Source organism: Nelumbo lutea, chromosome 2 (genome assembly GCF_056320005.1).
Source record: "Nelumbo lutea isolate HS-2025 chromosome 2, American lotus-T2T, whole genome shotgun sequence".
NCBI classification, from domain to species: domain Eukaryota; kingdom Viridiplantae; phylum Streptophyta; class Magnoliopsida; order Proteales; family Nelumbonaceae; genus Nelumbo; species Nelumbo lutea.
Genome location: NC_142685.1, coordinates 98,837,475 through 98,981,653, shown reverse-complemented (window position 1 = coordinate 98,981,653; position 144,179 = coordinate 98,837,475). Strand labels below are relative to the sequence as shown.

Genomic DNA, 144,179 nt, shown 5'->3' with positions numbered 1-144,179 from the left:
AGCTAATGCTCTTGCTGAGTCAGGTCCATGTGTCATCATCTCAATAGATCGGGTCAAATCATCCTCCATTAATTGTCCCCCACTCCTTGAGCTAAGAGTGTTTCCTTAGCGCGAGGAGTTCATGAAGCGTGACGAATTGATTTGACCGAATTTCAAACTTGATTGACTGCTCATATTAAATGCTTGCACGGGAATCAGGGGATTTTCTAACTTTTCGAATACCGAAAATGTGTTGAAGCGGCTCTTAACTCTGGATGTCGTGCAGCTGTCATTACCCCAATCATGGGATACGTGCATCCAATCACATTTTGGTTTCAAAAGGCGTGCGATCAACTTGACTGCGAACCGTCAAATCTACTTCGATCTAGGCCATTGATTCAGGGCCATAGTGACTATAAATAGGATGACCCCCTGGGCCTCATTTCCTTTCATGCCATCTTGCTGCCTTCGGATTCTGAAGTCGCGCATTCATCTAGTCTACCCGAGTTCCTCAGTTTACTTCGTTTCATCTTTTCCGGTGAGTCCCAATCACTGTCAACCATGTCTGGGTACCCATACCACACCTACCACCAGGGCAATAACTAGGACGACGATGCTCCCTCGAGCTTGGGGGGAGCTTGGGAGCAGGTCCCAGAGGCTTGGGAGACCTCCGGTGATGTAGCATCTACTTCTCTGGGGAGGGAGCCTAACACTTTCGACCCTTCCTCCATGACAGCGGAGAGACTCAAGTCTCTAATCCGCATTTTCACCTCCCTAGGGACCTAATCTATAGCCTCCCCACTAGCAACTTCCCTTGGGAGCACAGACCCAATGATATAGTTATCTTCCAGGAATAGCTCGAAGCTGGCCTGTGTCTCCCTCTGCACCCCTTAATGGTGGAGGTGCTAAACCATTTTAATGTCACCATCGATTAGCTTCATCCCAATGCTATTCAAAACATGGTTGGGACAATATCTTTGTGTTATGAGTACTATCTTCCCTTGAGCCTTGACATTTTTGCCTCTATTCTTTGAATAAAAAATGCCACTCCTGGGGTTCCACCAGAGAGGTGCTTTTACTACCTTTCTCCCTGCCACTGCTATAAGCTCTTGTACGAGCTACCGAATAAGATTCCCGCCTGGAAGCGGGATTATTTTGTGGTCCGTAACCCTGAGGGATGGCCCTTCCCCACTTCTTGGAGGGGCACCATCCAGGACCCCAGGGCCGAGCTGGACCCCAAAACTCAAAAAATGATGCTGTCTTGGGCATCGGTAGGCTTCCTCTGTTCAGACTACTTGACCGAGGAAAACCTTGTGCATGCTGGCCTGAGTTTGGGTAGGTTGTCTTTTTAGGTCATGTAGTGTCTTGTAGTAATATTGTGTATATACATGTACTCTGTTCTTTACCAAACTGATATCTTGTGGTTTCTTTCTTAGCAGCCATCATGTCTAGTGTTGATTTGTGTCACATCCTTTCGAGCAACCAGAAGCGCAAAGTAGAGAGGTCACGCCCCGACTGGACTCCCACCTCTGGGGGTACCGAGTTTGGGTCTGCTGAGCCAGACTTCACCTCTTTGTCGCTCAAAGTTCTGCCGCCTCCATCTGAAGGAAGTGCTAGTGGGGCCAACCTCGAGGAGGGCAAGCTCCCATAGCAAGGGGTGGTCCCTCCAGGTCCTTCTCAGTCGTTTCCCTACCCGCGGTTCCCAGTGGGGAACTGGGAGGGTGTGAATGACTTCATTTTGGCTCGTCTGAGGAGCCGAAGAGCGATCTGCAATGAAGAGGTCGCTAAGTGGGGGGCAGTGGAGCCTAGGGATCTTGCCACGCTCACCGCCGCTCATTGTATGGTGGTAAGTAGTCCTTCTCTTCTTCTCGCCTTTTGCTTCCTTTTGCTGTCTTTTGACTCCAGTCTCTTGTTGGCAGGTGAACACCACCATACATGCCATGGCCCTCTAGACGCACGTCCACTCCAGCGACGCTCGTAACCAGAAGGTCATTGTTCAGAAGCTCCAGTAGGAGCTCGACCGGACTCGGGGTGAGCTCCTTCACACTCGCAAGGGGAGCAAGTCCAAGGCGTTGCTCGTCTGAGACCAGGAGGCGCAGATTGCTAGGCTTTTTGAAGAAAGCACGCAGTATAGGGAGGAGTCATCGAGGGTGGCAGCGGAGAGGGAGCTCCTTCGCCAACAGGTTTGGGACTTGGAATCCACTCTTCTAGACCAAACTCGGAACTTCAACAACATCGTGGAGGTCGAGCGGGAGAGAACGGTCAGGGACTTCAAGGACTCCCAGGAGTATCACAACCTCCAGGTGGAGTACGGCTCAAGCTTGTACCGCTCCGGATTCAAGCTCTGTCGTTGGTTGGTCCGAAAGAAATTTTTCGGGCTCAACCTTGATGGCATCACTATGAAGGGTCTGTCACCCGAGAAGGCAGACCAGGCGGAGGAGGAAGAGACTGACTCCTCGGAGGACGAGGATGAGGTGGAGGAGGTGGACCCCTAAGGCTGGCGGTGTCGATTTTCTGCTCTGATTTCTAGTGGCTCCCGAGTGCCATAAACCTAGTCTTCAAAAGATCTTGTTGGGCGGTTGTGCCCTTTTTACCTTCTACTGAACTTTCTCAAGTTTTTTTTCTTGATGTGTTTCTTCTTTTTTTTTTGAAGTGGTAATGAAACTCCTTTCTTTTTCTTCTAAGCATGGTGTGTTCCCTTTATTTTTCCTAAAGCAATTTCGTCACTTGAGCTTTCAGAGCTACATGCCCGAGCTGTCCTTTAACGTTTGAGGCATCTCTATGGTGTACCATGAAGTGATTACCATGTGTGTCCGAACTATGCATTCGTTAGTTATTCCTTAGTTCAACCAGCGTACTAAGATGAGCTATGCTTTGTGGGTTTAGACTCGAGTTGCTTACGCCTCTGATACTTCATATTTTGCCTTCACCGCTGAAGTGGCTAAGTCTTTCTTGATGCCGAGGTCTCAGTTAGCTTGGTATTTTAGCCCTTAGGCGGAGGGGGTGACTTATAGTCTACCCTTGAAGTTTGCCCAAGCCATGGAGGCAACTGGGTCTTGTTACGCCGAGGTAATGTTAACTCGGCATTTTGGCCCTCAGGCTCTAGGAACACATGGTCCACTCAGTAGTTTTAGGTAATTGTTAGACTGTCTTGTATGCCCTTAGCTTCAATCGGATTTGATGTACTTTTGTTATTTAGTGGAAATAAATTAAAGTGCATGTTTGATTCATTTTGTTTGGTATAATTCTGTGTAAGACCCTAAAACTGGACACTTATAGAAACTTGTGTTAGTTTTAAATGTTCACAGCCATTGGATAAGTCTGGGGAGATTTATCCTGCCAAGGCTGATACTGATGTGCCACCAAGTGTTGGGATGGCTTGTTTCAACCATCAGGGTAAGACCCAAGGCACATGTAGTATGGGATTGCTTGAACCCTTGAACCGGACCAGATTTCCAGTATTGCCCTAGACCTTGGAGACAGATGGGAAAAACTGGAAAGTTACACCTGACCCCTATACTCGATTATGACACATCACTAGGTGTCGGATCGGGCTGTCTTTGATGTGTCAATTACTGAGATCCTTAGTGGGGGTGAAAACCTGGACATGTTGGGGCAGTCTGAGAATTCATCTGAGTGAGTGGTCATAGTGACAGGATCAGCCCCTTTGTCGGACAATGGTAATGATCGGGAATGCACTCTCTCTGATGGAAACCAAACTGCCGGCAGTTGATTTCAATCGTTGGAATTTTGTTTTGCAAAATTAATATATATATATATATATATATATATATATATATGTACGGTTTCAAAACATTTGCAAAAGGTTTTAATTCCCGGGATCCATGTGAGTAGAGAGTGCGGCACTGTTCCTTGCAACCGAGGGAGAGGTCTTCTCTTGTCAGGCAGTGCTTGATCATTAAGGGCTGAGAGATAAGTGTAAGACCATTTAGGATAATACCTGATGGGCTAATCTTGCACCTGCCCACAGTCCCTGGGTTTTTATAAGATGGCTTGGCCCATGGACCACTTAATGTATGTGTTGGGCCCATAGGGTCCATGTGATGGGCTCAAGGGGGTCACTAAGTCTTTTAGTGAATTCGGCTGGGCCTTGTAACAAAGACTGGGCTGAACCCATGTGGCTGGTGTGTAGATCAATGCTTGGGTCCCATGCCATACAAAGAAGCCCAACTGAGTAGTAGATTGGAAACTGGTTAAACACTGAACACTAAACACTTAATGGGCCAAAAGCCCATTTCGAACTGGGCTGATATGATCACCTGTTCATGGGGCGAATCTGAGATTAATGTTAGTAAAGGATTGGGTATTTAACCTTATCCACTCTAAGAGACCAAATTCAAATTAGATTTGAATCTGGAAACCTCCTGATAAGATCAGGAGTTAACTAACTTAATCTGCAGATAGAATTAAGATTAACCCCTATCCAAATACTGATTTGGATTGGGATAACTCCCAAAATATTGGGAGATTTCTTAATCAAGAAGAAAGAGGAGAAAACCCTAGCAGAAATATCAGATTTCGAACTAGGGGGTTTGAGCAAGCAAGAAACATATCCTGCAATCTGAGATTTGATCTCTCACAGAATCCAGAGAGAAGAGACAGTTCTGCCCTCTGAAAGAATGGTAGGATCCATCTAATGGACGCCATGAAGGTTTCGGAATAGGTGGGCGAATTTCAAAAATTTTCCTATCTTCTCCCAACTGAGAATCATATTCCCTAAATTTAGAATACAATATTCAAGGGTCCTACTTGAACCATAATCAAACCAGATCTATTCCAAAAGACAAATGGGAGGAATATACCTGATCCGGAGAAGCACTATCTCCCAAAGTTGGTATTCACGCCCAAAGAATGCTCCAAGATCCGTTCCTACTGAAGATGACACAGCTGTGGATGGAACAGAACCAGCAGGGTGCGTCCTACACACTGGATCCTTCACAAGAATCCTCCGGAAGTACTAAACACTGAATCTTTTTCAGTCTTTCTTGCAAGACTGATGTCAAGAACAGATTTCTTAACTTTCCTTTTCTGCAAAGATCTAATCTTGCAAAAACAGATGGCGGCGGCACGAGGAGAACTCCAAAGGCGAAAAAGCTGAACTGCTTCTTCTTTCTTTTTCTGGAGTATGAGATCTGATCTCAATTCGCAGGAACCTTTCTTGCGATTTTTCTTGATTCGAAATCTGTTGTATTTCTCACCTTTTTTTGTTAGTGTTTCTCCTCCTTTCTTCTTGATTAAGAAACCTCCTAATTAGGAGTTATCCCAATCCAAATCAGTATTTGGATAGGGGATAATCTTAATCCTATCTGCAGATAAAGTTAGCTTACTCCTGATCTTATCAGGAGGTTACCAGATTCAAATCTAATTTGAATTTGGTCTCCAAGAGTGGATAAGGATAAAGGCCCAATCCTTTTACTAACATTAATCTCAGATTCGCCCCAAGGTTGGGTGATCATATCAGCCCACCTCGAAATTGGCTTCTGGCCCATTAAGTGTTCAGTGTCTAATTACTTTCCAATCTGCTGCCCAGTTGGACTTCTTTGTATGGCGTGGGACCTAAGCATTGATCTACACACCAGCCACATGGGTTCGGCCCAGCCTTTAATACAAGGCCTAGCCGAATTCACTGAAAAACTCAATGAACCCCTTGAGTCCATCATATGGACCCTATGGGCCCAACACTTACATTAAATGGTCCCTGGGCCAAGCCATCTTATAAAAACCCAGGGACTGTGGGCAGTTGCAAGATTAGCCCATCAGGTATTATCATCAATGGTCTTACACTTAACCTCTCAGCCCTTAATAATCAAGCACAGCCCGACAAGAGAGGACCTCTCCCTCGGCTGCAAGGAACAGTGCCGCACTCTCCTCTCACATGGATCCCGGAAATTAAAACTATTTGCAAACAATTTGAAACTGTACATATATAAATATATTAATTTTGCAAAACAAAATTCCAACAATTGAAATCAATTGCCGGTAGTTTGGTTTCCATCAGAGATAGTGCATTCCCGATCATTACCCTTTGTCCGACAAACTGGCCGATTCTGTCACTATGATCACCCACTCAGATGAATTCTGAAACTGCCCCAACATACCCAGGTTTTGATCCCCGCTAACGATCTCATTGATTGGCATATCAAAGGCAGCCTGATCCAACACCTAGTGAAGTGTCATAATCGAGTCAAGGATTCAAGTAATCCCATACTGCATGTGCCTCGGGTCTTACCCTGATGGCTGAAACAGGCCATCCCAACACTTGGTGGCACACCAGCATCAGCCTTGGTAGGATAAATCTCCCTAGACTTATCCAACGGCTGTGAACATTTAAAACTAACATGAATCTCTATAAATGTCCAGTTTTAGGGTTTTACACAGAATTAAACCAAACAACATGAATCAAACATGCACTTTATTTATTTCCACTAAATAATAAAAGTACATCAAATCAGATTGAAGCTAAGGGCATACAAAAACTGTCTAACAGCTCCTACTTGCACTTAGGTCCAATCTGGTACAAGTCGGAGTCCCATAATTTCCATGTGTTTCTCAAACACCTTCTGTGTCAGTGGCTTAGTCAATGGATGTGCCACATTATCCACCGATGCTACCTTTTGAATTAGGACGTCCCCTCTACCAGCGATCTCCTGCAGTACATGGTACTTTCTCTCGATGTGCTTTGACTTCGAGTGAGCCCGAGGCTCTTTAGCCTGGGTGATCGCTCCATTGTTGTCACACAACAATGGGATGGGTGATGTGCTGGATGGAATCGCTCCCAATTCGTGTATGAACTTCTTCATCCACACGGCTTCCTTGGCAGCTTCACTTGCGGTAATGTACTCGGCCTCGGTTGTGGAGTCTGCAGTGGACCCCTGTTTGCTGCTTTTCCAGCAAACAGCACACGATCCTATCGTGAAAACATACCCAGATGTAGACTTTCTATCATCTGGATCCGACTGGAAATCGGCATCAGTATACCCTAGAACTTGCAGTGAACTACCATCAAATACCAGACAAAACTCTTTCGTCCTTCGAAAGTATTTGAGTATGTTCGTCACAGCAGTCCAATGCTCCTGCCCTGGGTTTGCCTGGAATCTGCTTACCACACTCACCGCCTGAGCAATGTCCGGGCGAGTGCATAGCATGGCATACATGATGCTCCCTACGGCTTTGGCATAGGGAACGTCTCTCATGCTCTCAATCTCCTCAGAAGTCTTGGGAGACATCTTCTTGGAGAGAGTGACTCTGTGCTTGAAATGAACGTTTCCTTTCTTGGAGTTCTCCATTCTGTACCTCTTGACAATTTTGTCAATATAAGCAGCCTGGGATAATCCAATTATCCGCTTCGATCTATCTCTATAGTGTCGAAGACCCAGTATGTATGAAGCTTCTCCAAGGTCTTTCATGGAGAACTGCTGTGATACCCATACCTTGACCGAAGTCAACATTCCTACATCATTTCCAATGAGTAGGATATCGTCCACGTACAACACCAAAAAGGTGATCTTATCCTCACTAGACTTCCTGTAAACACAGGGCTCATCCGGATTCTGCTCAAAGTCAAACGTTTTGACTGCAGAATCAAAACGGATGTTCCAACTCCTAGAAGCCTGCTTAAGTCCATATATGGATCTATTAAGTTTACATACCATGTGTTCCTGACTAGTAGCAATAAAGCCTTGTGGCTACTGCATGTAGATATCTTCACTAAGATCTCCATTCAGGAACGCGGTTTTGACATCCATTTGCCAAATCTCATAGTCATGGTACGCTGCTACAGCTATCAAGATCCTAATGGATTTAAGCATGGCCACGAGCGAAAAGGTTTCCTCGTAGTCGATGCCTTCTTTCTGAGTATACCCTTTCGCCACCAAACGAGCTTTAAAGGTCTCAATCCTGCCATCGGGGCCCTTCTTCCTCTTGTAGATCCATTTGCAACCAATTGCTTTTACCCCGGAGGGCGGATCCACTAGAGTCCAGACTCCATTGGTCTCCATTGAGTCCATTTCAGCTCTCATGGCCTCCACCCACTTCTGGGAGTCTATGTCTAACATAGCTTCCGCGTAAGTCATGGGATCCTCTTCACTAGTCAAGGTTTCCACCAGGTAACTATCCTGGTCATAAACATATCGGACTGGTGGTCTAGATACCCGGGTGGTTCTTCTAGGTTGGTCATTACCTAGAATTTGTGGGACATCTCCCACTGCTCCTGAGCTCTCCTCATCAAGAACTATTTCCTGACGATGGGTGTCCAGGATGTAATCGGACTCTAAGAATTGGGCGTTTCGACTACAGAACACTTTCTGCTCACTCGGGTCATAGAATAGATAACCCACCGAATCCTTTGGGTAGCCTATAAACAGGCAACAATTGGTTTTAGATTCCAACTTGTCCGCACTTGTTCTTTTAACGTGTGCAGGGCAACCCCAAATCTTCAAGTGTCTTACACTTGGCTTCCTTCCGGTCCAAAGTTCATATGGAGTTTTCGGAACTGATTTGGTTGGAACCCAATTCAGCACGTAGATAGCAGTCTCTAATGCGTATCCCCAAAAGGATATGGGTAATTGTGAGCGTACGAGAAGCGACCGGACCATGTCCAACAAGGTCCTATTCCGCCTCTCTAAAACACTGTTGAGTTAAGGTGTAGCAGGAGGAGCTAATTGTGACACTATCCCATTGGCCTTTAAGTAGTCCCTGAATTCGTCAGAGAGATACTCGCCACCTCGATCTGATCGAAGGGCCTTAATTTCTCTCCCTAATTGTTTCTCGACTTCCTGTCTGAACTCTTTGAACTTTTCAAATGATTCAGACTTATGTCTCATTAGGTACACGTAACCATATCGTGAAAAATCATCTGTAAAGGTGATGAAGTACACGTGTTGATTCTGTGTCCTAACACTCAGGGGACCGCATACATCAGTATGTATCAGGTCAAGTGTGCCTTCAGATCATTCAGGCTTACCGTTAAATGGCCGCTTAGACATCTTACCTTGAAGGCAAGGTTCACAAGTGGGAAGATTTTCTACGGTTAGAAAATCCAAAGGACCATCCTTTACCAGCCTTGTGATTCGGTCAATACCGATATGGCCAAGTCAGTAATGCCAGAGGCACGTGGGACTTACTGTATCACGATTCCTTTTCTTGGGATTTTCGACTGACGTAGTTTCGGTTAAGTTAGTTTCCAGAGAAGAATGTAGAACATAGAGACCGTTCTCTAGTTCCCCGCATGCGATGAATTTATTATTCCGTTTAACAGTAATCATATTACTAAAATAAACAACATATCCATCAGCACACAGTTTTGAAACAGAAATTAAATTTCTTCTCAAGTTCTGTACATAAAGACAATCTTTAAGTACAAGTATTCCTTCTTTAAAAACTAATTCTACGGTTCCTATTGCCGCCGCTGCAACACTTGCAGTTGTTCCCAAGAATAGTATCACTTCACCTTCACTCAACCTTCTACTAACTTTGAACCCCTGCAGTGAGTTACACGCATGAGTTGAAGCCCCGGAGTCAACACACCAGGACACAGAAGTAACTAACATGTTAGTTTCTATGACACAAGTTTCGATGTTACCTTTCTTAGATTCTAGGTAGGCAGGACAATTCCTCTTCCAGTGGTCGGTCTGCTTGCAGAAGTGACAGACATCAGATGCCTTGTTCTTCTTCTGCTTCTTAGGTTTGGCAGCCTTCTTCTGAGGCTTCTTTGCCTTTCTCTTTTTCTTGCCCAATTTATTAGCTTCAGCAAGCATAACCACAGGCTCATCCTTCATGAGTAGATCATCGGCTCTCTACAACATATTGCTGAGTTCCTGGACACTGACATTCAGCTTATTCATATTGTAGTTCATTGTGAATGCATTGAAGGAAGAGGGCAAAGAATTGAGGATGGCATCCACTTGCATGCCAAGATCTAGCCCGGATCTAAGAACTTCAAGTTCGTTATTGTATCCCATCATCTGAAGACAATGGTCATTAACTTTCTGCCCTTTGGTCATCTGCGCGGTCATGAACAATTTTAGGACCTTCTATCGAGTAGAACGGTTTGGCTCTTCATACATTGTTCTTAGACTGTCCAATATGTCCTTGGCTAGTTCGATCTGATCGAACTGCCTCTGTATTGAGTTGTCTAATGAGGCAATGACAAAGCAGCGGGCTAGGGAGTTCTTATCCTCCCACTCTTGGTAGTCCCTCCTACGGGCCTCAGAAGCCCTATCACCCGGACGTTCCGGGGTAGGATTTTTCACCACCTTGTCTAATTTTTCAGAAGTTAGGACCAGCATAATATTTCTGTACCAGTCGGCATAGTTTGGGCCCTTAAGCTTGTTATCGTCTAGAAGTTTTGCAAATTGACCGTTTGCCATTTTCTAATAAAATAGCAAAATCATTAGTCCACAACCTTAGTTTGATTCATGTTACCTACATAGATATGGCTTTTAATCTATGTTCCATTCTCATTTGTTCATCTCTGAGATTTCCCTCCTTTCTCAGTGACAGAGATGATGAAATGTCTCTGGAAATGTGGGAAATCACATGGGGTGCGTGAAGCCAACTGTTTTAGCTGCATAACCCCACCACCTTTCTGTGACGGATCATACACTCATCAAATGAGTTTCCTTTTGGCCTCTGTTAGACAAGGTTCAGAGCCATTTTCAGGTAAACCTTTCTGTCCAGTGAGTGCACACCCATCATATTCAGGTTACGCCAAGGTACCGTGAGAGAGTTCTCATTTTCTGGTGAAGCCCCTCCCACATCAGTCTATGACGCCCCTATCATCTTATGAAACACTCTAATAGATCCAACAGCAAATGGATAGCCCAATTTTATGGTGCGTTTCCTCATTACTGTAGGACCCATCATTGTGCTAATGATGGAAGGCCTTTAGAGAGTCCATCATATGGGTCTCCCTATCACATGCATTCATATTTGCTGGAGGGAACAAAAAATACGCCCTAGTTTTAATTTAGGTCAAACCAGAGTGGCTCCCACTGACTTTCATAAAATCAGATTTCTGATGGGCCTTAATCGGATAGGGGTTCCGTACGCATCCCTTTTCAGGGTTGTGGGGCCCACCAAGAAAAGAGGGGTCATCCAATGACCTTGAAGGACACCATGGCAATGATGTGCATTCAGCCATGGTGTGCGCAAGAGCCACTAACGAGTCTTCATGGGCCAAGTACTTATGGCCCATGGTCGCAGCACATCAAACATCCAAACATCACATGTAAAGGAGGAATTGATCCAATCAATTAACTGCTGTAAAGCCCATTGAATAGCCCATTTAAAATCTAAGTCATTAACAATTAATGTCTACTAGCTGTATGGGCTGAATCGTAGATAGCAGTTCGGCCCATACAGCTTATCTCACAGTAATGGGCCTTTTGCAGTTTTAACCCTTTAAAACTGGGCTTTACAGGTGGGCTGAATTAATCCCTGTAATTGAACATCATATTTGGAACAGCAAGTGTGAGAAATACAGACTGAAAAATAGTCCCTATCGAACCCCAGATTCGGTCCAAACAGTTTTGGTCCAATCTAGTCCAAGAGGATCCAAAACTGATTTTCAATTCAAGAATTAATTCATGAAAGCTCTGAAATTAATAATTTTGATTTCAAACAAACACAAATCAAATTATGGACTGTTCGCACCACCTGCAAAACAGAGGTTAATCACAAGGGTTGCAGTTTCACAAACTGCAAATCATAGAAGGCGATTTCTCCAACTGCAAATCTTCAGCGCCGCCTTCTTCTTCCTTCTTCTTTAATCAAGAAAAATAACAGAAATCCTATTTCTATTAATTACATTCTTGATCAAATCCTATACATTCAGTCTAAAAATAAAAAAAAAATATTTACAAACCGAATTAAATAAATAGAAAGAAAAAGGGTGTGCAAACTATCTGCGCCAAATCTGCACTGCGATCTCCAAGTTTGAACACTCCATTAAATCAAAATAAATAAAGAAAAATTCTAAATAAATTTTGGATTTAATAAAAATTAATTTCAAATCAATCGCCCTTAACAAAAAACTGTTTCTTGAAATAAAGAAAACAATCTGCACAAATCTTGAAAGAACACCTTCTATCCATCTACGCAGGGTCAGATCTGATTTTCTTTTGGTTCAAGATTTGAACCTGTGGCTCTGATACCACTGAAAGAATGGTATGATCCATCTAATGGACACCATGAAGGTTGCGGAATGGGTGGGCGAATTTCGAAAATTTTCCTACCTTCTCCCAACTGGGAATCATATTCCCTAAATTTAGAATACAATATTCAAGGATCCTATTTGAACCATAATCAAACCAGATCTGTACCAAAAGACAAATGGGAGAAATATACCTGATCCGGAGAAGCACTATCTCCCAAAGTTGGTGTTCACGCCCAAAGAATGCTCCAAGATCCGTTCCTGCTGAAGATGACACAGCTGTGGATGGAACAGAACCAGTAGGGTGCGTCCTACACACTAGATCCTTCACAAGAATCCTCTGGAAGTACTAAACACTAAATCTTTTTCAATCTATCTTACAAGACTGATGTCAAGAACAGATTTCTTGACTTTCCTTTTCTGCAAAGATCTAATCTTGCAAAAACAGATGGCGGCGGCAGGAGGAGAACTCCAAAGGCGAAAAAGCTGAACTACTTCTTCTTTCTTTTTCTGGAGTATGAGATCTGATCTCAATTCGCAGGAACCTTTCTTGCGATTTTTCTTGATTCGAAATCTGTTGTATTTCTCACCTTTTTTTGTTAGTGTTTCTCCTCCTTTCTTCTTGATTAAGAAACCTCCTAATTAGGAGTTATCCCAATCCAAATCAGTATTTGGATAGGGGATAATCTTAATCCTATCTGCAGATAAAGTTAGCTTACTCCTGATCTTATCAAGTGGTTATCAGATTCAAATCTAATTTGAATTTGGTCTCCAAGAGTGGGTAAGGATAAAGGCCCAATCCTTTTACTAACATTAATCTCAGATTCGCCCCAAGGTTGGGTGATCATATCAGCCCACCTCGAAATGGGCTTCTGGCCCATTAAGTGTTCAGTGTCTAATTACTTTCCAATCTGCTGCCCAGTTGGGCTTCTTTGTATGGCGTGGGACCCAAACATTGATCTACACACCAGCCACATGGGTTCAGCCCAGCCTTTATTACAAGGCCCAGCCGAATTCACTGAAAGACTCAATGACCCCCTTGAGCCCATCACATGGACCCTATAGGCCCAACACTTACATTAAGTGGTCCCTGGGCCAAGCCATCTTATAAAAACCCAGGGACTGTGGGCAGGTGCAAGATTAGCCCATCAGGTATTATCCTCACTGGTCTTACACTTAACTTCTCAGCCCTTAATGATCAAGCACTGCTCGACAAGAGAGGACCACTCCCCCGGCTGCAAGGAACAGTGCCGCACTCTCCTCTCACATGGATCCCGGGAATTAAAACTATTTGCAAACAATTTGAAACCGTACATATATAAATATATTAATTTTGCAAAACAAAATTCCAACGATTAAAATCAACTGCCGGCAGTTTGATTTCCATCAGAGAGAGTGCATTCCCGATCATTACCCTTTGTCCGACAAACTGGCTGATTCTGTCACTATGATCACCCACTCAGATGAATTCTCAAACTGCCCCAACATACCCAGGTTTTGATCCCCGCTAAGGATCTCACTAATTGGCATATCAAAGGCAGCCTGATCCAACACCTAGTGAAGTTTCATAATCGAGTCTAGGGGTCAGGTGTAACTTTCCAATTTTGCCCATCTATCTCCAAGGTCCAAGGCAATACTGGAAATCTGGTCTGGTTCAAGGATTCAAGTAATCCCATACTGCATGTGCCTCGGGTCTTACCCTGATGGCTGAGACAGGCCATCCCAACACTTGGTGGCACACCAGCATCAGCCTTGGCAGGATAAATCTCCCCAGACTTATCCAACGGCTGTGAACATTTAAAACTAACATGAATCTCTATAAATGTCCAGTTTTAGGGTTTTACACAGAATTAAACCAAACACTTTATTTATTTCCACTAAATAGCAAAAGTACATCAAATCAGATTGAAGCTAAGGGCATACAAAAACTGTCTAACACCCTCTTCATCCCTGGACTTCTCCTCCTTCAGCCGCCGCCACTACCTGTTGGAAAATTGGATCTTTGCAGCAACAGGAAGTCAAGAAAGCAGTTCTTGACAATAGTCTTGCAAGAAAGACAAAAGGATTCGGTATTCAAGGTTTCCAGAGGGTTCTTGTGAAGAATCCAGTGTGTAGGACGCACCCTGTTGGTTCTGTTCCATCCACAGCTGTGTCATCTTCAGCAGGAGCGGATCTTGGTTTCTTCTTTGGGTGTGAACTCCAACTTTGGGAGATATTATTTCTCCGGATCAGGTATAATCCTTCTTGTTTCTTTTTGGTTCAGATCTGGTTTGTTAATGGTTCAAGTAGGATCCTTGAATAATGTATTCTAAATTTAGGGAATATGATTCCCAGTTGGAAGAAGGTAGGAAATTTTTTTTTGAAATTCGCCCTCCATTCCGCACCCTTCTTGGCATCCATTAGATGGATCCTACCATTCTTTCAGTAATATTGCCTTAAGTTGACAATATTCCATGCTCGAGGTACTTGTTTCCCTTCAAGGGTTTTGACCTCGTATGTTCCTTCCCCAAGAACTCATTTCACCCAGTACGGTCCTCCCCAATTCAGTCTGAGCTTACCAACACTGGGCTCAGGTACCATAACTTTTCGAAGGACCAGGTCGCCAATGCGGAGGTTCTGCTTCTTGACCCTAGCAGTATAGTATCGATCTACTCTTTGTTGATAAGCTGCGGTCCCGATATATGCAAGGTTCCTTACTTCGTCAAGTAGGTACATAGCTTGTCTTCATTTTTCTTGTCGTCGTATGCTTTCATTCGTAGCGAGGGAACCTCAATCTCAGCTAGGATGGCTGCTTCGGTGCCATAGGTGAGGTTGAAGGGGGTTTCTCCTATTGTGGTCTTCTCTGTGGTTCGGTAAGCCCATAGAACGCTGGCTAGCTCGTCTGCCCACAGTCCTTTAGCTTGGTCTAGGCGCACTTTGAGTCCGCGAAGAATAGCTCTGTTCGTAACCTCTGCTTGACCGTTTGCTTGAGGATGTGCAACCGAAGTAAAGTTTTGTTGGATCCCCATGTCTTGGCACCAGTTCTGAAACTTGATGTTCTCGAACTGCTTACCATTATTAGAAATCAATACCCGAGGTAACCCAAAGCGGCACACTATGTTCTTCCAAAAGAAGTTCTGAATGTTTCGGGCTGTGATTGTTACAAGGGGTTCGGCTTCAACCCACTGCGACTACTATGAACTTCCTATGGCCTGTTTCTGGTGGAAACGGTCCAAGTATATCGATGTCCCATTGCGCAAAAGGGCATGGGCTAGTGAGATACTTGAGATCAGCAGTGGGCTGGTGGTGGATATTGGCATGCCTCTGCCACTTGTCACACTTTCTAATGAGCTCAATGGCGTCTATTTTCATTGTTGGCCAGTAGTATCCCTGTCGTAGTGCTTTTTGGGTGAGGGCCCTGCCCCCCAAGTGTCTGCCGCATAGACCCTCATGAATGTCATAGAATACGAGCTCAGCTTCGGTAGGTCGCAAGCAGCGCAGGTATGGGAGCGTGTAAGATCTTCGGTACAACCGTTCGTCTATTATGACATATTTGGCCACCTGACGCTCTACCCTTCTAGCGGCGTTGCATTCTGCAGGGAAGGTCCCATGTAGCAGGAAGCTCACGAGCGGGTCAATCTAGCTCGGCTCTGCTTGGACGAAAGGAGCGACCTCCTCTACCCCCCCCCCCTCGAGAACACTAGGCCGAGGCAAGTTCTCTGTGCACATAGTTCTCATAGTATTATCACTGGTGCTGGCTAACCGGGATAGGGCATCGGCCTCAGCGTTCTCCAACCTTGGGATTTGCCTGATGAACTATGACTAGAGGTTGAGCAAGGCCTCCTGCACTTTGGCTAAGTAAGCAATCATAGTCGGTTCGCGAGCTACATATTCTCCTATGACCTAATTGACCACGAGCTGGGAGTCGCTGCAGATGATGATGTGCTTGGCTTTCATTTCTTTGGCTAGAGCTAGCCCAACTTTCAACGCTTTGTACTCCGCTTCATTGTTGGATGCCGCGAATTCGAAGCGCAGTGCGTACTCCAACTATGCCACTTGGGCCGTGTAGGACTATTCTGGCTCCGCTGCCCTGCTGGTTTGAAGAGCCATCTACGTGAATGATCCAAGGCTCCTCATCCTAGTTCGCACTTGGCCTAAATAGGAGAGATGCCGCACTGGCTGCAACCTCACGCTGCTCAAACTCAACCGGCCTGGGAGCTTCGGGCTTGCCCGAACTGGGGGCCTCGTGCTCAACCAGCCTGGGAACTTTAGAGCTGAAAGTGCATTCTACAACAAAATCTGATAAGGCTTGGGCTTTAATAGCAATCCGTGGCTTATATTGGAGATCGTACTCGCTGAGCTCAATGGACCACTTTGTCAGTCGACCGGAGACCTCAGGCTTGAGTAAGACTTGCCTTAGAGGTTTGTCGGTGAGGACGATAACAATGTGAGGTCGGAAGTACAGGCGAAGCTTTCGGGCTATGATGACCAATGCATAGGCCAGTTTTTCTATCTTTGAGTATCTTGTCTCTGCTCCCTATAGCACTTTACTAACATAGTAGGTAGGTTGTTGGACCCGATCTACTTCTTTTATTAGTACTGAGTTGACCACTTTGTCACTTGCTGAGAGGTATAGCTCTAAAACATCACCCTCTTCGGGCCGGGTTAAGACCGGTATTCTAGCAAGGTACTTTTTGAGCTCGTCAAATGCGAACTGACAATCTTGGGTCCATTCGAACCCTTTGCTTTTAATTGCCTTAAAGAAAGGCAGGCAGTGATCTGCCGACTTGGACATGAAGCAGCTTAGGGCGGCTATTCGACCACTCAGCCTCTGAACCTCCTTCATTTTTGGGGGTGGTTGCATGTCTAAGATGGCCTTTATTTTGTCTAGGTTGGCCTCAATGTCGCGTCGGTTCACAATGTACCCCAAGAATTTACCCGAGGTGACTCCAAAGGCACACTACTTCGGGTTCAACTTCATATTGAATTTATGCAGAATTTCAAAAACTAAGTTCAAGTCTTGTATTAAGTCACAAGAAAGTTGGGTTTTGACGACCATGTCGTCTACATAACATTCCACCTTTTGGCCAATCAATGGCTCAAACAGTTTATTTACAAGTCTTTGGAAGGTCGCCCCGACATTTTTTAAACCAAAGGGCATGACCTTGTAACAGTACAAGTTGAGCTTGGTTATGAAGGTAGTTTTCTCTTCATTGGTCGGGTCCATCCAGATCTGATTGTAGCCCGAGTAGGCATCTAGAAAGCTCAGCAACTCATGCCCCGAGGTCACATCCACTAGGCGGTCAATCCTGGGGAGTGGGAAGCAGTCCTTTGGGCAAGCTCGGTTCAAGTCGGTGTAGTTGATGCACATGCGTCATTTACCGTTAGCCTTTTTCACCAGAACGGGGTTGGCCACCCAGCTCGGGTAATGGACTTCCCTGATAAAATTGGCTGCAAAGAGCTTCCCGACCTCCTCATCGACTACCCTCCACCGCTCTAGGGCTAGGTTGCGTTTCTTCTGTCTAACAGACCTAACTACAGGATCAGTATTAAGCTTATGAGTTATGATGACGGGGTCTATGCCGGGCATTTTTGCTGCGGACCAAGCAAAAACATCTAAATTCTTATGTAGAAAGCGTACCAGTTTGGATCACAAGGGCTCCTCGATGGAAGCACCTATCTGAAGTATTCGGGTATGGTCCTCTACCGAGGTTGGGATAGAGACAGTCTCCTCCGTAGGCACAGCTTTCTCCTCGCTCTGCTTCGTAGGTCGCTCCAACTCGAGGTTGTCGACCACCTTGGCCTTTCCCTTGAGGGCGGCGACGTAGCATTTGCGAGACTCAAGCTGGTCACCTCATGCTACCCTGATGCCAAAGTCCATGAGGAACTTCATGGCCAAGTAGTAGGTGGACACCACAGCTCGTAAAGCATAGGTAATCGGCTGACCTACTATGGCGTTGTACGAGGAGGGGGTCGTGACCACCAAGAAGTCATGGATGAGCCTCACAATGCTAGGTCAGGTGTCGACTTCCACAAGTACTACCACCCTTCCTAGGGGCCGAACTCCGTCTTCGCTGAAGCCCACTAGGGGAGTGTTCGTGGGCATTAAGTCGCTCTCCTGAAGCTGAAGTTTGTTGAAGGCCACTTTGAAGAGGATGTCTGCCAAGCTGTCTGAATCGACGAGGACTCGCTTGACTTCGAAGTCATTGATCTTCACTTTTATGATGAGCGTGTCGTCATGGAGGTAATGGACCCCATGTGCATCATCCTCTATAAAGAAGATGGGGTCTTTTGTCCTTGGTCACTTCGAAGGGTTCTGCCCTTCCTTGCCGATCTCATGAGCTAATGTGCGAGTTGCTGCTGAAGTGCAGCCTACCACGATCGAGCCTCCGACTATAACATGGATGATCCCCCGAACTAGTCTCTCCTCGGGGGGCTACTTGTGCGGTTGCTCCACTTGCCTGCTAGACTCAGGAGTGTCTCCACTTTGCTCCCCTTGTCGACCTGCTTTATTATTATTATTACTATTATTTCGTACAAAATTTCATAAATATCCATGACAGATGAGCTTTTCTATCTCATCGCGGAGGTTTTTACAACATTTAGTACTATGATTGTGATTTTTATGGAAACTATAATACAAATTTTTATTCTGGGTGCTAGGGTCGGCCTTCAGCCGAGATGGCCACTTTACGTATGGAGCGTCCTTGATCGCCATGAGGATCTCAACCCGTTTTGTGTTGAGGGGCGTGTAGTCCCTTTCTACTACTAGAGTTCGGGAGGGTTGGACTAGCCTCGCCCCCCGACCTATGTCCTTCTTCTTCCTGTCATCACCTTGAGATGGGGGTTCTGGCTCCCTCTTTCTTTTTTCTAGGGCTTGCTCTACCTTCTGCTTGATCTCCTACTACTGTTGGTACTAGTACTAGGAAACCTGGTGCAACACTTGTTGTTGGTAGAGTTGAAATTGTTGGAATTGTTGCATTTGAGCCTGCATGGCCCGCATGCATTGCACCAAGTCTTCTAGTTGGTTTGGGTTGGCTGTTGGGGGCACAACCGAGGGTTCAGCAAAGGATGCTCCTACTGTAGAAGAGCAACGGCGGGTGCCATTGTAAGAGGCACATTCAAACTGGCGACTCTATCCACGGAGAGGGGGACGGTAAATTGTCCGATGCAGATAGTAGGAAGCTGAGGCTGCTCCCTAGAAGCATTCTGGCTATTTCCACGTCTGACATTGCTGGAAAAAGCCATGAAGAATGCTAAGTTTTTGGAAGAAGGTGTTGTAAAAGCTTGGAGGCAGGCTTTTAGAAGCATTTCCCACATATGGCGCCAAATGATGCGGCATGATCCGGGCACTCCTAGCTGGCTGCTGACTAGCTCCTTGTTGGCAACGAATGGCACCTGAGAAGATGAAGAAGAAGGATTCCCAAGGATTTTCCCGGTGGGAATACTCTAAAGCTTAAGTTAGAACGTTGGGGAGGAAGAAGAGAGAGTATAAAAGGCTAAGAGTGTAGGTCACACTGGATCACTATGTCTCGAGATTAGCTCGTGAGCAAGTAAGAGTGCAAGTTCAGATCTAATCCTCGAGAGAGTCTGTCTCTCTACTTAAAGGGCTTTTATAGGAGCATTCTTGTCAAATCAGGCGTAACTGCGACTGGGCTCCTGTCGCAGCCGTTACATGCCAGGGCTGCGCAGGTGATCGTTACAATGTACTACCCGCTTGGCTGAGTGACACATCTTCGAAGGGACAGGCACGCCACCATTTGTCGAGAGACGTGGGGCAGACTATCAATCAGGCAGGGCCTGGGCCGTTAGTCGAGAGACGTGGCACAGTCTGACGAGTACGGTCTTGTCAAATGGAAGCTTCCTGAGAGCGTCGCATCACAGTCGCAAGTTACTTCGTAGCAAGCTATCCTTGTCACGAGCTACTTTGTAGAAAGCTCTTAGGGGTACTTCAAGGTGACCCTTATCAAGGTTGGTCTTTGGAGAAGTTCTTCTGCCCAGGTGCTAGAGCGAGCTGATTTCCCTAGCTTGCGAGCTGAAATAATCTTGGAGTATTCCCTTCTCAGCAGCTCGGGGGACCTGGAGCTAGCGTTGTAGCGAGCTCCCCCTATAGAGGGCTATGACGTGACGAGCTGTTCTACAGACTCGTTACTTGGTTGCGGTCTGGCCATGCCGCTAAGTTGTTGTGTCATCATCTCAGTAGGTCGGGTCAAATCATCCTCCATCAGTTTTCATGCTAAAACTAGAGGTGGCACCTGTTTTAGCTAACTTTCTGATAGCAGCAATTAAGTGGCACTGTTGTCTAAGTGGTGGCTTTCGGATAGGCCTCCGCCTATATGAACTAAAGAGTCTATCATTCAGTTTGCTGGGAAATAGACATGGAGTCTTTCAGATAGGAAATTGTGGCCAATAACATGGGAAACGAACAATACAACATGGTTTTTGTTAACCAAAGTGCCTGTCAGTTTGCTGATGGGAGCCAGCCAGTACCATGTAATCTAACTTTAAACAGCATTTCCTTCAATCTAGTATGCAAAGACATTGGTCTTTGCCTCGCATGGTAAAAGAACAATACATGAATTACGGGTCACATAAATTAGAACATAGAACCAAATCAGTATAGAATTTCAGTTCTTTGGTTTTTCCTTCATTAAGGTCCTGACATGAAATGATAAGCCCAAATAGACCCACCCATTCCAGAATCCACCAGTCTAATTACTTTCATTTTGAAACCATTTATCACTCTCCCTCTTCGAATATGAAGTTGGTATGTTAACCCCATGCTCCCTCAACTTGTCACTTGTCACCAACACTGACCAAGGATGTGGACAATGAAAGAATAAAAACATAAAGCTAAAAAATGCTAGGACAAAATTCGAAGGATGTTGACAATGGTAGTTACATTAGCTAAATTTAAGATTAACTAGCAAATTGGCTTCACCTATTGGTATCATAACAACGACGAACGAGGGTAAACCCGCCCCAGTTGTATATCCACTTATTCGACCCCATGTCAGCCCTGCACAGATTAATTTAGATGGTCTTGACACATGCAAAAGAATGCCTGGTAGTTGATCGATAAGGATAACACACTTGGTTAGGTGAACCTATATCTACAAGATGTTAATACTTAGAGTCTCAGACCACCTGTTCACATTACCCTACTACAAAGTATTTGCAAAGCCAGACCTAAGCTTACTCTTTAAATGCAACTACTGGAAAATTAAGTGCACAAGGACAAATTAACCTCGCTTAGGAGTGTCAGCAGGTACGGACAGGCCTCCACCTCCCAATTGTTCAGGTTGCACGTAAACTGAGGACACCAGGAGATGCCTGCCTTCGAAAATCAAAATAATCTCAAATAATAACATCTTATTGGTCAAATGAGTCAAACTTTTGGCTTAACTTTATTGATCTTGCACTATACTGTGTGCTTAGCTGTTAAAGTAGTGAACGGAAAAGAATAACCTTCCCCCAACCTGTTAAAGAGATGAAAATTCTTGGATCCTTTGCAAAAGGGGTTTAGAATAATCTTCCCCTTACCTAACCCAAAATTCTTTGCTATATAATTCTGATACTTGTTAATATTAGAATGCTATTTTTATGGTTTTCATATTGATGTTTAGAAAAAAGAAAAAAAAAAAACTTGTGCTTTGAATCAGCATAGAACATGAACCAATCTGTTGCACTACCAATGAAACTGGATATATATGTTTATGTCTATGTTTCTTTATTAGTCTGATAATTTTTCAATGGTCATGTAGTGCAAATTTTGCACAAGGAAGAACAATCATTTTATGGATAATTGCCATCCTTCTCTCTTGCTTCTTCACACACTTCCACTCCTGAATTGCATTTTTCTGCCTCTTTTTGGTAATAAGAAGATGACTTATTTGCCTCTAGTATCATTACCTTATGAATTCATTTTTGTTGAAATTGTCAGACCGAAGTTTATGATCCAAAGCAAAGGTCTTGAGTATGATGCACGTGCATATAATCAACTGTTCAGATGCAATGAGGATAATTTTGTTAATTCTCTTTTCGTTTTTGGTGATAGAAAAATAAATTATTAAAAGTGTGTATTGAACAAAGACTACTATGAATATTTTGTATAAATTTGTACAGGTTTTTATCATACAGGAACAGGTGAAATTAATTATTTTTTTGTAATGGCATTCATCCAAAAATCAAATGAGAAATAAAAGTTTAGCAACAGTTTTAGAAACGGTCATATTATGTGACGACCATTCTATAGCATCGGTTTTTTACTCTAACTGTTGCTATAAGATTTTTATAGCAACCGTTAATGTAAAAAACCATGGCAATACAAAAGGGTGGTTAATACTTTTAGCGATGGTTTGACTTAAAACCATTGCTATTTCTACTTATTCATCAATAGCCCATATTCTATAGCCACGGATAAAACCGTTGCTATAGCAATTTGTAGCAACAATACATAATAATTCCATTGCAATAAAATTTCCTATTAGCAAAGGTTAAAACCATGGCCAAGGTTTAAAATTTCGTCAGGTATCGACCAATACAGGCCGATACGTATAGGTTTTTCGACTTACTAGCATGAGAGATTGTCCTAAATCGAAGGTCTTTTTGTCATGCCCAAACAGTATCAACTTCATATCAGGCCGGTATTGGCCCATTTCGGTATGTTTCGACTAAGTATCGGCCGATACACAATGAATTCATTGTTACAAAAAAAAACAACCTTCGAAAGAGGGCTTCTAAACCCATTTCAGAAGCCCTCTTTCTACCCTAAACCCTCTAGAAACTTTCTTTGCATTCCTAGAGACTCAAATCTAGGAAAAACCCATCAAAACACCTACAAAACTGAAATATTCACCAAGTTTTTCAAAGTTGTTTAAAAAGTAGCGAAAATAGGATGCTTTTCCAAAATTTTTTACATTTTCAGCCAGTGTTTTTGGTTTCTTTTTAGTTTGGATACTTGCAAACATATTTGTGAATATTTGAAGAAATTCCAGAATAATAAAAATTTTAAAAAAATGAAATTTTTAGGTTTTTCTTTGGATATACCTATAGAAATTGATTATGTTGTATATCTTTGGATGATCTACCATGTCCATAGATCAATTGAATTTTTTTCTAAATAATTGATTTTTTATTTTCAGAGTAATATATATATAATTTCTTTAATTTTATATGATCTAACCTTATAGGCTGGGTATGTTGTAGATCTATGAATGATCTACCATGTCCATAAATTAATTGATTTTTTTTATAAACAATTGATTTTTTATATATTTTCTAATTTTTGGAATAAAAAAATTATAATTTCTTTAATTTTATGTAATTTAACCCTATAGTCTGAGTATGTTGTAGATCTATGGATGATTTACCATTTCCATAGACCAAATTCATTCAATTTTTCTGTTACATATTTACTTTTCTTAATTTTAATTTAAATTCTAAAATAAAACATGAAAATAATTATTTGAATAAAAATAAATAATTATTTAGTTATTAGAAAATTAGAATAAATCATGCAAAATAATTACGTGATTTATTATGCCCATAAGTCCATTTGATTTTTCTGTTACATATTTACTTTTCCTAATTTTGATTTAAATTTTAGAATAAAACAAGCAAAATAATTATTTGAATAAAAATAAATAACTATTCAGTTTTTAGAAAATTAGAATGAAACATGAAAACTAATTACTTGATTTATTATGCCCATAAGTCCATTTGATTTTTCTGTTACATATTTACTTTTCCTAATTTTAATTTAATTTTTAGAATAAAACAAGCAAAATAATTATTTGAATAAAAATAAATAACTATTCAGTTTTTAGATAATTAGAATGAAACATGAAAAATAATTAATTGATATATTATGTCCATAAATTCATTCAAATTTTCTGTTACATATTTACTTTTATTAATTTTAATTTAAATTTTAGAATAAAACATGAAAAATAATTACTTGAATAAAAATAAATAATTATTTAGTTTTTAGAAAATTAGAATGAAACATGCAAAATAATTACTTTATTTATTATGCCCATAAGTCCATTTGATTTTTCTGTTACATATTTACTTTTCCTAATTTAAATTTAAATTTTAGAATAAAACAAGCAAAATAATTATTTGAATAAAAATAAATAAATATTCAGTTTTTAGAAAATTAGAATGAAACATGCAAAATAATTACTTGATATATTATGTCCATAAATTCATTCAATTTTTCTGTTACATATTTACCTTTCTTAATTTTAATTTAAATTTTAGGATAAAACAAGAAAAATAATTATTTTAATAAAAATAAATAATTATTTAGTTTTTAGAAATTATAATGAAACATGCAAAATAATTACTTAATTTATTATGCCCATAACTATTCGATGTTTCTGATACATATTTACTTTTCCTAATTTTAATTTAATTTTTAGAATAAAACAAACAAAACAATTATTTGAATAAAAATAAATAACTATTCAGATTTTAGAAAATTAGAATCAAACATGCAAAATAATTACTCGATATATTATGTCCATAAATCCATTCAATTTTTCTGTTACATATTTACTTTTCTTAGTTATAATTTAATATTTAGAATAAAACATTCAAAATAATTATTTGAATAAAAATAAATATTTGTTCAGTTTTTAGAAAAGTAGAATGAAACATGCAAAATAACTACTTGATCTATTATGTCCATAAATCCATTCAATTTTTCTGTTACATATTTACTTTTCTTAATTTTAATTTAATTTTTAGAATAAATTAATAAAACATCCAAAATAACTATTTGAATAAAAATAAATAATTATTTAGTTTTTAGAAAATTAGAATGAAACATGCAAAATAATTACTTGATCTTATTATGTCCATAAACATTCAATTTTGCTATTACATATTTACATTTCTTAATTTTAATTTAATTTTTAGAATAAAACAAGCAAACACATTGGAACTGAATTGAGTACTTTATTAAATAATATGTTTTAGTTCTCGTATGTTGATTATAATATGTTTTCTTCATAAGACCCACAAGCATGTTATTTTTATGCATAACTCATACTTATACATGGGCTTAGACTTGTCCAAAACTTGAACACAATCCTATCCATGGACTTGGACTTGTCCCAAACCTGAACTCGGCCCTGTCCATGGGCATATGCCTATCCAAAACCTTGCCCATTGCTTTGTACTTGTTCAAATCCTAAACCCATACCTATTCATGGACTTAAACTTGTCCAAATCCTAAACATAAACCACTACATGGACTTAGATCTCCCCCAAACTTGAATAGGACCCTTATTCATGCACTTGGACCTATCCGAAACCTGAACCCAGCCATGTCCATGGGTTTAATTAGACCTATTCAAATCCTAAACCTATGCCTCTATATGGACTTAAACATGTCCAAAAGCTAAACTTAGTCCTATCCATTGACCTTAGGCTTCTCCAAAACCTCAACCTAGTCCTATCCATGAATCTATCTAATTAAGTATTCATTTCATCAACAAAAAAAAAAAAAAAAAAAAAAAAAAACATATCAACATACCAACACGTCCAAAACCTAAGTAAATTGTTTAAAACTTGTAGCATTCCTAAAGAATGTCTAACATGTCCAAAATATAAAAAACAAGATTAAAACAAGACCAAATAAGATATGTATCAATCCTAAAATATGTCAACATATCCTAACCAAGTCACTTTCATCAACACAAACTATTAAGTGTGTGTTGAACCATCAATTTTTTTAGAGTTCAAATTTCCCTACATTGACCATCCCAATCAAAAACCCAATTAGGATTCCTATCACATAAGGCTGAATTGTTGGTAGTAGTTGTTGTACGTGCACTATCTTAGACGAACTAGCAATAGCAAGATTTACTAGGCATGATTTGCAAAATATTTGTTCTACTTCCTCACAGTCACAGCTATTAAAGGAGCACTAGGAATTAGCTTTAAATCCTATTATTTGTTTTTGGAACTTTGACTGTCTTGTATATTCAAGAAGCTAGTGTATATCAAAGAAACAACCATAACATTCAATGGAGTCATAAATATTGTAGCAACTAAAGTATGAAAAGATGTATATAGAGCAATAAGTAATAAAACTATGCAGAACCAACTACTAGTTAAGTTCGCATTCAACTAAAATGGTCATCCAATTCAAATAAAAGATCAAAATATGTTAAGGTTGTGAAGTATCAAAAAAATCCTAAACCATAGTTTGTTACTGTTGAACAAATGCTATTGATATTAATCATAGAGTTCAGCAAAATTAAAGTACGTCTAATGCATCTGACATTTGGGTAGTTTTGTTAAGATATTGTATATCATCTAGAATTTGAATGGTTTTTGCCTAGCAAGAAATAGGCTAGCCTCACTCTCATTTCCACTCAGGTACTTGAAGACCGCATCCAGGACATGGATATCAAACCCTTTCAAGTCCACCACTTCTATAAAGAACTCTTGATGGTTTATACTATCAAGGTAGTTGTAAGTTGCTTAAGACCTTCATTCATTTAATCCATTGGATCAACAAAATGTTCAAATGATTTCTTCTTTATACCATGAGCTCTCTTCTTTGCATCTAACAATGAGACATTTGAATGAGAGACATTGATTTGGGATCGAATTCCGTTATCATTAATGTTGATGGTGCATGGAGTAGAGGTTAATGCATCATCATCAACATCAAAGTAATCCACTCTAACATTCCAACCCAAATCCACTTCATCTTCTAGCATAATTTCTGTCAAGGCATAATCTCCACTAGGTTATCATTTCTGAGTACCCATTTCATCTCATCATACATTTTCATCACTTATCCTTTTGCACTATGTGCAAGTGGATTATCTTGCATTTGATAAACCAAATTTTTATGGTTGAGGTTTTTTTGCCAGTTTATAATAACAACATTATTAGTTAATATAATACTCTAGCCATTGGTACAAGTACTCTCTAACTTATGTGTCCACTTGTACTTGGTTTCTTGATTCGATCCATCCAAACCCAGAGATACCAAGCATTTTTTTTTTTTTTTGCTTCCAAGTAAATTTAGTGTGTGCATCCTATTCTTAATGTTGGGAGTTATCAATTTTATCCCAAAACTGCCAATCATTACTTTGCATATATGGGTGTACGCAGATATCTTGAAGCCTTTACCCACCTTGTTTTCAATGGAAACTTGTTTGACTAGAAGCTTTATCATGGCCTTATCCATCGCATAATTCCATAACAGAAAGACAAAAAAGATTATTTTACCCTTTATTCTTCTTCAAATTTTCAATAAAAACATAGAAAAGGGGAAAGAAACACTGAACTCAGTGATTTCAGTACTTACATTCCTGTCATTTTTGCACCTAAAAACCCCTTTCATAACATCAGATTTTGTCTGCCTGAGAATTTATAGTTTGCGTCGCTGTGACCTCTATCTCGAGTTTGGGAGTTTGACGATGGTGAACAATGACCCAAAATGCAAAAATAAATGAGAGAAGGGGTGGGAAAAAAGACAGGGAAGAAAGAGACAGAGAGGCGGCGAACCAGCAGCACCTCTCTTCGAACAATAAAGAGTGAAGACGCAGCTGCACACAACGGCGAACCAAAAGCACTGGATCCGCATTTTTCTAGAACCAGTGGCATTGGATCTACAACAATGGGTTACCAGTATTAGAGATATAGGCTACGATGCCGAGGATGTTATTGATGAATTTATCACCCGTGAATAGAGACGGAGGCTTAAAACCCTCTGTCACTAGATCCGCATATTTCTAGATTATCACAAAGTTGGGTAAAAGATGGAGTACATCAATAAAAGGTTTACGAGGATTGCAGAGAAAAGATCAACATTCAATAATCTTGAACCTACAAATAGGGATGATCATTTGGTTTCTCGTCCTACAGCGGAAGGGAGGGAAGCTCCGAGAGATAGAGAAGTCGATGTGGTGTGCTTTCAACAAGATGCTAAAACGATAGCTAGTTGGTTGATTCAACCTAAAGATATAGAGGACGGGCGATTGGGATTATTTAAAAGGAGCATTAGTTTTGGAAGATGATAAGAGCAACAGAGTGTTGCTAACTAGTCGTAACAGAGATGTGGCCAAGCATGTGGGAAGATCAATCGAACTATCATCTGAAATCCATGAACTTAGCCTTCTGGATGAAAGTGAAAGCCTTGAGCCATTCGGGAAGAGGGTTGGATGTAAAGAACTTGTTCCAAATGAATTTCATGATCTGGGAGAGGAAATGGTGAAGAAGTGTGATAGATTACCACTAGCCATTTTAGTACTGGCGGGTCTCTTGTCCACCAATTTGAATTTACGTGGCGGTGCAGCCGCCAGTCTTAATGCGTGGAAAAGAATTGGGATTCTTTAAAAGTTGCTTTAGTTTTGGAAGATGATAAGAGCAACAGAGTGTTGCTAACTAGTTGTAACAGAGATATGGCCCAGCATGTGGGAAGATCAATCGAACTATGAACTGAAATCCATGAACTTAGCCTTTGGATGAAAAAGAAAGCCTTGAGCCCTTCAGGAAGAGGGTTGGATGTAAATAACTTGTTCCAAATGAATTGCATGATCTAGGAGAGGAAATGGTAAAGAAGTGTGGTAGATTACCACTAGCCATTGTAGTACAGCCAGGTTTCTTGTCCACCAAATTGAATTTACGTGGCGATGCTGAAGGGATAGGAAATCCATCACATGGATGCTCAAAAATTGCGGAATAAGGGGGCGAATTTCAAAAAATTTTATCTCCCTTCAATTGGTAATCGAATTCCCCATTTAAAAAAGCATATTTTCAATGATAATTCTTGAACCATAATCTAAATCAGATCTGAACCAAAAGGAGTGGGAGAGATAATACCTGATACAGAGAAATAATATATCCCAATGGAGGTGTTCACGCCCAAGGAATGATCCAAAATCTGCTCCCACTGAAGATGGCGCAGTGCAGGGTGGAGCATCACCCGGACGGCTTATGAATACAACTCCCACCAATCTTTTCTCCAAAAGATTGGAATCAAGATCCAATCTTGATTTCTCCCAAGAACTGGAGATCGAACTGCTGTAGACGGCAGCTGCAGGAAAGAGGCGGCAAGAGAGTATCTGTAGAGTGCAGATTCTCTCTTTTGCAATTTCAGCTCTGAAGACAAGACTATGTATTGCTTGCTTTTGATGTCTAAAGGTTGCCGCCGCCTCTTCCTTTTATAGACTTAAAGGGATCAGCTCCTAATCCCATTAAGAGTTACTAACCCAAATCATATCTGGATTAGAAATCCCTTTAAGATAAGAGATAACCCTTATCTTATCTGTAGATAAGATCAGGCGTCTCCTAATCTAATTAGGAAGTTTCCAGATCAAAATCTTATTTAGATCTTGGATTCTCTAAGTGGATAGGGTGTGGGCCCAATCCTATCAGCTGATCCATCTCAGAATTCGCCCCTTAAGTGACTAATCAAATTAGCCCAGTTCGAAATGGGCTTAAGGCCCATTTAAGGTTATGTATTCATTTTAGCCTTCCAAACTGCTGCCTAGTTGGGCTTCCTTGTATGGTGTGGGACCCAAACATTGATCTACACATCAGCCACATGGGTTTAGCCCAGCCTTTGTTACAAGGCCTGGCCGAATACACTATTCTGGACAGTGCACCCCCTGAAACCCATCAGATGGGCTCTATGGGCCCAACACTTACCCTAAGTGGTCCATGGGCCAAGCCACCTTGTAACACCCAGGGACTATGGGCAGATGCAAGATTAGCCCATCAGGCATTATCTTCAATGGTCTTACACTTAACCTCTCAGCCCATAATGATCATACACTGCCCGACAAGAGAGGACCTCTCCCTTGGCTGCAAAGAACAATGTTGCACTCTCTGCTTATATGGATCTCGGAAATTAAAACCTATTTGTAAACATTTCGAAACCATAATTTATATACTTTTATATCTCATATAAAATATATTTTGCAAAACAAATCTCAACGATTGAAATCAACTGCCGACAGTCTTGGTTTCCATCAGTGAGAGTGCAACCCCGATCATTACCTTTGTCCGACAAAGGGGCTGATCCTATCACTATGATCACCCACTCAGATGAATTCTCAAACTATCCCAACATACCCAGGTTTTGACCCCCGCTAAGGATTTCACTGATTGGTATATCAAAGACAACCCAATCCGACACCTAGTGCAGCATCATAATCGAGTCTAGGGGTCGGGTGTAACTTTTCAGTTTTGCCCATCAATCTCCAAGGTCTAGGGCAATACTGGAAATCTAGTCCAATTCAAAGATTCAATTAATCCTACACTGTAAGTTCCTAGGGTCTCACCCCGATAGCTGATACAAGCCACCCCAACCGACTTGGTGGCGCCACAGTGTCAGCCTTGTCAGGATAGGTCTCCCCAGACCGACCCACTGGCTATGAACATTCTAAACTAACACGAGTCTCATTAAGTGTCCAGTTTAAGGGTATTACACAGAAACATACGAAGGGAACATGAATCAAATATGCACTTTTATTCATTTACAATAAACTCATAAAGTACATCATTTTTATTGAAGCTAAGGGCATACAAAACTGTCTAACAGCTCCCACTTGCACTTAGGTCCAATCAGGTACTAGTCGGAATCCCATGCTTTCCACGTGTTTCTCAAACACTTTATGGGTCTACCACATTCTCCGCTGATGCTACCTCTTACAATCATCATCCCGTAGATCTAGTGTTGTCATACAACAGTGGAATGGGTGATGTGCTGAATTCCAAATTCAGGAATGAACACCTTCATTCATAAGGCAACCTCACTTACGGCAATGCACTCGGCTTGGGTTGTGGACAATTAATTTGCTACTCAGGAACCCTATTTACTGACATTCAGGAAACAGCACACGATCCTATCGTGAAAACATATCCGGATGTAGACTTTTATCATCTAGATCTGTAGTGAATTACCATCGAATACTAGACAAAACTCTTTTGTCTTTCGAAGGTACTTAAGTATGTTTTTCACAGTAGTCTAGTGCTCCTGCCCTAGGTTGGCCTGAAATCTGCTTACTACACTCACTTCCTGAGCAATGTCAGGACAATTGCACAGCATGGAATACATGATGCTCCCTACGACAAAGGCATAGGGAACGTCTTTCATGCCACCAATCTCCTCAGAAGTCTTGGGAAACATCTTCTTGGAGAGAGTGACTCCGTGCCTGAAAGGAACATTTCCTTTCTTGGAGTTTTCCATGCTGTATCTTTTGACTATTTTGTCAATATAGGCAGATTGGGATAATCCTACATGGAAAATTGCTGTGAAAGCCATACTTTCACCGTAATCAACATTCCTACATCATTCCCAATGAGTAGAATGTCATCTACATACAGAACCAAGAAGGTAACCTTATCTCCACTGTACTTTCTGTAAACACAGGGTTCATCCGGATTATGCTCAAAGTCAAACGATTTGACAGCAGAGTCAAAATGGATATTCCAACTTCTAAAAACTTGCTTAAGTCCATAAATGGATCTATTCAGTTTACATACCATGTTTTCCTGACCCACAGCTATGAAGCCTTGCGGCTGCTACATATAGATATCTTCAGTAAGATGTCCATTTAGGAATGTAGTTTTGACATCCATCTGCCAAATCTCATAATCATGGTATGCTGCTACATCTAGCAAGATCCTAATGGAATTAAGCAAGGCCACAGGCGAAAAGGTTTCCTCATAATCGATGCCCTCTTTCTGAGTGTACCCTTTCGCCACTAGACGAGCTTTGAAGGTCTCAACCCTACCATAGGGGCCCTTCTTCCTCTTGTAAATCCATTTGCAACCGATTGCATTTACCCCGGAGGGCGGATCTACTAGGGTTCAGACTCCATTGGTCTCCATTGAGTCCATCTCTACTCTCATGGCCTCCACCCACTTCTAGGATTCTATGTCCAACATAGCTTCCGCGTAAGTCACAGGATCCTCCTCACTAGTCAAGGTTTCCACCAAGTAACTATCCTGGTCATAATCATAACGGACTGGTGGCCTGGATACCCAAGTGAATCTTCTAGGTTGGTCACTACCTGGAACTTGTGGGACATCTCCCACTGCTCCTGAGCTCTCCTCATCAAGAACAATTTCCTGACGATGGGTGTCCAGGATGTAATCGGTCTCTAAGAATTAGGCATTTCGACTGCAGAACGCTTTCTGCTCACTTAGGTCATAGAATAGGTAACCTACAGAGCCTTTTGGGTAGCCTACAAATAGGCAACGGCTGGTTTTGGAGTCCAACTTGTCTGCACTCGTTCTTTTAACGTGTGTTGGACAACCCCAAATCTTCAAGTGTCTGACACTTGGTTTCTTTCTGGTCCCAAGTTCATATGGAGTGTTCGGAACCGATTTGGTTGGAACCCGATTCAACACGTAAATCACAGTCTCTAATGCGTAACCCCAAAAGGGTGTGGGTAACTCTGAGTGTATGAGAAGTGACCGGACCATATCTAATAAGGTCCTATTCCTCCTCTCTGAAACACCGTTAAGTTGTGGTGTAGCAGGAGGAGCTAATTGTGATAGCATCCCATTGACCATTAAGTAGTCCCTGAATTTGTCAGAGAGATATTCGCCACCTCGATCAGATCAAAGGACTTTAATTTCTCTCTCCAACTGTTTCTCGACCTCTTGTCTAAACTCTTTGAACTTTTCAAAGGATTCAGACTTGTGTCTCATTAGGTACACGTAACCATATCGTGAGAAATCATCTATGAAGGTGATGAAATACATGTGTTGATTTCGTGTCCTAACACTCAGGGGACCACATACATCAGTATGTATTAGGTCAAGTGTGCCTGTACATCTTTCAGGCTTACCGTTAAATGGTCGTTCCGTCATCTTGCCTTGTAGGCAAGGCTCACAGGTGGGAAGATCTTCTACAGTTAGAAAATCCAAAGGACCATCCTTTACCAACCTTGTGATTCGGCCAACACCGATGTGGCCAAGTCGGTAATGCCATAGACACGTGGGATTAACTGTATCACGGGCTCTCTTCTTGGGGATGTAGAACATAGAGACCATTCTTCAGTTCCCCATATGCGATGAATCTGTTATTTCTTTTAATAGTAATTGTATTATTAAAGAAGACAGAATAACCATCTGCACACAGTTTTGAAACAGAAATCAAATTTCTTCTTAAATTTTGTACATAAAGACAATCTTTGAGTACAATTATTCCTTCTCTAAAAATTAACTCCACAGTTCATATTGTCGTGGCTGCAACAGTTGCAGTAGTCCCCAAGTAGAGTGTAACTTCTCCTCCACTCAGCCTTCTGCTTAACTTGAACCCCTGCAGTGAGTTACACGCATGAGTTGAAGCCCCAGAGTCAATACACCAGGACGGAGATGCTACCAATAAATTGGTTTCTATAACACAATATTCGAAATTACCTTTCTTGGATTCCAGGTAGGCCGGACAGTTCCTTTTCTAGTGGCCGGTCTTCTTGCAGAAGTGATAGGCATCCAATGCTTTGTCTTTCTTCTGCTTCTTACCCTTAATGGATTTCTTATGAGGCTTCTTTGCCTTCCTCTTTTTCTCGCCCGTCTTGCTAGCTTCAACAAGCATAGCTACAGGCTCATCCTTTCTAATCAGTTCTTTGGCTCTTTGCAACATATTGCTGAGCTCTTGCAAGCTGACATTCAGCTTGTTCATGTTATAGTTCATGATGAACGGCTTAAAGGAAGGAGGCAAAGAATTAAGGATAGCATCTATTTGGGTTGCAAGGTCCAGCCCGGATCTAAGAGCTTCCAGTTCGTTGATGTATCCCATCATCCGAAGACAATGGTCGTGAACTTGTTGGCCCTTGGATATTTGTGTGGTCATGAACTGTTTCAAGACCTTTTGTCGAGTAGAACGATTCTATTCTTCATACATCATCCTGAGACTATCCAATATGTTCTTGGAAAATTCGATTTGATCAAACTGCCTCTGTATTGGGTTGTCTAAGGAGGCAATGATGTAACACCGGGCGAGGGAGTTTTTCTCCTCCCATTCCTGTTAGTCTCTCCTTTGGGCCTTAGAAGCCCTGTCACCTGGACGTTGCAGGGCAGGATTCTTTGCCACTTTGTCCAGCTTTTCAGAAGCTAGGACCAGCATAAGTTTCTTATACCAGTCGGCATAGTTTGGGTCCTTAAGCTTGTTGTCGTCAAGAAGCTTTACAAATGATCCGTTTGCCATTTTCTGATAAAAGAGCAAACATCAGTCCACAACCTAATTTGATTCATGTTCATTTCATAGATATGGATTTTAATCTATGATCCATTTTCATTTATTCAACTCTGAGATTTCCCTCATTTCTTAGTGACAGAGACTACGGGTTGTCTCTGGAAATGTGGGAAATCACATAGGGTGCATGGAGTCAATTGTTTCAGCTGCATAACCCCACCACCTTTCGGTGAAGGATCATATCCACTCATCATATGAGTTTTCCCTTTGGCCTCTGTCAGACAAGGTTCAAAGCCGTTTTCAGGTAAACATTTCTGTCCAGTGAGTGCTTACCCATCATATTCGTGAACGCCAAGGTACCGTGAGAGAGTTCCCATTTTCTGGTGAAGCCCCTCCCACATCGGTCTATGACGCCCTATCATCTTATGAAACACTAAGACAAGCCCAACAGCAAATGGATAACCCATTTTCTGGTGCGTTTCCTCATTACTGAAGGACCCATCCTCATGCTAGTGATGGAAGGCTTTTAGAGAGTTCATCATATGAATCTCCCTATCACATGCATTCATATTAGCTGGAGGGAACAAATAATTACGCCCTAGTTTGATTTAGGTCAAACCAAAGTGGCTCCCACTAACTTTCATAAAGTCAGATTTCGGTGGGCCTTAAATCGACTAGGGTTGCGCACGTAACCTCTCGATGAGGTGTGGGGCCCACCACTGAGGGAGGTCATCCAATGACCAAAAGGGACACCATGGCAATGATGTGCATTCAGCCATGGTGTACGTAAGAGCCACTGTCGAATAAGCATGGGCCAAGCACTTATGGCCCATGTACGGAGCACATCACACATCCAAACATCTCATGCAGGGATAAATTGATCCAATCAATTAATTATCTGTAAGGCCCATTGGAAGCCCATTAAAAATCCATAATATTAACCATTAATATTATCTAAGTATATGGGCTGAATTAGGGTTACCCAGTTCGGCCCATATAGCTTTATCCTTTTCAGTGGGCTTTTAGCAGTTTTAACTATTTAAAACTGGGCCTTTACAGGTTGGGCCAAATTAACCATTTAATTAAATATCAATCCTCAGGCCCATCAGTGGAAAAATTAGGACAGACTTTCAGCCTTGATTAAACCCTAGATTTGGTCCAAACTGACTGAACCAATCTTGGTTCGAATGGGTCTAGGGTTTGATCTTTAATTAAATCTTTAATTCCAGAAAATAATCTTAAATTAAATAACTGATAAAAGATAATCAAGAATCAGTTAATCAGGGTTGTTCACACACTCCATCCTGCAAAACAGATGTTAGATCATAGATTACAGTTTCACAAATTGCAAATTGCAGATAGCGAATGTCCCATCTGCGAAATCTCCTTCTCTGTGCCGCCATCTTCGATCCAAAATAAAATTAAATAGAAATCCTATTTCTATTAATAATTACATCAGATCGAATGCCTATACATTGAGTTTAAAATAAAAAAAAAATTATTTACAGACCAAATGTAATAAATAAATTCAAGAAATTGCAAATCTTGCAGTTCTCCCTGCGCAAACCAAGAATTTGATCTCCTCTTGTACGAACAGCCCATAAATCAAGAAAATCATATAGAACTATTCTAAATAATAATCAGATTTATATAAAATTAATTTTAGATTATTTGCCCATCAGTTTTGGGAACAAATTTCCCAACACCCATATCTGCGCAAATTGGGTAGAATGCCTTCTCCCTATTTGCGCAGGTTCAAATCTGAAATAGAATGGTTCAAGATTTGAACCATGGCTCTGATACCACTGAAGGGATCGGAAATCCATCACATGGACGCCCAAAGATTGCGGAATAAGGGGGCAAATTTCAAAAATTTTTCTCTCCCTTCAACTGGGAATCGAATTCCCCATTTAGAAAATCATATTTTCAATGATCATTCTTGAACCATAATCTGAACCAGATATGAACCAAAAGAAGTAAGGAGAGATAATACCTGATACAGAGAAGTAGTATCTCCCAATGGAGGTGTTCACGCCCAAGGAAGAATTCAAAATCTGCTCCCACTGAAGATGGAGCAGTGCAGGGTGGAGCAGAATCAGCAGTGTTCTTCCAAAAGAACTTGATCCTTCTCAAGAATCACTTGGACGACTTGTGAATACAAGTCCCACCAATCTTTTCTCTAAAAGATTGGAATCAAGATCCAATCTTGATTTCTCCCAAGAACTGGAGATCGAACTACTGTAGGCGGCGGCTGTAGGAAGGAGGTAGCAAGAGAGTATTTGCAGAGTGCAGATTCTCTCTTCTGCGATTTCAGCTCTGAAGACAAGACTATGTATTGCTTGCTTGTGATGTCTAAAGGTTGCCGCCCCCTCTTCCTTTTATAGACTTAAAGGGATAAGCTCCTAATCCCATTAGGAGTTGCTAACCCAAATCATATCCGGATTAGAAGTCCCTTTAAGATAAGGGATAACCCTTATCTTATCTGTAGATTAGATCAGCCATCTCCTAATCTAATTAGAAAGTTTCCAGATTTAAATCTTATTTAGATCTTGGACTTTCCAAGTGGATAGGGTGTGGGCCCAATCCTATCAGCTGATCCATCTCAGAATTCGCCCCTTAAGTGACTAATCAAATTAGCCCAGTTCGAAATGGGCTTAAAGCCCATTTAAGGTTATGTATTCATTTAACCTTCCAAACTGCTGCCTAGTTGGGCTTCCTTGTATGGTGTGGGACCCAAACATTGATCTACACATCAGCCACATGGGTTCAGCCCAGCCTTTGTTACAAGGCCTGGCCGAATACAATGTTATGGACAGTGCACCCCCTGAAACCCATCAGATGGGCTCTATGGGCCCAACACTTACCCTAAGTGGTCCCTGTGCCAAGCCACCTTGTAACACCCAGGGACTGTGGGCAGATGCAAGATTAGCCCATCAGGCATTATCCTCAATGGTCTTGCACTTAACCTCTCAGCCCATAATGATCATACACTGCCCGACAAGAGAGGATCTCTCCCTTGAATGCAAGGAATAGTGTTGCACTCTCTGCTTATATGGATCACGGGAATTAAAACCTATTTGCAAACATTTTGAAACCATAATTTATATACTTTTATATCTCATATAAAATATATTTTGCAAAATAAATCTCAACGATTGAAAACGGCTGCTGGCAGTCTTGGTTTCCATCAGTGAGAGTGCATCCCCGATCATTACCTTTGTCCGACAAAGGGGCTGATCCTGTTACTATGATCACCTACTCAGATGAATTCTCAGACTGTCCAAACATACCTAGGTTTTGACCCCCTCTAAGGATTTCACTGATTGGTATATCAAAGACAGCCCAATCCGACACCTAGTGCAGCATCATAATCGAGTCTAGGGGTCGGGTGTAACTTTTCAATTTTGCCCATCAATCTCCAAGGTACAGGGCAATACTGGAAATTTGGTCCAGTTCAAAGATTTAATTAATCCTACACTGTAAGTGCCTAGGGTCTCACCCCGGTAACTGAGACAAGCCACCCCAACCGACTTGGTGGCGCCACAGTCTCCCCAGACCGACCCACTGGCTGTGAACATTCTAAACTAACACGAGTCTCATTAAGTGTCCAGTTTAAGGGTATTATACAAAAACATACCAAGGGAACATGAATCAAATATGCACTTTTATTCATTTACAATAAACTCATAAAGTACATCATTTTGATTGAAGCTAAGGGCATATAAAACTGTCTAACAGATGCAGCAGCCAGTCTTAATGCATGGAAAATAATTTCCGATAGTGTAATGGGTAACCTGCAAGAAGGTTGTGAAAAGATTTTGGCTTTGAGTTATCATGACTTGTCTCATTCCTTAACGTCCTTCTCTTCGTACAAATTCTGCTCCTATCCATAGCCGAATGAGTCTTTCACATTCTATCTCAGTCTTCTAGAAAGTTACTAAAACAGAGAAAACAGAGGAGGAGAGGAGAAGGTTCCATTGTTAGATGGATCGTCACGGACGACCACTGTTATTGCTAGTTTTGCCTTGGGTCTCTTGGTCTCTCTCTCTCTATCTCTAAATCAGATTTAAAAAGGAAATTTTAAAACTGCAAACCTGTGGGCTTTAGTGGTCTTGAATGAATATTTCTATGTAATATTAGTTGGGGATGGCGAGCGCGTTAGAGACATTGTGTGGGCAGGCTTTTGGAGCGAAGAGGTACCACATGTTGGGGATATATATGCAACTCTCATGGATAGTTCTGGTCCTCTTTGTGGTTCTGCTCCTGCCCATGTACATATTCACCACGCCTATTCTAAAGTTATTGGGACAACCCAAGATGTGGCGGAGCAAGCGGGGTTGGTGTCTATTTGTTTAATCCTACTTCACTTCAGCTTCACTTTTCAGTTTCCATTGTAGAGGTTCTTGTAGAGCCAATTTAAGACAGTCGTGATTGCTTGGGTGTCATTGGCAGCTCTGGTGGTTCACATCTTCGTAAGCTGGTTATTTGTTTACGGGCTTAAGTTTGGTATGGTGGGAACTGCAATAACTCTGAGTTGATTAGTATGCAAGCATACAATGAGAGAAAGAGAGAAAAAGAGGAAGAGAGAAGGGGAGAGAGACGAGAGGCAGAGGGGGAGGTTTGAGAATGGAGAGAGAGACAGAGGCGGAAGGGAGGTCTTAGAAGAGAGAGAGTGGGGGTTTAGAGTACGAGGGTAATATTGGGTATTAAAAAAATTGTATAGGTCACGTCGGGTCACATGTGCAGAGATTGTGACGGAGCATTAACGGATGCTAACAACAGGGGTAGAGTTGGTAAATTGTCAGAAACAGTAAGGATAGTGTTAGTCAATTTTCAAAAAGTAAGGGTACACTTAGTCAATTAGCTAAACCATAAGGGCAGATTAAGAAATTTACCTTTAAATAATTGTAATGTATACAATAAATCAACACAATATAAAATTGAAAGTTAACTACTAATAATGATTGACAACAATAACAATAAGGATGATGACCATTTCTTACTCTATGAAAACATAAAGATGATTTGTGTCACATTAACCACAATACCAAACTGTAGCCTTATTGTTTAGCTAATTGACAAACTGTACTCTTAGTGTTTCATTATTTTCTTAAACCATACATGCTGTTTCTAACAATTAACTAGCTCTACCCCTATGGTCAGTGTCCGTTAATGTTCTGTCAAAATCCATACACACGTGATACCATGTGATGCATAATTTTTTTAAAACTTAATAGTACCCTCTTCGTCTTTAATCTCAAGTTTGTTCCCATATCTCTCATCCTTTGAGATTCTTTTGTATTGAGAATAGCTACTTTAGAGTAAAATCTTTGCCTTTAAAGCTTTGACGATCTAACCTGTCACAAACTTTTTTTCTATATTAGAGAAAGAGCTTTCTCTACAAATCAAACGTTGTCATATTCTACTGAGAAACCCACATTGTTATTTGGAGATGAAGCGAATAAAGCCCACATAGGTTTACTTTTGGTTTGGCAATCTATTATTGGTAGCTCGATTATTTCAAGGTGTTCATACCTTTGGGGGGAAGAAAGGCGAGACATTTGTAGAGCCATCTCTGAAATATCTATTCCTTAAGCTCTCTGATATATTACCTGCATCAATTCATTGTTTTTGGCTTGTTTCAATATTGAAACCAGAAGATGTCCTTGATATATTTTGGGGTTTCAAATTTGATTGTGGAGAATCTATTTATGAAATCGAAAAGGTGGAGCTATTGTGGAAATTGTTCTAGTTGGCTAATAACTAGGACAATATTTTGAGTATCTGCCTTCATCAATTGTCTCAGCGCAACATAAAGCGTTGGAGAATTGGAACAGAGAGAGACCACACTTGGGAATTGTTATGGTTTTTACAACGCCAATAATACCATGCATGTGAATGTTTGCCTGGGTTTTGTGCCCAATTGAACGAGGATTGGGTTTTCGACAACATCCTATCCGAGACAAGTTCTTCTGCTAGAAATGGAAGGCCCTCTGGTTAACATCCTGTCCAAGACTTCAACAGACCTGAGCATCAATCAAACAACGAAGAGCTTCTGCAAGACTACAACCAGTGAGAGTAATCACCAAGCTTGTACTCCTTGTACCCTATTCCCGATATCGCTTTTCTGATGCCTTTGTTGGTCACGACAAAGGCAAAGATGGTGAAAACGAAGGTTACAGTAATGAGAAGGAACATCACAAAGAGATAAAAGCAAAGGATGCATGGAACCCAGTAACACAACTAATCAAACCCAACAATGATTCCAAGAACAAGAAGGCTCTAAATACCAGGAGCAGAAGCTACAGAAGCTTCTAGCATTCAAAAAACCCTTTAAATGTAAACCAAAATGCTAGATCTAGAAAGAACCCAAATTTTGAAAACCCTTTAAATTTAAACCAAAACACCAAATCTACAAGGAACCCACATCTGAGATCTAAGAGATACTCTATAAAAGGAACCTAGTTTCCATTTACTTGTCTGAAACAGAATTTCAAGGACCATGGAAGAGAAGAAGAGAGAGAGAGAGAGGCAACATCGGCCTCTAACATAAGGGCAAAAATAACTTTTTCATCATTTCTATTACGATTTAATGGCGATGATAATTGTCAGAAACAATAAGGGTGGTTTAAGACAATAGTTAAACAGTAAGGAAATAATTTATCAATTAACTAAATAGTATGGATAGTTTAAGAAATTTGCCCTATAATAAAATGCATCAAAAACTAGTCAAACAGAACATAAAGTCAACAAGAATATAATGGCATAAAATAGTTTGAACTATAAAACACCAATACATTCATCATCTTCAATGTCGAGATCTCCCTAATCCGGATCCAAGTTAATATTTGAAGGATAATCACCTTCCAAGTTCATTGTTTGGACTATAAAACACCAATACATTCATTCCTTTAGAGTCATTGTGTTAGGTTGTCTCCCACTAGCATATCATTTACAACCTGTCTCAATTTCGGTCTTACAAATGTCTACCTCTTAAATGTTGATTCAAGACAATGCATTGTTTGGATAAACTTCCATTATGTGATTGGAGAGGACACAACATGCAAGGACAACTTTAGCTTGTGTGATAAAGTCGAAGATTTGGGTGGCATCAATAATGGTCCACTATTTCAGTACACCAAAGGCACGTTTTATTGCATTTCCCAATGATACCTATGGTTGAACATTTCTCCTGATGATTCTAGTAACCAACCTCCTATATTGTGAAAGTGGAATCTTGTGCCTCGGGAAGGTTCTAAGAATCCTAGCATGTTTCCGTAGCCTATATTTACAAGGTAATACTTTTCTACGCTTTGTTAATTAAAAATTAGTCATATTCATAAATCAGTTGAGTGAATTTAAGAAATAATGAGAAACTTATTATGCATATTACCTTCAGGTATGTTAAAGTTGTCTTTCCTTCATAGAGAATCATATAGGACTATCGCAACCATGGCTGACCCCTCCCAACTAGTCAACACATATGTCAATTTTAAATTAAAGGTGACTACAACTCATGTTTAGAAAATTGGAATGGATCAGCTAATAGAACATGAAACTTGTCTAAAAGGGTTGGTTTCCCTTTCTTCCATATAATCTAGCAAGGCTCTTTAATAAGAACCTTGCATGGGATGTGTGTTCTATCGATAACACCTACGCAATCCTACATTTCAACTAAAATTCTATTAATTGGGTCATGGACTAAATAGAGAAGTTCTATTCATTATCAATATACATTCTTTGAACATACCTTGAAGTATGACATGAATCAAGGGACATTTTTTTTTCTATGGGTATGTGAGTCCAACAGCTAGTTTTAGTTTTTTGGGGGGGCGGAGTTTACAGAAATCCCCCCCCCCACAACAGCTATAAACAGCCATATTAGGGGGTTATTTTTGTACTTTGCTTATGGGAGTTGAAAATAACATAAATACCCCCCAACAGCTATATAACAACTAGTTTAAGGGGCATTTGAGTAAAGTTATAAGTAACTTTACAATGACTAAAATACCCCTCCCAACAACTAAATAACAGATGGTTTTTTAGGTTTTTTGGGCAATTGAATTATGTTCAATTCCTATAAGTAGCTCTATCCTCCACCATTCTCATCACACCAATTCAACAATTCTCTTAATTCTCTCTCCCTCTCATACTCATACATTCTCAATTATCTGCAATCTGAGAAATTTTGATTAGCTGATTGTTTGATTCTGCATTCTCCAATTCTCAAGTCTCAACTTTATCGAAGTTCTGACTTTTAATAAGAAGAAGGCTTGCAAAACCAACTCAAGTATCTCAATTCGAGAGGCTTGGATGTTGAAAGGCTTCAACTGTTGAAATCAAGTTGGGATTTTGAACCAGCAATCCGGGTAAGTCGAATTAGATTAAATTTTATCCTTTTAAAATTAAAAAAAATGGTCGATCGTTCTCAAAACCGATTCCTCAACATGTTCACCATGGATGACATTCAATCGCATCACGATAGTATTAGTGTTAGCATTGATGCTGATGCATTTGATGTCGATGGAAGTGGAACTCTCACCCCCAGTAGTAAGTAGTACTATAGGAAAAAGGAGGGCTTCTAAGCTGAGTAGCCCGGTTTGAAAAATTTTCAAAGTAAAGGATATTAAGGGAAAGGGAAAAAGGGCCATTTGCCAAACATGTAGGAAATACTTTAGTTATTGTAGCAAAGGTGGTACGGGTCAGTTGAGCAGACATCTACTTACACATGAATGAAAGGAAGATGAAGGGAGAGAAACAACCCAAACACAGATTGGGAGGGGGACTAGTTTTGGTACTTTTAGATATTCACAAGAAAAAATGAGACAAGAACTTGCTAAGTATATTGTACATGCAAAACAACCATTTATGTTAGCTAAAAATCCAAAGTTAGAAAAATGGTTGCGTAGTTCTGTAAACCCACAACATAAAAAAGTTTCTACGAATACTATAAGAACTAATGCTTTAAAATTTTTTTATTTATATAAACAAAATTTAATTTCTTTGTTAGCAAATCATAATTCTAAAGTTGCAATTACTTTGGATATTTAGACATCCAAATTTAATATTAGTTATATTTGTGTTACCGGCCATTTCATTGATGAAAATTGGCTTTTGAATAAAAGAATGTTAAGTTTTACAAGGCTTGAATGGCCACATAGTGGCCCAGCTATTGCTACAAGTATTTTAAATACTTTGCATGCTTATGATTTCTATTAGTTTTGATAATGCCAGCAATAATGATTCTACAATAAATATTTTAAAATCTCAATTAAAACTATGCTTAAATGGTAAATTATTTCACATTAAATGTGCATGTCACATCTTAAATTTATGTATTCAAGATGCCTTGAATATTATTTCTACTCATATTTCAAAAATTAGAAATTGTATTATATATATAAAAAGTTCAAGGGCAAGAAAACAAGAATTTAAATATTTATGCCAAAATTATTGTTTAAAATATAAACATTTTATATTAGATGTAAAGCATAGGTGGAATTCTACCTATGTTATGTTAAAAAGTTGTATATCTCATAAAAAAATTCTTTCTGATTTTTATAATTCAAAAGTGCCTAATGATATGATATTTGAGGAAGACTGGGAAATTGTTGTCTATATAAGAGATTTTTTAAAACATTTTTATGATGCAACAAATGAATTATTTGGAATTTATTATCCAACTAGATGTAATTTACCATATCAATTAATGGTAATTAGTGATTGTTTTTCTAAATATAGAAATAATCCATAATTTAAATGTATTGTTGAAATTATGGAAAATAAATTTAAAAAATATTGGGATAACATTTCTCCCCTTTATTGTTTAGGTACAATATTAGACTCTAGAATTAGGAAAGATGGTTTAGATATTTTACTTGAAACATATTATGAAATTATGAATATTGACATAGGAAATAAAAAAGAAAAGAAATTAATAATTTATTATTTGAAATGTACAATTTGTATGAATCTGAAGTTGTAGGAAATCCTACAACTTGTTCATCTTCTTCTTCTACTTCTGACCTTGAGCCCAGTGGTAGAAGAGAAAAACTTTTTTTATTTAATCAGTAGAAGGTAGAAATCTGCTAGTTCTACAACAAGTTCATTTACTGAACTTAATTTTTATTTGCAAGCAAATTTTTCTAATTTAAGTGAAGTATCAATAATTTTGATATTTTATCATGGTGGAGTAAACACTTGAAAAATTATCTGGTTCTTGCCGCCATGGCACGTGATCTACTAATCCCTCCGGTGTCTATAATTCCATTGAAATCTTGTTTTAGTGCAAGTACCAGGGTGCTAGATGACAAAAGAACCTGCAATAATCATGAGAGCATAGAGATGTGCATCTACTTCAAGGATTGGCTAGATGCAGAAAATAGTTTACAAGACAAGGGAGGGCATGATACAACACCGGACATTTCACCCGAAGTAGATGATGAAAGTCATGAATGATGATTCACAATTTTGACTACTTGTATAATTTTTCATTTTTTCAAATTATTGTAAAATTTTTAAATTTTATTTCATTTATTTGATATATATTTCTTTATTTTTTAACAATGTAATTTTGTATTTTCAATTTATAACCATATTGTATTTTTTCTATTTTATTAATTTATTTCATTTTTATATTACGTTCATCCAAGTATGCAATGATCCAATCATTGTATTTGTAATTCACTAATTTGCACCATTCAAATTTAAATGAAATAAAATTCTTCTACTTCTTTCAATTTGTTATTCCATCATTCTCATTTCAATTTGGTTAAGTATTTTTTTTCATTTATGTATTAAATAACTTATATTTCTCATTTCTTAAATTTTAAATAGTTCCTAATTCCCAAAGTTCATAGGAAAGTTAAAATATTTTAGTTTTACAATTTTACTTAGAAAAGAAATCAAAATTTTCAAACAATAAAAAAAAATAGTATAGCCCGGTTCGGCCTAGGCCCAAGGCCTGCCCTATGGCCTAGCTTAGCATGGCCTATAGCCCTGCCCAGCCAGGCCTGCATGGTAGCACGACATGGCACGGGCCTGCTTGGGCCTGGGCCGTGGGTCATGTTGTGCCAACCCTCAAAATTTCCACTGGGGAGGATGGCATGGCCCGTGGCAGCCTGCGGGCCAGCACAGCATGGCTTGCCTTTAGGGTGGGCCGCCCACGAGTCGTGTCGTGCCAGCTCGGTACGACCCACTTTAAACTTCTATTGTCCCCCTCCCCTGGCCCTAGGAATGAAAATTTATTCCAGCCAATTCTGATTTTGATTTTGATTGTAGACTAAACCAAATATGTAAAGGGAATAAACCATTTTGATTCTAATTCCGATTTTGAAGGATTCCAATTCTGACAATAAACCAAATCGACCTTTATTTTTATCAAACAAAACTTATTCTATAACACCAGAAAAATAAAAAGGGTAAATTATATATTACTACCTGGGATGGCAGTGGAAATTACATGAACTTTTTAGATTCCAATAAAGATTCTTACCGAAAAGCTGAGTGATATAAGTTAATTTATGAAAATATCATTCTAAGAAACTTATGAAAATTACAATAGAAAAACAAAGAGACCTTATATAGGAACTTTGAATAATTGCAACAAACACAATATGTTAATGGAAATGGAAATGAAAACCACTAAGAAAGTTGTTGGAAAATGATAATATGGGGATTTAGAAGTTTAAAGAATCACATGAGAATCTTTTCAAAGTTAACTAATGGAATGATAATGGAGGGGGTATTTGTTATAATCCAAACATGTAGGGGGTATTTCTCTCAAATGAAAGTTCAGGAGGGTAATTTCCACTACCCCTAAAATACAAGGTAGTAATCTCTAATCTACCTAAACAAAATCTTATAGGATTAATCAATCCATTGCAACCAATGTTATAAAAGTGGTAAGCAAACAAGTAGTTTTCATCATAATTCACTAAATTCTCACATCTACTACATTGAGCACAAACCTATTCATAGGCCAGATTGGTCGGGTTTGGGTTGGGCTTTGCCTTTTTATTAATAGAACATGTTCAGGCTCAAGCTTGAGCGCAGCTTGACCATCAAACCTAGATCTTGAACCTAAGTCTGGCCATCATATAAAGCTCGAAGCTTGACTTAGAAAATGGTCAAAAGGATATTTTTATATTTTGCTCAACAAAAAAAATTGATTTAGTTAAATTAGACTATGTCAAAACCCAAAAGTATTGAAATATACTTTTGACCAATGATCAAAGTATCGGTATCAGGTATCGTAACGAATAACTTGGATATGGATACGCTTTGGAAGCGCATGGATACAAACGAACAATATTAAAACACATGGATACACTATGAAAATAAATACAAATTTCATAAATACACCAACTGCGCTAGCTTTAAGGTTAAAATAGCTACAAATAAAATCTAAAACATAAACAATGTATATTTTAATGGTATATATAAAGAAGTATATTACAATTAATAATATGTGATGCATAGATGTCATACAACTTTGTTGATAATCCATCAATTAGGAGTCTATGACTCATATTACATAGATCTTTACAAATTAATGCTTGCATAAAACCATTATTATATTATATTTTATTTTATTCCAAGATATGAACAAATGCTATTATATTTTAATTACTATATTAATTGTTTTCCATTTTAATATTTTTACTTTTCAACATTAATAGAAAAGAAGTCAACCATACATTAAATTTTGAAATGTTTGATAAACAATATATTTATATTTGTAAATAATAAATATGTTATTATAAAATGTAAATCAAAATATCAATTGATAATTTATAAAATAGATAATGTTAACTTAAAATATTTCATATGTATATATTAAAAATTTTAAAAGCATATAATGTTGCAAATTCATAATTTTTATTTACTAAAATGATTATTCCATTATTAACACTTTTATTTCAATAATTTTTCTAAAATAATAAATGGTTTTTATATAAATTTAAACTAGTGTATTTAATAGATTCAATATAGTATTATATGCTTGAATATTTTTTAAACAAAATTTTTATTTTTATAAATAATAAATATGTTATTATTTAGTGTAAATTAAAATATCAATTATTCTATTATTAATCTTTTTATTTGTATAAATTTATTGAGTAAAAATTCAATTTTTGATATAAATATAAAATTGGTAGATTATTTGTTTTATTTATATTTATAAATATTAAATTTTAATATTATTCTATTTAATTTTAAGTTGGAACTATTGAATATAAAGTTATGACATTTATTCAGATTGTATGTTTACAATAAAGATAATAACAATAATTGTATTTCATTTATCATCACAAATTAAAAGATGACTTAGTGGCTTAAATTGCTAAGCATCTTAAGTTGTGAGTGGTCCTAGCTTGGGTTTGAATCACGTAAGATGCAAACTTTTTAGGATAGAAGTTGCAGTGTATCTGCATGTCACATGTATCAATCCATATCGGCCGATACGGTGCGATACACATTGATATAGTACTGTATCGTAGTGATACACACAACTGGCACGACACAATGTCGTAGCGTTTCCCGTATCCACCACCACCGATACCGATACGATACACCCCGTATTGGATATATTGTATCAATATTTAAATCCTTGCTTTTACCAATTTCTATGTCTTGAGAAAAAAGAAGAGGAACAAACAAAAAAATATGAAATATATTTTTTTATCACCATCATCATCATCAGTTTCACCAACCCATTTTATTTAAAGCCATATCCACTATTGAATTATTAGTGCTTAAATCATTTATTATTACTTCTACCCATGTCCTTTTGGGTTAACATGGATCCTAATTTTTTATTATATAAAATATTATTGGGTCAGGCTTATACTTAGGCAGAGCTTTAAAAAATAAACAGAAGTATGGCCCATAAAAAGTTGATCCTAGTGTTTTAGGCCTAAGCCCAAGCCTAGGGGCTTAAAACTATGTCTATGTTCAAGAAATAATGGGTGAGACCAAGCTGGCCCATCAGGCTACCTGGCTCACGAATAGGTTTAATCAGGTACCGACTCTAGTGAATGTGATCACACTAGTGTTTTTGAAAAAAAAATACAAAATATCACATCTAGACCTAGAAATCGGATTGGATTTGTATTGGGTCAAGGAAAATTCCGGTCCTTTAGGTTGGGTTGGGAAAGGCGACCCCAACCCTAAATATTAAGGTTAGGATATTATTAATTCAAAAATTATTAGCATTGGTATGTTAATCAATAATGGCAATCAATAAAACAATCATTTAGATGTGTAGCAAGCCATCCAAAGTGATTTTGTGGAGGTTGAGTATAAATAGGACCTAATGGGTACACGTTTCTATTGAAGTATAATTTATGTAAAGATTTTGTAAGTATCCTTACCAAGAATTTCCTCTAGAAATCATAATAATGAATTCAAGAGCAAATTCTTTCCTTTTTAAAATCCATCTTAGATTACAACTATATATGTACATGAAGAAAGTTTTATGACACTAGTATAAGGGCATTTTTATTGTTGTGTGCAAGATAAAAAGGTAAGATATAAATACTAACGTTAATGATATGATACTTTATTGCTCTAATTTAAAATAGGAAAAACTAAATGGTGGGTATTGAAAAACCAGAAGGTTGCTACACCAAGAGGGTGGATCAGCTTATAGACCCAATTGGAAAATGTTGGTATTCTATTACTCTTCAGAACTGGTTCCCTAAGGATGTTAGGAAGGGCATAGAGTCTATAAATATTTTTTATTTCCATGCTAAGGAAGCTTTGGAAACTTCCCTTGATTCCCAAAATTAAATACTTCACGTGAAGGGTGATGAAATGCATTTTGCTTGTCAAATATAATGCTTTAAGAGGAGAATTGTGAACAATAACTTATGTCTTCATTGTAGAAGTGCTCTTGAAAAAGCTGAGCATTCTCTATTCTCTTGTTAAACTACCAAAGCAATTTTGTTGACTTCTCCATTTGGTCTCTAAGAGTTTATCAGATTTCTCCCATTTCTACCGGTTAACTTTTTAAAGAGATTTTGGTGTCTAGATAGATAGCAATATATATAACTAATGCCAATCATCTTAGGTTATAGTTTTGCAACGACTTGTTGGGTTATTTGGAAACATAATGCCAATTTTTATTCCACATAATGTTCCCAAAGTTAGTTTAGAGATCAAGTAGATGGATGCTCAAAACCTTTATATATCAATGTAATAGCAAGATAATAACACTAGGAGTTTTCCATGTTCATTTTGCCAAGTTGAAAGTTGATGGTGCCTTCAAATCTAATGCCCAAGCAGGTTATGGTTATTTTTTGTATAATGAGTTAGATATTGTTGCTAGCGCTCAAGCAATGATTGATTTTCCAAGATTAGCCATTTTCTCTAAAGCTATAGTTGCCCTTTTAGGACTATGATTAGCCTCATTTTTCCAATTAAAAAAGGTTTTAGTGGAGTCTAACCATTTGCCTTCAGTATACATGTTGAAAGAGATCTCTTAGGACCAAGTTGAAACCTACATTGTTTTGTAGGATATTAGATCAAAAGTCTGCAATTTCGGTGATGTTCAATGGCTTTGCATTCCCTATGAGGCTAATGCCTATGCTTACTATCTGGTTAGCGCCAATTGCATTAAGGGTCTTTGGTTTTCCTTTGCTGATGTTAACAGATCTATTTGTAGTTCTTGGTATTTGTATTAGGATTCCACATTGGAAATATCAATGGTATAAAATACAAGAGATGTTCCTAATGTGTCGCTAGGTAAACATTGCCAACAATATATTGTGGTCCAAACTTGCTTTTGCCCCTTTCTAATGAATGAATCTTTCCTTACTAAAACAATCTTAGGAATATATAGATAAATGTGTCCATCAACAAATGTCCTTATCTTTGCAAGTTTTTCTTCAATTGATTCATTTCTACAAAGGAAATTATATTTGAAAAAGTGCATTTTTACTAACATTTTCACACTCATTTGGATTTTGTATTACATTATACATATCTTGTTTGTAATAGATTCCAACTATAATAAACTACATCTTGTTTTTCTCTTTCTTACTTCTTTTAGGGGTAAATTCATAGTGCTGGAAATGTATGATACATAAAGAGCTTTAACCAATCGAAACCCCCTCAATGAATTTTGATAAAAACCACTTGGTTGGTTACCACTCTTATGATACTAATTGATTGGTTATAAGTTTTTTCGATATCATGGTCAAACCCTGGCATATATATATATATATATAACCAATCAACTAGTATATATATATATAACCAATCAACTAGTATATAAAATTAGTAACCATATTAAAATTTATGGGGCTTTATATTAGTCAAAACTCATATAGTGCTATACCACTTTAGCATCATAGACTTACCCTTATATACAAAGGAGTGAAGTTGCTCTCTTTTTGGACCAAAAAGAAAACTTAAAATGATTGTTAGCATTTGATAACATTGAATAACTAGGTCTAATATTTGAGAAACTTGCTCTTTAGAAGTTGGATGTCATTCCATACCTCCAAAAAGTGATAATAGGTCTAATTTGATAAGAGGTGGACTATGTATAGAATTCATTCAAATGTGTTTTAGATGGCTCATATTGTCTAAAATTCCTTCCTTTTTAATATTATGAAGGTTGTAAAAGATATAAAAACATATTTGTTGTTTAGAGACCTATAGAAAGAGCTTTTCTACTTTATCAAACATCAGTTTAGAACCACAAATTTCATCAAATTTTTAACATAGTAAAAGAGTGTTCTGAGAAAGGCAAGGGATAAAATTGTCCCACAAATCTATTAACCTAATCATTTTCAATGGCGTTATGTAAGTCAACTCCAAGCATTGATCAATTCCCACCAACAATCAAGTCTACAACCATGTTGGCTTTAGAGGGCAAGATTGAATTTCATGTTCTTTTTGCTTCTCTCCACTAGATCGTTTGTCTTGAATAATCATCTTAAAATTCAAGGGTATGTTTCTCTTAGGATTAATGTCATCAATAATCATTTTTGAGTCGCATTCCATAATAATGTTATTATAGTTGCAATTGATAGTCATTGTCATTGCTTTTCTAGCCCCTAAACTTTAATTATTTAAATACTATATCTTCAAAGATTGTAAAGAACAACCTATGCATTCCTTGTACATATTATAAATAATTGTTTTTTAGAGAGAGAAGCTAGCTAAAGTTATTTTTGTAGAGGTGCACAATGTTAGACAGTGTATGCCCTTAGCTCCAATCAGATTGATGTACATATACATTTATTGTAAATAAAAATACATTATTGTTTCATGTTGATATTGGTATATTCTCAGCACATGCAGTGTGTATTTAGATAAAACACTAAACTTGGACCATTTTCCAATTATGCCTTGGACTTTGGAGATTGATGGGAAAAACTGAAAAGTTACACATAACCCCTAGACTTGATTATGGTACTGCACTAAGTGTTGGATTGGGTTGTCTTTGATATGCCAATCAATGAGATCTATTGAGAGTCAAAACCTGGGTATGTTGGGATAGTTTGAGAATTCATTTGAATGGATGATCATAGTGATAGGATCGGTCCCTTTGTCAGACAAAGTGAATGATAGGGCTTACACTCTCTCTAATGGAAGCCTAAACTACCGACAATGGATTTTAACTATGTTTGAGGTTTGGTTTTGCAAAATATATATATGTTTTATGAAAAATGTTTACAAAAAGGTTTTAATTCCTGGGATTTATCCGACTAGAGAGTGTGACACTGTACCTTGCAGCTAGGGGAAAAGTCCTTCATTGTCAGGCATTGTTGTAATCATTATGGGTCGAGAGGTTAAGTGTAAGAGACCATTACAGGGTTGATTACCTGATGGGTTTTATCTTACTTAAGTCCATTATTTTAGTGTCTTCATAGGATGACTGAATTCAATGATCATTTAAGTGTAAATGTTGGGCCCATGTTGAGCCCATAGTGTTGTGCTCAGGGGTTTATTACGTTTAGTAGTGAATTCAGCCAAACCTTTTCATAGAGGCTAGGCTGAACCCATGTGGACTTATTTAAAGTCATTGTGGGCTCTCACGCCGTACAAATCAGTCCTAAGTTGGCTATGCAACATCTTGGGTCATGAGCCTTTAAAAGAAATGGACCTAAGACCCATAATTAATAAGATTAACTAAGCTGTCAAGTTGTCATGTGCTCGGGATTGAATTTGGGTTTGGAAATGGGTATGGAGCACCCATCCTCTTAAGAGTATAATGATTATCTCTTAATAGAGTCCAAATCCAAATTAGATTTGGATAATCTCCTAATTTGATTAGGAAAAGAACTCCATAAGGAGATAAAAGAAAAAGATAGTGAACCAGACTAGAACACCTAACTTTTTTGTTCTCTCTTCTTCTCTTTTGTCTTCCAAGAAACCCTATCATGACCTAGGCTTTCATGGACTCATAAAGATCAGTTTTCTTCTTATTTTTACAATAAATATTCAAAGGAATTTTAGGCTCACCTTCCTCAATTTGATCGAAGCAGTTGAGTTGCAATTTTGCTGAAAGCTGTGTTGATGAATCAACTTCACCTATACACTGCACCATCTTTAGTGGAGACTGTTTTTAGGAATGATTTAGGCATGAACTTCCACCTTGGGATCTGCATTTGTGGTATCTGTATCAACTATAAATCTCCCTCTTTGTTTTGTTTTAAATCTAGTCCGGTTCATTGCAAGACCGTTCCTAAAAAATGTAGTTTTTCAAAACATTGTGAATTTGATTCCCTAAAGGATTATGAAATTTTTAAAATCTTACCCTTCTCTAAAGGATTAGGAAATTTTTGAAAATTTGCCCAACCATCTAGCATGGTTTGGCCATCTATATAATTTCAAACATTTTTTGAAAAAAATTATAATTAATTCAAGCATTTTAGGAATAGTGCATTTTACTATTTTTGGTATATTACTTAAATCACCTTTGTTTTCTATCTAATTCTTTAACCTCCACTGTGTGTGTCTCATATATTAATGTACATGATATAAATAAATATGATATAAAGCATGCATAAAAGAGTATATATAAATAAAATATATTATGGGCCAAGCTAGGCTTGAATTGTTTGTCCTAGGCTAAACCCAAAAATTTTGAGCCTGATGTGGGCTTGAGCTATAAATGATCAATCCTATTCCTCCCTTGACACTTGGGAAAATATTATACAAACAAAAAAAACTCATGTTTTTCATCTAAGCAAAAAATAAATAAATAAATAAATAAATAAATAAATAAAAAACCTATGTTTTTAATTCTAGAATCAACTTGTATGTATAGCTAGGCATAAGAAGAGACTCTTAAAATACAAGTTTTATTAATTATCAGACATTTGATTGATTGGTTCTATAGTTTTATGGAAGCATGATACCTAACAAATTTGATAATCTTGGTCGTTGCTAGAAATGGTTGTCTTAAGATTATTGGGTTATGGTTTAGTTCTTCGGTTGGGGTCATGTTGAGGACAACAAAGTCTACAGGGAAATGACAGTTCTCTATCCTGACAATGACATCCTCGATAACATCTCGAGGAGTCTTGACTAACCGATCAACAAGTTGTGGAATTACCGGGGTAGGTTTCAACCCGCTGATCATGAACCTTTCGTAAATGATGGACGAAAGCAGGTTTACACTAGCCCCAAGATCTAGTAGGGCCCGATCAAAGGTGATTCCAGAGATGATACAACTGATGAGAGGAGCACCCAGGTCTTTCATCTTCCAGGGAAGTTGATTCAGGAGGACTGCACTCACATCTGTCGAGAACATCACTTTTTGTAGGGCCGATCGTGGCTCCCTCTTTTGGGTGCATAGCTCTTTCATAAACTTGGCATAAGCCAGTATATGTTGGATGGCATTGAGGAGAGGGAACTTAATATGGATTTACTTCCCTTCTCTCCTCATTGCAAGTTTCTTTCTTCTTTCGCACCGGCCTGACTGTGAGTGTAGATGGAAAGGGAACTATGGGTTGGTTCACTATAGATTCTTCTTCTAAATTCTCCTTTCCTTTTTCTGCCCCTAACTTATGGTCTTCTTGCTCCTTTTCTTCTTCACTATCTCTCTTTTTCTCACATGGGTCCTTTAAAATCTTCCCACTCCTTAAGGTTGTAATAGCCTTGGTATTTTCAGGCTAAGGGTTCTTAGGAGGTGGTTGAATTTGTTGTGAAGGAAAACCCAATGGCTGATTTCTAGGATTCACAACGGTTGACTTGGTAGTTGCCCTACTTTTCTCCTCTTCTTGGCTTCGGCTAGCTGTCCTATTTGGCACTTTAATCTATCGATGGACTACTGCTGAAGCTGCATGAATTGGTCATCGACTGTACAGGCTCGAGGAAGTTGTGAGTGAGCCTAATAAGCTTGAGCCGGTTGATTCCTAGGGTACATCTACTGGAATTGGTTCTGTACTTGTGGCCTTTGAAATTGTTGGGCCATGTAGTTAGATGGATGATGATATTGTTGGGACTGTTTGTAGGTTTGACATGGTTGAGTCCTAGGGTAATCATTATACTCCCATTGAGTATGGGCTTCAGACCATTGGGAGTGCACATCTGGCAGGGGGTCTCTTGGACTTAGGCCTTGTAAGTGAAATTGGGCTGATTTTCCCACCCAAGGTTATATGGGTGAAAGAATGGGTTAGCATTGGGTTGGAAAAATTTGTTGGATGCATGTACTTGGTCTGGAATGACTAGTTGACATGGGCTTGCCATAAGGCACTAGCTAACATGATGAGCGGGCTTGGACAGATGGAACATGTTGGATAGGATGACAAGGTTGGGTATGGGCCACTTTGTTGACGATATGCAAGGACTTGGTCAATTCTGTGGGTCATCCCATTAATCTTGTCTAGTTGTCGAGAGACATGGTTTCAATCTATTTGTGGCTTTGGTTGGAAGTAGTTTCTCATTCCACACACTCCGGCCATTGAATTCATTTTCTTTTATTTTGTTTTACCCTCTTTTTCTTCTTCTTTTTTTTTTTTTTGAAATTTGAAATATAAATTTTGCAATTTAAACTCAAATTTGAATTTTTAAATTCCTGATTTTCTCTATCTTTTTTTTATATATATATTTTATTTGAATTTTAAAATTTAAATTCAATTTTAGATTTTGAAACTTAAATTTATGAAATTTAAATTCAAATTTGAATTTTTAAATTTTAAATTTTTTTTTCTTTTTTTTGAAATTTGAAATTTAAGTTTTTGAAATTTAAATTCTTAAAATTTGAATTCAAATTTGAATTTTTAAAATTAAAAAAATGCAAGCAATTAACACACATGACTTATGGGCTGACCTAGGGTTTCCTAAACTAGTGGTTCAACCAATGTGAATCCTTTTAGGTTCACTTGGAACTACAACACTTCCTTTGGTTAGCCAAGGAAGAGGTGGGGATGTGGAAGGCTCCCCTTGCTCTTGCAAGGACCTAATTAAGTAACCACAAAACCCGCTTGGGTGTAGCCGTTTATCCTCTTTCCTTAGACACCAACCGCCGATTATGGAAAGTAATTACAGGCTTTCTTAAAATTCAGCACACCTTTGAACCAAGTGTGAGGCTTCCCTAAAGGATCTTGCTATCCAAATTTTAAATTAGGGTTAAGGGTAAACCATACATGAAGGGTGGTGATTTTTGGGCCAAGGAAGGGTGATGAAATCCCCACCTTATCTTATTTAAATTGAATTGCCCTTAAATGGATTAACGGAAATAAAACAAAATAAACAAAGCAAATGGAACTAATTACAATGCATGAACAATTATTTCTAATATGCAATGAAGCAATATAACATAAAATAATAAAATAAATTAAAATAATAATAATAAAAAGAAATTAAAATAATAGCAAAAGGAACAATTAAAATAATAAGAAGAAAACCTAACACATTCACAACTAACAATGACAATTTCAGAAATTAAATAATCCTAAATGATGCATGCTCTAGAATATGAAACCCTAAATGTAAAAATTAATTTTTTTGCTTTTTTATTTATTATTATTTTTTAAAATTCGAAATTCTAAATTTGAAATTCAAATTCAAATTTAGATTCGAATTAAAATTAAAATTTATATTCAAATTCAAATTCAAAATTTAAACTCAAATTTGAAAATTTAAACAAATTTCTCTTTAACAATTAATTATTCAATTAAAGACTAATAAAAAGGAAATTAAATAAGACAACAAATAATTATAACAAGCAAAAACTAAAAGAAATAATTATGATAAAAAGATTAACAACTACCAAAATAAATTCTAACAAGAAAATTGCTATTCTAAAAATTAAATCGAAAATAAAATAAACAAAAGAAAATTATGCAACAATAAATTAAATAAAATGAACGATTTTTTTTTTGCTTTTTTATTTGAAATAAAAGAAAAACATAAACCTAATAAGATAAAAATTCGAACAAGAAATTAAAATAAATAAGGAAAAATAGATCTAGAAACAAAATGAAAGAAAAACAATACTAAAAAAATAATTCGAATCTAAAAAAATAATTAAAAATTCAAAAATCACTATTCTTCCAAAAAGAGTTCAAAAATAAAAATACAAGAATCTAACATAAAATGGGACGACTACACCTAAAATGCAATCCAATTAATCTTCTATTCTCTTCTCTCCTGTAGTCCCGCAATGCTTTGGTACCCCACCTTTTGCTATTACATCTTGCAAAATCAAAGAGAAACGAGAATTAATCTGAGATAACATATCAAGTAATCAAACAAAAATAAAACAATAATGAAATATATCCAGACAAGTAAATAAAAAATTTTCTCAATTGCTTCCACGACAACGGTGCCAAAAACTTGGTGTGTCCGGAAGCGTGTCGTTAACCAATTTGGAACATTAGTTTAAACATTTATAAATTTTTCTGATTCTCAAACAATTACAAACGCAATAAATGGGTGAGAATGGGTCGTATCCATAGTGAAGTGAGGGAAGAATTAATACGTACTCAAATCTAGACAAGAGAACACCAGAGGGAAGTGCGAAAATATAAAAATTAATTAATTAAATTGAAAAAGATAGAATTCGAACATTGCAAAATTTAAAAGTGCAAAAAAAAATTAATGAAGGAAACAAAATAAAAAAATATGTAATCCGATCAGAGGTAGTTGTTTCCAGATCTCTCCTTTAACCCTCAAACTTCTTGAGCTAGGCCTTTCGTCTTACCTGGCCGAATTCTCGATCTGTAGAAAAGAAAACGAAGATCAAATAAAATGAAAATAAATTGCAAAAAGTAAATAACAAAACTGGAATTGAAAGAAAAGAAATTAAATTTAAGACTAATGGTTGGGATCCGAATCCAGAGGTAGCAGTAGTGGCTTAGGCGAACTACAAGCAAGAACCCCTCCTCTTGCTTGGGCGCCCTCCTCTTCCTCTACCCTTCAACTTCTCAAGATCAGCCTTCTATCTTACTTGAGGGCAGAACCCAACCCTTGCTCCGGAGTTCTTGGGTCTTTTTTATAGAGAAGGGTGGATACAATTGGGATTAGAGAGAAAGATGGGGCCACAACTTGGTTTAGCAAAGATATGGGCACCCTAGGGTTTCTAATGGAGGGTTAGGATGGTTCTGGGGTGATCTTAGGGATGAGAAGGAAAGGAAAGGGCACCCAATATTATGTAGAGCTGAGATTTGGGTGCCCAAAAATAGATGGTGGAGATTGAGGTGCCTAGAGCTTAAAGGTGGAGATTAAAAGAGATGGGTGGTACCCTAGAGTGGATGGCTGAGATAGAAGATGAAATGAAGGGCTAAGATCTAGTGGTTAGGGGCTGAATGGTGAGGATTAGTAGATAGGTGGCACCCTAGGGTTTAAAAGCTACAAAAAGAGTGCCCTAGATTGAGTGATGGAGATTAGAAGAAGTGGAGGGTGGAGATTAAATAGCTAGGGGCAGCTAGGGTTTTCTAAAAGTGAAAATAATGGTTTAAAAGGCACCCTAAGGTTTGCTAAGGCTTGGGGAACATGCTAATATAGTAGGAGGGGCGCTAAACTGGATTTAGCAGATAGGAGGCGCCCTCTTGCTCTCAGTTTTTCACAAAAACAACTCATCTCTCAATTGGACTTCACACCAGCTTTCCAAAAGCTGCATTTCAGCCATGAAACCTTCTCAATTTTGCACAAAATTTATATAGAGATCCTCGGAGGTTAAAACATTGAATTTAATTGGGAAGAAGGCATACTTTGACTATTCTAAGGCCGGAAGTACCCCTAAAATGATGCCCTTAAGGCATCAAAGTGCAGAGTTATTAGGCACCATAGGACTTTGAACGATGTAGGTGGTTTGTTATGGTTATATCTATCATCCTTAGAGTCTACATTTTTTTTTTTATGATGGCATATCATACATTATAGTCCAACCCAAAGGAAGATTAGAAGGATATGAAAATGGAGGTTTATGAAATGCATAGCTAAAAGTGAGAAGTGATGTTTTGATAGATTAGGACGAGGGGGGTGCTTTGGTTCATTGTGTAATTTTCTTAGGTTGCATGGTGACCTCAAAGTGACCCCCAATTTAAATGTAGAAGAACAAGTAGAAATGTTCCTTCACACCATTGGCCCCAATGTGAGGGATAGTACAATCCATGTAAGATTTGGATGATCACAGGAGATTGTCAACTATTACTTTTATAGTCTTATGTGCAATGTTGAGATTATATCCCATATTGGTTGTACAACCTATTGGAGACCTCTCCCAAAGGGGCCCAATGGCTATATTTCTGAACGGGCTAAGTGTGGCCCATTACGGGCCTGGTGGGCTGTGCTTCGTGTCGTGCAATGGGCTAGGTTGTGCCATGCTGGCCCATGGGCCTCAAACTCCCGACCCAGCACGACATGGACCTCCATGCCGGGCCTGGCACAGCCCGTTAGCCATCGTGCCATGCCGGGCCGCGGGCGGCCCAGTTCGATTTACACCTCTAAGGGGGAGTGACCTATGGAGAATGCCGTAATGCCATTCCATCAGGAATGGGATTCCAATTCCGCCAATCAGACCCCTATTCCTGCAAACAAACGAATCCTTAGTTTTCCCGGTACCATGTCTTTCAAGTCCGACTCGCGATGGCTCGCCAAGTTTTGCCAACGCGGTACCGATATTGCAGCGCTGCAGTGGTTGGTGGGCGACACTTTGTGACGAGAGCACTCTGTCTCACTGTAAACCCCTTTCTGCTCTCTGTTCGTTCGGCCACTTCACACTGTTCGTTCGGCCACTCCACAGTCTCACTGTAAACCCTTTCTGCTCGTTCGGCAAGTTCAGCGCACAAGATAAAACAGAGGAAATGGCGCTAAAGCAGGCAGAATTAAATCCTGGGGAATCCAATCTCCTTCTTCAGAACTGAAACGTAGTTTTACAGTGAGTAACTCATTCAATGAGGGCCGTCAACTTCCCATCTTTTGTTTCTTCTACATTTCTTCGTTGCCCTCGTTTGCATGGACTGGAAAGGATTTCGGTGTCCTCCCTTCTCTGCCATATCCGACAGGTTTGAACGTCTATATCATTTTCTATTTTTTTTCCACTTTCGAATTTCTCTCTCGTGGGTTTTTGGTATTGTTTATTGGTTTTTGTGTTCCACTTCTGCTTCTGTTTTTTACGGTGGTCAATTGACTGTTTGATAATCAGGGGCTTGGACTGTTCCTTGTCTCTGATGATAATTACCAACAGAGTCTAATTTCAAGTTTCTCCCCTAATTTTTGTATCGAATAATCTTCTTAGGAAAGTAGAGATTATTGGTGATAGAAAGGTTGAAAGCAATTTGAAAATCTTCTGCAATCTAGAGTAATGACATGGAAGATGGACGTTCAGTCAGCAGTTATTGGAACATTTTTTTTTAAATATGATTAGAGGTTAGAAGGAATCAAATTGCAGTACAAAAGGTTTGGAAAAGCAGAACTCAATCATGGACATAATTATTTTAAATATGAATAATTTAGGAGAACCGTGGCTCTCTAAGTAACAGGTCAGATCCTTCTCATTCTAATACCACAAAAAAAAAAAAAAAAAAACGATCCTGCTCATTCAGCAAATATTCAACAATTTGAAATTCTGGATATCCTTCCTTTCCTTAGCTTTCCTACATTTCCCTTCTAAAGCAGTGGTGAAAAATATTCAATTTCAGCTTGCATTGTTAGCATTTAAAAATTTAACTGGTTGAAACTGGAATAATAGAGGGTGCTCACTCCAAGGTCCTATAAACCTCAATAATTCAAATCGCCCACTCTAGAATGTTCCTAGCAAGTTAAAAATACCTGTGAATGAGAATAGATTCCACTTAATAATGCTGAACAAACAATATCTTTGATTATTCTTGATTTTTGGGAAAAAGCTTCAAGACATATTGAGATTTTAGACCAACTAACTTTCAATTTTATTCTCCATAAATTATCTAAAACTAGACAAACTGTGATAAGTTCATCAGTTTCTTTAATACTCCAATTATTAACAGATAGATGCATTGTGGGGCTAGCCCAAAACAAGTTGGCACTAAAATTAGAGAGGGACAAGTGGTGGGCATTTGCTCCTTGATTCACCGAAACTTATTCTGTCACTTCCTACCTCCATTGAAATTTGTTGATGTCTCGATCTTTCATAGATTTTCAGCAAAAATCTCTAGAATACCTTCCTAGAAATCAAAAGAAATTCTGAAAAGTTATCCAAGAATCTAAGAAAATAACCAATCCAAGAATGAAGGTACTATTCATAGTAAATCTTAGACTTACCATAAATAGTAAAATCTCATAATTACAATTTATAGTTAAATTGTGATGTGCTATTTATATTAAAAAGACATGCTAGTAGGAATACAATAGAAAGCTGATATTAGGAGTTGATCAAACTAATGAGATGACAAAATGCCAGATGATAAACAAAAAACTGGGTTAAAGAAGACAAAATGGTAGCAGAAGAAAGAATAGATTCTCAAGACACATAAAGAATCTAATAAAATGTCTTCATCATCTTTAGAGACTTCCTCTGGTTGCTTTGTTGCCATTTTGTTGAGAATATGAATAAGGAAAAGGGAGAAGAGAAAAGAAGAGGATAGAACAAGGAGGGGGAGAAGGATAAGAAAAAATTAGAACTGGAGAAGGTTGACTCTGGTTTGGTGGAAGACAGACAAGTAACTTGTAGGCTTGAAGGAGAACCTATAGGGGGACAACAACAGGTGGAAGAGGATAAAGTGAAGATCATAGCTAACAAATTGGGGCTTAACATTGAGAAATCCAAGGAGATACCAAATAAAAAAATTACAAGGAAAACTGGGGGTGGAAAAAGAAAGAAAAAATTGAATGAAGTGGAAAAACTAATTAATGATGTTGAAGGGGACAAAGAATTCAGTGCTAGAGGGTGGAGAAGAAAGGGAGGTCTTTAGGAAAGGGGGCTTTGGGGTTTTTAAAATAAGTGTAGTGAAAATTATTAGTTGGAATGTCAAGGGTCTAGGAAGTGCTACAAAAAGAAGAATGATCAGCATAGTTGTCAAGGCGACGCAGATGATATAAAAAAAAGGTTGTCAAGCCAACTAGGTGCTTTTCAAAGAATGCCTCGCCCAAACGCCAACTATGTTAGGCACATGCTTAGGGGGCTGAAGCAAGTATATACTATATAAATATTTATTAAATAAAAAATATAAAACATATAATATTTTATTGGTTGTTTTAGTTTTTATAATAGAACCTATTGCATGTTATCATGCTTTTGTTTTGAGGAAAGTAAAAACAAAAGTAATCTTCGAGGGTTTCACTTTGACAATAGAGTCGAACTGAGGAAGAGGAGAGAACAGTAGCCCTCCATCGTTCCGACACAGTCCTCTAAAGTCAAGGTGAGTTAGTTTTGTTCTCTGTTTCCTGGTTTAAAACAGTAGTTATGCCCCATTTTTCTCTTCCTTTTTGTATCTTTTCTCCAAGTTTTTGAATCATTTCATTGGACTAAAACAGGGGCTCTGCCCCCTTCTTTTGTTCTTAAATTTCCTGCTTGTTTTCAGCTTTTTTTTTTTTCTCATTATTGGTGTCTGAAACAGGGGCATAACAGGGACTCCGCCCCTTCTTTTATTCTTCATATTCTTCTTTTATTTTAGTATTTTTTTCACCAGATTTTCTAGGTCTAGAACAGGGGCTCTGCCCCCTTCTTTTGTTCTTAATTTCTTGCATATTTTTTTTTCAGCTTTTTTATTGTTCTCATCTTTTGTTTCTGAAATAGGGGTTCTGCCCCCTTCAGTTCTTTCAACTAACTTCTAACTTGTAAGTTGCAACTCTATTGTTTTGCCTACTTGAAACAACACTGCAAGAAATACAAGTACAAAAGTAAGTGCAGAATACGTAAAACCAAAAAAACTAGTTCAAAAGGGGTAGAAATCCATCAGCAAGCCTTATTTTTAAATTCCATTGCCTAGGTGAAGGCTAGGCGCCTGGGCGCCCCATGATCGCCTAGCCTCACCTTGGCGCCTTGAAAACTATGATGATCAGGGAACTGTTGAAGAAAGAAAAGCCAAACATAGTTATGATTCAGGAATCTAGGGTTTAGGAGGTTGATAGGAAGTGGATTAGGAGTTTTTGGGGAGAAAGAAGATGTCAATGGAGCTTTGCACCAGCCTGGGGTGCATTAGGTGGAATAATAACAGTCTGGAAGGAAGATATGTTTTCTTGTTCTGAAGAGCTAGTGGGAAGTTTTTCTGTCTCGATAAAGTTGAAAAACAATCAGGATGGATTTGATTGGGTCCTTACCAATGTTTATGGACCAAATTCTTGTAGAGAAAGGAATGTGTTGTGGGAAGAATTAGCAGATATTAGAGGCTTATGGGTGGCCTTTGGTGTTTAGGAGGTGATTATAATGTGATCAGATTTGTGGGTGAATCAATTGGAGGAAGACAGAGGGTCACTTCAAGTATGAGGAAATTTAACAATTTTATAGGGGCCTTTGAATTAATAGATATCCCACTAGGGCAGTCTTGTTTTACTTGGTCCAATAAGGTTAATCCTATTTGTTCCAGACTGGATAGATTTTTTATTTTTTTTATCTCCTGACTACGAAGAACATTGGGTTAGTCTTAGGGGGAAGTCTCTACCCAAAATCACATCAGATCATTGGCCAATCTGTTTGTTCTAGAGGTCTAGTAAGGGGGCCCTATTCCTTTTAGGTTTGAGAACATGTGGCTCACCCACCCAGAGAGTGGTGGGTTTCCCAAAGTCCACAACCTATTTGGGATGGACAAAAATTTTTGAGGAAATTACAAAGGCTGAAAGGGGAGATTAAAGAGTGGAGGATCTTGAAAGAGAAAGAAGATGGTCTCTAAAGGAGTTTGAGGATCTTTTGTTGAGAGAGGCGATTAGTTGGAAGCAAAAGTCAAGAGAGAAATGGATTAAGGAGGGTGATGGAAACACAAAGTTTTTCCTTTTCTAACTGCAATGGGAAGGTCAAGGTCAGATTGTGAGACATTAGGCTCAATAATAGTAGGAGAAGAAAGTTCAGGGTTGCTTTGAGAATTACCTGGAACTGGGTGATTAGATTGTTGTGGACATTCAGCCTCAGGAGTATTCTGCACCTTATAAACCACTGTTGCCAGGATTGCTGGAAAGAAACAGGGAGAGGAGGAGGTGGAGCATGAACACTGTTACTATAAGAGGGAGATGAACCAGGAATGTCCATAGAAGGAGGAACAAGAAAACAAAAAGGAGTCTGATCTTCATAAACACTCTTCCCTTGAAGAGAAGGACGAGTGGACTGAAAATATGGAGTAGACTCAAGGAATATAACATCCCTAGATACATACCTTCGTCCAAGGTGGGGATCGAAGCACTTGTACTTCTTTTGGACTAGAGAGTAGCCAAAAAATATGCACTTGATAGATATAGGGTTAAGTTTCAGGCAAGGACTCATGCCATGAACAAAGCAGCTACAACAAAAGACTCAGAGAAGAAGATTGAAAATAGGATCCTTAGGAAACAAAAGTTGATAAGGGGATTGAAGAGAAAGGAATCATGAAGGAGGTTTATTAATTAGATATACTGCTGCTTCAACTGCATCCCCCCAAAATCGAGTTGGTACATCTGGAAGAGTAGGCCTCTAGCCACTTCAACAACATGTTTGTTTTTCCTCTTTGCTATACTATATTGTTGCGGAGTATGAGAACACGAGCTTTGATGAATTGCTCCCTTTTCTTCAAGGAAGAATAGTGGATGCTTTTCAAAATACTCCTTAGCATTGTTAGACCTTAGTATCTTGATGTGCTTTTCAAATTGTTTTTCCACCATCTTGAAGAAGTTTTGAACAATGGTAGGAACTTCATCTCTACTCTTCATCAGGTATAGCGAAGTATATTTAGAGTAGTCATCAATGAACAATATAAAATATTTATAGCCACCCATACAAGGAATAGAGTATGGGCCCTAAACATTAGTGTGTATCAAATTGAAAGCAATACCACTCCTATTACTTTGTTTTTGATAAGCAAAAGAGAATTTTATTTGAAATTAGGGTTAAAATAAGGTTTTACAGCTTTGTGTATGGGATTAATGCTCCCACAATATTACAAATTTCTGTCCCACTTTACATTACAACCCAAAACAATTGTTGCCTCAAAGCCCCTTGTTTAGCAAGATAATCAGCTAGCCCATTTGCACTCCTTCTAACCCATTTGAATTCAGCCTCTACCTCCCTTGCAACCTTTTCCACTTCCCTTATCACTTGTTTGAAGGTCCATAGAATACTTCTATTGTTTTTAGCCCAAGAAATGATCACCTTGGAATCCCCTTCAACCTCAATATGCTTCATTCCTAGTTGCTTAGCTATTTTCAGCCCTTGTAGCAATGCTATTAACTCAAATTTTAGAGAGTTGCCCATGCCATTCGGTCTAGAAAACAAAGCTAATATTCTCCTTTTAGAATACCACTCCTTCTATTACTTACAAGATATATAGTTCTACATTGTTTTGAGAGATGACAGACTTTACGTTGCATACCCAAACTAGACACAGACTGACATAAGTTTGGAAACTTAATGGACTTAAAGGACACATGACCGAGGCGACAATTCCATAACTTCAAAAGACTCAAATTTTCATCTTGATTTGACTTAGGGAAAGATCATGAGTAAGATTAACTTCCCCTAGACCAAAGATTGGGGTTTGAGATCTATCAGCTACAATTATTTTTCCTTCCCCTGGAGCCAATTTATAAGAGGTAAAGTGGGAAGGCATACCGGTTATATGTGCACTAGCTACAAAGTCCACAATCCAGGAGCTATAGTAGAAGATTGACAAGTGCAGTACCTATTTTTGCAAAAGCATTGGAAGGATTACTAGAACCATAGAGGCAGAGGGCCCAAACTTCTCAAGTTGAGTCAATAGAATCTTGAGCTTCTTCGTCACATAAGAGGAATCAGTGTGGGAGCCTGTGCATTAGGAGGGCATTCAGCTCCAAAAGTAGCAAGATGAGGATTGCGCTTCTTTGTTGTTTTAAACTTGTTAGGCTTCAAATGTGGATTCACTTTCCAACACCTGTCCTTCATATGTCTCAACCTCTTGTAGTAATCACATACCACATCATCTCGGCTTTTCATTAGTACCATGTCTGTTTGTACTCGGCTTAGACCTTGAGGACATGTAGGCAGAATGATCCATCATTGACGAGTAAAATTGTACTACTATTCAATCCATCCAAGAAGTCAAACACACGGTTCTTCTCAATATACTTCCGATACTGCTCACTGTCGTCAAGGTTCTTCCATTCCAAGTTCTCCAAATGGCTACTGTCCTCTCCCCCTGACACATATCATAGGTTTTTCTTCGGAGTTGATAGACTTGAACTATATTTTTTGCCTAATTGTATGTGGTTGTAACATGATCCCAAATATCCTTCACAATGGAGAGGAACATGTAATTGTGGGCAATATGTGGCTGCATTGAACACACTAACCATGACATAACGAAGGAATTATCCTGTTCCCATCTAGTAAGTTTGGGGTCATTAGCTTTTGGTTTCCCATCTCTACCAGTAATAAATCCCAGCTTACCCCTATCTTCGATAGTAAGCTTGGCTGATTGAGACCACACTAGGAAGATGGTTCCATCAAGTTTTATAGTGGTTATTGTTAGTGGTGTTAGTGAAGGGGTATTTTGGTCTTTGTACTTGTTGAGAATGCTGATGTGTACTGTTATGTTAGTTCGAGTGCCTCTTACTTAAATAAGGGCACTTAAGTCTTTTCCAATAAGTAAATAATATAATAACAGGTCTGGCCGAATCTAGGGATAACTTTTTCTCTAATTCGAACCAGACCTTCTTTCTTTTCTTTCTTCTTCTTTCCTCTCCTACTTCTTGCTGTTTACTTTACTTTACAGTCAACGAACAAGACATAATTCTAGGGCAGGTCGAACTTCAACATGGTATCAGAGCCACATTAAACAAATCAGACTTGCTAGAATTTTGTCTTCTATGCATTCAAACTAGGGTTTCTCTTGGGTTTCTCAGTTGTGAGTTGGAGACTGGGAAAATGGCTGAAAAGGAGTGATCGCCCTCTTCCCTTGGAGGTTCCTATGCCTCCGATTGTGTCGTTGGTGATTGGTTGTTGTGGTTTCTAAGCCCTAATTAGGGCTGGTACGTGTGGTGCAGTGGTGTCTCAGTCTTTCGTGTGGTTGGCCTTCAGGCGATGAGGTAAAGTTTTTTTTTTATGCATATTTTCTGTTATGGAATACATGAGAGGTGTAGTACATTCGTATGATGGGTTTTCAGATTGCAGTATGCTAGGGTTTATGCTAGGGTTTATTCTGGTTTGTGTGTGATTCGACGGGCAATAGTGTCTACTTAATGGTGAGCTTTCGGTAGCTGTGGATTAGGGTTTGTGGTGTTACAAGTGTGGTTTTCAGCATTTAATATTGCTGAAATCAGTGCGCAGACTTCGGTGAGTAGGGTTTGTGGTGTTGCAGTTTTCAGCATTTAATATTGTTGAAATCAGTGTGCAGATTTTGGTGAGTAGGGTTTGTGGTGTTGCAGTTCTCAGCATTTATTACTGTTGAAATCAGTGTGCAGATTTCGGTGAAGTGTCTGTGTGTAGTGTGCAGTGTGTATTGCTCAGAATTCAGTGATAAGGGAGTTCGGCAATGGCAGATAACAGTGATAGTAAACCTAGTGTCATGATATCTACTGACTACCTGAATGTCCAAATGACCTCCATTAAACTGAATGGAGAGAATTATGTCCCTTGGGCCAAGTCTGTAGAGGTTTTTTCTGAAGGTGAAGAAGAAAGTGAAGCACATAAGAGAGGAGAAACCCCCCGCTGATTCTCAAGAGTATGAAGACTAGGAACAGGAAGATGCACAGATCATCACATGGTTGTGGAACAGTATGGAACCCAGAATCAGTGTGAACTTCATGTTTTTTGACACAGCCAAAGAGGCGTGGGATCATGCTAAGAAACTGTATTCAGGTCAGGATAATACTACTAGAGTATATCAACTGTATCATGAATACTTCAATCTGCAACAGGGAAATCAGAGCCTTGAGGAGTACTATGCCAGTGTGAGAAATATCAACTGTATCATGAATACTTCTATCATCCTCTCACTTCTGATGTCAAAGTTCAACAGCAACAGCGAGAGCAGCTTGATGTGACACGATTTCTGGTGGGGCTGAAGTCTGAGTATGAACCAGTATGAGCCCAGATACTAGGGGGATCTGCTCTTCCATCTTTAGAGGAGGTGTTTGCTCGTCTTCGGAGGGCTTCCATTGGATCTATGGATTCTAATGTCTCAGATAAATCAGCATTTGTAGTGTCAAGAGGTCGAGGTGGCAGAAGTGGGGCTCGAGGAGCCCAGCCTGGCAGGAGTGGTAGTGGTGGATCTACACATATCCGTGGTGGTGGTCGTACTGGAGGCAGAGATTCAGGGGGAGCTCGTGGTAGAGGACGTGGCTCGGGTCCACGGAAGTGTACTCATTGTGGTTTGGATGGACATACTATTAACTACTGCTATGACTTACATGGTCCTCCCTCGACGTGGGCCAACCATGCCATGACTAGTGACACCAGTTTCAGCTCTAGACAGGAGAACCGGTTAGCTAACCCGATGCCTTCTACTCCCTCAGATGGTCTAGGCAAGGAGATGGTGAGTGTTCCTCGGGATGAGTATGAAAGGTTTGTTCAATCCAAGTCGCAGCAGAACACAAATACCTTTGCACACTCAAGTATGTCTTGTTTGGCATCCACACCCAACCCCTGGATTATTGACTCTGGAGCCTCCGATCACATGATGGGAACTCCAGGTGTGTTTTCATCTCTCACTCATTGCTCAACATCACAATCTGTTACCCTTGCTAATGGCTCCACATCATCTATCTATGGTGTTGGTAATGTTGACCTAGACCCTGTATCTCTATCCTCTGTTTTATATGTACCTAAGCTTCCATTTAATCTTATGTCTGTTAGTAAGCTGACCAAGTCCCTTAAGTGCTCCATCACATTTTACCCCTCTATGTGTGTTTTTCAAGATCTCAAGACAGGGATGAAGATTGGTGGAGAGCATGAAGCCGGTGGACTGTATTATCTTAATGGTGTTGGAAGAACGTCAACGGCCCTTCAGTCATCCATTTCTCCTCTCCAGTGGCATTGTAGATTTGGTCATCCTTCACTGAAAGTGTTGCAGTCCTTAGTCTCTTCATTGAGTCAACTTTCTGTTTTAGATTGTGAGTCATGTCAATTTGGGAAACACCATCGTGTTCCCTTTCGTTCTAGGGTCGATAACCGTGTGTCGAGTCTTTTTTCTTTAATTCATTCAGATGTTTGGGGTCCTTATAAAGTGATGTCATATAATGGATACAAATATTTTGCTATTTTTGTTAATGACTGTTCAAGAATGACGTGACTCTATTTAATGAAAGAAAGAAGTGAATTATTTGCCATCTTCCAAAAATTTTATGCTGAGATTCGCAATCAATTTGGTGTTCACATCTAAATTTTCCGTTCTGATAATGGTCGTGAATACTTGTCTTCATCTTTTCAAGAATACTTGGACCAACATGGCATTATACACCAAACCTCATGTACCTACATTCCACAACAAAATGGGGTTGCTGAGAGAAAGAACCGACATCTTGTAGAAATGGTACGCTCCCTCATGCACCACATAAATGTTCCCAAAACCTTTTGGAGCGATGCAATGCTCACCTCTTGTTTCTTAATTAATCGGATGCCCACGTCTATTCTTGATGGTCGTTCTCCTTTTAGTGTCTTATTCCCCAACATGTCTCCGTTTCCGCTTTCTCCTTGTATTTGGGTGTGTCTGCTTCGTTCATAATCTGGGTCCCGAGACTAACAAGTTAGATTCACGTTCCCTGAAGTGTATCTTCCTTGGCTATTCCCGAACTCAGAAAGGGTACAAGTGTTATCATCCCAGTTCTTGTCGTTCCTTGGTATGTGCTGATGTTACATTCTTCGAGTCTACTCCGTTCTTCGTGGGGTCCGGTGATGCTGCTTCCTCCACATCACCACCTCCTCTTCCTCTTCCTGTGGCTGATCCACCTCCTCTGGTTCCAGTCATGCCTACGTCCTTGCCTTCGGTGCCAACGTCTGTTGACCGTCCACCCATCTGTCACGTGTATACACATCGCCCATGTGTACCGGCTGCAGCTCCTCCGGCTTCATTACCGTCGACAGATCTAGCTCCAGCTCCGACACCGGCCTCTGACCTAGATCTTCCTATTGCCTTCCAGAAAGGTAAACGTACTTGCACCCTTCACCCTATTTCCAATTTTGTTTCACTTACTCACCCCTCCGCCTCCCATCACCAGTTCATCTCTTTGTTATCTTCCGTGGTTGTTCCTAAGGATGTCCAAGAAGCCCTTACCTCTCTAGAGTGGTGCCGTGCTATGGAAGAAGAGCTCTCTGCTCTGCATCATAATCACACTTGGGACCTCACCGCTCTTCCTCCTGGGAAGCAAGCTATCGGTTGTAAGTGGGTGTATAGTGTTAAGTACTTGCCAGATGGTCGTGTTGAGCGCCTGAAGGCGCGACTGGTTGCCAAAGGGTACTCCCAAACCTATGGCATTGACAACACAGAGACATTCTCCCCGGTTGCTAAGATAGGGTCAGTTCGTGTCGTCATCTCCCTTGCAGCTATGTATGATTGGCCTCTACATCAGCTAGATATCAAAAATGCCTTTTTGCATGGTGATTTGCTCGAGGAGGTCTACATGGAACAACCACCAGGGTTTGTTGCTCAGGGGGAGGATGGTAAGGTATGTAGACTTAAGAAGGCTATATATGGACTTAAACAGTCTCCTCGAGCATGGTTTGGTAGGTTCAGTGAGGTGGTCAAGAAGTTTGGTATGAAACAGTGCCAAGTTGATCACTTTGTCTTCAGTCTTGACTCTTCGACAAGCAAAATAATATTGGTGGTGTATGTGGATGATATCGTTGTGACTGGGAATGATAAAATGGGCATTGACAGATTGAAGGCATTCCTACAGGAACACTTTCAGACAAAGGACCTTGGCAAGTTGAAATACTTTTTGGGCATAGAGGTAGCAAGATCTAAGCATGGCATTAATTTGTGTCAGAGGAAATATGTGCTTGATTTATTGTAAGAAACAGGGTTGTTGGGTACTAAATCGACTGAGACACCTATGGAAACAAATACGAGGCTGAGCAGTGTTATAGGTGAACTATTTGAAGACCCTGGCAGATACCGACGACTTGTAGGCAAACTAAACTATCTAACCATTACTCGGCCAGATATTTCATTTGCGGTTAGTGTGGTGAGTTAGTTCATGCAGAAACCTTTGGTCCCACATTGGAATGTAGTGCTAAGGATTGTGAGGTATCTGAAAAGAGCTCCTGGTTGTGGTTTGCTATACAGGAGTGGTGGAAAACTGGTAGTAGAAGGGTACACCGATGCTGATTGGGTAGGTTCTATGTCTGATAGACGATCTACCACAGGCTATTGCACCTTTCTGGGGGGTAACCTGGTAACGTGGAAAAGTAAGAAGCAAACAGTTGTGGCAAGAAGCAGTGCAGAAGCAGAATATAGGGCCATGGCACATACTGCTTGTGAATTAGTGTGGCTAAGGAACCTTCTACAGGAGATAGGATATGACATCAGTATTCCAATGAAGCTCTATTGTGACAATCAGGCAGCGGTTCATATCTCTTCCAATCCGGTGTTTCATGAAAGAACCAAGCACATCGAAATTGACTGTCATTTTGTGAGAGAGAAGGTGCTGAATGGAGTGATAGCAACTGCATATGTTAGTATGGGAAATCAGTGGGCAGACTTGTTTACAAAAGGTTTGAGTTGGGGGAGAGTGGTCTACATATGTAACAATCTGGGATTATATGATATATACTCACCAGCTTGAGGGGGAGTGTTAGTGGTGTTAATGAAGGGGTATTTCGGTCTTTGTACTTGTTGAGAATGTTGATGTGTACTGTTATGTTAGTTCGAGTGCCTCTTACTTAAATAAGGGCACTTAAGTCTTTTCCAATAAGTTAATAATATAATAACAGGTTTGGCCGAATCTAGGGATAACTTTTTCTCTAATTTGAACCAGACCTTCTCTCTTTTCTTTCTTCTTCTTTCCTCTCCTACTTCTTGCTGTTTACTTTACTTTACAGTCAACGAACAAGACAGAATTCTAGGGCAGGTCGAACTTCAACAGTTATCATACCACTAGAGTTGTCAACATTACCTGGAAGCACTCTGGAAACAGTCTGTAACTCCTTAGGCAAATTCATCTGAGTTGAGTAGGCCTTTTAGTAGTTCTATAGCACTCCAACAACCAACCGATACACACAAGACCCAAAAAATGGGAAACACTCGGTTGGAGTCCAATGGGAGGCTCAAAACTGATTTGCCAGCAATATATGAGGGAAAAAAGACCTCTTGAAGAAAGATTAGAGGTCAAAAAAATGTGGAACCACTTCCCATACCGTTAACCAACAAGGTTCAAGCATGCATTGAACTCAGACAAGGAGGGAAAAATCCAAACACCGAGCCAGTAATTTTCTATAATTTCTGATTGTAAAACCTGGGAAAAATCGTAGACACATCAAGGAGTTCAAAGAGCAAGGGAACTAAATATCAGTTGGCTGATATTGGAAGGCGATTCAAAGGTGGCGATTAGCTGGTTGAAGAAAGAGGACAGTGGTTTGTGGAGCTACAATAATGAAAAGAAAAAAAATTTATGGCTGTGTAGGTGCATTGAGATACAGTACAGCTGGGTGAAGAGGACCGCTAATTCTTTTGCAGATGGGTTGGCCAAGCAAGGGGTGAATAGGGAGTCTATCTTTTGGGCTATTTTTTAATTTCCTTTCATTGTAATTTGCTAATGGGGAGCTAAGGCTTTTTATCTCCCCCTTATTGTATCTAAAGCTTCATAAATTTTCTCTTAATTAATAAAGTTTCTGTTATTGATAAAAAAAAAGAACCATACCAAAATAACCCTAACATCAAGGTGCACCGGAGTAGATCAGTTTCAAGGGTTGCTGCCGCTACCTGTATGAATTGCTGATGTCATCTGGCAGTGGTCTGACATCAGCAGGTCTCCTTGAGTTTGGGAGTTAATAGAGAAATCTAGTCCAAGATTTCTTCCTACTCTGATACCAAGTTGTCGAGTGTAGGAAGAAGTTATGAGAGAGGGTGTGTGTTACTGTTACACCCAAAACATTTCATTATATACTCATAGAAATTATAGCCATGTCCCTATAAGGGCGCCCAAAATACAAATAATTGAAAAGACAAAAATACCCCTAAGCCAAATGCATATTCTCAACATAGTTAACTCATTATTATTATTCTTTTTGATCAATGATGTGGTTGATTTGTTAAAAATTCAGCCTACTGATTGAGTTTTCAAGGCATGGTTTGACTTTTTCTATCAGATGCTCCAATTTTTCATGTTTGTTGTTTGTAATTGAGGAATTGTGGTGTGATACCCTCTCTCTCTCTCTCTTAATTAACAGTTCATCTAATTGCTTCTAATTGATCAAAACTTACAAGTTCTGGTTTGTGTCATTTCTGTTTTTATCTTTTCACGGTAGTTGGTTTATTTTATAATATTGCTCTTAATTTGCATTTCAGAATGAGAGAAGTCATCTGGTGGATTCCATGGAGATGCATACCAGTTACCTTTCTTCTGCAGGTAACAATCGAATTAGCAATTTTCAATAGTGTTCATATTGTTCTTTTTTTCTACTTTCCACCTTCGTAACCCTTGATTGATTTTATGACTAGAAAGTGATTATTCTAATTTATTAAAGCACCTTCATAACCCTTCAGTCAGAGACATATTGTTGGTTTTGGAATATATTTTAATTAGCTTGGCGTTTGGATCTTTCGTTTGGTAAGTTTGAGAATCACTCTTATCTCCATTAAATAGATTTTCTTTTTTATTTACTACAAAAAAAACTCAAATATACCATGAAATGGTTCCCTTCTATAATTAGATTTTGGAGCCAGTGGAACTGCATATTAATGCCATTTAGTGCAAGAGTGATTCTCAAACCATATGCAATTTCAACATGGTCTCTTTCTTTATTAAGCCTATTACTTATCATCTCAAAGGCTTAAAACCATCTGTTTCCTTTGACAAGTTGTTTTCTAGCCTGCTTGCCAAAAAAAAAAAAAAAAGAAAGAACTTACTGGTGTAATAGCAGTTGGTGGTTGTATCATAAATGCCTTTTGGTCTAACATATACAAAAGTGCTATCTTTGTTTCAGTTGAATTTTCTGGGTATGGATGTGATGAACCTCATGATGATGACAAAGCAATGGAGAAGGATGCTGCATTACGTTCAGCTCTCTTTCAGCTTGCTGGCGATTTTGATAAAGAATCTATGTTGTCAATGCAGCGCTTTTTTGGTTCACGATATGCACCAACCATATCTACAGGTTCTTTAAAGCTTGATTTGGCTCTTGGGATTGGAGGATTGCCAAAGGTATTAGCTGGCAAGATCAAATGCTTAGAATTCTTATTATACGTGTATCTGTTAATCTTTTATCCAATTTGTCTTTAATATCTATTATTTCATGGAGTTTCTTTATCTATATAGTATAATTGTCTATTTTGTTTCTAATACAGTTTCTTGCCAAATGGTGTATTTTATCCATGTAAATGCGTATTATATTTCTATACAGTTTCTTGTCTTTAATGTGATTTAGGAATTCCATGTGGGAATTTATGCATCTTTTCTATTTCTTTTTCTTTTCCCTTTTGCTTTCTTTTCCTATGGGACATGGTACTTAAATATATAGTCAAACCAGTGTGCACAATATTATTAAAAGAGAGCATTTAAAAGTTGTAGTTAGCCAGATAGTTCTCCCTCATCTCTTATGAAAATAATTTACTCTTGCATGAGCAAACTTGGGTCCTTGCATTGGGTGAAACAATTCCCTCAGTTTTCCACCCACCTTAGCAATAAAGGGGACTTCTTATTCAGTATTTCCTATATGAGCAATTCCTCTTGTCATTGCTAAAGTCTTTGATTTTTTTTTCTTTTTCTGTGAAGGTAAGGTATTGTATTAATTATGTAAACAAAATGAGATGCATCTTTAAGCCTCGTACATCCCATGAGCATGTCTATACACATTGTTAGCAAGAAATTAACAAGAAAGAAGGATATCTCTATCAAAAGATCTATCAATGCCCAACCCCCTGAAATCCTCATGAACAGCTAACCAAGAACAAAGCCTTTCTTTAATCCTGTTCAGCAACACATCACTTTCAGCATAATTATTTTCAAAAAGACAAATTCTCCTTTTCTCCCATATGGTCCAAAAAAAAAAACAGCCGTGGAGGTATTGTAATATAGAGTTAGATGCTGTAGGGTAGAATTGTCATTTTGTTTTATGTTCTGTTTTTAATGATCTCACTGTAATACTAACACTAATGAGGGCACCACCAGCCATCTTTTTGAGCTCTAAACATTTGAACCATTCTTCTCTTGTTTCTTTTCTCTCTTCTGTCCTTGTCCTCTTCTTATTTTTTCATTGGATTATATGGTACCAGAGCAGGAATGTTGACTGGATTCACCTTCTTTCTATTTTCTATTCCTGATTGCCTCTGTTTTTGATTGGGAAGAACTTTTCAAAAAGCCCAGGTTGGTTTGAAGCCTTTTTCTCTTTCTTTAATTCTTTATTGTTCCTTGATTCTGGGGCCAAGAGAATTGTTCTTTGAGGTGATCAGTGGGTGTTGATGGAGGTTTAAAGGTTCTTTCAAAACTTCCTATGTTCTTTGTGGGGATCATATGACCTGTGAGAAGCAGGAGTGCATGCCGACTGCTTGTATAAATGCAAATAAAATTTCTGATTATTGTAAATGTGTGAGAGAGGTCCTGATTTTCTGTGGAGTGTGTTATTTCTCTCTTGAGTTGGTTTTTTAGTTCAAACAGTGGAATACAGGTCTGTCTAGGCATTGGACTTTCGACATCAACTGAAAGACTCGTGTGAAGTTATTAGTCACTCCAGAAGTGTTTTCTTTCCTTTTTTTTTTCCGGTGAGAAAGTGCTACTGTCTTAGGTATTTTTGTAGCTAGCATCAGGTGGGACCTCCTTTTTACAGTGATCAGTCTTCTACAAAATGTCTATACAGGATTCAGCAACATCAGGGGTTACTTCTTCCTCATCCATGGGTGGTGACAGTATGGACAGCTTGAATTTCTCCATTTTCTAAGTTGCATATTACTAGGAGGGGTAAGGCTGATTATCTTATTGTGAAGGTTAAAGAAGAAGCAAAAGAATGTACTGTAGAGTGTTGAGGATTTTTGTGTAGATTTATGAATTAATTTTGTTGATTATTTGTTTAGCAATTTTGTGCCTTATTTAAGTTCTTTATGGAGTTTTTTTGTGTTTAGCCGCCATGTCTGATGACTATCTCATTCTTTTCTCTACTCTTTCTCATCTTCTTCTCTCTTCTCACAAAACCTCTTCTTTTCTTTATCTTTTTCTACATTTTTTTTTTATTTCTGCAGATTTCTATTTGGTATCAGAGTAGGGTTTGAGCTTTCTTTGTGCTCCCGTCATGGATCCATAGATCAGCTGACTGCATGATGTATTAGAGGGCTCATTGAAGACCTCAAAAGTGCCCAATTTTGGGATTTTTTTGGGGGACCTAGAACCCTTTACAGCAGATCTAGGGTTGATCACCAAAATCAAGAAGAGCTAGAGAAGGGGTAAGAATCCTGATTGCAGTAGGACTCTTTGGGCCTGCTCGTTTGCTCAGAAGTCTGACATCTGAAAATGCAATAATTACATTAAGAGGTATATTGGTATTGGTGAACTTTTCTTTCCTCTGAACTCTGAATGCAGAGAATGTTGTTCTCAATTCTGAATTCTGAATTCTGAAAATGATCAAATATCCGTTTTGATCCCATATATGAGAGCTTTTGTTTTTCTTTTTGGGGGTATCATTGCAAAACAAAAAGTTGTATGGTTGCACTTTAAAAAATAAGAGATAAGAGGAAACAAACACCCATTTTTCTCTTAAAGTCAAAAGGTTCCTCTTAAGAAATAAGAGTTAAGAAGAAACGAACAAACCCTTCATTATTGACCTGGGAAGGGGTTCTCTAGATTTTTTGGAGTTTTTGGTGAATTTTGAATGGGGCGGTTCAAGTTCCAGTGATTTTTGAGGTCTCTAGAGGGAGTGGAACCTTTTTTCTTGTTTCTACCTGCTTCTATGGTGACAAGAATCTTGGTGGGACCGTGGGAAGAGGTTTCTGTGTACCAAAAGGGTGTTTGAGGCCTCTAAAGTAGATAAGTTCATTCTTTCTCACTTACAATTGTTTTTCTAATCTATTATGAGAATTATGGAGGGCTGGAGCACTGAGTAGACTTCAACCAGTGACATGGGACTGGGCAGAGCAAGCTCCGGAGAATCTTTTGGACATGGGATTATTACCACAATTAAGTTAGATGGTAAAAACTATCTAGAGTGCGCATAATCAACCAAGATGACTATTGGAGCTCATAGGAAACTAGGATATCTTACTGGGGATGAGAAAAAACCTAATACAGATTCCTCCTAGTGGGTACAAGAGAATTACATGGTGATGTCTTAGCTGTGTAATTCAATGTTACCACTAATTGGTAAGAATTTTTTGTGGACTAATACAACAAATGAGATTTGGGATGGAGTGATTGAGACTTATTCCCAGAAATAGAATGTAGCCAGAGCTTATCAGTTGAAGAACCAGATGATTAATAAAAAATAAGGAGATAAGCCTCTTGCTATGTATTTCTCCATTATGGAAACACTTTGGCAGGAGATCACTTGGAAACTGTGCTTTGGGAGAGTACGAAGGATGTAACAACCTATCAAAAATTGGTAGATAAGAATAGGGCCTTTGAGTTCTTGGCTGGATTGAACCAAGAATTTGATATTGCTAGGCAACACATCCTTTCTAGAGAGAGTGTAACTCTTTCTCAAGCTTATGAATTTGTGTTTGAAGAGGAGAGGAGGAATGCCATGTTGAGATAATCTGGAGTTCACTAGCAGAGACACTCATTGAATTGAATCATAAGATAAGTGTAGAAGAGGGTGAGCCTCTTGAAGACAAAGCCATGTATCAACGACTGGTGGGAAAGCTCTAACAACAATAACTTCAAGTACAATTTTTTTTCAAAATTCACCTTAAGATTAGACATTTGCTCAAAGAGTTGTATAGCCAATTTCAAGTTTCTAATCCAACTCAAGTTCCCACCTTCACAGAATAAGATTGTATCATTTGCAAATTGCAAGTGGGTAAGTGGTATCTCCTCCCTTCCTATTCTCCACCCTCTTAAAATTTGCAATCAAGGTAAACAAGAAAGGGGAAAGTGTCTCCTTGTCTCACTCCACTATTCCATTGACTAACACAGAGCAGTGACAACTCCTAACACATTCCAAGACCCATTTGCACCATCTGTCCCCAAAACCAAAGTTGAACAACACTTCCATCAGAAAGGACCAATCAACCAAGTCATAAGCCTTTTCTAGATCCAGTTTACATACCACTCTTTTTTAGTCTTTTTGAAATTCTCCACTCTCGTTTGCAATTAAGATTTGATAAAATATCTCTCCCCTTCACAAAATCTCCTTGGTTAGGTGCAATAATAGTAGGGAGGACTTGCTTGATCATGTGAGACAGCACCTTTGCAATTATCTATTGCTTACCAAGCTAATTTGATCAGAATCTCTGTCTGTCTATTTACCTGTTCTCTGGGTTTATATCTTTGCAAACCTGTTTTTCTTATTAGTGAAATTCCATACTTTTATCATTGTCAAAAATATCTATTGTAGTATGCTATTTATTGCTATCAAGGAAATATGATATTCTGTTGCATACAATAGGAATCTTATTGTGCCTCAAATTCAATTGTTTTAGTGGCATTTCCTGGCTCAGTATTTCCACATTACTTGGTCCAATAAAGAATCTAAAGGCTTGTTTATGTTGATCTTGATCTATGAAAAAATGTTGACTTCAGGGAAGAATTGTTGAAATTTATGGACAAGAAGCGTCTGGGAAAACAACCCTTGCTCTTCATATTATCAAAGAAGCTCAAAAGCAAGGAGGTATTTATTTTATTTAACTATAAGTAGTCTCCCTTTCCCTTTTCATATTATTATTTTTTTCTCCCGTGAAAAAGAAATGGTTAAGTGTTTGTATTTGTTATTGTGAATTTTAGTTTGACTTTTTCTCGTCTTTGCATCTTCCTTTTCTTCATTAGTTGCTAAAATTTTCTGGTAGATTGAATTGGTTTAGAGCCTCCCTTTGAAATGAACTTGACTTTGATTTTTATGTTATGGTTAACTACAAATTTTGATTCTTTCGTCCTCTTAGCAGCTAGAAGAAAATAAGTGTACTGCCTTCAATCATTATTTGTTTTTAGTGGTACCAATTTGACTTTCTGCCCATAAAGATGTATATATTCCAAATTGCCAGGTGAATGGTCTTCTGATTGAAGTCTCATGGCGTGCCTAAAAGAATTCTATTGAATACACCTCACACAAGATTGAACACTTCTTGTTGAACAAGAGAAGAGAAGAGAAAGAGAGGAGAGACGAGAGGATTGAGAGCCCAAAGAAATACTGCAGGCGTGTGCAGTATATTATTATTTATACTAGGCTGGTCGTACAACATAAAATATGAAGAAATTACAAAAGTACCCTTGGAATGGTGTAGCCCTTTTGTAAAGATGTCTGCAACTTGGTTCTCAGAGCTGACGTAGGGAGTACATATTTCACCTGTGATGACTTTCTCTCTGATAAAATGCTTGTCAACTTCGATGTGCATTGTTCTATCATGTAGCACTGGGTTAGCAACAATGTTTATAGCTGCTTTGTTATCACAGAATAGAGTTATAGGCTTGTCCACTGGGAAACCCAACTCACTCAACAGATTCTTTATCCATATACCTTCAGCTACCCCGTGAGCCATTGCACGATATTCGGCTTCAGCACTGGATCTAGCCACCACATTTTGTTTTTTACTCCTCCATGTAACAATGTTCTCTCTTATAAAGGTGCAGTAGCAACTAGTAGACTTTTTGTCACTTTGAGATCCAGCCCAATCTACATTTGTATAAACTTCAACTTTCAAATGCCCGTGCCTTTGAAATAACAAGCCAGCACCAGGAAACTTTTTTAGATATCGGAGGATTCTTTCTGCCGCTTCAAGATGAGTGGACCTAGGTGCATGCATGAATTGACTGAGGACACCAACAGCATAAGCAATGTCTGGGCAAGTCATAGAAAGATATTCAATTGGCTTCACTCCCATCTTTCTAGTGTCTTGAAGCAAATCTAGGACATTTTTTTTGGGAAATGAAGATACCCTTTTCTGATCGGGCAACTTCAATTCCAAGGAAGTATCTGGGAGGTCCTAAATCCTTCACTTCAAACTGAGTGGCAAGAAACCTTTCAACCTCTGGATTTCATCCTTCTAGTCACCAGTAACAATTATGTCATCCACGTTTACTATTAAAGCAGCCATTTTACCTTCTCCTCTTTTCACAAACAGTGTGTGATCTGATTGACATTGTTTGTATCATTTCTGCTGAACTGCAACATGGAATCTGCTGAACCAAGCTCTCGGTGATTGTTTCAAACCGTATAAAGACTTCTTCAACTTGCACACTTTCTGTTCATTGCCTTGAGCCAGGAAACTAGGGGGTTGAATCATGTAAACTTCATCTTCAAGATCACCATTCAAGAATGCATTCTTGATGTCAAGCTGATGTAGATCCCAATCCAGATTAGCAGCAAGAGAGAATAGAACTCTAATAGAGTTCATCTTGGCATCAGTGGCAAAAGTTTCTATATAATCAACTCCGTACACTTGAGTAAACCCCTTTGCCACTAAGCGAGCTTTATACCTCTCCATCGTTCCATCAGCCCTATGTTTGACAGTGAACACCCATTACTGGATCCTTTCCCTTAGGAAGATCTACAAGTTCCCATGTGTCATTTTTATGAAGGGCATTAATTTCTTCCTTCATGGCATCTGTCTATTCTTGGGGATAGGATACTGTCAATAAAGGTAAGGAAAGCACGAAATGAGGGCGAAAAGTTCTCATAGGAAACAAAGTTGGAAATGGGATGTTTAGTGGTGCACAATCTAACACCTTTCCTGTGAGCAATAGGAAGGTTAAGGTCATTAGCAGCAGAGGTATCAATTTCAATAGAATCAGGAACAACATTGGGAGCCAACTTACCAAAGTGGGTATGATCCTCCCCCGAGGAGTTTGATGGCACTGGAGGTACAACTTCTAGATTCTCCACAGCTCTTGAATTTGGTTGGCCTTTGCGACGACGAAAGAAGACACGAAAAGGCGGAGGATCAAGAAGAGAAACCAGTTTCTCCTCATGCCTACACTCCCCTTGAGGAGAAACAGGAAAGAAAGGCTCATCCTCAAAGAAAGAAACATCCATGGAGACATAGAATTTCCGAGAAACAGGATCAAAACAACAATATCCCTTTTGAGTGAAGGAGTAACCAAGGAATATGCAAGGAATAGCACGAGAATCCAATTTCCCACGGGTGGGAGATAGATTTTGGACAAAGCACCGACAACCAAATACACGAGGAGGAATGAGAAGAAGGGGGGCCTTAGGAAAGAGAAGCTGATGTGGGGCTTTGTATTCTAACCAACGAGAGGGCATACGGTTAATGAGGTAGGTAGAACAAAGAATAGCCTCAAGCTAAAAACATTTGGGGACATTCATATGGAGTAGTAAACTCCAAGCCACTTCAAGGAGATGTGGGTTCTTCCGTTCAGCCACACCATTTTGTTGTGGTGTTCGGTCACAAGAGCTACGGTGAAGTGAACCACGCAAAGCAAAGAACTCCGTGAGATCATTATGAAAAAACTCTTTTGCATTGTCTGACTGAAAAATTTGGATTTCAGTATGAAATTGAGTGAAGGCCATCCGCTGAAAATCTTGGATAATTTTTGGTACTTCCTCCCTGGTTCGCATAAGATATACCCAAGTATATCTAGAATAATCATCAATGAGGGTAATAAAATACTTGTAACCACTCTCAGATGGTAAAGTAACAGGGCCCCATACATCAGAATGAACAATGTGAAAAGGAAATTCAGATTTACTATTTTTTTGAAGAAAATGAGTTCTACAATGTTTACCTAACTGACACATTTGACAAGAGAAATCTGAAATGGGCATTGACTTAAACAATTTTGGAAACACAACTTTTAAAGACTCAAAAGACAAATGACCAAGGTGACAATGCCATAAATAAACTTGATTCTTACAGGACTGACTCATAGACTCTGTAACATGAAGACCAATCTTATTCTCCAGCATATAAAGTCCATCAACCATACGTCCCCTACCAATCATCCTCCCCGAGGCCAGATCTTGAATCACACAATGAGAAGGGAAAAAGGTCATTGAGCAGTTTAAGGAATTAGTAACACTACTAACAGAGAACAAATGAATGGGAAATTTTGGAACATGTAGAACATCAGAGAGGGTAAGGCCAAGGGGAAGAGAGATGGTTCTTTGACCAACTATGGAAGTGTATGATCCATCAGCTAGTCTCACCTTGTCTCTTCCAGAAAGAAGGTGATAGGTTTGAAAGTAAGAGGACGTTCCAGTCATGTGTTTTGACGCTCTAGAATCAATGATCCATGGAGAGTCAAGGGTGTGAGAAGCAACATGGAAAGCTGTGGCAAAGATACCTGATGTAGATGCAAATGAGGTTGAGGGAGGAGTATCCATCTAACGAATTGCTCTACCATAGAGCTCTAAATGGTCACGGAAGGAATTCATAATATCCTCCCTCAGGTCAGATCCAAAGAGATGTGTCTGAGTCACAGTAGGGATGGAGGGCTGATTCTCCCGAGTAACTTCGTTGGCCATGTTGTATTTCTTTGTACCTTGCTGTCCGGACCTTTTATTCACATTTGAACCTTGCTTCTTATTCAGATCTTGAGCCCATTTTGGTTTCCCATGAAGATCCCAATAGGTATCTCTGGTGTGTCGGGGTTTCTGACAATGAGTGCACCACAATTTGTCTTTATCTTCTGTTTTTTTTTTTCTGGGGATCTCCTTTCCTGGAAGAAGATCCCACACTAGTAGAGACACCCCCTTTTGCTGCCAACACAACTGCATCCCCGCCAGGGCTGTTCATCAAATTCCTTCTGCTCTCTTCAGATTGTACAAGAGCATAAACTTCCTGAGTAGATGGAAGATCCTTAGAACTGAGAATCTGTACTCTGATAGATTCATACATAGGATTTAGACCATGTAAGAAGGCAAACACTCTTTGCTGGGAGACAAGTTTCTTGTACAGTTTTGCATCCTCGTCACACTTCCAATCCACATTTTGGTAATGGTCCAACTCCTTCCAGACAGAAGTCAAGTCAGAGTAGTATACTGATAAACACCTCTCCCCCTGTCTATAAGTAGACGATTCTGCCTACAGTTGATAGATCTTGGCATAGTGTCACAGTTCTGAATATGTTGATTTTGCTTGTTCCCAGATCTCATTGCAGTTTCAGCCCACATGAAATTCTTCCTTATTTGAGGTTGCATGGAGACCAAGAGCCAAGACATAACCATACTGTTCTCCTGATTTCATCTATCATATTCAGCACTCCCAGAGTGTGGTTCTTTAATTCTCCCATTAATATAGCCTATCTTCCCCCTTGCAGTGATGTATAACTTGATCCCTCTTGACCACTCTAGGTAATTTAAACCATTAAGAGGGACAACAGCCATAGGAAATGATAGGACACCACCCCCACTCATTCCATTCAGCATTGAAGAAACTCCAGATGTGGCTGAATCTTCACCACTCATGATTTCAGGTTTAAAAAACAGCACCCAAAGAAGGAGCACTGCCTCACAGAGTTGTTATAGAAGGCACCAAGCACTTCCTGATCTTCAGCCCACTAAAAAGACTGCTATTGCAGCACACAAACAGGTCCTTATGACCTACGGTTTCACAGGGATCCAAGAACAAACACTGCTGTTGCAGCACGTAAACAGGTCTGTATGACTTACAGTTTTACAGGAATCCAAAAGACAAACACTGCTGTTGCAGCACATAAACAGGTCTGTATGACCTACGGTTTTACAGAGATCATACGACCCCACAACAGAATGCAATCTAACCCAATCGGCAGACCTGCTACAGTGCCAACTTCAGGGCAGACGAACATTCAATGAGATCAAAGTAAAAGAAAGAGCTACTTCAGTCCATCAATAGGGTAGCCGAACAGCAGTAACAAAAAAAAAACTCAGTCGAATATTAAGGCATCAACAGTCCATCAATGGGTGCAAAGAAACACAAAAAGAAACTTCAGTTGAATGCCAGGGCACCCGACTGTAGATGAACAGTAGATAATACCTTCTTGAACTTCAGATGATAGCCTCTCTATAAACCAGAGCTTTCTCTACGCTGGAAGATGAAAAGCCAGGCAGCCTTCTTGCTTAACGTCGAACAGCAGATGGATACAGCTGGGAGATGAAGAGACTGGCTGCTCGACATTGGAAGATGAACAAATCAGATTTGCTTGACATCACCCTTCAGGCCTGGATGACTAGCTCTGATACCATGTTGAACAAGAGAAGAGAAGAGAAGAGAAAGAGAGGAGAGATGAGAGGACCGAGAGCCCAAAGAAATACTGGAGGCATGTGTAGTATGTTATTATTTATACTAGGCCGGTCGTACAACATAAAATATGAAGAAATTACAAAAGTACCCTTGCGGTACTAAACATGTGTACAGCAACATCTGTCAACACTTGTAACTATGCTATCTCCAACCTATTTGAAAGCACCACCATGGCACCATGTATGGACAATTTATAGTGACATCTTCTCTGTTCTTTGACCATGCAATTTCACATAGATCTGGATTTCTTCAGTCACCAAGTCCCTTTAACCATGCTATCTTTAATGAAATTGGAGCACTTGAGCTAATACTGAATCACATAATTTCTGTCCATGTTATAGCATGAATAGAAGATGTTTAATAGCTATTCATCACCAAGAGCTTCTTCTTCTTCTTCTTTTTCTTCTTCTTCTTCTTCTTCTTCTTCTTCTTTTTTTATTGTTTTTTTACTTTCCAAGCATAACATGTCTCACTACCAAAACTAGTAAATTTCCAAGTTTCAATAATCATATATTATCTCTGTACTCTTGAAAATTGGTCAAGTCTTCAATATATGCAACATCATCAAATTGTTCTCCTTCTATTTGGTGGCTGGTTTCAACAATTGAGAGATTTATTGCTGTATATTCCCCACTTATAACAGTTATAGTGCTGCACTGATTTTAATGCATCTATATCAATCTGTGTGAAAAGTTCTCTAATCAGGGAAGATCACCTATGATATAGGGCTGCAAATATATAGGATTTAATCTAATTTGAATTTGATTTGTTTAACTTGAATACAGATATTCTTTTAGCCATATATCAAATCAAATTTGAACGTAAGACCTGTTTATTAATTGGATCGGATTTGGGTATTTCTTTAGAACTAAATGGGATTTGGGATTTAAATAAAATTATTTTTTCTTTTTATGGTATATATATCTTTTGGTTTTGTTAGAGTTAGCCGAATAAGGGTAGATTAGTCAACTCACCTTTTGTTAAGTTATGAGCTTATGTGGCAGTCTTATTAGAGGTTCTCTGTCCCATACTTAAGTAGGGGCAGTTTAGTCCTTGTACATTTTAATTAGAAGCCTAATCACTATTAAGAGGTCAACTGATAGGGTTTAGCTATCAGGTTCGAGAGTTCTTTAAAAAAAAAAAAACATGGTATCAGAGCGTGACAACTTCAGTTCGTGACCTATTTCAGTTCGTGACAACTTTAGTTCGTGCTTCAGTTCTCTCCTTTTCTTCTCTGGGCTGTCAATGGAGAAAAGTGGTTCGTCTCAGGCCTGAAACATCACAGCTCTTTTTTTCTGGTGCACAGAACCTCCTTCCCTAAGAAAACAACTTCAGCAGTGAATGGTTGGCTGAAGCTCTCAAACGAAGGTTGGTTATCTCTCTTCTGTGTGCTGTTGGTATTTCTGGGTTGAAAATCTTCAAGAACTTGAGAGGACTGATCAGAACCTAGAGAACTAGGTTGGTTGTTGCCCTGGTTCTCGGAAAAATTCCAAGAACAGGCTGTGTTTACAGTGACCAAATGGTGTAAGGGCTGCTACTGTAGGTGGCTGAATGGTGCAAGGTGTAATGCAATGGTACTAGTTGAGTTTTTGTTGGTCTTGTGGTGCCCTCTTAAAAGCGTTAAAGCAGGTTTGTATTGTGTGTGACAGCTATGGCTGTGTGGTGGTGCTTGTGATGCACAAACTCTATTGAGTAGTTGTAAGAGAGCTTGCATGTGGTTAGTAAGTGCTGAATTAATGTCGGTGTAGTCTGTGTTTTTTTTTGTGAAATCAGTAGTGGTGTGGATAAGAACAAAGGCGCGTGTATCTGTCATTGTGTTTAGGGACTGCTGTAGGTTCTGGAACATCAAACTCTTGACAGCAGCACTTAGTTGGTGATTGGGAATTCAGATTAGAGGCAGCATTAAAAGAGTATCATGGCAGCAATGGGAGATGGCTGTAGTGATCAGATGACCTTAATTAAACTGAATGGTGGGAACTATGTTCCATGGACCAAGTCGGTGGAAGTTTTTCTCAAGGCAAAGAGAAAAGTGAAGCATGTGAAAGATGATAAACCACCGGCTGACTCTCCAGGGTTTGATGATTGGGAACAGGAGGATGCTCAAATCATGACATGGCTATGGAACAGTATGGAACCCAAAATAAGTGCCAACTTCATGTTCTTAGATACAGCTAAGGACATATGGGAACATGCCAAGAAGCTGTATTCTGGGCAAGATAATACTACAAGGGTATATCAGCTCTATCAGGAGTACTTTGGTCTACAACAAGGAAATAAAACCCTAGAAGAGTACTATGCCAGTATGAAGAACCTCAGAAATGAACTCAATGTCTATCATCCTCTCACTCCAGATGTTAAGGTTCAGCAACAACAGAGGGAACAACTAGATGTCACAAGGTTCTTAGTGGGGTTGAAATCAGAGTATGAACCAGTTAGAGCCCAAATATTAGGGGGCTCTACCCTTCCTACACTAGAGGAAGTGTTTGCTCGGCTTCGCAGGATTTCTTTGGGATAGATAGAGAATCCCACACAGTCTGATAGATCAGCCTTTGTGATAGCCAGAGGAGGTGGACGTGGTACGAAAGGGGGAAGACATGCCTCCCGAGGAGGTCGTGGTGGTTCCATATTTGGCCGTGGTGGTGGTCGTGACTCAGGGGGAGGCCGTGGCAAAGAAAAAGGCAGCTCTACAAGGAAGTGTACCCACTGTGGCAGGGAAGGACATTCCGTAAATTTCTGTTATGATCTTCATGGCCGCCCTCCCTCTAAATGGGCCAGTCATGCTATTGCTAGTGGGGTTGATGTCAGTGATAATCAACAGGCAGACCTAACTCCTTCCACATCTACATCTGTTTCCAGAAGGGAGATGGTGAGTGTACCGCATGATGAGTATGAGCGGTTCCTTCAGTCCACTTCACTCACTCCTCTATAGTGGCATTGTCGACTGGGACATCCTTCTCTCGAGGCACTCAAGATACTAGTTCCGTCTTTGAGTCATTTGTCAGTGTTACAGTGTGAGTCATGTCAGTTTGGAAGCATCGTCGTGTTTCCTTCAGTCCTAGAGTTGAAAGTCGTATGTTGAGTCCTTTTGCTTTGGTTCATTCAGATGTTTGGGGCCCGATCAAAATAGAGTCTTATAATGGTTACAAGTATTTTGTCACTTTTATTGATGATTGTTCAAGAATGACATGGATTTATTTAATGAAAGAAAGGAGTGAATTATTTTCCATTTTTCAAAAATTCAATGCTGAAATACGTACACAATTTGGTGTTCCAATCAAAGTTCTTCGTTCAGATAATGGTCGTGAATATTTTCTAACTTCCTTTCAACAGTATTTAGAACAGCATGACATCATTCATCAAACTTCTTGCGCATCCACTCCTCAACAAAATGGGGTGGCTGAACGGAAGAACCGTCATCTCCTTGAAACAACCCGGTCTATTCTTCATCATATGAGTGTTTCTAAATGGTTTTAGAGTGATGCTGTACTTACTGCGTGTTTCCTCATTAATCGGATGCCCTCCTTTATTCTTCATGTTCGGTCTCCCTTCTCTATCTTGTTCCCCACCTTGTCTCCCTTTTCATTAACACCTCGTATCTTTGGCTGTGTGTGCTTTGTTCACAATCTGAGTCCTGGAATAGACAAGTTGGATGCACGCTCCATTAAGTGTCTTTCTTGGCTACTCTCGGACTCAAAAATGGTACAAGTGTTACAATCCCATTGCTCGGAAGTGCTATGTCTATCATGATGTCACCTTTTTTGAGTCTGTTCCCTTCTTCTCAGGAACTGAAGCATCTTCCTCTCCACCTTTACTTCCTCTTCCTCTTCCGGTCATTGATCCCGTTCCGGGTGTTCCTGTTGGAGTTGACCCGTCACCTCATCCAGTGCAGATCCCTACTGAACGACCACCAATTCGGCAAGTGTATACACGTCGAACGACACCGGCCCCTCCTTCAGCTTCTACCTTGTCTGCGGATCCTGTTGTTGCTCCTGTTGCTGAACCTTCAGGACTTGACCTACCCATTGCCTTACGGAAAGGTAAACGTAGTTCTACTCTCCGTCCCATTTCCAATTTTGTTTAAGTATCTCGCCTTTCCGCCTCACATCGCCAGTTTGTTTCACTATTGTCATCTATTTCCATTCCTAACAATGTCCAAGAGGCTCTTAGTTCACCTGGGTGGAGGCAGGAAATGGAGGAGGAACTCTCTGCTCTTCAGCATACTCACACATGGGAGCTCACTACTCTTCCTCCTGGTAAGCATGTTGTGGGTTGTAAATGGGTGTATACTGTTAAATACTTGCCAGATGGTAGTGTGGAGCGTCTGAAAGCCAGACTTGTTGCTAAAGGGTATTCACAGTCGTATGGAGTGGACTATATGGAAACCTTCTCTCCAGTGGCTAAGATTAGCTCTGTCCGTGTGTTAATTTCCTTGGTAGTTATGTATGATTGGCCCCTATTTCAACTTGACATAAAAAATGCCTTCCTTCATGGTGACCTTATAGAGGAGGTATATATGGAGCAACCACCTGGGTTTGTTGCTCAAGGGGAGGCTGGTAAGGTGTGTAGACTGAAAAAGGCAATTTATGGGTTGAAACAATCGCCTCGTGCTTGGTTTGGGAAGTCTAGTGAAGTGGTGAAGAATTTTGGAATGAAACAATGCCAGGTTGATCACTTAGTGTTCAGCTATAACTCAGAAGCTGGAAAGATTTTATTAGTGGTCTATGTGGATGATATTGTCATAATTGGCAGTGACAAATTGGGGATCGACAAACTCAAGGTCTTTCTGCAAAATCATTTTCAAACAAAAGACCTTGGGACATTGAAGTATTTCTTGGGTATAGAAGTTGCTAGATCAAGACAAGGTGTAAACCTATGCCAAAGAAAATATGTTCTCGATCTATTGGACGAAATAGGACTGTTAGGTGCAAAACCGATTGAGACTCCTATGGAACCAAATGTTAAGTTGAGCGGTGATACAAGGAAAATATTTGATGATCCTGGAAGGTATAGACGACTAGTGGGGAAGCTGAACTATTTGACTATCATGAGACCAGACATCTCCTTTGCAGTCAGTGTGGTGAGCCAATTTATGCAGAACCCTCGTATATCTCACTAGGATGCAGTTTTTAGAATTGTAAGATATTTGAAGGGAGCTCCGGGCCGTGGGCTATTGTATAAACCAGGAGGAAAACTTGAAGTAGTTGGGTACACGGATGCAGATTGGGCGGGCTCTGTGTCTGATAGAAGATCTACTACAGGTTATTGCACATTTCTTGGAGGAAATCTTGTGATGTGGAAGAGTAAAAAGCAGACGGTTGTGGCTAGAAGCAGTGCTGAAGCCGAGTACTTTGCCATGGCACACACTACATGTGAATTAGTGTGGTTGAGGAATCTCCTACAAGAAATCGGGTTCCACATGGATAAACCTATGAAGTTGTACTGTGACAATCAAGCTGCGCTCCATATCTCATCCAACCCTGTTTTTCATGAGAGAACAAAGCACATAGAGATTGATTGCCACTTTGTGAGGGAGAAGGTTCTTACTGGAGAGATAAGCACAGAACATGTAAGCTCAGGTGATCAGTGGGCAGATTTGTTTACAAAAGCCTTAAGCTCAGGGAGAGTGAACTGTATATGTAACAAGCTGGGATTATATGACATATATTCTCCAGCTTGGGGGGGAGTGTTAGAGTGAGCCGAATAAGGGTAGATTAATCAACTCACCTTTTGTTAAGTTATGAGCTTATGTGGCAGTCTTATTAGAGGTTCTCTGTCCCATACTTAAGTAGGGGCAGTTTAGTCCTTGTACATTTTAATTAGAAGCCTAATCACTATTAAGAGGTCGATTGATAGGGTTTAGCTATCAGGTTCGACAGTTCTTTAAAAAAATAAAAAACAGGTTTTATATTTAATTTTGTAAATTTATGCGAATTTTATATGCATTTATTGGTGTATTAATCAAACCGGGTTCGGGTGCACCCATCCTCGGGTGTGCTGAACCTTTTTGACTTTAACTTCTTCTGACAACCAAGGAAAAGGGGCAGGGTAATGTGGAGAATAACAAGAGCTGCCATCCTATGGTCAATTTGGGAAGAGAAAAACAATAGGATCTTCTCAGGGCAAGAAAAATCCAAGGAAGCACTTGTGGAGGTTGTCACCATCAAGGTTATGCACTGGCTGAAAGTACATCATCTCTTCAAGGATTTCTCCTCAGTGGACTTAGAAATTTGAGTGTTATAGCTATATCCTTGCCTTCCTCCCCTGTGGTGCAAGATTGTTGGGTACCACCGCCTTAGCATAATTTTCAAGGCGCCCAGGCGAGGCTAGGCAACTTGGGGGCGCCTAGTGGCCTAGTCGCCTAGGCGATGAATTTTTTTATGTTAAAAAATAGATGCTTGGGTAGTTCCCTAGGTACCATAACCATATTTCTTTAATAATTATTCATGGTTTTCATAAAAAAAGTATAAATTTCATATTCAAGTATAGAAAATCAACATATTCATGAGAAGAAAAGGAAGAAGGAAAACAAAATTAAAAAAATATAGGGGCTGAACCCTTATTTTTGTTATAGGAAAAGAAGAAAATAAAAAGTATTGGTAGAAGAAGAAGAAGAAGAAGAAGAAGAAGAAGAAGAAGAAGAATATATGGAAGAGGAAAATATGCTGATTAGATAAAATTTTTAGTTCTTCCTTATTGGTTCAGGTTTTTAAGTCTTTGAGGGTTCAATACAGCATTTAGCAATGTTTGTGTTGATTAAACCCTAATAAACAAGAGAATAATAGAAAGAAATTAGTATATAAACACACAAAGTGATTATTTTAGTTTAATAATGTCTATTTTATAATTATAATCTAAAAAAATTGTGAATAAAAAAGTATTTTATAGTAGGAAGTAGAAAACTGTTAGGCGATTGGGTGAGGCGAGCCTCAAAGGGCGCATTGTCACCTAGTCATCGCCTTGACAACTATGCGCCTCAGTTCAAGGTGAAGCTAAACTTTGATGGAAGCTCCTTGGGTAATCTAGGTCCGTTGGGAGTTGGGGGTGTACAGAAATGAGGAAGGAAAAGTCTTGGCCCTTTACTCGGGCCCAATTGGGGTGGGAGATTCATTAAGGGCAGAAGTAATGGCCTTACTTCAAGGTTTGAAATTGGTGAAACAATGGGACATGCAGCAATTAGAAGTGGAAGGAGACTCCAAGGGAGATTGGGGTGCACTTTAATTGGGTAAGAAGGTCAGAAAATGGAATGGCTGACACTTTAGCTAAGCAAGGGGTTACTAGGGAGGCTTTGTTTTGGGCCTGTTTGTAAGTTTTTGATTTTCTTTTTCCATCCTTTTTGTGGGTGGTAAGCCTATAATCTTTTTAATTATCTAATGAAAGTTACCGTTTCCTATAAAAAAAAAAAAAGGGTATCCAGATATGCAAAAAAATTGAACTTGAATCTATGTTTTACATATCTATTGGATATTAAATTGAATTCGGATACCGCAGGTTCTTATTGGATTGGATTTGCATATACCGTATCCAAATCTGATCCTTTCTTTTCATCCCTGTACCTGAATATTCCTTACATTTTGGTGCTGTAAGTGATACTTATCCAGTAAGACATTGGATATTGCATGTAGAGGTATTCATGGTCTGGTCTGGTTTTGTTTGGAGAAAATCTCAGACCAAACCAGTATAGTATGGCCTTAGAAATTATCAGACCAGACCAAACCATTTTAGTATAGAAAGACGAGACCATAAAACAGAGTGGTCCGATTTCTAATACTGTTTTGGCCATTCTATTGGGCTTAATCCAGTTGGAAAGCCCAAATAACACACATACCTGCATAAATAACAAATATAATTCAAATTCAAATATCAAATTATATACATATATATATATATATATATATATATATATATATATATATAATCACATATGTTTAAGCATATATATTTTATATACCAATATATATTATTAATAATTTGGTTTATGGTCTGGTCTGATTTCTGAAATTCAGAAAACCGGACCAAAACCATAAACTGAAATTTTAAATTTCCTAGACCAGACCAGACCAAACCGCCAATTTCAGTTTAGTTCGGTCCTGTGTGGCAGTCCGGATCTATAGAGAGATTGGGCCAAATGGGCCTTGCTTTAGTTCAGCTGTTTGTTGCTTTATTTCTTCTGTAATGGGCTGTCTTTATGGGTCCTTAACACATTAGTTCTTATGTTTATTGAGTCACCTACCTAGCTAGGGGCACCCATGTAATTTTTTCTTTAAATTAATCCAACACATTTATATAGAGACTAAAGGAGTGAGAGAGGGACACTTTTTCTCTTCTCTTCTCTTCCTCTTTTCCTCCAGCTTCTTTCTCTTGAACAACTCTTTCTCTCTTTTTCCTTCTTATTTTTCTTGTTATACAAGTAGGAAATTCTTAGACTGGTTTTCTTCTTGGTATGAAAGCAGGTTCCCACTTCTTGCTTTTCTTTTCGTAGGTCCATACATTGTGCGTATGGAGAAGTAAGCTGCTGATTGATTGAAGATTGATGCTACCCAGTCAGGGGCGATTTCTAGAGAAGATTTATCATTTAGGTTGAGGCCCAAGGTAGGTTCATGGAGATTTTTCCCAGAAACCCTAGCTAACTAGATAAATTGGACTAAGGGGTTTAGAGACAGTTTGAAGCTGATGCTTGGGGCTTAAAAGGGAGTTTAATGACCCATTTGGAGATCGACTCCGACTGGAGAAGTTTCTAGAGTTCCTGGTAGGAGTGGCCACAAGTTCTTTCTTTGGCTCATTTTCTCCCATTTTGTCAGGTCTTGTGAAACCCTAGTTTTTTGCTATAGAAAATCTCATGTTAGTGTTTTTTGATTAAAAGCATCTTATTTTGAAATTCGTTTGCCTCCGTTTGACCAACGAAGCATATTGGAGGTGAGACAAAATACCCTACAGACTTTGGATGTGGTCAGGGGTCTGTAGAGAATTTTTGTGGGGTAGTGACTACTACTATGAAGTCTTTGCAACCTATTTGGTATGGTCTCAATCAATAAAAATTAATGTTTTTGGTAGAGGAAAATGGGGGTGTATCACTGGGAATAAGGCACTATTATAGGATGGTTGGTGAAGTCTATGCAACTTCATATCAGTCAACACTAATGGTTAGAGACTACTAAGGAGGTATGGGATATTGTTAAGGAGACCTCTCTGGAACAAGAGAGGGAGGCCGGGAATAGTCCTTTTCTAACCATTTCATCAATCCCAGGTAACCAAGTGAATTCGGTTTGTTCTACTAATGTGTTTCCTATGTTTTGGTTCCAAATTCTGTCTCGGCTTCATGTCCTGTATCCCATGAATATGTAGCCAAGCTAGATGATGGGTTATTCGAGGTAGTGGAGAGAGGAATGAAGGACCGTGGGGAGGTGTAGGAGGGGAGGTATAGGAATGAAAAAGTGTGGGAAATCATTGAAAGATTATTTAATGAAGTGGAAGGAATTTTGACTTGGAGGAGGGATGGGGTGGAAGGAAGAGGGGAGGGGTCAGCGGAGAAGAAGGAAGGAGGGTAGAGTGGGAGAGGAATATGGGGAGAGAACATGGCAGGAGGGAGGTAACAGGAAATGGTGGATGGAGGGAGAGGTGAGAAGAGGGGTGGGACCAGAGGAGAGGAGGGAAGGGCAGGGGGGCAGAGATGGAGGGGAAAATGTCGGAAGGATAGGGGTGGAGGAGTCGGTGAATGAGGACATGATAGCAGAATTTGTGGGGAAGTTGGGATGTAGGTTGGAAGATCTGAATGTGTTGAAAGAAGGTTTACAAAAGAGGAAGAAGGAGATAAAAACAAAGAAAAGGAAATTGAGTGAAGTAGAGAGACAGAAAAGAGATGTAGAAGGGGACAAGAAGTTTGGGGTAACAAGAGATAGAAAAAAAGGGGGAGAGTAGTGGGTAGGCGGAGAGGGAGTTAAGAAAGAAGTGGAAATAAAGATACTTAGTTGGAACGTAAGGGAATAGGGAGTGCAAGGAAAAGAGCGACAATAAAAGAGGTGATAAGGAGGTATGACCTAGATATTGTTCTGTTATAGGAGTCCAAGAGAATGGAGTTTAATAACAGATGGGCAAGGAGTGTATGGAAAGCCAGAGGATTAGCTGGGTGGCTGCTCCTTCGTGGGGTGTTTCCGGGGGGATTGTAACAATGTGGAAGAGGGATGTGGTTGAAGGCCTGGAGGAGCTGATTGGAAAGTATTCGGTTTTCATGAAGTTTAAGCATCAAGAGGATGGTTATGTATGGGTGCTTACAAATGTATACGGACCAAATGACTATAGAGAGAGAGAAAGAAGTTGTGGGAGGAATTGGTAGATGTTAGAGGGTTGTGGGATGGGCCATGGTGTGTGGGTGGGGACTTCAATGTGATCAGATACTCGGAGGAAACCAATAAGATTAATCAGAGGGTGACAAAAAGCATGAGGAAGTTTAATAGGTTTGTGGATGCTTTTGAGCTTAAAGAGATTCCTCTAGCCCACAAAACATTTACATGGTCAAATCTCCAATCTAGACCCATTTGCTCTAATTGGATAGATTCCTGTTCTCTTTGGATTGGGAAGAATGCTGGGGAAATTTGGCTTCTAGAGCTCTCCCAAGGGCAGCCTCAGATCATTAGCCCATAGTGATTTGTAAGGAGGAAAGAAGGAGTGGAGGACCCACCCCCATTAGATTTGAAAATATGTGGTCACTCCATCCCGGGTTTACCAATAAAGTGAGGGAGTGGTGGTATGATTGTAACCCAATGGTGGAATGGGAGGGGATGAGATTCCATAAGAAACTACGGTTTGTGAAAGCAAAGATCAAGGAGTGGAATCTTTTGGAGTTTGGGAGGATAGAAGAAAGAAAGAGGAATTTGATGGATCAATTTGAAAGCCTTGACTCTAAAGAAGAAAGGGGAGAATTTGGAGAGGAAGATAAGGAACTCAGGAGTGGCTTGAGAAGACAGTCAGAGGATTGCTTGCATAAGGAGGAAATAAGCTGGAGGCAAAAATTTCGTGTAAATGGTTACAGGAGGGAGACAGAAACACTAGGTATTTTCACTCTTTGGCAGATGGAAGGAGGAGGAGTTTTATCTCCAAATTGGTAGTAGGTGGAGTTAACACAACAAGAGGAGACAACAGGGGCTTGTGTGGTGCACTTTAAATCCATTCTAAGAAGGCCAGTAAGTGGAAGGGTGTGGGTAGAAGGATTGGATTAGCTAGAGGTAGGGGTGGAGAACAAGAGAAGGTTGGAAAACATATTTGATTTGGAAGAGATCAAGGAGGCTGTGTTTTCTATGGATAGAACAAAAGTTCTAGGGCCGGATGGGTTTACAATGGCTTTTTATCAGGACTATTGGGATATTTTGAAAGATGATATTTTGTTGGTGTTTGAGGAATTTTTCAAGAGAGGAATTATCAATCTGGGTGTGAACTCTATATTTATAGCTTTGATTTCAAAACAGAAAGATGCTTCCCATTTGAAGGATTTTAGGCCAATTAGCTTGGTAAATAGCCTGTATAAGATCATTGCTAAGGTGTTGTCTTTGAGGCTGAAGGAGGTTTTGCCAGACATCATCGCACAAAATCAGTGAGCTTTTGTGAGTGGAAGACAAATCACTGATCAAATCTTAATTGCTAATGAGAGTGTGGAGAACTTTAAGAAGGATAAAAAGAAGGGAGTGGTCTATAAGTTGGACTTGGAAAAGGCTTATGACTTGGTGAACTGGGAATTTTTTAGGAAAGTTTTGATGAAATTTGTGTTTGGGGCTAGATGGTGTAATTGGATCATGGGCTGTGTCTGGAATTGTCATTATTCAGTGTTAGTGAATTGGACAGTGGTAAATTTCTTTTCAGCTAGTAGGGGTATAAGACATGGAGACTCTCTCTCTTCTTTCTTGTTTATACTAATTGCAGAGGTTCTGGGAAAATTGATTCACAGAGCAGACTCGAGGGGTCTCATTAGAGGTTGGAGAGTTGGGAGGGCAGAAACCCCCTCATTCATTTACGTTTTGTTGATGACACGATTCTGTTCTATGAAGGTGGTAATGTGAGCTCTATCAAGAACTTGAAGTTGGTGATACAACTGTTTGAGCAAATGCCAAACTTGAAGGTGAACATTGGGAAAAGTTGTGTAGTTGGGGTGAATATGGAGGAGGGAGAGATTAGGGAGAGTGCAGAAGTGTTGGGGTGTTAAGTTTCAGGGTGGCCATTGAATTATTTAGGGTTGCCATTAGGCGATAACCCTATGAGGGAGAGCTTTTGGAACCCGGTGGTGGAAAGGTTTGAAAAGAGATTGGTCTCTTGGAAAAAGAATTACCTCTCTCTTGGCGGAAGAATTACATTGATTAAGGCCACGCTTGCTAATTTACCCATCTATTTCCTATCTGTGTTCAAAATCCCAGTGAAGGTGTCTAACAAATTGGAGAAGTTGATGAGAGATTTTCTGTGGGATAGGAGAAAAGGGATCATAGAGTTAGTTGGGAGGTAGTGGCCAGGAGTAAACTTGTGGTGGTTTGGGGATTAGGAATATTAGAAGGAATATGGCTCTTTTAGGGAAGTGGTTGTGGAGGTTCCCCTTGGAGAAGGAGAAGCTATGGGCTAGAATAGTGGCAATTATACATGGGTTGGAGCACAATGGTTGGGATGCTGGAATCAAAGCTAGGACCACAAGCTTTTCTCCTTGGAAAGTCATTCATGATCTGCTTCCAGTTTTCTCCCCTAATATCAGGTATGATCTGAATTCCGGTAACTCCATAAATATTTGGGAACAAACTTGGGTGGGGAATGCCCCTCTAAAGGATCGGTTTCCTTCTTTGTATGCTCTATCTGATCTTAAAAATGAGCCAATTTCATCCTTCTTTACCCCATCCTCTTCCACTTCTGGGCTTGGGTGGAATTTGGGTCTAAGAAGGGCTTTGAGGGATTCAGACTTCGACAATATTTTCAGCCTTCTTGAACTCCTTGATAATGTTGTCTTAGACCCCACAAGGGCGGATTCTAGAATTTGGACCCCTACCCCCACTGGCTTTTCTTCTTGTGCTTCATTTTTCAAAGTCTTAAGCCAGTCTCGGAACCCCCCTTTCCTTGTTGATGAGGTTTGGTGCAGAGCAATCCCTCCTAGGGTTGGTAGTTTTTGTTGGGAAGCCTATCTGGAAAGATTCAACATTGGTGATCTACTCCAAAAGAAGAGACCCAATACTTTCTTGTCACCCCATTGGTGTGTTCTATGTAAAGCGGATGGGTAGACTGGTTTTCACCTACTGGTGTCTTGCCATTTTGTGAGGTCAATTTGGGAATGGGCTTTTTCCCTCTTTAGGTTTAGGTGGAACCCTCCATCAGATCTGCAGGGCCTTTTTTCCCCATCTTTCTTCAGGTGGCATCGGAAAAGGGGAAGGACTATGCGGAGGGGACTGAGGGCTGCAATATGTTGGACATTATGGGAAGATAGAAACTTCAGGATATTTTTAGAAGCTGAGAGAGGGGTGGAAGACCGAAAGGCTATCATTCATATTAGGGCTATTCAATAGCTGAAATCTTTGGAACTATTCACAGATTACACGGTGGATGACATGTTGAGGAAGTGGGGTGAAATAGCAGAATGCACACAGACCAAGTTAGTAATGAGTGTGTATTGGACCCCTCCACCTACTGGATTCATGAAATTAAACTTTGATGGGGGTAGTAGGGGGAACCCTGGACAATCAGGGATTGGTAGTGTCTTTAGTTATGGGAATGGGGTCATTTTTGCCATGTTCTCAGGCCCAATTGGAGTGGGTGACTCCCTTAGAGTTGAGATCTTTGTAGTTATGGAAGGAGTCCAGAAAGCTAAGGAGATGAACATCAGAAAACTCCTAATTGAAGGGGATTCGGAGGTGGTGATAGGGTGGCTGAATGCAAACAGCAATGGTTTGTGGAAGTACAACAATCAGAGGAGGAAATTTAAGTGGCTGGTGCGGGAGATGGAAGTTAAGATGTGTTGGGTTAAAAGGTCAGCCAATTCTCTAGCTAATGGTTTAGCTAAACAAGGGGCAGAATGGGATTTAATGTTTTGGGTGAAGTTGTAACTTTATTGTCTCTTCCTATTCTTTTGTTTTCTTGAGGACCTTTGTTGTTTTAGGAAGATAAGTGTGTTTGTCTTCCTTATGTAACCTTTTTGGTGAATTAATGAAATTGTTATTGATCAAAAAAAAATTGTTAAGGAGACATACTCACAGAAGTTAAATGTTGATAGGGCCTACAAATTGAAGAATGATAAGAATAGTTTGAGATAGGGGGAGAAACCATTAGCTACGTATTTCTTAATATTGAAGTCTATGTGGTAGGATATTGATTTGATGGAGACAGTTCAATGGGGATGCACAAAAGATGCTGAAACTCATAGGAAATTGGTGGAGAGGGTTCAGGTTTTTGAGTTCCTAATCGGGCTCAATCCTGAGTATGATATAGTCAGACAGAATGTGTTATCTAAGGATGAGGTGACCCTTTCTCAGGCTTATTCTATGGTTAGTAGTGAGGAGAGTAGAACACAGGTTCAGATTGTGGAGACCCCAGTGGAACACCTTGCTAATGCTGGGACGAAGCACAAGGGTGGTATCGAGAGAAAGGAGGTTCTGTGTGAATACTGCAAGAAGCCAAAGCACACAAAAGATATCTATTGAATGTTACATCTAGAGCTCCTACCCCCCAGATTCAACAATAATAATAACAATGATAGAAAGAATGGGAATGAGAAAGGAGGCAAGGCTAATGTAGCCACCTCTTCTGATGGTGAGAAGGGGCAATGTGATGAGAAGTTTGTAGGGGAACAACTTTCTGGAGTCTACTTTAGCTTCCACTCTACCCAGTAACAGCTCTACCTCTGCCTATGCTCACTCAGGTATTCATGCTATTGCGAATCATGCTTCTATCTCAGGTAATCGTAGGATATCCTGGATAATAGCTTCTGACCATATGACTAGTGCTTTCACTTTATTCACTACTTACCAACTCTTATCTAGTTGTGACAAAATGTCTCTTACTGATGGTTCTCTTGCCCCCATCTCGGGAAAGGGGGAGGTTAGAACTTCAGACTCCCTTACTTTGACTTATTTGCTTCATGTACCTAAACTTAATACCAACTTACTTTCAGTTAGTAATTTGACTAAATATCTGAACTGCAGTGTAACATTCTTTCCATCTTATTGTGTTTTTTAGGACATGAAATCTCAGAAGGTGATTGGAAGTGGCCATGAGGCAAATGGGATATATCTGTTAGGCATGCCTAAATAGAGCCGAGTACTACCTCATAAATCAGCTTTTAGATCTACAGTTTCAGAGTCAGTCGTGTCATGTTGTTATCATTGTTTGTGTCATCTGCCTTTTTTTTCTCTAAAAGCTTTTATTTCCTACACAATTTGAAGGAGGCGGTCTATCGAGTCTACACTGTGAGTCCTGTGAGTTTTCAAAACATCGTAGAACCTCTTATCCAACAAGTAATAAAAGATCCATTTTCCATTTAACATTGTTCAATTTGATGTGTGGGGGCATTACCATTTACCTTGCATGGGAAACTATAAATATTTTATTTTGTTCATTGATGACTTCTCTCATTACACTTGGTTGTGTCTTATGCGTTCATGTGCTGAAGTGTCTAAACTTGTTCACTTTGATGGTTTTGCAACATTCAGTTTGTTTGCTTTCCCTTGGTATCACTATATTTTGCAAATGCTGTTTTTAAATTGTGTCACTAATTTATATTCAATAACTCCTATCGTAATTTTGGCAGGATATTGTGCTTATCTTGATGTGGAAAATGCAATGGACCCATCATTGGCAGAATCTATAGGTGTAAACATGGATAGTCTTCTTATTACACGTCCAATCTCTGCTGAGAAGTCGTTAAGTGTAGTTAATACATTGGTCAAAAGTGGATCTCTGGATGTTATTGTGGTGGATAGTGTAAGTACTACTTTCCTCTCTTAATTTTGGGAAAAGAATCATATGATTAGTATTGATTTATGAGGGTTAGTGGCTGGCTTAAGTGGGGAATGTGCCAAAAACTGCATCAGTATGCTTACAAGTTACAACTGTGTGTTTGGTATCCATTGCTTTGTCAGCATGGAGATCTCGACCTTTGGCTTAAAAGTTGATCCTCATGATCTTAAGATCTTTTTCTATTTCATTTAAAATCGAAAAGAAAGATGACTCAGCCTTATTTCCTCATGTTTGGTTTAGAAAAAAAGTATTATGTGTACGGAAATGGAGAAAGACAACTGAACCATGACAAAAGTTTTGAATTTTAAGGTTATTCATCTGACTTGTTATTTGTTGTGTTATTCAGTAATGAGAAAAGATATGTCAGATTTCTTTTTATATTGTTGACTTTTCTGGATTGCCATTACTTCAGTTCTTGTTTTTTCAGTCATTTTTAACTTAGTAGTAAGTCAGGAAAGCTTTGATCAATGAAGAAAAAAAGGAATTTACTAACAAGTCCAACAAAAACACAGTAACTCAGAATAGGTTCAAGCAGTGATTTAAAAGGTGCACTTTAGGTGCAGCTTGGCACATTGTAGGGTATGCACCTCGCCTAGGCCCTAGGCACAGCACTTTCAAAAGCTTTCCCACAGCTTGGTACAAAGGCAGCTCGTAAAATCAGGAATGCATAATGTTAAACATCACATCAGCTAGTTGAAGTAATACAATTGGGGAAAAAATATATAGATCGAGTCCTGCATGCTTGAATATGTTTATATGTTATGCTTGATTTTATTTTAAATTTTCATTTTAAACATGTTTTGCATGTTATGTTTATGCATTTTAATTTGAGATAATAGGTTGCTAATACAACGCGACTTCTTCTGGCTATGTCATAAAGCTCACAAAGGAGGAATTAATAACCAGCATTTTATAGATAGTGACTGATTATACAACCAGAACCTCGCAAGGATTTCTGACTTTAGATGGTCACCAAGGATCTTTGTCATGAAACAACTTAGGTACCAATTGGCAACTGATGAAGGGTGATTTGACCCGACCTCATAGATGAACGACGTGTGTACGTGACTCAACACAAGTGACAACCTGGCATAAGCCAGCTCGGTATAAAGCGAGCTCGGGTATGCTAGTACTCCGAACTGGGATCACCTCAGCCCAAGAACACTTCAGCATTCACAAAGGCAGACCAAGGCGCGAGCTCGAGAAGCTCGCTACTCACTAGCTCGCTACCAAGCAGCCGGGTATCTCGCAGAAGCCCATCTACTGTATAAAGCTCCGCGTGGCCACCTCGAGGAATGCGCCCCCCTTTTTCTTGAACCCTGTTGGGCCGTACTTATAACGGTAACATTAGTTCACCAACTCCCCGTTCTGGTGGGAAGTGACAGTATTACTGTTTGGCGGCACTTCAACCACCCAACACGTGACAGGTCCCATCGTAACAGGGGTTCAGTGACCGTTCCACCTACCCACCTGAGCCAGTGTATAAAAGACCCTGCAGTCACCTGGGGCAGAGGTATGTTCTATTACTATTATTGATTGTGCGAAATCTCTACTCTCTGAGCTCTCATTGTTATCATCTCCAAGCTCTACACTATCACTGTGTTCTAACTTAGCCATCGGAGTATCCACCCCGGGTGAGTCACCCTGGGATGTCTGAGCTCCTCTCTTTCAGGAACCCGTTCTCGTCGTCCTTGGAAGCCGGGTCACCTCCAGTAGGGAGTAGCCAGATTACGCCACATCAATTGGTGCCGTCTGTGGGAACCTCTTAAAAAAGCCTTTTTTTCCCCCTTTCTGAACACCTAGAAAACTCAGAAACTAGACCTATGGCCTCTTCCAACAATGCCAGACAACTCAGGGAAACGAACGCCTCCAAGGGGCAACTTCAGCCCCCAACTGTCTGTGTAGGCCAGTTCACCATACTGCTTCCCGCTGATGGGATCCTAGCACCTGTGGTGCCCCAACCATTTGGGCCTGGGAGCACCCCATTCCCTCCTGTAGTAGCCCCAACTTTCGTGGAACCGTCCGTAGCTCCCCCGGGAGCAGGACAAAACCAACTAAACGACCTAGTATACTGCGTACGGGCTATGCAAGCCCAAATGCAGTAGGTCCAACAGTTCCAACAATACCAACAACAAGTTCTGCACCACATGTACCAGTAGCAGTTTCCACCACTGCGACAAAACCAGCAACCTACCCTATCTCAGTGCCCAATCACCCCGAGCAAGCCTCACTGCCAAGGCAGCCGCCCTGACCAAGAGGAAACCTCCCAGGCCTCGTTTCACAACAGAAAAGAGAAACAAGTCCACCCCACCTCAATCCAAGTGACCGGGTCGAAAGATACTTGACCCACCAGAGTCAGCCCACCTCGGCCTTCACGACCTGAAGGCCTTCTTGTAAAAAATCGGTTTGGAGTCCTAGCTGAGGACTCCAGGCAGGGCCTCTCAGCCCGCAACAGCCGGCAGTCCAAGTCACACCCAACCAAAGCACCATCAGACAGTACGGAGGTTAGCAGCACCGCTGCGGAACCATTCGAGTAGTGCCAAAGGCCTACCGAAGCATCCACCCGACCTGAGCAGTCTAAAGATAGGGCACGGGTAAGCTCGAATGTCACCAAAACCTATCCCCTCCTTTCTCTACCCTCTCTGCTATCCCCCGAGCTCCTAGCTTCCCCGATGCCAACAAACTTCAGGGTTCCTCCCCTGGACAAGTATGATGGGTCTTTTGACCCCAATGACCACGTAGGTTCGTTCGAGTCCCAGATGCATCTCGCCGGGGCTGACGAGGCCTTTATGTGCGTCGCCTTCTCCACGACTTTCAAAGGAGTAGCCCGCACTTGGTATAGAAACATTACGCCTGGGACGGTTAAAAGCTGGGCGCAGCTCGTACAATTATTCACCTTGCACTTCATCACCAATAAGAAGTGCCCGAGGTCACAAGAAAGCATCCTCAGTATAGTCCAAAGGGAAGGAGAGTCAATCAAAAGCTACATCAAATGCTTCAACCAAAAAGGGGATTACTCACAGAGAGTTTAAATGGCACGTGGTTGCGAACAAACCCAAGGACATTACAGAGTTTATGAAGCTTGCGGATCAGTTTATCGACACTGAAGAAGAAATGAACCAACGACCGAAGCCCCAGCGGAGAAAAGGAAAAGGGAAGACCACAGCTCGAACAATGGTGTCGGCAAAAGAAAGAAAAGCAGGTCCCCTGTCCGGCCCTTTCCAGGGGAACATGTCAGATTTCCACCCCCGAGCTCCCCTGGTTGAAAGAACGAGCTTCACACCCCTCAACGTGAAGTGTGGGGAAATTCTCATGGCCATAAAGGACGCTTCCTTTGTAAAGTGGCCGCCCAGGTTGAGAAGTGACCCGACCCATAGAAATAAAAATGTATATTGTCATTTTCACAAGGACCACGGTCATAGCACCGAAAACTGTAAGAACCTCCGTGACGAGATTGAGGAACTCATCCGTCTCGGGTACCTGAGGAACTTTGTACAAAGAAGTAATAAAGGCCAGACAGACCAACGAGGGGAGAAAAAGAAAGACGCTCCCGAGTCCAGCAGTAGGCCAAGTGAACAACAACAACTGCCTGAGGAAAGACCAGTTTGCGGAGTAATCAATACGATCACCAGTGGGTCGTTTGTAGCGGGTAAGATTTCAGCTCGTGGGCTAGAACATGAGGAGTAGAACCCTCCAAAGCGGCCGCGAACTAAGGACCCTATATTCTTTACCGAGGACGACGCACGAGGGGTTCAATACCCCCACGACGACGCGCTGGTCATCAGAATGAAGATCAACGACTTCGAAGTCAGGCGCATCCTGGTAGATTCGGGAAGTTCGGCCGATATCCTGTTCAGAAGCACCTTCTGAAAGAATGGTAGGATCCATCTTATGGACGCCAAAAAGATTGCGGAATGGGTGGGCGAATTTCAAAAATTTTCCTACCTTCTCCCAATTGGGAATCGCATTCCCTAAATTTAGAATACAATATTCAAGGATCAAACTTGAACCATAATCGAACCAGATCTGAACCAAAAGGAAAGGGAGGAATTATACCTGACCCAGATAAGCAGTATCTCCCAAAGTTAGTGTTCACGCCCAAAGAGGACACCAAGATCCGCTCCTGCTGAAGATGACACAGCTGAATGTGGAACAGAACCAGCAGAGTGCGTCCTACACATTGGATCCTACGCAAGAATCCTCTGGAAACTCTGAGCACCAAATCTTTTTCAGTCTTTTCTGCAAAGCTGATTTCAAGAACTGATTTATTGATTTTTTTTTTTCTGCAAAGATCAAATCTTGCAAGAAGGAATGGCGGCAGCTGGAGGAGAACTCCTGGGACGAAGATGGCTGAATTGCTTCTCTTCTCTCTGGAGTGTGTATGAGATCTATACTCGGTTCACAGGATGCTTTCTTGCTTGAACCCTTGGTTCGAAAATCTCTTTTTTCTCTTTTTAGGGTTTCTCCTCCTTTCTTCTTGATTAAGAAACCTCCTAAATTAGGAGTTATCCCAATCCAAATCAGTATTTGGATAGGGGATTATCTTAATCCTATCTCCAGATTAAGTTAGCTTACTCCTGATTTTATCAGGAGGTTACCAGATTCAAATCTGATTTGAATTTGGTCTCCCAGAGTGGATAAGGTTAAATGACCAATCCTTTTGCTAACATTAATCTCAGATCCACCCCATAGATGGGTGATCATATCAGCCCGGTTCGAAATGGGCTTTTGGCCCATTAACTGTTCAGTGCTTAACTAGTTTAATCTTCTGCCCAGTTGGGCTTCTTTGTATGGCGTGGGACCCAAGCATTGATCTACACACCAGCCACATGGGTTCGACCCAGCCTTTATTACAAGGCCCAGCCAAATTCACTGAAAAGCTCAGTGAACCCCTGAGCCCATCACATGGACCCTATGGGCTCAACACTTACATTAAGTGGTCCCTGGGCCAAGACATCTTATAAAAACACAGGGACTGTGGGCAGGTGCAAGATTAGCCCATCAGGTACTATCCTAAATGGTCTTACATTTAACCTCTTAGCCCTTAATGATCAAGCACTGCCCGACAAGAGAGGACCTCTCCCTCGGCTGCAAGGAACAGTGCCGCACTCTCCACTCACATGGATCCTGGGAATTAAAACTATTTGCAAACATTTTGAAACCGTACAAATATATATATATATATATATATATATATATTAATTTTGCAAAACAAAATTCCAACGATTGAAATCAACTGCCGGCAGTTTGGTTTCCATCAGAGAGAGTGCATCCCGATCGTTACCCTTGTCTGACAAAGAGGCTGATCTTGCCACTAAGATCACCCACTCAGATGAATTCTCAAACTGTCCCAACATACCCAGGTTTTGATCCCCGCTAAGGATCTCACTGATTGGCATATCAAAGATAGCCCGATCCGACACCTAACGAGTCTTCATGGGCCAAGTGCTTATGGCCCATGAACACAGCATATCAAACATCCAAACATCACATGTAAATGAAGAATTGATCCAATCAATTAACTACTGTAAAGCCCATTGAATAGCCCATTTAAAATCCATAACATTAACAATTAATGTTGACTAGGTATATGGGCTGAATCGCAGTTAGCAGTTCGGCCCATACAACTTTTCTCACAATAGTGGGCTTTTGCAGTTTTAACCATTTAAAACTGGGCTTTACAGGTGGGCCGAATTAAATCTTGCAATTGAACATCAGATTTGGAATAGTAAGTGTGAGAAAAATGGACTAAAAAACAGTCCCTTTCGAACCCTAGATTCGGTCCAAACAGTTTTGGTCCAATCTAGTCCGAAATGGTCTAAAACTGATTTTCAATTTAAGAATTAATTCATGAAAGATCTGAAATTAATAATTTTGATTTTCAACAATCATAAATCAAATATGGACTGTTTGTACCACCTGCAAAACAGAGGTTAATCACTAAGGTTGCAGTTTCACAAACTGCATATCGCAGAAAGCGATTTCTCCATCTGCAAATCTCCAGTGCCGCCTTCTTCTTCTTTAATCAAGAAAATAAAAGAAACAAAAATCCTATTTCTATTAATTAATTACATTCTTGATCAAATCCTATACATTCAGTCTATAAAATAAAAAAAATTATTTACGGACCGAATTAAATAAAATAAAGAAAAAGGGTGCGCAGACCATCTGTGCCAAATCTGCACTGCGATCTCCAGGTTTGAGTAGTCCATTAAATCAAAATAAATAAAGAACAGTTCTAAATAAATTTTGGATTTAACAAAAATTAATTTAAGATCAATCGCCCTTAACAAAAAACGATTTCTTGAGAAAAAAAAAGAAAACAATCTGCACAAATCTTGGTAGAACATCTTCTGTTCATCTGCGCAAGTTCAGATCTGATTTTCTTTTGGTTCAAGATTCGAACCTGTGGCTCTGATACCACTGAAAGAATGGTAGGATCCATCTTATGGATGCCAAAAGGATTACGGTATGGGTGGGCGAATTTCAAAAATTTTCCTACCTTCTCCCAACTGGGAATCGTATTCCCTAAATTTAGAATACAATATTCAAGGATCCTACTTGAACCATAATCGAACCAGATCTGAACCAAAAGGAAAGGGAGGAATTATACCTAATCCAGAGAAGCAGTATCTCCCAAAGTTGGTGTTCACGCCCAAAGAGGACACTAAGATCCGCTCCTGCTGAAGATGACACAGCTGTATGTGGAACGGAACCAACAGAGTGTGTCCTACACACTGGATCCTTCGCAAGAATCCTCTGGAAACTTTGAGCACCAAATCTTTTTCAGTCTTTTCTGCAAAGCTGATGTCAAGAACTGATTTCTTGATTTTTTTTTCTACAAAGATCAAATCTTGCAAGAAGGAATGGCGGCAGCTGGAGGAGAACTTCTGGGACGAAGTGTTAGACAGTTTTGTATGCCCTTAGCTTCAATCGAATTGATGTACTTTATGAGTTTATTGTAAATGAACAAAAGTGCATATTTGATTCATGTTCCCTTGGTATGTTTCTGTGTAATACCCTTAAACTGGACACTTAATGAGACTCGTATTAGTTTAGAATTTTCACAGCCAGTGGGTCGGTCTGGGGAGACCTATCCTGACAAGGCTGACACTGTGGTGCCACCATGTCGGTTGGGGTGGCTTGTCTCAGCTACCGGGGTGAGACCCTAGGCACATACAGTGTGGGATTAATTGAATCTTTGCCTTGGACCAGATTTCCAGTATTGCCCTGGACCTTGGAGATTGATGGGCAAAATTGGAAAGTTACACCCGACCCCTAGACTCGATTATGATACTGTGTTAGATGTCGGATTGGGTTGTCTTTGATGTACCAATCAGTGAGATCCTTAGCGGGGGTCAAAACCTGGGTATGTTGGGACAATCTGAGAATTCGTCTGAGTGGGTGATCATAGTGACAGGATCAGCCCCTTTGTCGGACAAAGGTAATGATCGGGGATGCACTCTCACTGTTGGAAACCAAGACTGCTAGCAACCGATTTCAACCGTTGAGATTTGTTTTGCAAAGTATATTTTATATGAGATATAAAAATATATATATTATGGTTTCTAAAATGTTTGCAAAAGGGTTTTAATTCCCGGGATCCATATAAGTAGAGAGTGCAACATTGTTCCTTGCAGCCGAGGGAGAGATCCTCTCTTGTCGGACAGTGTATGATCATTAAGGGCTGAGAAGTTAAGTGTAAGACCATTGAGGATAATACCTGATGGGCTAATCTTGCATCTGCCCACAGTCCCTGGGGTTACAAGGTGGCTTGGCCTAGGAACCACTTAGGGTAAGTGTTGGGCCCATAGAGCCCATTCGATGGGTTTCAGGGGGTGCACTGTCTTTAACAGTGTATTCGACCAGGCTTTGTAACAAAGGCTGGGCCGAACCCATGTGGATGGTGTGTAGATCAATGCTTGGGTCCCACGCCATACAAGGAAGCCCAACTGGGCAGCAGTTAGGAGGGTTAAGTGAGCACATAAGCTTAATGGGCCTAAAAGGCCTTTTTCGAACTGGGCTATTTATTTAGTTAATTAAAGGGGCGAATTCTGAGATGGATTAGCAGATAGGATAGGGTCTTAATCCTATCCACTCAGAGAGTCCAGATCTGAATGTGATTCAGATCTAGAAACCTCCTAATGGGATTAGGAGAAAGCTAATCTAATCTGCAGATAAGATAAGGGTTTATCCTTATCACTAGAAGAGAAGGCTGATCCAAATATGATTTGGATAAGCAGCTCCTAATGGGATTAGGAGCTGATCTTTTAAGTTAACAAAAAGGAGGGGGCGGCAGCCTTTGGGAAATATACATCAGATCCTTTTTAGTGCTGAAATCAAGAAGAGAGAATTCTGCACCCTGCGAATACTCTCTTGCCGCCTCCCTATTCTTGCCGCCCTGTTTGCCAGTTCGATCTCCAGTTGTGGGAGAAGTCAAGATTGGATCATGGCATCAGTTCTTTGAGAAAGGATTGAAAAGGAAGCTGTGCTCACGTACCATTCTACTGATTCTTGCGAAGGACAGTTTTTGGGGAAGAACACTGCTGATTCTGCTCCATCCTGCACTGCACCATCTTCAGTGGGAGCAGTCTTTGGATCTTTCCTTGGGCGTGAACACCTTCGTTGGAAGATAATACTTCTCCGTATCAGGTTTAATTCTCTCCTATTCCTTTTGGTTCAGATCTGGTTCAGTTTAAGGTTCAAGAATTATACTTGAAAATATGATTTTCTAAATAGGGAATGTGATTCCCAGTTAAAGGGAGAGAAAAATTTTTGAAATTCGCCCCCTTATTCCGCAATCTTTGGGCGTCCATGGGATGGATCTCTCATCCCTTCACGAAGATGGCTGAATTGCTTCTCTTCTCTCTGGAGTGTGTATGAGATCTAATCTCGGTTCGCAGGATACTTTCTTGCTTGAATCCTTGGTTCGAAAATCTCTTTTTTCACTTTTTAGGGTTTCTCCTCCTTTCTTCTTGGTTAAGAAACCTCCTAAATTCGGAGTTATCCCAATCCAAATCAGTATTTGGATAGGGGATTATCTTAATCCTATCTCTAGATTAAGTTAGCTTACTCCTGATATTATCAGGAGGTTACCAGATTCAAATCTGATTTGAATTTGGTCTCCCAGAGTGGATAAGGTTAAATGCCCAATCCTTTTGCTAACATTAATCTCAGATCCGCCCCAAAGATGGGTGATCATATTAGCCCGGTTCGAAATGGGCTTTTGACTCATTAAGTGTTCAGTGCTTAACTAGTTTCCAATCTGCTGCCCAGTTGGGATTCTTTGTATGGCATGGGACCCAAGCATTGATCTACACACCAGCCACATGGGTTCGACCCAGCCTTTATTACAAGGCCCAGCCGAATTCACTGAAAAGCTCAGTGAACCCCTGAGCCCATCACATGGACCCTATGGGCCCAACACTTTTATTAAGTGGTCCCTAGGCCAAGCCATCTTATAAAAACACAGGGACTGTGGGCAGGTGCAAGATTAGCCCATCAGGTACTATCCTAAATGATCTTACACTTAACCTCTCAGCCCTTAATGATCAAGCACTGCCCGACAAGAGAGGATCTCTCCCTCGGCTGCAAGGAACAGTGCCGCACTCGCCACTCACATGGATACCGGGAATTAAAACCATTTACAAACATTTTGAAACCGTACAAATATATATGTATATATTAATTTTGCAAAACAAAATTCCAACGATTGAAATCAACTGCCGGCAGTTTGGTTTCCATCAGAGAGAGTGCATCCCGATCGTTACTCTTTTCTGACAAAGGGGCTGATCCTGTCACTAAGATCACCCACTCAGATGAATTCTCAAACTGTCCCAACATATCCAGGTTTTGATCCCCGCTAAGGATCTCACTGATTGGCATATCAAAGACAGCCCGATCCGACACCTAGTGAAGTGTCATAATCGAGTATAGGGGTCAGGTGTAATTTTCCAGTTTTACCCATTTGTCTCTAAGGTCTAGGGCAATACTGGAAATCTGGTCCGGTTCAAGGATTCGAGTAATCCCATACTGCATGTGCCTTGGGTCTTACCCTGGTGGCTGAGACAGGCCATCCCAACACTTGGTGGCACACTAATATGAACATTGATAGGATAAATCTCCCCAGACTTATCCAATCGGCTATGAACATTTAAAACTGACATGAGTCTCTATAAGTGTCCAGTTTTAGGGTCTTACACAGAATTATACCAAACAAAATGAATCAAACATGCACTTTATTTATTTATTCTAAATAACGAAAGTACATCTAATCGGATTGAAGCTAAGGGCATACAAAACTATCTAACACCTTCGACAAGCTACGGCTCTGGGAAAGCGACTTCTAGCCCGCCAGCACTCCTTTAGTGGGTTTTAGTGGAGAAGAGTTCAGACCCCTCGGATGAGTTTCCTTACCTGTGGAGATTGGTACATGGCCCAACATTGTGAGGTTCGAGCATGCCTTCCTAGTAGTCGCAACACCCTCTCCGTACAACGCCATTGTAGGGCGGCCCGTCACTCACACACTTCGTGCAGTGGTGTCAACTTACTACCTGGCCATGAAGTTCTCCACGAACTTCAGGGGAGGGGTAGCCCGGGGCGATCAGTTCGAGTCCCGAAAGTGTTATGTTGTTGCTCTGAAAGGAAAAGGAAAACTGGCGGATGACCTCGAATTGGAGCGGCCTACGGAATACTTTGAAGAACAAGCCACGACCATCGAAGGAACAATTCACATTCCAACCTCACGGAAGAACCAACCAGAACTCTCCAAATGGGAACCACAATCGAGGAACCCCTTCGCTCTCGGCTAGTAAATTTTCTACTTGAAAATTTAGATGTATTTGCCTGGTCTGCGGTAGAAATGCCCGGTATAGATGCTAAGGTTATAACTCATAAATTGAACACTGATCCTTTAGTCAGGGCAGTTAGACAGAAAAAACGCAACCTAGCCCCAGAGCGCTAGAAGATAGTCGATGAGGAGGTCGGGAAACTCCTCGCTGCCGATTTCATCAGGGAGGCCCACTACCCGAGTTGGGTGGCTAACTCCGTTCTGGTAAGAAAGGCCAACGTTAAATGGCGCATGTGCGTCGATTACACTAATCTGAATCGAGCCTGCCCGAAGGATTGTTTCCTTCTCACCAAGATCGATCGCCTAGTGGATGCGACCTCAGGGCACGAGTTGCTGAGTTTTCTCGATGCGTACTCGGGCTACAACCAGATCAAGATGGATCCCTCCGACAAGGAAAAGATATCGTTTATAACCGAGCTAGGCTTGTACTGTTATAAGGTTATGCCTTTCGGACTAAAAAATCCCGGGGCAACCTTTCAAAGACTTGTCAACAAACTTTTTGAGCCGTTGATCGGCGATAAGGTTGAGTGTTATGTAGATGACATGGTCGTCAAAACCCGATTTTTAGACAGTTTAATAAGTGACTTGCAGTGCGTTTTTGAAATCCTGCGCAAGTATAATATGAAGTTGAATCCTAGTGTGTCTTTGGTGTCACCTTGGGCAAATTCCTAGGTTACATAGTTAACCAGTGTGGAATCGAGGCAAACCTCGAAAAAGTCAAGGCTATTCTAGAAATGAAGCCACCTCGCAAGTTGAAAGAGGTTCAAAGGCTGAATAGTCGCATGGCTGCCTTAAGCCGCTTCCTGTCCAAGTCGGCAGATCGTTGCCTCCCCTTTTTTAAGGCAATAAAGGAAAGTAAAGACTTCGAATGGACTAAAGAGTGCCAGCTCGCCTTCGACGAGCTAAAGAAATACCTAGTGATGAGGTGGTTAGCTCGGTACTAATAAAAAAAGTAGATTGGGTCCAACGACCTATCTACTACGTAAATAAAGTTTTGTAGGATGTAGAAACCAGGTACCCAAAGATCGAGAAGCTGGCATACGCACTGGTCACGGCAGCTTGGAAGCTCTGCCCGTATCTCCAAGCCCACACTGTTGTAGTCCTCACAAATAAGCCTCTGAGACAAGTCTTACTCAAGCCCGAGGTATCTGGCAGACTTACGAAGTGGGCCATCGAACTGAGCGAATACGACCTCCAATACGAACCTCGGATGGCAATTAAGGCCCTAGCCTTGGCCCACTTCATAGCAGAGTGTACCTTCAGCACCACAATCCCCGAACTACCAGAGATCGGACACGAAGAAGAGGCTTCAGCCAGTACGGCACCGATCCTGGTCAAAGTAGGGCCAACTTGGGATGAAGAACGTTGGATCCTTCATGTGGACGGGTCGTCCAATCAACAAGGAAGCGGAGCCGGCGCCATACTACACGGACCAAGCGGAATGAAACTAGAGTACGCACTTAGGTTCGAGTTCGCGGCGTCCAATAACGAAGCACTACTAGCCGGACTCGCATTAGCAAAAGAAGTACAAGCAAAGCACGTCGTCATCCGCAGTGACTCCCAGCTCGTGGTCAGTCAGATCACCGGAGACTACGAAGCCCGTGATCCTGCCATGGCCGCCTATTTGGCCAAAGCCAAAGAAATCCTGCAAGACTTCTAGTCTTATTTTATCAAGCAGATTCCAAGGTTTGAGAACGCTGAGGCCGATGCATTGTCCCGATTAGCCAGCACGAGCAACAACACCATGAGGACCATACACATAGAAAACCTGCCTCGACCCAGCATTCTCAGGGGGGCAGAAGAGGTTGCTCCTATTACACAAGCCGAAGCAAGCTGGATCGACCCACTCGTGAGCTACCTACTTCACGGAATCTGACCTGCAGATCACAACGCAGCCAGGAGGATAGAACGACAGGCAGCCAAGTATGTCATGATAGACGGGCGATTGTACCGAAGATCCTACACGCTCCCCTACTTGCGCTGTCTGCAACCGTCAGAAGCTGAGCTTGTTCTCCATGACACCCATGAAGGCCTATGCGGCGGACACTTGGGGGCAGGGCTCTCGCACAAAAAGCACTACGGCAAGGGTACTATTGGCCCACGATGAAGGCAGACGCAATGGAGCTTGTCAAGAAATGCGACAAATGTCAGAGGTACGCCAACATCCATCACCGACCTGCTACCGACCTAAAGTACCTCACCAGCCCATGGCCCTTCGCACAGTGGGGAATTGACATCCTCGGACCATTCCCGCCAGCGACAGGACAGAGGAAATTCTTAGTAGTAGCAGTAGATTACTTCACAAAGTGGGTAGAAGCGGAACCCCTAGCAACAATCACAGCTTGAACCGTGCAGAACTTCTTTTGGAAGAACATAGTATGCCACTTCGGATTGCCCCGAGTGCTCATTTCCGACAATGGTAAGTAGTTTGAAGATATCAAGTTCCAGAATTGGTGTGCGGAAATGGGGATACAATATAACTTCACTTCGGTAGCACACCCCTAGGCAAACGGGCAGACAGAAGTCACGAATAGAGCCATACGACGCGGATTGAAAGCTCGCTTATCCTGAGCTAAGGGGCTATGGATAGAAGATTTGCCCAGCACACTATGGGCCTACCGAACTACAGCCAAGACCGCCATAGGAGAAACCCCCTTCAACCTCATCTATGGCACGGAAGCAGTAACCCAGTCGAAATTGAGATACCCACACTACGTCTAGAAGCCTACGACGAAGAGGGAAATGACGGTGAGCTCCGCACCAACCTCAACCTAATAGAAGAAGTAAGGGACCTTCCTTACATCCGGGCCGCAGCCTACCAGCAAAAAGTAACCCGGTATTATAACGCCCGAGTCAGAAAGCGACACTTCCGCGTTGGAGACCTAGTCCTTCGAAAAGTCATGGTGCCCGAGCCTGGTATAGGTAAGCTCGGACTGAACTGGGAAGGTCCCTATCGAGTGAAGCGGATACTAGGAGAAGGCACGTACAAGCTTGAAACCCTCGATGAAAAGAAAGTGCCCCGCGCATGGAACATCAGTAACCTAAGGCGATACTATCTCTGGTTACGAACCAAAGCATCAGCCCTGAAAACAAGTAAGCATGCTCTAACTCTCAAATTGTGATTTCTAAGCCCGCCGTCTAATATGGGAGTACTAACTTAGCCATCAGGTTAGTACCCCGGGTCCTCTGATAGCTAGTTCCTTATAGGTCTCCAAGGAGCAACTAAATCTAGGAGCGGACTATGGGTCCCTCCCTAAGCCTAAGGGCCACAAGAAGACCCCAGTTGCCACTTCGGCCTGGGTGAAATCCAGGAGCGGGCTATAGGTCCCTCCCCAAGTCTAAGGGCCACAAGAAGACACCAGTTGCCACTTCGGCCTGGGTGAAATCCAGGAGCGGACTACGGGTCCCTCCCTAAGCCTAAGGGCCAGAAGAAGACCCCAGTCGCCACTTTGGCCTGGGTGAAATCCAAGAGCGGACTACGGGTCCCTCCCTAAGCCTAAGGGCCACAAGAAGACCCCAGTTTTCACCTCGGCCTGGGTGAAATCCAGTAGTGGACTATGGGTCCCTCCCTAAGCCTAAGGGCCACAAGAAGACCTCAGTTTTCACCTCGGCCTGGGTGAAATCCAGTAGTGGACTACGGGTCCCTCCCTAAGCCTAAGGGCCACAAGAAGACCCCAGTCGCCACTTTGGCCTGGGTGAAATCCAAGAGCGGACTACGGGTCCTTCCCTAAGCCTAAGGGCCACAAGAAGACCCCAGTTGCCACCTCGGCCTGGGTGAAATCCAATAGTGGACTATGTGTCCCTCCCTAAGCCTAAGGCCCACAAGAAGACCCCAGTCGCCACTTTGGCCTAGGTGAAATCCAAGAGCGGACTACGGGTCCCTCCCTAAGCCTAAGGGCCACAAGAAGACCCCAGTTGCCACCTCGGCCTGGGTGAAATCCAGGAGCGGACTACGGGTCCCTCCTTAAGCCTAAGGGCCACAAGAAGACCCTAGTCACCACTTTGGCCTAGGTGAAATCCAAGAGCAGACTACTGGTCCCTCCCTAAGCCTAAGGGCCACAAGAAAATTCAGGAACGGACCCCAGTCGCCACTTCGGCATGGGGGAAATTCAGGAACGGACTAAGAATCCCTCCCAAAGCCTAAGGGCCACAAAATGCCGAACTGACAAAAACCTGGTTATCTCTAACCCTTAAGGGAAAGACAACTCGGGTATGAACCCTACGGTGTCTACACCCTTGCTGCTCTTACTCAGCTCGGTAGCCCGATAGTCCAGGGTAACCCGCGCAACCCGAAGTAACACAACTTCACTCAGTTACCCTTACCACCGACTCGGTGGCTCGACAGCTCGGGTAACCTATACATTAAATTGACCAGCTCGGAGTCCACTCACACTTAGAAGTATTTTTGCACTCTGAGATACTCGAAAGAAACTATATTTCATTAAAAAGAGAGTTCAGATACAAGAATTTTTACCCAAGCTCAAAGGTTCGGGATAGTACATTCACAGTTCAGAAAGGGAAAAAGAAAGGAGCTGTCACTCAGAAGGGTCTGCCGCCTCGGCCTTAGTGTCGCCCTCCTCCCCCAAAGAGTCGGGCTCTGCGTCCGCCTCCTTGGCCACTTCAGGGTCCAATCCATATTCAACCTACAAAGCCTCAAATTCTGCGGACTCCTTGAAGCTCTCCACGGCCTTGACCCTCTCTTGTGGGATAGAAACTTCGAGGTCTGTAGTCTCCCGCTCCAGACGTGCTTTCTCCTTGTTCAATGAGGAAATTTGTCTCTCCTGAGTCAAGATAAGCTCCTTCTGGGCCTCAACCCCCTTCTTGGCCCTAAGCGCCTCGCCCCGAGCATGGTTCAAGTCGCGGTGGAGACTCTGCATCTGCGTTCTGGCGTCGATAGCTTCCTTCGTGCGGATCACCACTTGGCAAGCCAACACACGACCAGTGGAGTTAACCTGCAAACCAGAAAGTCGAGGTCAAAAAAAAAAAAAAAAGAGAAGAGAAGAGAAAGGGGGAGAGGAAAGGTAGAAGGCTCACCACCATATAGTGGCTTGCAACTAGTCCTAGGAGAGCACCTGGAGCCAGCTCGGCCCACTTCGAGACTTCTTCTTCGAAGACAACCTCCCGACTTTTTCGCATGGCCTTGATGTGGTCCATGATGCTGTCCTTCACAGCCGGAAGATAACCTTCTGGTCCATCCATAGGTATGGACGAACACCTCGGCTCTTCGGACTGAACTTCCTCACACAGGACCTCAGCCAAGGTCTTAGGGGCAGCAGACAGGGCCTCCTCCTGAGGTACGGAAGACGGTTCCACAATGACTACCTCGGGAGATTGCTTGGCCTTCGGACACGGTCTCTTCGCGCCCCTCTTCCTCCCTTTCTGGGAGCTCCTCAGAAGACTCAGCATTGACCGGCATGGTAGCTACCAAAAATAAAAGGTAAAATTAGTCACGAACTAATCAAGATCTTGAGAAAGTAAAAAGCCCAATACGACCTACCAGGACTCAAGCCGGCCTGCACGAGCTTATCTTCGGCAAGGTAGTCCGAGCAGAGGAAGCCGAGCTCCGCCCAAGACTTAAGTGTCTCTCTTGTCTTCAGGCCCAGCCTAACACCAGGTACCTGAACTACCGACTCCATTGGGTCGAAAAGGGCCACCCCTCGGGGTTACGAACTACAAAGTAACCCCGTTTCCAGGCTGGAATCTTGTTAGGAAGTTTGTGCAATAGCTTGTACCCCGGGCGAGGGGATAGGTAGTAGGTTCTCCTGTGCTCGGGGAGAACACAGGAGGAGTTTTTCTTGATAGACAGGATGGTGGAAAAGGTGTCGACGTCAAGGGGAAGACAATAATTATAAAAGAGTGAAATGGTCCCTACCACATTACGAACAGAGTTCGGGTGTAATTGATCTATGATTATATTAAAGGACTTTAGGACCTTGGTGATTAAAGGATGTAATGGAAGACGAAGACTAGCCGCGAGCTGCTCTTCAAAAACCACGATCTCGTTATGATTGTGCTCCCAAGGAAAGTTACCACGAGGAAGGCTATAGGAGAACTCCCTCGGGAGGTGGTACTGGTGAACTAGAACCTGAAGTTGGTCTGAGGTCATGGTTGAAGAACTGAAGTTGTCTGGCTCCCGACCTCGGCAGGAGGTGGATGCCTGACCACCCGAGGCCTCTCGGGGAGCCTGTGCTTCAAAAGGGCCACGATCTTGCCCCCGAACTCACAATGGCCCCATCCTGGCCACCAACCAGGGCCAAGGCACCCACCTCGGCCTTGTCAAGAGGGCCATTGGAACTAGAAGGCGACATGGCGATAAAACTGAAAAAAAAAAGAAAAGAAGCGAAGGGAGACTCACCAAAAAATGGACGACTTGGCTAGGAAGGAACAACGAACCGGGAAACCCAAGTTGAAGAAGCAAGCTCAACCTCAAGACAAGAGCTGATGGATTTGTAGCAAAGGAAAATGGGTCCCGGAGGACACTATTTATAGCCACTGTGCCGAGAAATCAACGATCAAGATTAAAACGATATTGCGTCTCCTAAGAAAACCGGCTGCAAGACCCTCGAGAACGAAATCAATTTAGCGCGTTTTTTGGCGTTCGTGGAGCTTATAAGATCGCTTGACGTCAACACGTGAATCGCACGCGGTCCGTCCTACATCAACTTAAACTCCGAGCCAAATCCACTTGTCACATCATGAACTCCCCGCACCAGGTTAGGGGCATTTGATGAAGGGTGATTTGGCCCGACCTCATAGACGGACGACGCGTGTACGTGACAAAACACAAGTGACAACCTGGCATAAGCCAGCTCGGTATAAAGCGAGCTCGGGTATGCTAGTACTCCGAACTGGGATCACCTCAGCCCAAGAACATTTGAGCATTCACAAAGGCAGACCAAGGCACGAGCTCGAGAAGCTCGCTACTCACTAGCTCGCTACCAAGCAGCTGGGTATCTCGCAGATAGCCCATTTACCGTACAGAGCTCCGCGTGGCCACCTCGAGGAATGCACCCCCCTTTTTCCTGAACCCCGCTGGACCATATTTATAACGGTAACATTAGTTCACCAACTCCCCGTTCTGGCGGGAAGTGACAGTATTACCGTTTGGCTGCGCTTCAACCACCTAACACGCGACAGGTCCCATCGTAATAGGGATTCAGTGACCGTTCCACCTACCCACCTGAGCCAGTGTATAAAAGACCCCGCACTCACGTGGGGCAGAGGTATGTTCTATTACTATTATTGATTGTGCGAAATCTCTACTCTCTGAGCTCTCATTGTTATCATCTCCAAGCTCTACACTATCATTGTGTTCTAACTTAGCCATCGGAGTATCCACCCCGGGATCTCTGAGCTCCTCTCTTTTAGGAACCTGTTCTCGTGGTTGTTGGAAGCCAGGTCACCTCCAGCAGGGAGTAGCCAAATTACGCCACATCAGTTAGATTTCAGGAAAAAATGCTGTTCCTAGCGATTAAAATGATTGTTTTTTCTACTTCTGGGAACAGAAGCACAGGAGTTATTTTCTTTTCTTTGAAAATGTTCCCAAACGTTACATTAGTTGGTGATTTTTTTGTATAATTATACGTATATATTTTTTTTCAGTTTGTATAATTATACATATCTTCTAAGAGATTTCTAAAGGAAATTAAATAGTAAATGATTTTTGCGGATTGCAAAAAAAAGTAAATGATTTCATAGAGTACTGCAGGTAAAGTTAATTAAAGAATCTGATAGGCAACGATGAGTATGTGGATAATATTCATCCCATTTGATGCCAATTTCTCTCATCAAAATGCATACTTAAAATACACTTCAACACTTGCCAATTGCTTCTGGTTACACCAGACACATTAAATATGGAACTTGTATCAATCTAATTTTATTCTTCCACAACAACTCTATTGTCAAAAATATTGATGTTACTGTATTTATCAAAAACAAATTGATGTTACTGTCACGTGGTTTAATTTACAGCCTCTCCTTTTGTTACTGTAACTGATTTATATTCTGCATGTTGCTTATTACTGTGTTCACCATTTTTTATCACTGGCATGGAGGTTGCTTTGTTGTAACTCATGTTGCTTCCTCTCTTTCTCTCTTCATGTCCTACACTCAACTTTGGCAGGTAGCAGCTCTTGTTCCCCAATGTGAACTTGACTCTTCAATAGATGTTAGCTTTCCAGACATACAATCACGACTAATGACTCTAGCACTACGCAAAATTCATTCTTCATTGTGCCAGTCCCAAACTCTTCTAGTTTTCACTAACCAGGTATTTTTCTAGTGTAATATGTACTCTGAACTGATAATTCTTTTTTATTTTCCTCATTTATTTCAAACTGTCTTATAACAAAGACACATGATATAAAATTAATTATACTCCTTTATTCTATTCAGGTTAGATCTAATTTAAAGCCATGTCATGGTTTTGTGCATGCAAATGAGGTAACTTGTGGTGGAAATGCCTTAAAATTCTATGCAGCAGTACGAATGAGAATCACAAGAAGAGCACTGCTCAAGATGGAGAACGAGGTAAAGCTTTTATTACATTAAAGGAGCATGTATAGCTAGGGGTCCTCATCAAAAACCAAAAAACCAAAATATCCAGTTAACCGAACTGGTCGGTTCGGTGTTTTGGAAAAAGTGAAGGTACAGGTTTGATTTTGGTTAGCCAATATGAAAAATTGGTGGTTAACTGTCAAGACTGTTGGAACAGACCAATAGAAGGCAGTTAATCAGTTTTACAAGAGGAGGCCATATCAGCACAACTAACCATCCACTTGTAACAACTGCCATCCAATTGTAACAACTGCCATCCACATGTAACAACTGTAACAATCAAGATTGTAACACTATAAGTAGTAGAGCAGAAAAGGAATAAGACATCGACTCTTTCAGCATTAAAACTCTCCCCCCATCTCTCTCTCTCTCCTTCCAAGAATTCAGGAGGTTGGCCCCTCGAAGAGCCCTGAGTTAGGCAGGTTCCTAACAATTTGGTATCAGAGCTAGCATGACCAACACAAGAAACACGTTAGTAGACAGCCGAGTGGATCAGATGGAGGTCGAGATCCATCGAATGTCTTCAAATTTCAAAGAAATGAAGGAAGGCTTCACTGCTCTCCTCCTTCGACTAGAGAAGGGGGCAACGAACATTGACAGAGGAAGCCAAGAAGAGCGCAGCAATGAAAACAGCCGCAGAACAGGGGCGGCAACAAAAATAGCCAAAATCGAATTCCCCATCTTCTCAGGCGGTGACCCAACTCCCTGGATTCTCTGAGCTGAAAGGTATTTCGATTACCATGAAACACCAGGGCAAGATAGGGTAGCTCTGACTTCTGCATCTTGAAGGGGAAGCCATCCTCTGGTTTCAATGGTACCGAAGGGGGCACCCTCATCAAACCTGGGTAGACTTCACCGATGCCATGACTGTCCGTTTTGGATTATCTGGGTTCGAAGATCTTGATGAAAATTTGGCAAAGTTGCAGCAAGTGGGATCAATAAAGGAATACCAGATGGAGTTTGAAAGGCTGGCTGTGAGAGTCCAAGGGTGGACGAAGAAGGCGTTGGTGGGAAGCTTCGTCGGCGGCCTAAAAGAAGAACTGCGACTGGAATTGAAAGCGATGCAGCCCACTTTGGTCATCAATGCGGCATCACTAGCAAGATTGTATGAGGACAAGTTCAGTCGAGCAAGAAAGGTGCAGCGACCATGGGTTCTAGGAGCAAGAAGGGAGCAAGAAAGGACGACAACACCAGACAAGGAGGAAGGAGTACTGGGCCCAGGCCCACTGGTTCCTTTCAAACGGCTGACCTGGGCAGAGATGCAAGTCCGCAGAGATAAAGGTCTCTGTTACAATTGCGAAGAGAAATTTGGGCCAAGCCATCGCTGCAAGAAACAACAAGTGTTTCTCCTCCAAACAGATGCTGAAGAGGAAGACGACATCACCGGTTGCAAAGAATCTAACCCAAGGTGGGAAATACAATCCATTAGCACGCCTGGAATATCCTTACAAGCCCTTATGGGACTTGCGTCCCCTCAAACAATGAGAGTTGCAAGGCTGATTCTAGGACGCCAAGTGCCAATCCTCATAGATAGTGGCAGCTCCCTTAACTTCATAACTCAAGTCTTGGTGGATAAAATGGGACTTCCGGTTCAACCAACAACGGCCTTTACGGTTCATGTGGCCAACGGTAACAGCCTATCTTGCAATAGCATTTGCATGGGCCTACCACTAAAGATTCAGGGTCATCAGTTTGCGGTGGACCTATATCCTCTCCCATCTCAGTGGAGCAGACGTGGTGCTAGGCATTCAATGGTTAAGACAGCTAGGACCTGTGGTCTGTGACTGGGCCTGTCTCACCATGGACTTCACATTAGGAAACTCTATAGTCCATCTACAAGGGCAAGCATGCAAGGGCCCAAGGCCCATCAGTCTTGCAACACTGACAAAGCAAAGAGGAGATCCAGATCAGCCCATATTCATGCACATAGACTCAAATTGGACCAGGCCATCCTTGGCTAACAGCAGCCCAGATGGGCCTAGAGACTTCCAAAGCCGCCTACAACAACTCCTTCAGCACTATGGCAATGTGTTCAAAGAACCCCAAGGACTGCCACCATGCCGGGAGCATGACCACCGCATCCCCCTCATGCCGGGATCAGCCCCGACCAATGTAAGACCCTACCGGTACCCTTACTTTCAAAAATCTGAAATCGAGAAGCAAGTTCAAGATATGCTTAAGCAAGGGATAATACAGCCCAGTCACAGCCCATTCTCTTCACCGGTACTATTAGTCAAGAAAAAAGATGGGACGTGGCGGTTCTGTATTGATTACAGAGCCCTTAACAACATCACCATTAGAGACCGATTTCCGATACCAGTCATTGATGAGCTGTTTGATGAACTCAGTCAAGCCACCGTATTCTCAAAACTGGATTTACGAGCTGGGTATCATCAAATAAGGGTACATAAGGAGGATGTTCACAAAACAACTTTCACGACACATGATGGCCACTATGAGTTCCGGGTCATGCCATTTGGGCTGACCAATGCTCCAGCCACATTTCAAGCGTTGATGAATGACATATTCCGGCCATATTTACGTAAGTTCATCCTTGTTTTCTTTGATGACATATTGGTCTATAGCCCCAATTGGGAGGAACATCTGAACCATCTACAGGTCACCCTTGCAACACTTGAGGCCCACCAGCTGTTTGCTAAAGAGTCCAAGTGCTCCTTTCGACAAAACCAAGTTCACTACTTACGACATGTTGTAGAAAAGGGGACTGTAGCGGCTGACCCTGATAAAATCTCCAGTATACTGGGCTGGCTGCAACCCAAATGTAAGAATTGAGGGCCTTCTTGGGCTTGTCCAAGTACTATCACCACTTCATAAAAAACTACGGCCTAACAGATACCCCATTGACCCAATTGCTGAAACAAGACGCTTTTAACTCGTCAACCCAAGTCCAACAAGCTTTTGAGCAATTGAAACAGACAATTGCGAGCCCTCCAACATTAGCACTGCCCGATTTCACAAAAGATTTCATCATTGAGTGTGATGCCTCCGGTCAAGGCATTGGGGCTGTTCTCATGCAAGAAGGGCGACCACTAGCCTTTTTCAGCAAGGCCTTAACATCACAAAAGTGGGCCAAATCAGTTTATGAGTGAGAATTAATAGCAATAGTCTTAGCAGTCCAACATTGGCGATCCTACTTGATCGGTAGACGGTTCACAATTCGGACCGACCATTAAAGTCTGAAGTTCTTATTGGATCAATTAGTTCTATCCCCAGAACAGCAACGCTGGATATCCAAGCTACTAGGTACGACTACAGAATTGAATACAAAGCAGGGGCTGCTAACCGAGTGGCGGACACCCTCTCACGACACCCACAGTCATTTCAATTACTAGTATCTTTCCCAACCTCTCCACTCCTGGATCTACTGCGAAAAGAAGCCCAATCCAATAAGGAGTTACAACAGTTGAAGGCCCAAGTATTGGAAAATCCCTCACTGCACCCCGGGTAGACAATTAAGAATGATCTACTCTTCTTCAAGGGATGCCTGGAAATCCCGGCAGCCTCTGCTCATCTCAGGAAGCTCCTGGAATTATTCCATGCCTCACCCACAGGTGGCCACCCCGGCATCCTACGAACACAAAAGCACATCGCCACACAATTTCATTGGAAAGGCATGCGTACATCTATCCAGAACTTCGTAGCCGGGTGTGCAGTATGCCAACAAAACAAGTCAGCCACTACAGCACCAGCAGGCCTCTTGCAACCACTCCCAATACCAACCCAAGTCTGGGATGATATATCAATGGATTTCATCACGAGATTGCCCGTTTCTACCGGAAAAACAGTTATCCTTGTGGTAGTAGATAGACTGACGAAATACAATCATTTCCTACCTCTATCACACCCATTTACAGCAGCCCCAGTTGCTGAATTATTCATCTAGGAAATTATGCGCCTACATGGGCTCCTTAGCTCAATTGTATCAGATAGGGACCCTATCTTTATGAGCCGTTTCTGGGCTGAGCTCTTCTGCCTACACGGAGTTAAACTATTCAAGTCAACTAGCTACCACCCCCAATCCATTGGGCCGAATGGTGGTATAACACCACTTTCCATAGCGCCGTAGGGATGACACCCTTCAGAGCTTTTATATGGTCGGGACCCACCCCTTCTACTTCCTTATGAAAAAGGAACCACCACAGTAGCGGCCGTTGAAGAATAGCTAACGCAACGAGATGAGGTGCTAAGGGAACTGAGACATCATCTCTTACAGGCACAACAATGGATGAAGCACACCTATGATAAACACCACAAGAATGTCCAATATGGAGTAGGTGATTGGGTATTTCTCAAATTACAACCTTTCAGGCAGATTTCAGTTGCAAGCCGACAGTGGAACAAACTCAGCCCGCGCTATTTTGGCCTATTTAAAATCCTGGAGAGAATAGGATCAGTGGCCTACAAACTAGACCTTCCGGCAACATCCAAACTGCACCCTGTATTCCATATCTCCTTACTAAAGAAAGGGCCGAAGTCAGGAGTCATTACAAGTACGACCCTTCCCATATTTTCAGAAGAAGGACAAGGGCAGACTGAGCCTGCCCGCATCATTGATTTCAGATGGGTGCATCCGGGTGGCAGAGTCATACCAGAAGCATTAGTTGTTTGGTCTAACCTTTCGGAAGAAGATGCAACCTGGGAATCCTACTTAGATCTGCAATCAAATTTTCCTACATTAGACCTTGAGGGCAAGGTCGCTCTAAAGGAAGGGGGGATTGTCAAGACTGTTGGAACAGACCAACAGAAGGCAGTTAATCAGTTTTACAAGAGGATGCCACATCAGCACAACTAACCATCCACTTGTAACAACTGCCATCCACTTGTAACAATTGTCCTTCCAATTGTAACAACTGCCATCCACTTGTAACAACTGTAACAATCAAGATTGTAACACTATAAGTAGTAGAGCAGAAAAGGAATAGGACATTGACTCTTTCAGCATTAAAACTCTCCCCCCCCCTCTCTCTCTCTCTCTCTCTCTCCTTCCAAGAATTCAGGAGGTTGGCCCCTCGAAGAGCCCTGAGTTAGGCAGGTTCGTAACATTAACCAAACCAATTGGTATATATATTCTATATATTTTTCATATATTATAAATTATATAATATACATAAATATAGCATTATATATATTTATAATATATAATATATTATATATCATTTATAATATAATATATCACATATTTTTTTAGTATTTATATTATATAATTATATATCTATTTATAATATATATAAAAAATTCCAAAAAAACTGAAGAATCAAACTGGTCAAAACCGAAGTGGTCAGCTGTGAGCATCCCTAATAATAGACTTCTCTATTCTTCGTCCATTTGAGGGCTTTGACTCTTTTGTATTTCTTATACCATTATTTTTATGGGAAATTATGAGGGAGGGAAGATACTGCTGAAATGTGAGCTGCCTATGCAAGGATGAGCTCACTACATCTCTTTTGCCCCCCTCCCCCCATGGATTTCACTGCAAAGTCTATGAATTGCTCAAACAATACCAGTAGGCAACCCTATACTCCACAAAAAATCTACTTTGTGCTTCTCCACATGAATAGCAAGTGAAAAAAAAAGGTCCTATTCAAAGGACAGGAAAATTTTTGCTCTCCATAGGCTCTCCACCTGAAACTTTAGCTCTGCCTTTTACTAACGGTCAAGGTTCAAAGTATCGACATGTATCGACCCGTATCGGCCGATACGTATCGTTCCGGGACCCCATCGATATGCCCCTATAGTGGGTGTATTGGGGGTCTGACCAGTTCAGGGGATGGAGGAGACCTAAACCGGCCCCCCTGAACTGGTTTCAGAAAAGAAAAATAGTATTGATTCGCCTGATACACCCATACCGGTGTATTGGGCGTATCGATATTTGAACCTTGCTAACAGTAATGGAGGAATAATAGAAAATGTCTTATTAAAATACATTTAAAATAAAAAATACTTTCATTTTACAAGACTTAATGGTACCCATCCCTAAACTTGACTGGTGAAATGAGTCTTGTTTTTATCTTGATGATGGGAAAACAAGAATTAGAAATGAAACATGGGGAATAGTTTATCTGGATGCAATGATTGCGTGTGGTCTTTTGGAAATTAATGGAAATAAGGACAGCATGATGGTTAAGAAGTAAAAGATGTGGAGGCAGGTCATGGCTAGGTGACAAAGCACCCGTGGAGGGTTACTTTGCTTAATTGCCAAGGTATTTTTTACTGGTGCTATTATACAAGTGAGGAATAACTCAAGGTTTTTTTCCATTCTCTACATATTGATTATTGTTTCCTTCTTTTCCTAGTAACAAAGTAGTGATTATATTTTTCATCCTTCTCATCTTTTCCTAGGACAAAAATAGGGGCTCAGCCCCTCTATTTTCTAAAATTTCTTTTCTTTCTTCCATTTTTTGATAAATATGTTGATTTTATATGTTTTAAATGAAGGTTATACATTTTTTTTATGAGGATTATGGATAATTACTAGTGAAAGATGGTTGGTGCTTGTTATGGAACCCATGGAATTACCCTAGGATTCATGATTTTTATTCAAAAAATCCATTGCCTAGGCAGAAAGGCAGTCCCTTGTTGTACAATGAATAACAGTAACAGATGGATGTGAAAACTGAAAACTAAAATAATTACTCTCTTATCTGTTTCTTCTCTTTTGCACCTATTCCCTGTTTAAGTGCTTAGCTGCATTTTTTATGTGATTAATGATGGTTGAGCTTTCTCTTCAGATGTTATGTTCTATTGCATCTTTTGTTAGATTTTGTTTCAGTGGGTTGATTTTGGCAATTTCTTTAGTAGAAAACTTCATGAACCTTCATCAAGGTTTTCTGATTATCTATCTGCTTTTATGTTATTCATTGCCTTCATTGCACTCTATTTTCCATTCCTTAAGACCTTGAAGTACTCTTAGTGGGGAAGGGGTAGGGACATTGAGCGGTGTCAGTTTGAAAGAAAACAAAAACAAAATAAGAGAACTTACATCTCACCTCTGTTACTGTTAGTGGGGAAGGGCAGAGCTAACATGTAAGGATGTCAAGCAGAGAGCTCACACTGGAGCACTAGACAGAAAAATCCCAATCTCATCCATGTAAAAATAGTGATGCATCATTAATTGCCTAACTAATAGAAGGCATCCTGCAATATATTGCTTCTATTATGCCCCTGACTGTTATTTGCAATCTCTTTTCTATTTGAAAAACAAAAAGAAAACATAAAAAGATTTGTTTTCATTTGAGGTTCTTTTCTAATATTTGTCTTCTAGATCACCGGCCTTGGTGTTTCTGTGCAAGTGGTGAAAAATAAACTGGCACCTGCAATGAAGAGGGCTGAGCTGGAGATCAGATTTGGGAGTGGAATTTGCTGTGAATCAGAGGTCTTGGAGATTGCTTGTCAGCATGGACTCATATTGAAGGAAGAAAATGGATATCGAATAGAAGGGAAGGTTTTCAACGATAAGCAGGAAGCTGAACGATATCTGGCTGAAAACGTTGGTGTTCTAGATAAGATTGTCACAATCTTAAGAAAGCAGTTGTTTAAGAATGAAGCATAATCATGATGGACCCCAGTTAGAACATCATCGGGGAGAGAGTATCAGATCTAACATAAAAAGATGGAGCTGTATTTGTCCAGTTGTAATTGGTTTTCGCTCCATGGCCGCCACCCATCCAGTTTTTATGGCAATGTAAGCTTCAAAACATTCACATTCATATTTTTCTGTGCATTATTCCAATTGTGGACTCCGATTGTCTATAAGACTGTTGGTGATGAGTTGTGTTAGGCGAATGTACATCTTGAGCTAAGTGAAGAATATAGGGCTGACAGCATCTTATTGCTCTCCTTGGACTCTTTAGTCGCGTTATTGTTGTAAGTTATCTGATACATTTGTTTCTGACTTGAAATATTGTACACTACATACTGTTTCTTTTTCTCAAATTTTTATTAAGCTTAGCCATCCTCAAATGGTTGGTTTTAAAGTTTAAACTGGAGTAGCACGAACAATTCATTCGGCCAACTTCACGTAGTTAAGGATGGCCTTTGATGATGATGATGACATTTCTTAATTTGTGCAAATCTCAAATGTCTGAGATGTCAATCCTAGGTTTGGACTAGCAGTCCCCTTAAATACATATTATGACTCCAGAAGTCCCATTCGATATTGTCCAGAATTGCTGCGCCACTTAAAATTGGTGACCTAAGGAGGTTTTTTTTTTTTTTTTTTGATCAATAACAACAGATTTCATTAAATAGTAATAAGGTTATAAAAAACAGGGGAGCTAAAGAATCTCAACTCCCCAGGGAAAGGATAAATCCCAAGCTGAAATAGAACAAAACAATTACAACTGAGCCCAGAACCCAGAAATCCTATTCACTCCTTGCCTAGCCAGACCATCAGCAAATGAGTTTGTACTTCTCATAACTCAATTACACTGAATTTTCATATTCTTGGACAACCATTTGAATTTCCTCTTATCATTACTGTAACTCCAAAGCTTAGAATTGTCTTCTTTCAACCAGTTCACTACCACCACAGAATCTCCCTCTACAATCAGCTTCTTGATCTTTAGTTCTTTAGCCTTTTGTACCCCTTCCAAGGCTGCTAACACCTCAGCCCTCAACCAATCCCCCACTCTAATTGAGCTAGAGAACATAGCTGTTATATTACCATTCTCATCTTGTAAAACCCCCCAAGACCCGAGGGCCCTGGATTCCCCATGTTATTTCCATCAAAATTTAATTTAATAAATCCAGGAGGTAGGTGGAGGATTCCATATAGTATTCAGGGTTTTTTTTTAGCTAAGGAGTTTTAGAGGCACTACCCAAGTTTCAAAATATTGCTAAGCTTAGAAATGGACATGTATTTTGAATGTGTTGGATATGTATGAATACTATGAAAAAAATATGAATATATGCTTGGATAAATTAGGGAAACACTTATAAATTAATCCTACAAACACATTAATAACATCAAGTGGGTTGATAACTGTGATATAAACACATAAGAAATGCATACTTTAACAGTTTATATGAAGAATTATATTACAATCAATATGGTGGGCATGTAAATATTCATGACATGCCGTGTAACATATACAAATTACTAAATGTGTAAAATCATTTTATGTTATTATTGTTATTTTTATTCAGTTAAATTATTAATTGATAATTAAAGAATTTAGTTAATCTAAAAAGTATATTAGATTCATTAGAATGTAAGATTCCAAGCACAAATCAATGTGCAACTATTATATCATCAGCAAACAAATTGATTTGCTGTAAAAGCTAACTATTTGTTTTGTTTCCTGGATACCCAGAAAATCTCAAAAAAGCTTTTTCCTTTTTTTTTTTGTTAAAGAAGGTTCTCTAGGTTTATATCTAGCATAGAGCCTACATTGAAGTATAATTAATGGTAGTCTCCCATTGTTCCTATTCCCGGTTGTTTGTAGCACAGAGACGGTGGGCCAAAGCAATAAAATGTTACAGTAATAGTGTATGCCCATGTTTACAGACTTCAAATGATTTTTGGTCAGTGGTTGCTTCAATTGGACAAGGACATGTTTTGTGGTATTAAGTACCATCGTAAGAACAATTGCAAACTGTAAATGTTTGTTTACAGTTTGTTGGATCAATAATAACAATTGCAAGCTGTATCAGCGAATTAACTGAATTTGATGGCTTCGTCACTGGCTGTGGGACCAATAATAACGACTCAATCTCTTACTTGACATTTAATTTATGGCTGGCATGGGGAGTTATTAGTGGTCAGTGATCACACAGCTTCAAAGACAATAATCAAATAGGGGTGTTCATAAAAGTCGAAAAACTAAACCGAACAGAAAAAAAAAAAATGAACCGAAAAATGTGGTTAATCGAACTGCCAGTCATACCTGTGCTCTTTTTTCTCTTAGCCCTTGTTTAAGTTTTCGATGAGATCTCTTAAGTACTACCCTACAAACATTCATGATTTTTTCAATAAAAAAGATTTTAACAATTGATCAGATAAGTCTTACATTATGGACCCTTGATTTCAACATTGAAATTCTTACATTGCCGAAATAAATCTAGACCGATTAGATTGGTCCGACCTGAGGCATATATATGTATATATAGATTGGTTCGATCGATTAAGCTATATAATATATGTAATATTTGTATTAATAGATGTCCAAAATGATCATTTTGGTTGGGTTTCAATCAAAATCCTACCGAAATGACCATTGCATTTGGCCAAAAGGGAAAACAAAAGGAGATTTGGGGACACCATCAACTCTCAACTCAGGTCTGTGGCTCAGGTTCTGCTTCTTCGGTCTCACCATCTAAGAGTAGTCTTGCTCACTATCAACTCTTCTTCACTCAGGACCTCACCGTATAGGAGCATTCTCTTGACCCTCACCGTCTCTCTCTTCCATTCAACCACTGAAAAAATACGAATCATCTTGGATTGGTTTTAAGTGTAAACTTCCATTCTTTAAACTAGTCAAATGGAATAAAATTAGACCAATTTTCCTCCGCCCTCAACCTAATAATGATAAGATGATTTGGAGGGTTGGACCATAAAGGAAATTTCTCTATTAAATCTACTTAGAAAGAGGCTAGTGTGATTGGAAGGGATTAAGAGGGCCTATCATGATCCTTAGCAGCATTTGGGGTCTTCGGATTCCTCCTAAAATTAAGACTTTTATACTCTTTCTATTGAGCTATCGACTTCCCTCAAAAGTTTTTCTTGTTGCTAGTGGAGTTCCCATTGATGAAAATTGTAGTATTTATGGGGAGAAAGAGAACATTGATCATATATTTAAGAATTGCTCCTTAGCAAATCAAGTTTGGCTTGCAATTAACTCTAGCATTATAGGCCTAGAGGATAATGGTTCTTCAAACTTAGATCGGTGATACAATTTGAATAAGGATAGTAGAGTAGAAGGGACTATGGCTAGAGAAAGAGTTGTCTCATTCTAGGGTTTTTATGAAAAATAGAAATGAAAAAACTTTTCTAAACCGGTGCTCCCCCATTCTATCATCATTGAATGGGCTTTAAATTTGTATTTGGAATCAAAATCTTGTGATGCTTAGGACCCAAGTATGGATAAAAGAAAATTATGGAGAAAAATTAGATGAAAATATCCTAGAAAGGGAATCATTAAAATTAAATTTGATGCTTCAAGAAATGATAATGGGGTTTTCTCAATTGCTTTTATTGCCAGGAACCATTTGGGGATATTCTTGATGCCAAAGCATATGCTATTAGATTAACCATGATAAATGTTGTTGAAGCTTGAGCTGCTTGGGAAAACCATAACATTGCTAAAAATTTTAGAAATCATTTTATAATTATTGAAAGTGATTTACTCCTTGTAATCTTTTGTTTGAAGCGACAAGTTTGAGTTTCATGGAGATTGGACGCCACCATTATGAAAGATTTCTTGAGGATGGCTGGGTGGCTGCAGTGCAGTGTCGCTTAGGCTACGTTTGGAAATGATGCAAATGGAGTGTAAATTTCGGTTCAGGGTAACATTACATTTATGTTTGGCAACATTACACTCTGGTTCACTTTTGCTTGTGCTTGGCAACATTACATTTATGCATTGACAAATGATAAAAAATACATTTTCCAATACATATTTACATTGATAATAAGATGTAAAATCAATAAAAATAAATAAATTTGCATTCAATTGGGCTTTCGATAAAAAAAGGAATATGTTTTATTGGAACTTGTGTTTGCATCCATTACAGCTAAAAGTTTGTTTGATAAGAAGGTAAATTTGTCAATGCAAAACTAACCCAACTTTGCAATTTATATGGACCGTTTTACACTCTACATATTTGCATTGTTTCCAAATACAGCCTTATTTTCACTCATTACGAGAAGCAAATCAAGCAACGGATTGGTTGGCACATCAAGCTCTTTCTTTCTCCTCTGATCCCCTCCCCTTCAATGTCTTCTCTCCCTAATTCCCTTTTGTGTATATGTTTGAGTGATGTTTGGGGCTGAGCTACCCCCACCTTGTGTAGCTCCTCCTCTTATCTACCAAAAGAATAAAAAAAAAAAATCATCAATGTATCTTTGCTTCGTGCCTTTGAAATTCTAGGTTAACCAAATTTTGAAAATGACGTACCGTAGATTGAGGAAAAAGATGAAGTCAATCTATTGTTACAAGCACACAATCAAGACGCTTGAAAACAAGGTGATCATTATCTCTTTGATTGGACCAAGTATAAGAAGATCCAGATGATCCTAAGTCAACAAGCCCATAGTAATCAAAGGTTGCATGCATTAACATTATTTGGGAGTTGTTAGGACTTCAACCCCCACTCTTCTTGATGGTGTTAGTTTTATTCAAATCTCTAAGTATTAAAGAACAGTGCATGGTCGACTCCGAGAAAAGATGTAGATTGTTCATGAAGCGAGTTCGAGCATCTGTGCTAGGGTCTACAGAGGATGTCCCACGTGCAGTTAGAGGATACTTATGAAACCGAACTACCATTTGATTTGGTTTATTAAACAAATTTGAAACGTTAACACCCTTATCAAAAAAACTACAGACCTCCTAAAAGTCATCCAGAACCAACATTGTGAATATTATAGGAGGAACACTAGTAAAGGATTTTACTACTCTTAAATACACTACTCTTGGTTTCATTAACAAAAAAGAAGATGGGTTTATACTGCTAGATAAGACTCTTAGGCTCCGTTCGTTTTTCAATAAGTTATTTACCGGGTAAATGCACTTACTTGGGTAAGTATTTCCTAGGAAAGATTTACCCGGGTAAGTGCATTTACCCATGTTCTTTTATTCCCTACATAAATAAGGCAATGATCATTTTATCTCTAAAAATCCAATATTAAAAGGGACATTTTTGTCCCATTCAAGTGTTGGAAACTTTTCTCTTTCCCACCTAGGAGATGAGTATCATTTACTAGGGTAAGTGATACTCAAGAAAATAAACTTTTCATAGCCCCCACATTAATCTGGAAAAAGAACATGGGTTTCTTGGTCAATGGGAGTCAAAATCTCATTGACCAACTTTACTCCTCTCAAAATCCAAACAAAGAACACCCCTTAAAATGATGAACTGTTGAGGGGATTCCTCCCCCTTGATAGTTCCAACATTGCAATTCATGGCACTGATGGCGGTGCTTTAGGGCCCACCACCTCAACCTTAGACATGTCATTGCTCTACTCATCTCCTTGATTTCTATTTGTTCTTCCTTGATTAGCTTAACCAATAATTAGTACTTTCTTCATAACATGCTTCTTCAAATTACTTGGCTTGCCAAATTTAGAGGATAATGGCACAGCCCATTATCCATTAAGTTTCTTCCTTTTGATATAACTTGATGGGCCATTAGTTACTGGTTAACCAGGATTTTCATGATCCACCTCTCTCTCTCTCTCTCTCTCTCTCTCTCTCTCTCTCTCTCTCTCTTCTATCTATCTATCTATCTATCTATCTATCTATCTATCTATCTATCTGCCTATCTATCTATATATATATATATATATATATATATATATATATATATATAAACTTGATGGGCCATTTGTTAGGAATTTTCTCCATTTTTATTTTTTTTTATTTTTAATTCTATGTCATTTTTTGAAACAACTAATGAGAGGCTTTCCTTCCAATATAAGTTTACCTAAAATCTCTCCCTCTCTCTCATATGTTCCCAATAATGTAAATAATCTCTTCTCCTAGAATTTATCCTAAACTACCTTCCCCACCTAAAACTTCATCTTAAAACATATCCTAACTTTCCCAGTTATATATTTCATTATTTTTAGGGAAAATCCCCAATTAGTACCATGTACTTTGGTCCAATTGCCACTTTGTCCTCGAACTTTAAAAGTGTGAATGCAGTGTGAAACTTTTTTTAGACTAAAATTACCCTCTATTTCTTTGTTTGTTAAAGGGTATATAAGTCATTTTATTATAGCTTTAATGGCTACTAAAATCGTTATATTTGTGTATTTAATCCATCTCTAATTGTAAGGGTTGAAAATGTAATTTTAATTATTATTTTTCACCTCATTTAATCCCCTCATTAAGTCTTACACATAAGGTGTCAAATCCCATTTTCACTTATTAAATCCTATATTTTTAAGTTATTTTTCATTAATAAGTGCTACTAATTAAATCTATGTCAATATTTTTAATAACAATATAAACCCATATATTTTAAAACTGACGTAAAAGCAAAACCATTCTTTATCCAAGTGGTAGCTAAGCAATTCAACCATCCGAATCAAATTGATCAACCTATGAAGTCATAGTTAGGTAATACAATTTTTAGAATAGAAATAAATGTAGAAAATTACAAAAAATATAGAAAAATAAAAATTTATGATATTTTTATTAATAAAGTAAAAAAAATAAGTGTAATAAACAAGAATTGTTTTTATTGATAACGAAAATGAAATACATAATTTAGAGCTGATAAAAAATGATATATAAAAACTAATAATAAATAGTCCAACTTTTTAGTTAAATGTGTTAAGCCTTAATGTCATAAATAAATAGTAAAAATTAATAAAATATAAAAGTACAAAAATGAAAAAAATACATAAATTTTGCAAAGAAAAAAGCATTCAGGCACATGTATAATATCATATATTTATTTTGTTAAAGAAAAAATAAGTGTGACAAAAAATACAAAATAATTATAGAAAAAATTGAACATGTATAATTCTATATTTACATTACTATTAAAAACCGGCCTGGAAATAAAATTGCTTTGGCTTCTCATAATTGAGGAGGCAACTAGTTAAAGTTGAGAAATGAGAAAAAAGAAAGAGAAGAAGAAGAAGAAATCGCCGGTGGCGGCTATCTACATGTTCATCATCATTGCTTCTAGAACACCGTTTACCCTCTTTTTACATCTCTCTCATCTTTCTAAATTTCTCTCAAATCCTAAATCATTTGCTTCATTGGTGTATTTTCTATTTCTAAGATAAGATCGATGTTTAACCTTTCATCTTTTGCATCGATCTTTCGATTTCTTCATTGGATTTGGATTTGCAATTTTTATGTTGTTACAACTAGGGGTGGATTTGAGTCGAGCCGAGCCGAATAGTACCAAGCTCGAGCTTGGCTTAAGACTATTCTATAAGGCTCGAGCTCGAGCTCGAGACTATTCTGTAAGGCCCGAGCTCGAGCTCGGTTCGAGCCAAAACCTTGAGCTCGAGCTCGACTCGAGTCAAAAGTTCATAAGCTCGAGCTCGGCTTGGCTCAGCTCGTTTTATATTTGTAAAATAGTGGTTTAGTGCCAAAAAAGAACCATTGACCTGACCGGTTCCTGAGCCAAACGGTTCAACCATCTAGTTTGGTCTGGTCTGGCCTTTAAAACAATGTCTAAAATACTCATTTTTGAATTTAGTCCCTATTTAATTCTAAGGTTTAAATTATAACTTGAATTACTACTTTTTACCTCATTCGGTTTCCTCTATTTAAATATTATGTTTTTATGACAAATAAACAAAAGAAAAAATATACAACTAAACAAGGTTCTAAATGTCGACACAGGCCGATAGGTCGGTATAGAGTATTAGCCTGTATTGGTGTTTTTTTTATGTTTTATTTATTTATTTTTAAAACTGATTTAGAGGGATTGGTTTAAGTCCCGGCTACCCTCTGAACCATGGCCTAACCCGATACACCCCCTGTCGGGGCGTATCGGGAAGGCCCAGATGCGATACGTATCAGCCGATACAAGCCGATACGCGACGAAAGTTTGAATCTTGACACCAAAAATATAAAACACTACAAAAAGAAGAGTCTAGCCATACAGGTAGGCCTGTCAAGTATATTTGAAACTTCACAATTGATATGATTATCACATATTTGAATGAGTTGTTTATATAATCAGCTTTATATTTTGCAATATGCATCTTGTTAATAATAAAAAATATAAAAACAAAAAATAAAAAATACATAAATTTATAAAAAAAATTAATATAATATTATTATAATTATCATTATTTAAAATTTCCATGTATAAAGCACATACACATTTACTAATCTTGAAAATGATAAATCTATCGTAGTCGATCATCATGGAATTAATAAGTACGTACATTCAAAATACCAGTGCAGTATTTTATTCTTTTACAATGACCGGATTGCTTAATAACTGCTTTATTCACCTAAAGAGACTAATGTTGTGTCTGTATTCTCCACTCTTCTTTTGCTGAGGTGGATCTTCAGTGAAAGTGATTGCTTGGTAATTATTAAACTTGTGTGCGGAAGGGCAATACGTAGTGATGGTGCGCAATCCGGCCGGTCCTAGTGGTCAATGATCTTGCCTCTGTCTGGAGCCGAAGGTGCCTGAAACGGGGAAGAAAGCGAGTATCTCTGGAGAGGGACCTAGTGAGAATGCTCCGAAGCACAAGTTAGTATCCTCAGAGGCAAGATGATAAACCAGATGGCGCAAAGTTCATATACCTCATTCTTGGGGGGTAGAGAGCCTTTTATAACCACTTCGCACACTCACTCCTAAGCTTCTGTCAGGTCGGGTATGATTACCTGTGCTTCTGCCAATTCAGGTGTCCTCACCCCTACTAGGGCAGAACTGCCACTGCTCTCTTTGTCGGAGGTGTCTTTGTGACTGGAGATGGCTGTGGCAGGTGGCGGTGGTAGGTGGCCGTTGGAATGCGGCTGTCAAGCATCAAGTCTCAAGTCAGTAAGGTGTGCCACCTCAAGATACGGACTCCTTCGGTGTCAGGTACGGTGCAGTTATCCAGTTCGACGTTCCGGAGGCGAAGTGCTGGAGTGGTGTGCGAGGTGAAATCTTGAGTTCGGGTAGAGATGTGGCCCAAACTGCCATGGGGCGGGCCAGTTCGGGTTGTTGCCTTTTGTAAGGCTCGGGGTCCAAAGGAGAGCTCATGCTCCTCATGGGCAGTTTGGACTGCAGGTTCCTCTTTTCGGAGTTCATGCCTTGGGCGTACTGTTGTTCTGAGCTGTTGCCTTTCCACGTGTTGAGTGGTTATGAGGTCGGGCCAAATCTTCCTTCATCACGTAGTATACTTTCTTGATGAATTTGTCGAATGAAAAAGTCGATCTTCTTCCTTAATTTTCTATTAACAACTTACCGCTTGTTCCTCAGAACTGTAACAGAGTTGCCTATAGAATTGTAAAGTCTGTTTGTTTTGTCCAAACCATCCATACTACTTGGCTTGTGGAACTTATTATCTCATTGTATCTGATCTTTGGTTTTTTTAATGAATGAATGCTTTCTCTTTCTCAGAAAGACAACAAAAAAGAAAAGAAAATTCAGAAATAGTTAGGTTGAACATGATTTTGTGGGAGCTCAAAAAATTTTATTAACTTCATACTCCATGGTGGGTAGACTTGTTCATGGGCTGGGTAGCCCGATGGCCTGGCCCAGCCCGGCTTGCACCCCAATCGGGATTGGTCATGTAATTAGCTCGCGGGCCTGACCTAGGGCCTAGCATAGTAAGCCCGACTGTGTTTCGGGACGGGCTTGAGATTTGTCAAAAATGCTCAACCTGATTCAGCATTATATATTTTATAAAATACATAATGTGTATTTTATATATTATATAAAATATATAAATAATATAATATTTATTGAAATATATATATATATATTTTAATTTAATATATAATTTTTATTTTTTTCTTTATAATTTCTGTCTCTCTCTCTCCCTCTCTCTCTCTCTATTTAGCCACTTCAGCAGTAGTAACAACATGGGCTAAATTTCAGGCCCGGGCCCAAGCCCAAGCTTCGGGCTTTTCATGAGGGTCGGGCTCGGTCTCGGGCCATAGAAAAATCTATTAATACAGAGTGAAAGACGGACCTGAGCCCGGCCCGGCCCATGAATATGTCTAATCGTGGGTAGACCTGTTCATGGGCTAGGCTCGGGCCGGGCTTTCACTTTGTATTAACAGATTTTTCTAAGGCCCGAGCCCGGCTCGACCATTGGGCCTATAACTTGGGACCAAGCCTGGCCCTCATAAAAAGATCGAAGCCCGGGCCTGGGCCCGAGCTCGAAATTTAGCCCATGTTGTTAGTACTACTGAAGCGGTTGAATAGAGAGAGAGAGAGAGAGAGAGAGAGAGAGAGAGAGATTATAAAGAAAAAAATAAAAAATGTATATATTAAATTATAAATATATATATATATCTTTCAATAAATATTATATTATTTATATATTTTATATAATATATAAAATACATATTATGTATTTTATAAAATATATAATGCTAAGTTTGGTCTGGTCGGGCTCGGGCCAGACTTTTTTGACAAATCCTGAGCCCGACCCGAAACATTGTCAGACTTACTATATTAAGCCCGAGGTCTGGCCCGCAGGCCTAATTACATGACCAAGCCCGACCAGAGTGTGAGCCGGACTAGGCCGGGCCATCGGGCTACCCGGCCAATGAACTTGTCTAATGGTGGGATATATCTCCGTATCCTACCTTGTCAAGAAATTCAAGAATTGCATGCACTTGTTCATCACTCTTTTGACTATCAGCCAATTAACAAATCCCCAGCTCAATTAATGGGCCATTTGATAACAACTGAGCAAAATGACTTATTGCTTCTTCTTCTATTAATTAAACAAGTCATTAAATGGATATGATCTCATTAATGACATTAAGTTGGAATTCAAAACATCTTTAAGGAATTTATTCAATTAAAGATAAAACAATAAGTCATTCTGTTCAACCATTTAAAATCTATCTAGTAGTCCCTAATTCATTCTAACTCTTGCAAAATGTCAAAAGGAAAAGTAATTAGATTCTATTTTTTTATTACTAAAAAATGTATATATATGTACATTGCACGTGGCAATTTTATATGATAATAATGATGATGGTGAGATGCGTCCAAATGATTTCTATAAAATATGTTTTTTATTTTCATCTACTTTTTGTGTTTTCTTATCTTTTAAATTTTTATTATTTAATTATGATATTAAGCATTGACACATTTGACCCACTAGCAAATAGGAAAACAATTTCATTTTTGGGTTTGTTTTAAATTTTGTATTTCATTTCCATCGTCAATAAAAACAATTCTCATTTATAACATTTATTTATCTTTAATATGATTAACTTAAAATATTATATTTTTGTGTTTTTATCTTTTTCCATTTTTGTTACTTAACCTTGACATCAAGGGTTGGCACATTTGCCCCAAAAGGTTAAATTGTTGACATACCGCTAAATAGGAAAACAATTTCACTTTTTAATTGGTTTTACATTTTGTATTTCATTTCCATCATCAATAAAAAAAATTATTATTTATCACACTTATTTTTTTTCTAATATGACTGATATAAAATATTAGAGATGTGCCTAAATATTTTTACATTTTTTTTTATTTTTGTTAATTTAAAAGTTTTATTATTTAACTATGACAGCATAAGTTAACCCTTTTGACATGAATGGTTGAATTGATTAATGGAGGATGGAAGTACTATTTCATTTTTGAGTTGGTTTAAAAATCACGGGTTTTATATTGTTAAAAGCATTGGATATAGTTCTTAGTGATATAATTTACTGGTGAGAAAAAATAACTTAAATATAAGATTCAATATGAGAGAGAGAGTGAGAATTAATATCTTAAATATAAGATTTGATGAGAGAGAATAATAGTATAGATATAGATATAAATTTTGTGATAAGAAGAGCAAAAACAGCTAAATTGCTGAAGCCTCCCTTATACTTTCTGACAGTTGCATTTTAACACCTTGCTTTAGGCTGATAGCACTGTGCTCCCTTGAACTTTTTTGGCATCGTTGCATCTACATCCCTTTGTGATCTCAATCCGATGGAAGTAGTGAAATTACTAAACTACCCATTGTTGAGCTTTTGAAAGGTAAATTGACTTGCAAATTTACCTTCTAATATGAAGGAAAAACCACCACAGTCCTACAACCTGTTGAAACCTGTAAACTAAAACCTATATACCGTATGCAACCTGCAACTAAAGTGTAGATCTACAACCAGCGGTTGGCCTTTTTTGATCTCTATCTACGACTAAAATCGTAGATATCTGAAACCTGTAATGTGCAAATAAAGCCCATCGACCATAGATCCTTTGTAATTTGAAAGTTGAAACTATAGGAAGAAGAAGATGATTGCTTTGACATGTTGCTACTATGTACACATCTTTTAACTCCTGTATTTGAAGAAGGCCCCACAACCTATATATGTTTGAGGGGTAGGGGTGCAATTTGAGCAGGCTTGGATTGGGGTTTTGTCAAAATTTGAATGAGTCTGGCTGAGATATGGTCGATAGAGTGTAAACTCTTCAAATCAGGTACCTATATGTTTGCTGGTTAAGCACTCAAGCGTAAATGGTGTGAAATGAAAAGATTTGTTTGACTCAAGTGGGATATAGATAGCTCTTTTCATCATTGTTTTTGAACCGCCGTTGACTTAGATGGTAGGACTGTTCGGTCTGGAAACTGTCTAAGCAACTGGTTCCATTTTATTCCAAATCCGATTCCTGACCAAAAATCATTGAATCAGTCAACTATCCATTGACCTGAACAGTCAAACCATCGACTCATTCAATGGTTTTTGGCTGTTTTTTTATTTTTAGTTATTTTTTATTTATTTTTAATTTTTTGTCAAAATGGGCTATATGTTCAAATCGGATGGTTGACCATCAACCTAAAAACCGTTGGTCAGAAAAATTCCATTTCCGAATCATTTTTTAAAACTGTACTTTTCATGGGTATTACGATCAGTGTACCTAAAATTTAGTTTTTTCATCTAAGGGCGACCTTGACATTTAAAAAAGTTGAGATGATGACATCAGCAATCTCAGTTAGCATTCTAATGTCAAGTAACAGAGAGGTATAAATGCTACGTTGTCACAAAGTTCAGGGAGGAAATAAGTGATATTGCTATATATAAAATACTGTACGGCTGTAATATTAGAATTATTTCAAGTTTGAGTGCTAATTTGCTAATAGTGATATTAAATACCTTAGGTTGCACGATTTTGACTTATTAAAAAGCAAATCCTATCTATCCATCTTTCCTATAAAACTGATGGGATATGTGGTTATTGTAATTTTGGAGGAGAAGCTCTGAGGTTCAGTTGAATACGTTGTCATTAGAACGTTATTTGCCTCTACTCAGTTTCATTGAGTTTGTTGTTGTGTTATAAGAAAATCCGTTTCTAGGATACAACAGAGCCTTGGGCGAGAATCTGCAACCAACAAAGTTGAAGAATTTTCAAACAAACCTTCTGTGAGACTGTAGCAGACCGGACTGAGAGAGAGAGAGAAAGTGGATTTTGAAAATGTGTGTTTTTGAAGTTTGATTCATTCTCCTTAAATAATTTATGAAGATGTATGAAGAAAAGGTAGGTGCTAGTTCAGAAAAGGCACCTTGAACAGTCACAATTTTCAAAAATTGTGACTGTTTAAAAGTAGTTAACAGTTAATGACTGTTAACTTTGAATTGTGACTCTTGATCACACTCGATCGAATCGTGACCGTTGATCTCATCAATGGTGATCAACGGTCAGCATCACACCATAACCAAAGCCGCTCTTCGCGAGCCACGTGGGTGCGAGCAAAGTGCGCCTCTAAAGTGCTATACAAGCGCGTGCATGTTGCGCAGTATCAAACCCCCATACTCTCCTCTACTATTCCTAAGGAGTGTAAATAAACTCCTATTAAAATACTGAAAACAAAGCTTATAATTTTTCAATGTGGGACAAGTTCAAAACTGGGTTTTGTAAGAGAAAAGCTAATTTTTCAATCAAGTGTGTAGGTGCAATTTCTCATGTAATTGACCAATCAAACCCATTGGATTTAATCTCTTATGAGATTAAAATCCAATAATCCCCACATTGATTGATTAATTACATAGTTCACTCTCAATCCAAACTACTATGACACAGTTCTGCATACAAAAGGTGTTTATCAACTTAAACATTTTGTTAGTATAGATATTTCAGAGCCTTATCAAAGTTATTGGTGTTAAGACCTTAAACCAATTACTCTCAAGATAGACCGGAGACACCCATACACACAAAAATGTAAAGTCTCTACAAGAGTTTCAAGTTTTGCTCAGCACTGATATGGCCATGTGCTTCTTTCCTGGTTTTATGAACAATTCCAAGAGCAAATCCAAACTCTCATGAGAAGCGGCACCATTTCTATGTTCACATAGGTGAAGTTCCACTATGTGTTCCGTTATTTGACACATTTTAGAACTTCATTAAGAGTTTAACTCAACCTCTCATCATAACGGACAACATTGTTTATGTTGTGATGGAAAATTTTTCAATGTCAGTGTTAACAGTCATATTGCTGTAATTTGTTGTTACCTATTAAACCCAATGCTGATGGTTTTTCAATTCAGGTCGGGTTACCATTACAGTTGACTAAGTAAAGGGTCTTAATTTCATCTCTTTGGTTGTCATTCTTACCAATTCTCTGGCCAAGCCCTTGGTAAGAGGATCAGCCAAGTTTTTACTTGACCTCACATAGGTTATAGTGATGACTCCATCTTGAATCAGTTGTCTAACGAATTCATGTTTCAGACTTATATGTCTGGACTTACCATTGTAGGTACCGCTGTAGGCACTTGACAGAGTTGTCTCACTATCACAGTAAATGGAAATTGGAGGCATAGCACTAGGTCAATGTTTTATATCCAATAATAAATTCCTAATCCATTCAACATCTTTTTTAGTAGCCGCTAAGGCTATTAATTCAGATTCCATGGTCGAGTGAGATATACAAGTTTATCTCTTGGATGCCCAAGAGATCGCACCCCCACCAAAAATGAAAATTCACCCAGAGGTTGACTTGTCATCTCCATTACTAGTAATCTAACATGCATCAATATACCGTTCTAGTACAGTTTGATAATCACAGTAAAACAAACCAAGTTCCAAGGTTCTCTTGAGATACACAAGAACTCTCCCAATTGCCTTCCAATGCTCTACACCAGGATTACTTGTAAAGCGACTGAGTTTATTTATTACAAATGCAATATCAGGTCTAGTACAAAGCATAGCATACATCAAGCTTCCTACTAGACTAGCATACTCAAGTTGTACAATTGTTGTATTAGCATTTTCTACTAGCTTTGTACTATAATCATATGGTGTGCTATATTCTTTAAACCCTAAATGCTTAAATTTCTCAAATACTTTCTCAATATAATGTGATTGGCTTAATGCATACCCCTTACTATTCTTTTTTACTTTTATTTCCAAAATGGTATCTATTTTTCCAAAATCTTTCATCTTGAAGACAGAGGATAAGTAGTTTTTAGTTTCATTTATGCCAACCTATTTGTACCCACAACAAGCATATCATCAAGATAAGGACATACAATTATTCCATAGTTTTCAGTGAATTTTGAGTAGATGCATCTATCAACCCTATTATGTTTAAAACCAAAAGCTAAAATGCAAGAATCAAATTTCCTATGCCACTGTTTAGGTGTTTATTTTAATCCATATAGTGATTTAGCTAGTTTATAGATTTTTTTCTCATTTCCAAGAAGAACAAATCCTTTTACTTGTTCCATATAAACCTCTTCATTTAAATCACCATTTAAAAAAGTAGTTTTAACATACATTTGATGAACAAATAAGTGATAAATGGATGCTAATGCTATGAGTGTTCTAATAGAAGTTGTTCTAGCCACTAGTGCATAGGTGTCAAAGTAATCAATCTCTTCCTTTTGACTAAATCCTTTGGTTATCAATCTAGCCTTAAAAGTTTGTATAGTTCTATCAATGTTGTATTTTCTTCTAAACACTCATTTACATTTTATTGGTTTTGATCCTTAAGGCAGGTCTACTAGTACCCATGTGTTATTTGACATTATTGAATCCATTTCATCATTTATATATTCCTTTCAAAAGGCTGCATCTGTAGAGGTCATGGCGTCACTGTATGTTTTTGGATCATTTTCAATGTTCAGGACAATGGGTATCTTATTTAAAATCTTATTTCTATCAGTTTCAACAAAAAATACAATTGACTGAGTAGAGATAAAATCTGAACCTAAGTGTTTATTTGTTCTTTGTCTTTGACTTATTCTAGGTCCTATTGTAGGTGTTACAGTTGTGTCATTTTTTCTTTCAATCTCATTATTATCAACAGGTATTGAGATCTGAGTTTTTCTTTCAGATTCTCTATCATTTTCTGTGAATTCATTTTCTATAGATTCAGAACACAGTTTATTTTCAAAGAATTCAACATCTCTAGTTTCAATTATTATGTTGGAATCTAAGTCTAGAAGCCTATAGACCTTTCTATGTTTTGCATATCCAACAAACATGCTTCTCTTAGCTCTAAGTCCTAACTTGGTTCTTTTAGGATCTGGAACTCTATAATATGCTAAGCACCCCCACACTTTTGAATATGCTAAATTAGGTTTTTT

At 39.8% G+C, this 144,179-nt stretch overlaps 1 protein-coding gene across 1 annotated transcript; it reads left to right on the top strand.

Annotated features, from left to right (window-relative positions):
- The first annotated feature begins 59,332 nt into the window (after positions 1-59,332).
- On the top strand, positions 59,333-127,769 carry RECA3 (RECA homolog 3). The gene is made up of 8 exons (XM_088973325.1): positions 59,333-59,782; positions 73,358-73,418; positions 73,996-74,213; positions 78,735-78,822; positions 100,152-100,324; positions 119,335-119,481; positions 119,607-119,741; positions 127,051-127,769. Exons 1-8 carry the CDS (start codon positions 59,672-59,674, stop codon positions 127,336-127,338), a joined length of 1,221 nt encoding a protein of 406 aa, XP_088829451.1. The 5' UTR covers positions 59,333-59,671; the 3' UTR covers positions 127,339-127,769.
- The last annotated feature ends 16,410 nt before the right edge of the window (positions 127,770-144,179 follow it).

Bases quoted from the DNA above. Each gene is read 5' to 3' on its own strand.
- RECA3 (XM_088973325.1), top strand. From the start codon at position 59,672: ATGAGGGCCGTCAACTTCCCATCTTTTGTTTCTTCTACATTTCTTCGT. The intron at 73,419-73,995 runs GTAACAATCGAA...TCTTTGTTTCAG, and splicing joins CAGTTACCTTTCTTCTGCAG to TTGAATTTTCTGGGTATGGA. The intron at 100,325-119,334 runs GTAAGTACTACT...CAACTTTGGCAG, and splicing joins ATGTTATTGTGGTGGATAGT to GTAGCAGCTCTTGTTCCCCA.